Source organism: Eptesicus fuscus, chromosome 2 (assembly GCF_027574615.1).
Source record: "Eptesicus fuscus isolate TK198812 chromosome 2, DD_ASM_mEF_20220401, whole genome shotgun sequence".
Classification (NCBI taxonomy): Eukaryota; Metazoa; Chordata; class Mammalia; order Chiroptera; family Vespertilionidae; genus Eptesicus; species Eptesicus fuscus.
This window is the reverse complement of record NC_072474.1, coordinates 28737694-28878280: the sequence shown is the minus strand read 5'-3', so window position 1 is coordinate 28878280 and position 140587 is coordinate 28737694. Positions and strand designations below refer to the sequence as shown.

General features: G+C 41.0%; 2 protein-coding genes, 1 non-coding gene and 1 pseudogene across 6 annotated transcripts; 2 read left to right on the top strand and 2 right to left on the bottom strand.

Annotated features, from left to right (window-relative positions):
* Positions 1-18957: 18957 nt before the first annotated feature.
* Positions 18958-56674, bottom strand: RBM17 (RNA binding motif protein 17). The gene is made up of 12 exons (XM_008155362.3): positions 56528-56674; positions 47011-47148; positions 44074-44190; positions 37331-37497; positions 35146-35243; positions 28578-28634; positions 26776-26917; positions 23324-23475; positions 22200-22273; positions 21619-21717; positions 20424-20496; positions 18958-20297 (listed from the first exon to the last, which is right to left on the bottom strand). Exons 2-12 carry the CDS (start codon positions 47131-47133, stop codon positions 20194-20196), a joined length of 1206 nt encoding a protein of 401 aa, XP_008153584.1. The 5' UTR covers positions 47134-47148; positions 56528-56674; the 3' UTR covers positions 18958-20193.
* Positions 56675-61444: 4770 nt separating this feature from the next.
* LOC103298585 (pre-mRNA-splicing factor 18) lies at positions 61445-98822 on the top strand. 4 transcript variants are annotated; one of them, XM_008155361.3, is made up of 10 exons: positions 61445-61633; positions 74154-74231; positions 76909-77013; positions 79523-79636; positions 84564-84710; positions 86069-86137; positions 87531-87671; positions 87799-87870; positions 90940-91095; positions 98241-98822. In XM_008155361.3, exons 1-10 carry the CDS (start codon positions 61568-61570, stop codon positions 98319-98321), a joined length of 1029 nt encoding a protein of 342 aa, XP_008153583.1. In that variant the 5' UTR covers positions 61445-61567; the 3' UTR covers positions 98322-98822. The 4 variants fall into 4 exon arrangements, with proteins under 4 accessions (XP_008153583.1, XP_027986722.1, XP_054582244.1 ...); XM_054726269.1 differs by lacking the exon at positions 61445-61633 and adding an exon at positions 70409-70468; XM_054726264.1 differs by lacking the exon at positions 61445-61633 and adding an exon at positions 76123-76301 and having other exon boundaries at positions 74171-74231.
* LOC114227730 (small Cajal body-specific RNA 18) lies at positions 89928-90003 on the top strand. The gene has a single exon (XR_003613800.1). It is a non-coding gene; the product is annotated as a small Cajal body-specific RNA 18 (non-coding RNA).
* A 35291-nt stretch (positions 98823-134113) lies between the features above and the next one.
* On the bottom strand, positions 134114-135927 carry LOC129150675 (zinc finger BED domain-containing protein 5-like; annotated as a pseudogene).
* Positions 135928-140587: the final 4660 nt, after the last annotated feature.

Below are 140587 nucleotides of genomic sequence, written 5' to 3'. Positions count from 1 at the left end.
TAGAAACAGACTCATGGATACAGCGAACAGACTGACAGCTGATAGATGGGAAGGGTTTGAGGGACTTGGTAAAAAAGGTGAAGGGACTAAGCAAAAATAGCAACAACAACACACCTCATAGACACAAACAACAAACAGTATGGTGATTATCAGAGGGAAAGAGGAGTGGGGGGAGGTAGAAGAGGGTAAAGGGGGGATAAATGGTGACAGGAGACTTGACTCGGAGTGGTGGACACACAATACAGTGTGCAGATGAAGAATTGTAGAATTGTACACCTGAAACAATTTTATTAATCAGTGTCACCCCAATAAATTCAATAAATTTAAAAAAATACAAAAGAATAGGCAGACAGAGAAATAAACACTGTGAGTCAGAGACCTGAGTAAAAGTGAAAATGATACAAAGTGAGGTGACTGGGAATTGAGAAAAATTCTCTGTCTCCATCCTTGTCCCAGTCTCCCTAGGACTTTTTACAGAGCTAGAGGTTTTACTTTTAGTAAATATAATGTCTTCATCAAAAACAGTCTTCCCTTTTGTTTACTCTGATAATGTCAACTTATTGGATTGTTGCAGAAACCCTACCTCTTTTCCTACTTTGGAGTGCTTAATAAATACCTCCTAGGAAGGGCATGAGAGAATGCATTTGGAAGAGTAGCACAGAGAAGACTGTGACACCCAGATGCAGGGAGCTGAGGGGCACTGATCCTATGAACTAGAGGAATTTTAGAGCAGGATAGGGAACGTTGGAACTTAGACATACAGTTATGCTTGCAAAATTGTAGACATTAAGCATCATACCTTCCCTCGAGCTTCTAAAGTCATGCAGCAGCTATTAATTTCACTTAAAAAAAAAAAGTCAGTTCAGGAGTTCTTCAGCCATCTCTCTTTAAAAAAACAGGAATTATACTTTTTAATTAACAGACTATTTTTGGAGCAGTTTTAGGTTTACAAAAATGTTAACCAGACTGTACAGAGTTCCCATATACCCCTTCTCCCTCTCTTGCACATTTCCTTATTATTAACATCTTGCATTGTTTTGGCATGTTTACTACAATTGATGGACAATACTGATGATATTAACTAAAGTCCATAGTTTACATTAGGGCTCACTTTGTGTTTTACATTCTAAGGTTTGAACAAATGCATGACATGTATCCATCATTATAATATCATATAGTATATTTCACTGCCCTAATGTTCCACCTATTCATTCTTCCCTTCCTTCTCTTCCCAACTCCTTCAGCCATCTCTAATTCCTACAAACATGGATCACTTTTTAAGAGAAAATATTATCAACACATTCAGAAAGTCATTTAACAAGCACAGTAACTTTTGGTGATTCATTTAAGGAACTACTTTCGTTATATGCTGTGGGGAAAAACAAGACAAGCCATTCTATGGAAAATTTTCTGGTTGCCTACCTAACATCCATTCACCCTCTTTTTCACAGGAAAAGAACTTCCAAGTTTTAGCAGGACACAGGCTGCCTGAAAAAAAAAAAAAAGTCTACATCCCCAGCCTCATTTGTAGCTAACCACTCATTTGACAAAGTTCTATCCAACGCGAAGTAGCAGAAATACTGTACTGCAGTATTAAAGAACAACTAGAATATGCCCCATAAACTTTTCTTCCACCCCTTTCTCCTTCTTGAAGGGGGAAGGCATATATGATGGATGAAACTTACACAGCCTCCACAGACCAGGAAGTAGAAGGCACATGCTAAGGATGGCAGAGCAATTAGACAGCATGTGTTCCTGATACCTTCACCTGGCCACTTCTGGGCTGCTTATCTTAGAACTTTTATGTGAGGGTCAAAAACACTCTTTTATTTAAGCTACTATACCGGGTTCAATATTGTACCCCCCAAATTTTTTAGCTCTTCAGAACCTCAGAATGTGAGAAACAGTGTGTCTGCAGATGTTGTTAGTCAGGATGAGATCATACTTGGTTTAGGGTGGGTCCTAAATCCAATATGACTGGTGGCCTTATAAAAAAAAAAGAGACATGAAGACAGAACACCAAGTGATATATCTCTAAGCCAGAAAATGCCAGCAATGGCCAGCAACCACTGGAAGCTTAGGAAGAGGCAAGGAAGTATCATCACCTAGGGCAGTGGTTCTCAACCTTTCTAATGCCGCGACCCTTTAATACAGTTCCTCATGTTGTGGTGACCCCCAACCATAAAATTATTTTCGTTGCTACTTCATAACTGTAATTTTGCTACTGTTAAGAATCGTAATGTAAATATCTGTGTTTTCCGATGGTCTTAGGCTCTACAGCAGCGGTTCTCAACCTGTGGGTCGCGTGGAATAGAATAAATGCCCATCAGCAGATGAGTGGATTAGAAAACTAGGGTACATCTACGCAATGGAATACTATGCTGCCATAAAAAAGAAGGAATTCTTAGCATTTGCAGCAACCTGGATGGAACTGGAGAGCATTATGCTAAGTGAAATAAGCCAGGCAATGAAAGAAAAGTACATGATCTCACTCACTTATGCGAAATAAAGAACATTATAACCTGATGAACAAAAAGATAGATACAGAGGCAGTAAAGCACCTAACAGACTGTCAAATTACAGCAGGAAGGCTGGGGAGTATTGGGGAGGGGGAGAAAGAGATCAACTGAACAACTTGTATGCATGCATATAAGCACAACCAATGGACACAAGACAATGGGATGAGGGCATGTGACAGGGGGTAGGGGAGACTGGGGGAAGGTCAATGGGGGGAAAAAAGGAGATATATTTACTACTATATGTAATACTTTAAACAATAAAATAAAATTTTAAAAAAGAATAATTTTTTTACCCAAAAGCTACACCAAAAATGTTCAGAGCTCAAAGAAGTTATTATTCATTAAATAGATATTTCAGAGCCTACTATGTGCCAGCGGGTATTGGACATATTGGCAGGATAGACACTTTTTGCACTTGTTAATTTTATGGTCTAATAATGGTATAGATTTGCAGCCATGCAAGCTCCACAGTGTGACAAGTGCTATGATATAGGCTGACAAAACGGTGTAATGGGAACAGAGCTCACACCTAGAGTGGAGTGTATTCACATGTATACGTGTATACATATGACATATATACAGGCTGACATAGGTATTAATAGGCATTAATAAACTAAGCATTAAAGCCTGAAGAATAAGCAGAAATTACCCAGGGTTGAAGTGGAACAAATGCTTTAAAGCGACATGAGCAGAACTTCGAGAAGTTCAGTGTGACTGTCCCGGACCTGAAATGGGGGGGATGGTGAGAGGTGAGGACAGAAAAGTATACAGGACCTGAGATCAGGGGTTTTGCCAGACATATGAAAGATAATCCGGGAAGCTTTGAGTTTGAGGGCACCAACTCAGCTACGGGGTAAATTGGAGTTTTAAAAGTTTGCTGAATTAAATGGAGGCGGGGGCAGGGATTCACCACCCAAATACCAGTTGATGAATGTAACCTTTTTTGAACAGCTTGTATCCAGCTAAAACTTGGGGCTCTCTCCAAGGAAAGGGTATATAAGTGGATATTAGGGTAAGCAACCAGAAATATTCCATAAGTAAGGGTGGCTTATTATTTTGTTATTGCTGCTTATTTTGGCTACATATGTATTTCAAGTGCTTAGACAACTGCCTGTACATAGTAGCTATTTAATAAATATTAAAGAAATAATAAAAAAAAAAACCTCATTAATATCCTCAAAGAGATAAAGTATAGGGACAAAAAGGAAAGACCAGGATGTCATGTTAAAAAAAGACAAATAAATGAAGGAAGGAAGGAAAGAAAAGAGACAGTATATCAAAATAACATTTCAAAAAGAGTTTAAGATCAAATATTTGACGTTTAAGAAAAAGAAAACTAAATGAAGCAATAATAATACTCAATAATACTTAATACACAATATAAGATTAAGTTCTCAGACCTTAAAAACAAAAGTTCCTAGATTGAAAGGACCAGCCACATCATGACATTTCTGAATATTGAGAATAAAGATCCCAAACATTTCCAGAGAGAAAAGGGCATGTCACATTTATTTATTTATTTATTCAATATATTTTTATTGATTTCAAAGAGGAAGGGAAAGGGGGAGAGAGAGAAATAGAAACATCAACGATGAGAAAGAATCAATGATTGGCTGCCTCCTGCACGCCCCACACTAGGGATCGAGCCTGCAACCTGGGCATGTGCCCTGACCAGGAATCGAACCCAGTGATCTTCTGGTCACAGAAAACACCCAAATAAGCCATACCAACCAGGGCAGACATGTCACATTTAAAGAAAAACCAGAGTAGCATCAGACTTCTCAATACTAACCATAAGAACTAAAATAAAATGGAGTAATATCTCAGAAGTCGGATGGAACACTGTTTAGAAACCAGCCACATCCTATATAATAAACGCCTAATATGCTAAGTGTCCAGTCGTCTGTTCAACCAATCAAAGCATAATATACTAACGATATGCTAAGGCCGCTCAACCACTTGCTATGACATGTACTGACCACCAGGGGGCAGATGCTTCAACTGGTAGGTTAGCTTGCTGCTGGAGACCGGCCAATCAGGACTGAGCAAGACAGGCCGGACACGCCCTGGAGCCCTTCTGCAGTCCCTCCCCAGCTGGCCAACCTCCCACGTCCCTCCCTGGCCCCAATCATGCACTGGTGGGGTCCGTTGGCCTGGCCTGTGCCCTCTCACAATCTGGGACCCCTCAGGGGATGTCAGAGAACCGGTTTTGGCCCGATCCTGCAGGCCAGGCTGAGGGACCCCAATGGTGCACGAATTCATGCACTGGGCCTCTAGTATAAGTATAAAAATTGAAGATGTGGATAGAATAAAAACATTTTCAGCCACACTAAAAATAACAGCATTCTCATAAAGTTCCTAGGGAAATATATTTTGTTAAAACAAGAATGTAGCAGGCCTGGGCCAGGTGTTTCTAGTGAGAGGTGCGGAAAGAAAAGTATACAAGACCTGAGATACCAAAAGATTGCAAGTTCAATCCCCAGTCAGAGCACGATGTTTCTCACATCGATGTTTCTCACATCGATGTTTCTCTCTCTCTAAAGCCAATAAACACATCCTTGGGTGAGAGTAAAAAAAAAAAAAAAAAAAAGAAAAAGAACACAGGAGAGAGGAGACTAAAAATAAGGGACCAACACCAAAACAATCCAGAAAGTCTCAAGATGGCAATGTGACAACCTAGAAAGTGATCTGTTGAATTGGGGCAGAAGGCCAGAGCACTGATGGGGGCATCTGCAGGAAAAATACAAAGCTGATAAGACTAATTGATATAGCTGACCTGGAGAGAAAAGAGTGAATGACAGATAAAAACCAATGGGAGAATGACAAAAAAAAAAAAACACCTTAAAATTTTAAGTACATATACTAAACAATTTTTAAAAACTGGGCAATTATTATTAATTCTAGGAAAACCCAAAATTATATAAGAAAATAATCATAATATATTCCCTGGATCATAAGTGAATTATACTTATGTACTAGTAAGTTAGCAGTGACTATTGCTTTACCAAAAAACAACAACATTCTCATGAAGTTCCTAGGGAAATATATTTTGTTAAAGTAAAATTTGATGTAAATATATTAGAAGAATTGAGGAAGAGAAATGGGACATGAAGAGTTCGGTTTAGAGAGCTGAATAAATCCTCCTTTCTCTGATAACAAAAAAAATCATTAGAAATAAGTTTAAAAACAATAAATCAAGAAATAGTACTATAAGCAATGGAGTTAGAAATAGGGAAATCCTATATAATAATAGACAAATATGCAAATTGACCATACCTCCGACACACCCACAAGCCACGCCCACCATCCAATCAGAGCGAGCATGCAAATTAACCGAAACCAAGATGGCTACAGCCACAGAGAGCAAGGTTTCCTAGGTAACAGAGGAAGCCAAGCTTTCTGCCAGCCATTGCAGGCCTAAGCCTCCACTCAAGCTACAAAGTTTCAATTATACAAGGTAAATAAATTCAAATGGCGACAGAATGGAACTTGAGAGAGCAGGCCAGGGTTGCTGCCGGCAACAGGGGAAGCAAAGCTTTCCACACACCCTAGCCAGGCCCACCCGCTTAAGGCAACAAAGTTTCAATTATAACCCCAACACAAATGGCTGCCGGCCTCGGAGGGAGCCCCAGGCTTGGCTCTGCTCCAGGCTACAAAGTTTCAATTGTAGAAGGAAAATAAATTCCAGATACCAGGGCCTCTGCTTGGGTCACCAGAGGGCGTGGCCAGCCTGCAAACCACCACAGGCCCCTTGCTCAGGCCGCCCCACACCCCAAGGGTACCCCATCCTGATCCGGGACACCCTTCAGGGCAAACCAGCTGGCCCCCACCCCTGTACCAGGCCTCTATCCTATCTAATAAAAGAGTACTATGCAGATTGATCATCACTGCAACACACAATATAGCTGCCCCCATGTGGTCAGAGATCCTGCCCCCATGTGGACACAAGATGGCCACCACAAGATGGCCAGCAGGAGAGGGCAGTTGGGAGGAACCTGGCCTGCAAGGGAGGGCAGTTGAGAGGGACCAAGCATGCAAGGGAGGGCAGTTGGAGGTGATCAACCCTGCAGGAGAGGGCAGTTAGGGGTAACCAGGCCGGCAGAGGAGGGAAGTTGGGGGCAAACAGGCTGGCAGCAGAGTGGTTAGGGAGTGATCAGGCTGGCAGGCAGAAGCGGTTAGGGGCAATCAGGAAGGCAGGCAGGCAAGCAGTTGGGAGCCAGCAGTCCTGGATTGTGAGAGGCAGGCAGAAACAGTTAGGGGCAATCAGGAAGGCAGGCAGGCAAGCAGTTGGGAGCCAGCAGTCCTGGATTTTGAGAGGGATGTCCGACTGCCCGTTTAGGCCCGATCCCAAGGAAGGATCGGGCCTAAACGGGCAGTCGGACATACCTTGAGGGGTCCCAGATTGGAGAGGGTACAGGCTGGGCTGAGGGACAACCCCCCTCCGTGCACGAATTTCGTGCACCGGGCCTCTAGTAAATACCATAAAAAGACAGTTACAAGAGTGCAATGTTTTTCTATGGGAAACAGGATTGGTAGGGAAGAGGGTCGTTATAATTTGCTATCAGTCTTTGAGCACTCAGTGACTTTATTATTATTATGACTAAAATTAAAACTGAAAATAGTTTTTATAGCCTTAAAGTTACGTTTCAACCCAAATTTCAGTAAAAATTATGATTCAATACAGTTGGCTCCTCATAAAATACCTATATCCATACTCATCTAGGATGGTTTACTGACTTGACATTAGTTTATTTCCGAAGTGATACAGCATCAGTATGGTTTTGGTTTTTTTTTCGTTCTTAATAATGACCCTAAAAACAGTACTGTAAATAACTGCCAAGTGAGTCTTTGCTAGCTTAAGACTTTTTTTCAAATTATCTTATTTTGTTTCTATTTGTTCCTTCTGTTTTTCCAAGATAAATCGGTAATAATATTCCCTTAGCAGCTCCATTACTGTGCACCTACTTCCTCCCTTCATGTAACTTCTAGTTTCAAAAGCCACACACCTGTCCCATAGGCTGTTATAAACCCTTCCATGGGGGACAGTGCCTTAGCTTATCAGAAACTTTGAAAAGTTTCTGCTTGGACAGGACACTTAAGCAATGGGAGAAAAGTGCAACAGGCAGAGGATAATGGTAGAGAGAAAGAGGTATTTTTAATATTGTGTGAGAGTGCAGAGGAGAGGAAAAGTGGTTGCTAAAGGAAAAAAAACACCAGCTGTTACCAAATCTGGAAGTAGCTGGTGTCCTGAAACATATTTAAAAATATCTGCAGACCTTATAACTTTTAAAGGGACAATAATGTAACAACACTGTTTTCCTCTGTTATCATAGTTGTCTGAACCCAAGGTGTTCTACTTATAAAATATTTCCCTAATCTTTCCCGTTCTCACACTTTTAAAATAAAGTTTTAGGTTACTTTTAAAACATTAAATCTATTTTGTAACTGTCTAGCTGATAACAGAAACAAAGGAAGCTTACTAAACAGTATTTCACAGAATAGGGTCTATGTGTTGTTCTTCACTTAGCAATTATCTTAATAACAGAAGTGGGTAAGAATACATTTCTAAAAGGAAATTGCTATTTTTTTCTATATTTTCAATATATGTGCATTTATATAAAATGTCATTATTAAAATCACTGGTCTTCAAAAGATCTAAAAATCCTTAGAATATCATGCTTTAAAAAATAAAATAGCCCAGCCCGTGTGGCCCAGTGGTTGGGCATCAACCGATGTACCAGGAGGTCACGGTTCGATTCCCAGTCAAGGAACGTGCTTGGGTTGTGAGCTCAATCCCATGCGGGGTGTATAGGAGGCAGCCAATCAATAATTCTCTCTCATCATTGATGTTTCTCTCTCTCTTGCTCTCTGAAATCAATAAAAATACTTTAAAAAACACACACACACACACACATGCAGCCCTAGCTGGTTTGGCTTAGTGGATAGAGCATTGGCCTGTGGACTGAAGGGTCCCAGGTTCGATTTCGGTCAAGGGCACATGCTCGGGTTGCGTGCTTGATCCCCAGTGGGGGGCACGCAGGAGGCATCCAATCAATGATTCTCTCTCATCATTGATGTTTCTATCTCTCTCTCCCTCTCCCTTCCTCTCTGAAATCAATAAAAATATATTTTTTAAAAAACAAAACATACATGCAGACCTATAATTTAGATACATCTAGACTCTTAAGGTTCTGGTCCAGGACTCAGCACTTCTATATCTTATTGATCAGAGGTCAGCAAATAAAAAAGATAGAAAGGCCAATCTAGAAACAAACTGACTAATAAAAGTTCCAGGTAGAGATACAATGAAGATATTATGAAGGAGAGGAAATTATTAAATAAATATTATGAAAAATTTACAGCATATGAATTCAAAGAACATGAATTTCCAGATGGAAAGAGTTCATCCCTAATGCCCAGCAATATAAACAGATGCTCATCAAGACACATAATCACAAAACTTGAGGCTCCAAAACCTCCCAGAGATTAGAAAAATAGAAAGGATGGCATTGATTTTCTTCCCAGCAATATAGGAAGAGGACAATGTAGCAATGCCTTCAAAATTTTGAGGGAAAATGTTTTTTAACCACGAATTACATATTTAGTCAAATTATCAACTAAGTATGATAACAGAATTAAGATATTTTCAGATGCACGGTCTCAAAAAAAATTTCTCTCTCATGTCTCTTTTTCCAGGAAACTTCCAGAGGATAAGTTTTACCAAAAGGAGCAAGGAAATAAAAATTTAAAAAAATGAAGAGGTAGGATCCAGCACAGAGAATCCAACATGGGAGAGACAAAGAGAATTTTAATAATCCCCTAACTCCCTAGAAAATGGAAAGTTTATAGCCTTAGAACACCGTTTCCTCTATTCATCCTTTCAAATTAGTCACAAAGCAGCATTAGAAAACAAATTAGCATTTATATTATTACATTTTGTATGTTATTCTCAGCTGCGCCAGTTGTATATCATGGTTTCTTTTCCTGGAATTAAGTCAGAGTATGTAACATCAATTCTGACTTTCCTTGCTCCCTTCCTTTCAATAACTAGCTAAGGACGGTAACAAGTGCAGTTTGGGATGTATTAGTATTTGAGGTGGGTGGGGAACATCTAACAGGCATACAGATCTGAAGCTTTGTAATGAGACTGAGATAAAGATTCATGTTAGTCACAGTAGAAACTAAAGGCCAAGAGGGTAGGTAAACTCATCTAGGAAGAGGGTGAAGGGTGAGAGATAAAGGGAAACTGACAGGAAGAGTGGTCACAGGCTTCAGGAAAGGAGTGGTTATGCGATGTCAAATGCCTTAAAAGGTGAAGAAAGAGAACTAAACAGATCCCATTAGATGATCTTTAACAGCAATTGAGGAGGCCTGATGGAAGCAAAGGTCTAACTCATAGTCCCCATTCCTTAAGTGTGGGATGAATTGAAGGGGTGACAGTAAGTGTAGGTGAAAAGGAGTAGGAGTCCTGGGAAGTAGACCAAGCTAAAAATTCAAGGGTTTGATTTTTTTCCCTAAAGAAGGAAGAAATTTAAGAATGTTTATATGCTTCAAAAAAGTAGCCAGTACAGGAAGAGTTTGAAAATATGGGAGAAGCAAAGACCTGGTATGCATCTAGGCATAACCCATGGACACAGACAATAGGGTGGTAAAGGCCTGGGGTGGGGGTGGTGGCAGGCTGAAGGGGGTCAATGAGGAAAAAAGGGGACATATGTAATACTTCCAACAATAAAGAATTATTAAAAAAAGAAAATATGGGAGAGGCAAAACTGAACAGTCTAACCATACAATCCAGCAATCAAACTCCTAGATATGTACCCAACTAATGTACAAACTGATGTCCACAAAAAAACAGCATACAAATGTTTACAGCAGCTTTACTCATAATTACCCCAAATGGGAAGTGACCAAGATGTCCTTTAATAGGGGAATAAATGGGAAGTGACCAAGATGTCCTTAAATAGGGCAATAAAAAACAAGCTATTAAGACAAAGCAAAAAAAAACAAGTTATTAAGCCACAAAAAGACATGGATAACTCTACAAAGCACAATGCTAAGTGAAGAAAGCCAGTCTGAAAAGGCTGTATATTATATGATTCCAATAATATGACATTCTTGAAAAGGCAAAACTATAAAGATAGCAAACAGAGAAGTCGTTGCCAGGCATGAGGAGGGGGGAAATATTTGGATACAGCACAGGGAATGTTTTCAGGGCAGTGAAACCATTCTGTATGATACAGTAATGGGGAATACAAGACATTAAAGCATTAGTCAAACCTCTAAAACTTTACAGCTCAAAGAGAAAATCTTAATGTATATATACATTTTAAAAAACTCATTTAGTTGTTTGGGAATCCCAAGTTGAAATGCAGAATGTGACAAATAATTCTGAATGTATTATAAACATATACCTTACTGAAGGGTGAGGTCGGGGAATAAAGGGTTGACTAAGTAGTTGTGGAAGCAAGTGAAGTCTGTTAGACTATAAAGGCATGATAAACTGTGCATTAGGCACTGTACTCAGGCTGATAAAGTCATTTCCCACAAGGATATGGATCAACGATTCTCAAAGTGCTATGCATGTATGTATTGGAACTGAACAAGTAAATGGATGGCAGAAGGTGGGAGTTAGGCTTCTCGCTGTTGGAATGGGAGGTTACAGATAAGCAAGGGGGAGGAGGCAAGATGATACATGTAGCAAGGAATCAGAGTTGGAAACATCAGTGTTAACTCATGTTTACCTTAATATACAGATGGTCACATATGCATGGATTATTCTACACATATCTATTTCCTTGCTCTATTAGCTGAGAGGGTCTAGAAGCAAGAACACCCCAATAGCGATGAGCACACCTAATGCTCAGATCTTGGTTCCTAATACCATTCTCCAGCCTTGAAGAAAGGCTGATTCTAGGACTGGGGCAGGAAATAGACAAGATGAGCCTGAGGCATCTTGTAGTACCAGAGAGTAAGGAAGTGCTAAGAACAAACAACTATCAAACACTACACCATAAGGGGGATGTCAAAGGCCAAAGGGATCCAGTTGTCAACTGAAAAAGCTTCCAATAGCCAAAGCTGAAACAACTGGAGCCACAAAATAAAGTAATATTGGAGTAAAAGATAAATATCCGAAAGTTCATACTGATATAAATAATTGAATGAATAAAACGGGGGGGGGGGGGGGGGAGAGGGAGAGAATAGACAAATCTTTCATCAAAATTCCAAACAATATATATAGCTACTCCACCTTAAGGAGGTGGAACATAAAACCCATTTCTCAAGTGTAAGCATAGTACATGTACATAATGATTTTCTTCCAGAGTAGCGCATGTAAAGGAAGAAAGAGTAACTTACAGTAGAGAACCCGACAAATACTTCAGTCAGTTGATCAACATAAATATCCGTAGTGATGTTTAGTGTTACCCTTGATATTGTGTGATGAGAATGGCATTTCTCCTCTGTAGTCTCCTCTCCAAAAAAAAAAAAAAACATTACCCCAGTATGACCATGAGAAAAACATCAGGAAAATCCCAATTGAGGGACATTTTACAAAATACTTGACTAGTACCAAACCTCTCAAAGTTATCAAAAACAGAGGAAGTCTAAGAAACTGTGATAGCCAAGAGGAGCCTAACAAAATAAGTCTAAATAAATGGAATGTACTAGCCTAAATGGGATCCTAAAACAGAAAAAGAACTATAGGTAGACACTAAGGAAATCTGAATAGTGTCTAATCCTATATAATGAAGAGGCAATATGCAAATTGACTGCCATGCCCTCGCACAAGATGGCCGCCCCCATGTGGTCACAAGATGGCTGGCAGGAGAGGACAGTTGTGGGCAATCAGGCCAGCGGGGGAGGGCAGTTAGGGGGGACCAGGCTGGCAGGGGAGGGCAGTTAGAGGCAACCAGGCCGGCAGAGGAGGGCAGTTGGGGGCAACCAGGCCAGCAGGGGGGGCAGTTGGGGGCGACTGGACCAGCAGGGGAGGGCGGTTGGGGGTGATTGGGCCGGCAGAGGAGCAGTTAGGTGTCTATCAGGCTGGCAGGGGAGTGGTTAGGGGGTGATCAGGCTAGCAGGCAGAAGCGGTTAAAGGCAATCAGGCAGGCAGGCAGGTGAGTGGTTGGGAGCCAGCAGTCCCAGATTGTGGGAGGGATGTCCGACTGCCGGTTTAGGTCTGATTCCACAGGGATTGGGCCTAAACCGGCAGTCGGACATTTCCTGAGGAGGCCCAGATTGGAGAGGGTGCAAGCTGGGCTGAGGGAACCCCCCCTGCCAGTGCATGAATTTCATGCACTGGGCCTCTAGTATCTAGTAATATACATATTCTATAAAATATATAATGTGCCAATATTGGTTCATTATGACAGATGTATCATACTGATGTAAGATATTAGTAATACAGGAAGCTCAGTGTAAGAGAATTGTACTATTGTTACAATAATCCTTTGTATCTAAAATAAAAAGTTTATTTTTTAAAAATATGGTAGAAGAGTAATAGAGGAGATCAAATCAGAACTAGCCCAGTGCTCAAAGACCACAAGGCAGCAATGACAGATAAGGATGGTACCATTAATCCTGTTTTTCCCCTGCACTTCCATCTGAAAAGCCCTCCTCTTGCCTTCCAGCTGGCAATCCCTACTCTTCCTTCAAGACCTAGCAAAATCACCTCTTCTTAATTGCCACCTTAGACTTTACCACTAACAAATCTGCTCAGTCATCTCTGAGCTCTCAGTACTATATACATGCTAGAGGCCCAGTGCACGAATTTGTGCACCAGAAGGGTCCCTCAGCTTGGCCTGCAGGATCGAGCCAAAACCAGCTCTCCGACATCCCCCGAGGGGTCCCAGATTGTGAGAGGGCGCAGGCCAGACCAAGGGACCCCACCAGTGCACAATCGGGGCCAGGGAGGGACACATAAGGTTGACCAGCCGGGGAGGGACTGCGGGAGGGCTCCAGGGTGTGGCTGGCTCATCTCGCTCAGTCCTGATTGGCCGGAACCCAGCAGCAAGCTAACCTACCAATTGCAGCGTCTGCCCCCTGGTGGTCAGTGCAGGTCATAGCGAGTGGTTGAGCAGCCTTAGCGTTATCATTAGCATATTACACTTTGATTGGCTGAATAGATGACCGGATGGTTGGACACAGCATATTAGTCTTTTATTATATAGGATCAGCAGATTTACTGCCAACTTATTGTGTTCCAGATGCTGGGACTAGAGATAAAAACTGTCATTAATCCTAAAAAGCTCAGTCAAGCCACATCTTGTTTTGGCATGTTTTACTGTGTACTGTGTTGCCTTTGTGTGTCTGTCTCTCTAAAATAAACTATAATCTCTGAAAGCAAGGATTACTACCTTATTCACTTTTTTATTCCTAAAAGCAATACCTATACATATAGCAATTGACAAAAAATGCTTGTTGAATTCAAATGAAACAAGAAACTGAATACTCTTTTAGCTTAGGTAGGGACTACTTATAGGGAAAGCAAACTATGAGAAAATATAGACTGTAAAGTTTTATACTAATAGGTGATTTTTAATTATCTGCAAACCCCCCAACCCCTGCTTCTGATTGCACACATTTTGGGAAGCAGATAGACTATATCAGCAAGAGGTAAATTTGCCTTCAAGCCTAAGAAACCACCAGACAGTGGCTCAGTTTCTCCACCCAGAAGTTATACCTAGGGCTTTGCAGCACATCACTAATGTGACCAGGCCTTTCCTCCCACCATCCTTGGCACGTTGGTTAATCACCTGAAGTTTGCTAAATGGCTGCCATCGCTTAACCAGGAAAGTAAAAAGTATTTGTAAAACTACCTAAATGTAACCTACATTACCACTTACACTTCATTGGCTAGAAATGGCACATGGCCACCCCTAGCTCCACATAAGAACTTTTCCAGCCTTTAAAAGAGAGGCGTAAGATGAGGAGGAGGAGTTTGGGGATATGTGCTGTCTACCACAATTGACCTCTCTGGTTCCCCCCAAAATATTCATTGTTCTCCCCATACATAAACTTTAAGGGCACTCACCCCCAACCTATGGAAGATGACTTCAAGTCTCTTCCAGTCCCAAGTATCTGTGTGAAATGCAGTTTTCTTGATAGGTACATGTGGCCCTACATGGTGCTGACCTACAGCTAAAAAGCCAGGTTATCTACCCTTAACCAATGACCTAGCATACAAAGGCAGAAAAGAATTAGGATACCTACACATTCCATGCTCAAGTCAACACAAAGATCTTACTCCTGGTCGTTAAGCTGAGCATTTTGTCTTGAAGCACGTGGTATCTGGGGCTGTCCAGTCCCTTCTCCCTACCTTACTGGCTATTGTCAATTCAAAGCCATCATTTGAAGTGGGGAAGTAACATCTTCAATCCCATGTTTACAAGACCACAATCTCTAATCTCAACTCCTGCTACAGCTGCTGCTGGGCCCCTTGGTTGTTTCAATTATGGTAGGTTTTCTCAAGTCAGCAGACTCTAAGCCAGGGGTCCTCAAACTTTTTAAACAGGAGGCCAGTTCACTGTCCCTCAGACCGTTGGAGGGCCGGACTATAGTTTAAAAAAAAACTATGAACAAATTCCTATGCACACTGGACATATCTTATTTTGAAGTAAAAAAAAAAAAAAAAAAAAGGCAAAAACACCCGCATGTGGCCCATGGGCCGTAGTCTGAGGACGCCTGCTCTATGCCTTGCAATTCTCAGTCCACTCAGACCATACAGGTTGCAAATAGTTTCTCTTAGCAAGGCTCTTGTTTTCTTCCCACTGCTTTCAAACCACCTTCCTTTAGTCTGATTTAATTGGTCTCCTGCAGGACTTTGCAGCTTGCAATGGCTCAGTTTCAACACTTTTGTGATACTGTTTTCCATGTATGAGTTGTTTAATCCTCCTAATAATCCTAAAAAGTAGGAATGATTAGCATTTCTATTTTCAGGTGAGGTACCTGGTCACACAGCAAAATAAGCCGAACCAGGATTTGAACTTATGCAATCTGGCATCAACACAGCTGCATGGCCAGACACATGCCAACATTCTGCAGCACCCCAATTATTTCCCTTAACAGCAGTCTGGTCTGAACCCTGAAGTATAGTTAAGTTTGGCAAGATGTTTTGCTAACTAATAACTAGTTTCACCAACTAACTTAGGATAATGGGTTCTCCTGTCCTACATCTCCATTTTTTAGGATTTGTCATTTGCAATTCCAGTATCAACTTGTTTATCAGTCAGTTGTTCTTAGTTGCAAATAAAGAGAACTCACTCTGCTTGTTTAAATTGAAAAGAAATCTACCCTCCCTCCCCCCAAAAAACAAATAAACAAACCAAATAGCAAACAGAATCTCTAGACCAGTGGTTCTCAACCTTTCTAATGCCACGACCCTTTAACAGTTCCTCATGTTGTGGTGACCCCAACCATAAAATTATTTTCGTTGCTACTTCATAACTGTAATTTTGCTACTATTATGAATCATAATGTAAATATCTGTGTTTTCCGATGGTCTTAGGCAACCCTACTAGCGGTTTTCAACCTGTGGGTTGTGACCCAGAGGTTGAGAACCACTGCTGTAGAACCTAAGACCATCGGAAAACACAGATATTTACATTACGATTCATTAACAGTAGCAAAATTACAGTTATGAAGTAGCAACGAAAATAATTTTATGGTTGGGGTCACCACAACATGAGGAACTGTGTTAAAGGGTCGTGGCATTAGAAAGGTTGAGAACCACTGCTCTAGACAGACCCCAGTCACATTTGGAGGTTTTACATAAAGCAAGAAAACTAATAAATCACATCTAGAAACTGCTCCAAAGACTTCCCTGCAACACATGTGGCCCTACTACAATACATGCCACTATGAGATGACAAGGTCTCTGCTACCAATGTACAAAAACTAAACTACACTGTGCCAACCCTGGCTAGTAAGAGAACGGCTCCTGTACAAGCTCTGCTCCAAGCTGAAGCCTTGGGGTGGCACATCCTATATAATAAAAGGCTAATATGGAAATTGACTGAACAGTGGAATGACTGGTCACTATGACATGCACTGACCACCAGGGGGCAGATGCTCAATGCAGGAGCTGCCCCCTGGTGGTCAGTGCGCTCCCACAAGGGGAGCCCGCTCAGCCAGAAGCCGGGCTCACGGCTGGTGAGCACAGTGGTGGTGGCGGGAGCCTCTCTTACCTCCACGACAGCGCTAAGGATGTCCGACTGCCAGCTTACGCCTGCTCCCCACCATTACTTGGACATCCCCTGAGGGCTCCCGGACTGTGAGAGGGCAGAGGCTGGGCTGAGGGACACCCCCCCACCGAGTGCACAAATTTCGTGCACCGCACCTCTCATCTGATATAAAGAGCCCAGGACACAGTGCCTGCCTTAGTTTTGAGACAGACTGGCAAAGCAAGTTTCTAGTCTCTATCTTAAGGAAGGGAGTGAATACAGTAAACTCCCCAAACACAAGAAAGGTTTCCAGAAGATCACAGGTGGGCCAAGAGGGACAAATGTCTATTACACTGAACCTTTAATTTTTAATTTATATTGGAATTTTTATATTCAAGTTAAATTTGAATTTTAGTTAGCTAATATTGAAAATCTATACTAATAAAAGGGTAATATGCTAATAAGACCGGGAGACCTTCCAGACAAAGCCATGGTGGCGGGGCTGAAGCAGAGGCGGTTAGGGGCAATCAAGCCATGAGGGGAGGGTAGTTGGGGTGATCAGGTAACGGGGGGGGGGGGGGGGAGGGAGAGGGGGCAGGTGGGGGCATGCAGGCTGGCCGGGGGGGCAGTTGGGGAGCGAGGGGGGGCAGTTGGGGGGGCGAGCAGGCTGGCAGGGGGGAAAGTTGGGGGCATGCAGGCTGGCGGGGGGGCAGTTGGGGGCAAGCAGGCCGGCAGGGGGGGCAGTTGGGGGCAAGCAGGCCGGCGGGTGGGGGGTCAGTTGGGGGCGATCAGGCTGGCAGGCAGATTAGGGGTAATCAGGCCAGCAGGGGTGGGGATAGCTGGGGGCAAGCAGGCTGGCAGAGGGGGGCAGTTGGGGGCATGCAGGCTGGCAGGGGGGCAGTTGGGGGCATGCAGGCTGGCAGGGGGGCAGTTGGGGGCATGCAGGCTGGCGGGGGGGCAGTTGGGGGCAAGCAGGCTGGCAGGAGGGGCAGTTGGGGGCAAGCAGACTGGCAGGGGGGGAAGTTGGGAGTGAGCAGGCCGGCAGAGGGGGCGGGGCAGTTGGGGGCGATCAGATCAGGCCGGCAGGGGGGATAGTTGGAGGTGATCAGGCTAGCAGGCAGAGTGGTTAGAGTGATCAGGCCAGCCGGGGGGGGGGGGGCAGTTAGGGGCAAGCAGGCTGGCGGGGGGGGGGCAGTTGGGGTGAGCAGGCTGGCGTGGGGGAAGTTGGGGGCATGCAGGCTGGTGGGGGGGGCAGTTGGGGTGAGCAGGCTGGCGTGGGGGAAGTTGGGGGCATGCAGGCTGGTGGGGGGGGTAGTTGGGGGCAAGCAGGCCAGCAGGGGCGGGCAAGCAGGCTGGCAGGGGGGGGCAAGCAGGCCGGCGGGGGGGGCAAGCAGGCCGGCAGGGGGGGAAGTTGGGAGTGAGCAGGCCAGCAGGGGGGGCAGTTGGGGGCAAGCAGGCCGGCAGGAGGGGCAGTTGGGGGCGATCAGGCTGGCAGGCAGAGTGGTTAGGGGCGATCAGGCAGGCAGGCAGGCAGGCAGGCAAGTGGTTAGGAGCCAGCGGTCCCAGATTGCGAGAGGGATGTCCGACTGCCCCAAGGAGTCCCAGACTGGAGAGGGTGCAGGCCAGGCTGAAGGACACCGCCCCCCCCCCCCCCCCCGCCCCCGTGCACGAATTTGGTGCAACGGGCCACTAGTTAATTTAAAATCTCTCAAGCACTATTTTGCAGATTTAGAAATTATTCCAATATCAGAAACTGATTGCAAATAATGTGCTAAATAATTAATGCAGTCATGGATAAATTAAAAATAATTAAAGATTGGGGAGAAAGATATTCACTAAGTTGTGTCCATGCTACTAAAACTTAGTTACTTGCATTTTACTTCTCTGGTTGTTGTTCATGAAAATGTTGGGGAAAGCCACCTAAATGCAAATGAACAATGATGTTATTATGCAACAAAATAATAATAATGCAGATATAAAAGGTAGTTTGAAACTTATACTTTAAGAACATTAGAGTTTATACAAATTAAACTAAGCCATCATATTAATCACGCAGCATAAGCACAGTTAAGTACTTGTAAGCCAAAAAAGGCACTATTCAGTAGCTAAGTCCATAGGTAGACCCATTCAAGTTTCAGGGCTGCTGTTGATTCTTCAGTATTCAATTATGTAATCCTTTTATATTTTAATCTTTAACCCAACTTATCTTATGAAATATGTGCATTTTTATCACAAAAACCAAGTGTCAATTAAATTTTACTCAGTAAAATAATACCACAAAAGAGAAAACATTATTCTTTTATTTCTGTTAAAGTAAAAACATGAGAAAATCCTTTTTTAAAAAGGGTTAGAATATTCCTTAGGTCTTCAAATCAAGTCCATGGAATGTAAAGAAATGGTGAGTGCTTTCTTTCCCCAAAGGGTCACAACACGCTTTCATGTCACAATAACCTAGAGAGACAACATAGGTGCAGGTCCTTCAGCAATATTCGGGCAAGCAAGGACCAGAATACAGGCACAAGAATATTCTGGAAACACTTCCTGCTCTAGCAATGAACCCCAGCACCAAATATTTTTGTCTCTTTTCATGGTCCTGTTAATTTTTAAGCCACACATACCACTGTACTTCAGTGGTACAATTTTCATAACTCTGGGATTATATTAATTGGCCGTACAGTTTAAGTAGCTGATGTGGCTGAACTTTATAAATTTTAAAATATATATGAGAACTAACACTACTGCAAATGTGACTCCAAGGAACCACCATTTCCAAAACATTATGGGCACACATTTACAATGTACCCGTGAGGTTTTGAATTAACTTGCCATTTCTGATCTACCCTGAAGACTACGCTAGAATTGCTAGGTTCATGATTTCTGTATCCTAAGTCCATCACAAACCCTACAGTCTGACTTAGTTTAATCGAAATGATTCATCCAAACAGGTCATGGTAGGTTCACAATTCTTTAACCGTAGTTCGGGTCTTAAAGACTTTTTTTCTACGACCGGAATCAATAAGAATTTCTCTGTTAGAGAAAGCAAACATTTTCACCTTTGGCAGACTGCCAAGATGATAGTTTATTATAGAATTTATGAAACTACAGTAACTTGCAAGTTTTATTAAAAAGAATCAAAAAGAGAAAAAAAAAATGAAAGAAATGCAAAGGATAACTTAATACAACCCCATATCCCAGAACTTTCTAGATATTTTTAGTGCAAGAAATGCTGTATCACTGGAGCACTTGAGAATTATCATGAAATCCTAGGCAAAAAAAAGTTAGTTACCCAGAAGTGGTAATAAGAAAGAGAAACAACCAGAGAGGCACACAGATTGTTTTTGTGTTTTTTTAAGGATTTTTATACTATATTTAAAAAACCACAAAATAAAAAAGGGATTAATCAACATTTATCTTAGCAGTCCTTCCAAGAGTCTCTGTACCCAGCCATGCAGACTGGCTGTCGCCTTTTTCTTCTCTGCTCAGCTTGCAGCTTGTAGCCCGTGCTCTAGTTCTTAAAATCAAACTTGTTCTGCCAAATCCAACACCCTGAATTTATCCAAATTGTAGAAACATGCTTTTACCACCCGTCCACCAAAATACCTCCCATTCAGATCAACGACAGCTAAAAAGCAAACAAAAAGACAGTCAGTTAATACAGATTCTTTTAAGACATTACAAGAACATGTTTTAATTCTAACAAGATCACAATTTCAACTTTTTTATCTTTATATTTAGTTGTACAACTTACCTTTAATTGCTGATTCAACCCTCTCAAATTCTAAAAATATTCGTACTGCTTCATCATCAGGGGCACCAGGAATCTGGAAAAAAATGAAAGTATAATAGATAAATAGATATTTGAGATATCACTAAATATGAGTTTTCTTCCGTTAATGATTTCTGTCAGAATAAGTGTGTCAATTATCATCACATATGAATAAGAAGTAGTCAAATACCAAGGAAATAACTACAAATTGACATCAAAAATTTGTTGAAGGTCTGTTTATGACAGGCACAGTGTTAGGTGCTGGGAATACACAGCTAAGTAGAGCAGTCTGATCTTGTAAAGGTCCTATGTCAGCTGACATGTAAACAAATAATTATATGGTCAACAAATGGCAATATGATATAGAAAGGAAGCAAAAGTGAGAGCAGAAATTTAAGAAAAAAAAGATTTGTATTCTAACTGCCTCTCATTATAGGTTAAATCCCTTTGTCATACTCTCTACGCCTTGCATACGGTCCCATTCCACCTATGTAAACATGTCTCCTGCTAATCCCTAACATGCCCAACCATTCCATTTTGTAGCCCTCGTCAGTTTCCCAGAAGCTGTGACCCTAATCTGAATATCTTTTCCACCTATCCAAATCCTATCCATTCATTTCAAAGCTCAGCTGGCATCTGATATTGCCACAAAACCTTCTGTTGTTGTTGTTGTTTTTAATCTAAATCCTTTTCTCAACTCCAGTACTTATAGTCAATAACTACTGAATCTAGCAACAAAATATTGTCTATTTTTATATGTGTTTGTTTGTTGTTTCAACTGAACATATCACTGAGAGCACAGAACATCCCCAATGCTCTCAATACAGTATTGGATATATGAGAGGCACTAAATATATACTTGTCAAATGAATGAAACCAAAGGCATGTCCAAGTAACTAAACTATTAAGCATACTATAATCAAAGTCTTTAATCACCAAACTAAACCTGAATCATAAAATGAAATGTTTATTTCTTCTCCAAGTAAAATTTGAAGTCCTTCTTATCTTTATGTTTAAAATTTTTATAATTTTAGTAAGAGAAGTATAACCAACACCTGTCACCTCCTGTAGTAAGACAATATGTTATTTAAGCACAGCACACATCTCTATTTGTAGAAAATGTTTTGTAACCTGTCAATCACAACAGTTTATAAACATCTAAAGAAAACTCTCTTACTTCAAATATCACACATTTTCCAACTTTGCCATATTTTTCACACTCTTCCTTGGTTTCAACTTCCAAGTCTTCATCTACCTCTCCTGCACCAACCATGTTCTATAAACAAAAATAAAAAAATTCAAGTATCAAGTATAATTTATTAATATATAAATAAGATGTATAAATAACTTTATGGTAGTAAATTCTCTCCATCTCAAATAACACAATGAAAATTTTCATCCCGATAGTCCCCCAAAATTATTTCTTAAAAAAACAAAAATATACACTAACCTCCAAAGACTTACAAGAGCAATTATGCAACCATCAAAATACATAAACTAAGATAAACATCTAATAATTTCAAATATTTTAAAGTAATCACTATTGTCTTAAATATTATCTTTAGCAAAGAATCATTAGTAAAAATTTCTACTAGTCTTATGTGGAGTCTATCCAAAAATATCATTTGCAAAAGTATTCTTTTCAGTTTTCTTTATCTATTACGGTATCAGTGGTGCTGAAAGCATACAGGGATAGGTTAGGGTGGAGTGACACATATATCAACGTGGGCAAACAGGTTGCTTCCTTCTGCTTCTTACCCTCAGTAGGACCACTTTAGTAGGACATTTAAGTATTTCAGTTAATGGATTTGAATCTGACTTCTTGGCTGCATCTGTAGGAAAACAAACAATGAGATATAGATATGTTATAGCATTGAGTTCAAGTTACAATGAATAATTTATTTTTAATAGCAACCCTCTTATGTCCTGGAGTCATCTATAATCATCTATGGCTGAGAAAAAATATAGCCCTATCTGTAATGGAAGCATATGCTTTGCTTTGGTATAGGTTTTTACTATAATTTCTGGAAATTTTTAGCTTCCCTGGTTACCTACAATTTTTGCTTAGTTCACTTCCTAAGGGGTTGACAGAGCACATCAATCCCAACCCTTATAGGTGAGAGTCTTGGCTTGGGAAGTGGTCAAAGATCACTAGTCCAATGTAATAAGCAGTTAATTAGCCAGCCACTGGCTAATTGCAAATATTCCCACAAATCAGGGTGGCTCTAGGCTGACTGGCTACTTACTAAAGCTGTGTACTGAGAAAACAAAAATAAAACACCAACTAGGCATAATCTACCAATAAGAACCCTTACAAATTAGAATATAGCAGATATAATCACTAATGTACTGTATATGGCTCTGTCTTTCATGCTATAAACATATAACCATGGCCCTAGGCGGTTTGGCTCAGTAGATGGAGCATCGGCCTGAGGACTGAAGGATCCTGCGTTCGTTTCCAGTCAAGGGTACATACCCGGGTTGTGGGCTCGATCACCATAGGGGGGCATTCAGGAGGCAGCCAATCAATGATTCCCTCTCATCAATGATGTTTCTATCTCTTTCCCTCTCCCTTCCTCTCTGAAAGCAATACAAATATATTTAAAAACAAAAAAACATAACTATGATCTTATCAATTTAACAAGATTCTTTGCCTAGTAGAAGTAGCCATGAACTTATTTTCTTGAGTACTGTTCATTTTCTGCCAAAGTCATTATTTTTTCTCCTATGGGCCTTCCTATCTCTACATCTATTCTGAACAAATAAAGATGATGAACCACAACACAGAATTGGAATGCATCATAACCAGGAATTCTCTTATTCAAGAGGACCAGTCCTCTGCCTCTAGACTGCATCTCTCACTGCTTCTGGGGAGGACCCACCTTTCTCTGTGACTTCGCCCACAATGATCTTGCCTCCTCGCTTGCTCGTCTTCTCCACTGACAACGCCGTGCTCAGCCCTTGCTCGTGCTTACCAAGACCTTGGCCTTCCCGAAAGCCATACTTCTGCATGATTTTATGTGCTACAGTGCCACTGGGAAGAAGAAAAGAGGAAGGTCCTTTACACTTAAGGTCATCAGCTATAGCATAAATACCTCTGTTACAAAACATTAGCGTTCCTATGTGTTCTAGTACCTGCACTGCTATAGAAATATTTTTTTCAATCACAGTTTGCATTTAATATTATTTTGTATCAGTTTCAGGCATACAGCACATTGGTTAGACCAGGCATCCTCAAACTACGGCCCAAGGGCCACATGCGGGTATTTTTGCCGTTTTGTTTTTTCACTTCAAAATAAGATATGTGCAGTGTACATAGGAATTTGTTCATAGTTTTTTTTAAACTATAGTCTGGCCCTCCAACGGTCTGAGGGACAGTGAACTGGCCCCCTGTTTAAAAAGTTTGAGGACCCCTGGGTTAGACAATCATGTAATTTACAAAATGGTTCCCCAGAAATTTTCAGTACCCACCTGGCACCACACATAATTATTACAATATTATTGACTATATTTCCCATGCTGTATTTTATATATATAAAATAGTTATATCCCCATAACTATTTTGAAACTACCAATCTATACTTCTCAATCCCTTTACCTTTCCCACACGGTCCCTTCACTACCTTCTCTCTGGCAACCATCAGTCTGTTCTCCATATCTATGAGTTTGTTTTGCTTGTTTATATTTATATTGTTCTTCAGATTTCATTCATTGATGTATGTCTTATGACCACAGTTTACTTTTAAAATGTGCCTGTCAAGGAAGCACAGAGAATCCCAAACAAGGTGAACCCAAAAAGGCCCACACCAAGAAACATCATAATTAAAATGCCGAAGATTAAAGACAAAGAGAGAACCTCTAAAAGCAGCAAGAGAAAAGCATTTATCTACAAAGGAGCTCCTACAAGACTGTCAGCTGATTTCTTAACAGAAACTTTGCAGGTCAGAAAGGATTGGTAAGAACTATTCAAAGTGATGAAAAGCAAGGATCTACAACCAAGATTACTCTACCCAGCAAAGCTATCACTTAGAATCGAAGAACAGATAAAGAGCTGCCCAGACAAGAAAAAGCTAAATGAGTTCATCACCACCAAACCAGTATTATAAGAAATGTTAAAGGGTCTTCTTTCAGAAGAGGAAGAAAAAAAAATAAAAAATATCAATAATAAAATGGCAGTAAGTAAATATCTATCAATGATTAGTTTAAATGATAAAATCTTGCAACCTACAATAACATGGATGGACATACAGGGCATTGTGCTGAGTGAAATAAATCAGACAGAGGAAGACAAATACCATATGATGATTTCACTTACCGGTATATGTGGAATCTAAAGAACAAAATAAATAAGCAGAACAGACATACATATATACGGAGAGAGAACTTTTTGCCAGATGGGAAGAGATTTGGGGGGATGGGTGAAAAAGGTAAAGAGATTAAGAAGCACAAATTGGTAGTTACAGAACAGTCATGGAGATGTAGAGTACAGCATAATAAATAGTAATATTGCAATAACTATGTATGGTGTCAGATGGGTACTAGATTTTTTTGGGTTATCACTTAGTAATACATAATGTCTAATCACTGGGGTGTACACCTGAAACTAATATAATATTGTATGTCAACTGCAATAGAAAAATAAAAATTATTTAAAGCCATAAAAATAAAAATTTTTAAATGTGCCTGTCAGAAAAGTATAGTTTCATGATGAAAATTACTGCATTTTTCTAAATAGAGTTTTCAATAACAGATTTTATAAAGAGACCCTAGAGATCATCTACTTAATCGATGGGAAAATAAACTGAAGCCCAGATTAGTCAACTAGGCTAGCTTAAAGCCGATTAGAAACAAAAACAAGACATAATATTAGAAATTATTTCTATAGGTATTAAGGGTAAAATTGAAATTGGGACCCATAACTCGTAGTTCTAAGTCCACTGCTCTTTCTCTAATACCGTAACTTTCAAACTGCACTTGGAGAAGCCTCACAGGTCTCAAAAGTGTCCCAGTGACCATTGCTACTCAAGGCTTAAACTGCAAAACCCTGCTTCAACAGAATTACACCTACATTACTTCATGTTTATGTGATTTCCTTTTAAAATTTCATTTGAAACTGTTCTAGGGCTAAAAAGAAAAGACTGAAGCTGCTGAATTGCACTACACTGCATCTTTCTTAGGCATAAGTTAAAAATTGAATTCCTTTTTAAAAGGGGATTCAGTAAGATATTTACTTACTATAATTTTTATCATCAGCAGAAAAAAACACAACAGTTTCATGTCTATCCACCTTCCAGCATACATTCTAGGGCAGCCCAATGGACCTATTTTACAATGATGGGGACTGACCAATAGGGTAGCTGTTAGCCTTGTGTGGTTATTGAGCACTTGAGATGAGACCACTGATTGAGAAACTACATTTTAAATTGTATTCATTTTAAATTAATAGCCAACCGTGGCTAGTAGTTACCATAGAGAACACAAGTCTGGGAAATGGATACCAAGGTCAGAAACTCAAAATCCTCTCATAATGCGGGAACCCCAGCCATCTGCTCCAACTCTTGACTAGTCACCTCCCAAGGGCTCTAAGAATCAAAGTATATGCACATAGGCGAGGGCAGATCAGTGTGATTACTATGGTCACAGCATTTCTATCATAGGCAGTGTCCTTCTGAAGAACATAGAACAAAGGCCTTAGTGTAACGCAGTTTCATTTGATAGTCTCTCATTGCGTGAAAGAAACAAAGTAAACATAAAACATTGATCTAGCCAAAATGCACAGCAAATCCAGTGGGGATTTTAAATTCCACAAGCCACACCTGAAAGTCAACCTTAAAATTGATTTTTACATGCAGGCAAACACTCTAATTATAGTTTGAATGACTTAAGTTTTTAGAGCAAAGGTACAGAATCATGACCTTAAAGCAAATGGCCCATTTTATAAAAAAATAAAGATGTCATTCACCCTTTGGAAATAGTCTAAGTCAGGTGTAATTCATAAGCCACATTTTACTTGCAAATGTTTTGAAAATAAATGTAAATAATTATGAGAAACTGTTCCTACCTAGAGAATATAATGTTCAGCAATGAAATCATCTGAAACTTACATCAGAAGGCTGTTTTGTAGAGAATATGACAGCATTGTGCTGCAATACCCTCCATGTGACTCATATTCTCAAGAATGACACTGTGTGATTGAAAACACCAAGCATCTTCCTACAACTAGAGAACGCCCTCACTTTCAAACAAACTGCATCTATCAAAAGGGCTGCCCACCCTTCACAATGAGTCTCATCCTTCTTACACCTGCCAAGACGACAGCACTTGGAACCATTACCCCATGTTGGCGAGGAAGGAGTTGCCAGGGCCCGTTGGAGATCTGGGTCTGTCCTGTTCCTCATACACAGGGGGAGGAATGGCAGCTTTAGAAGACTGTGAGCGAGGTCTTGAATCCTCTTCATAAGGAAATTCTCGGGGTACTATTGGATAAAAATAAAATAGGTTTACCAAAATACTACAAAAAAATTCCAAACTGCACTTATATAAATCAGTTATTTTGAACTAATTTAACTGACATTTTTAGTTTACTATAAGGAGAAAAAACAAAATCCATTTTACAGCCTCTACATGACTTTTTAAAATTATAGAGGTACAGTACTATTTTTTTAATTTTAGCTTTGTTCCAGCTGTTATCTTAAATGTCCTTTTTATACCTTACTGAAATGTTATCCTTTAACAGTGCTCTAAATGACCATTTTTATCTGAGTGCTTAAGAGTTTTGTATGTTCCAGATAGATCCAAATGAAATCTCTTTTGATTCCCATAGCATCTTGTATACCTGTCTTTGGACTCTAATCTATTTCACTAGCCTAGCATAAAATAAAGGTCACTGAGGTTATGGACCATGTACCAGAGCAGTGATTTTGAAACCTAGCTACAGCAATGATTTTCAACAAGGAAGCTAAAAAAAAAAAACAAGGACTGGTTTCAATTGGGTTTATGGTTTGCTAGGTGTTTTTACAAAAAAAGATACTTAGCAAAACTTTTTAAATTATCTTCTTTAAAAAGATAACATAAATAGTGCAACAGGTATTAAAAAGCATTAGGGATGTTTATATTTTCTTGGGATAGTTTAGGTATGGTCCAACCCAGAGGATAGGAAAATGACCTAGATGATATATCAAAGTTCAATTCCTAGAACAGATCACTGGGAGAAGAAACAGTGGTTGGGGTGTTCTGGCAATGTAAGTGAAAGCACACAACCTGTGAGATGAAATCAAAACTAATGGCAGGGGATAAAAAATCTAATCAGGAAGGTACTGCCACCTTGTGGAAGGTCATGAACTTAACAGCCTCTAAAACACTGAGGACACAAATTGTAAACTGAGGGAGGAGCTATTATTGTTTTAGCCTAACTCCAAATATGAAATGTTGGAGAAGACAAAATGAATTTAAAAACAACAACAGTAGCCCTAACCGGTTTGGCTCAGTGGATAGAGCGTCGGCCTGCTGACTCAAGGGTCCCAGGTTCAATTCCGGTCAAGGGCATGTACCTTGGTTGCGGGCACATCCCCGGTGGGGGGTGTTCAGGAGGCAGCTGATTGATGTTTCTCTCTCATCAATGTTTCTAACTCTTTCTCCCTCTCCCTTCCTCTCCCTTCCTCTCTGTAAAAAATCAAAATATATTTAAACAACAACAATAGTAGGACGAAAAGAGATAAACCAAAGAACTTATATACTTATATGCATAGCTCATGGACACAGGCAATAGGGTAGTAAAAACCTGGGGTGGGAGTAGAGGGGGTAGGGGCTAGGAGGAGGGGATAAGGGGAGGGGGGATGGGAGATATCTGTAATACTATCAACAAGTAAAAAATATATTAAAACAACAAAAAAAAAGCACACCACTGTATAAAAATCCAAGTCTCAGAGCCTGGCATTAAAACTTCTAAAGTACGAGGAATGAAAGGCAACAGCAGTCTCAAAGACCCACACTGGGCCTCAGGGTTCAGGCCAGAGGACAGGCTTTGGGGCAATTTCCCTTTATATTCAGGAAACCTGGCTGATAGAAGCTAAGACTGGCCATGGCTGGGTTAAAGATTTGTATAAAAATAAAAGAAGGGGAGACATAGATACATACACTCTTTGTCTTTCTCTACAAGAGAAGTGGGTGGTGCGATGGCAGCTCCGCCCATACCTGCAAAAATATAAAATTCCACCGATTAAAGGAATGTTTCAGATGCCAGACTCTCAAGGACTATGATATATACCATTTGTTACCGGGGCTGACTGGCAGACCCTGAGCAACGGATAAATGATTACTCTGACACACGTTTCTGTGAAAGAGAGGGCTAAGGGACTGCTTGGCTTGAGAAACCAAACAGTCCTGTTCACCTGCCTCCTTAGGCTTTTATTGTAGCAACAGCTTGAACTAAAATTAACTTCTAGATACTATCAGCAGGTTAAGCATCCTTGAGATATCATCAGGGTATCCTTTCTAGATACTATTAGCAGGATATCCCTGAGATATCAGTAGAGTATCCTTTCTCAGTATCCTTGAGAAAACGCATTTGTAGTGTCCTTTAACCCTTTGCACTCGCTTGCTTTTTTCTCGACTCCTTTATTCTACTTGGGATTTAATTTTTTAAATACCCCCGATTTTACAAAGCGCGGCAGTAGAATAAAAAACTGGAGTTTCTTTTCATACAAACTTACTTATTTGGATTTTTTAATATTTCAAATTATTGATACATTCAAAGAGTATAAAAAGAGCTGCTACTGATGCTAACCGTGTCGAGTCACACTCGACATCTGAGTGCAAAAGGTTAAGCAAGGATGTCTAAAGACTAAACATAAAGATTCCAGTAAAACACCTGGGGGCTCAGACTTGTTTGGAAAAGTCAAGGCAGAGTCTGCCACCTTTGGCAAGGTCCCCCTAGAGGCCCCTGACCTTTCAGAGATTCTTCCTTATAGACTTTCCAACCAAGTCCCATACTTCCCCATAATTTGTCGTATCCCACAAGGAAGGAAGGAAGGAAGGAAGGAAAGAAGGAAGGAAGGAAGGAAGGAAGGAAGGAAGGAAGGAAGGAAGGAAGGGAGGGAGGGAGGGAGGGAGGGAGGGAGGGAGGGAAGGAAAGGGGGAGTAGAGAGAAGGAAAGGGGGGGGAGGAGAGGGGAGAACAGAGGGAGGAAAGGAGGAAGGGAAGAAGATAGAACTGCTACTTCATCCCTCCAGCTAATATCTAAAGAACTTAATATCTGAATCTAGGATTAAAAATGTAGAAAATGAAAAAGCCAGACAAACACAATTATTTTTTTCATAGTAGGCATTTAAGAGCCCTAGAATCTGTACTAATAAAAGGGTAATATACTAATTAGACCGGGAGACCTTCCAGACAAAGCCATGGTGGCGGGCCTGAGGCAGAGGTGGTTAGGGGCGATCAGGCCAAGAGGGGAGGGCAGTTGGGGGTGAGCAGGCTGGCGGAGGGTGGGGGGAGTTGGGGGCGAACAGGCAGGTGGCGGGGGGGGCAGTTGGGGGTGAGCAGGCCAGCAGTGGGGGACAGGTGGGGGCAATCAGGCCGGCAGGGGGGGCAATTGGGGGCAAGCAGGCTGGCGGGGGGGGGGCTGGCGGGCAGGGGCGGGGGGCAGTTGGGGGCGATCAGGCCGGCAGGGGGTGGCAGTTGGGGGTGATCAGGCCAGCAAGGGAGTACAGTTGGGGGCAAAAAGGCCAGCGGGGGGGCAGTTGGGGGCAAGCAGGCTGGCAGGCAGAGTGGTTAGGGGCGATCAAGCAGGCAGGCAGGTGAGCAGTTAGGAGCCAGCGGTCCCGGATTGGAGAGGGATGTCCGAAATTGGAGAGGGTGCAGGCCGGGCTGAGGGACGCCTCCTGCCCCCATGCACGAATTTCGTGCACCGGGACACTAGCGTAGTTAATGAATGAATTTTAAGATAAAAGAACATAACCCAGAGAATTAGAGGTTACTTAAAAAATAGTAACATAGCCTGGCCAGTGTGGCTCAGTTATTGAGCTTCAACCTATGAACCAGGGGACAGGGTTTGATTCCTGGTCAATGAACATGCCCAAGCTGCAGGCTCGATCCCCAGTGGGGGGTGTGCAGGGTGCAGCCCATCAATGATTCTCTTTCATCATTTGATGTTTCTATCTCTCTCTCCCTCTCCGTTCCTCTATGAAATAAATAAAAATGTATTTTAAAAAAAACAACAGTAAGTCCTAGCTGGTTTGGCTCAGTGGACATAGCATTGGCCTATGGACCAAAGTGTCCCAAGTTTGATTCCAGTCAAGGGCCCGCAGGCTTGGTTGCAGGCTCCTCCTCAGCCCGGGCCCTGGTTGGGGCACATGCAGGAGGCAACCAATTGATGTGTTTCTCTCACATCGATATTTCTCTCTGCCTTTCCTTCTCTCTTCCACTCTGTCTAAAAATCAATGGAAGAATATCCTTGGGTGAGGATTAAAAAAAACAACCACAAAACATAAAACCAATAGTCACCAGATTCTCTGTTAATCCTCATCTGAGGATATTTTTCCCATTGATTTTTTTAGAGAAAGTGGAAGGAGACAAGGGGGAGAGGGAGAGACACACACACATACACATCAGCTGGTTACTTCCTGTACACGCTCCAACTGGAGCCAGGGACATGTGCCCTTGACCAGGAATTGAACCTGCGACCCTTTGGTTCTCAGGCTGACACTACTGAGCCATGCTGCCCACGGCTAGTCACCAAATTTTTTCATATATATTATCTCATTATACTTAATAATCTTTGAATTAGGTATAACTGTGTCCATTTTTCTTTCATAGGAGAAAATGATCAGAGGAGAACTAGTGGGCAGCAATAGCTCCCAGTGATTCCAAGCTTTCTCCCACAATACAACACACTCCTGGAACTAAACACCTATTTGGAAATATAGGTACTTCTGGTTTCTATAGAATCTGTTTTGTGTTGTCACCATTCCTGCTCATGTTTCCTGGACAGAGAATGGTGGACACAAACAAACCAAAATAACTCCATTTGCTAGCTGACAAGAATGGAGAATATAAGGAATTTTTCATTAGGTATAAGCCTTAACATATCTTACCTAATAATAGACAAACATGTAAATTGACCGTACCTCCACTACGCCCAAAGCCAATCACGAGTATGCAAATTAACCCAACAAAGATGGTGGGTTAATTTGCATATGCAGGTGCAGAGTGGCCTGGTGGGGTGGGACACCTGCTATGGGGGGCGGGGAGGATGGAGGGAGCTACAGGAGCAGTGCTCCGGCCGGGAGCGGGGACTTGGCGGCTCCTGGGTGGCTGGGAGCGAAGCCAGGGGAAGGAAGGCCTATTCTTGCACGAATATCGTGCAACGGCCTCTAGTATATTATAACTTAATCACCAATGAAATAGTCCAAAAAATAAGGTGTAAACAAACAAACAAAAAAATTGGTTACAAAACCAGTGCTGCAACAGCATGAAATGTTTCACAGAAGAAATTCCTCCAAAGCCAGCATACATGCATCATGATTAACCAGCCTGGACTAGAAAAAATACTTAAGGAGAAATAGGAATAAAATCTTGTATTTCTTTTAAAATATTTTTTTTTAAATCTTGCCAAGTGATTACTGATTGATTCTGAGATTAGCTCTAATGAGTTCAGTATGAAAAATTCAGGATGATTACTCAACATATGCTACTAATCAGGTTAAAATATAAACATCACCTTTTACCAGTAGTACACATAACGGACATAATTCCATCACTTCCCTACTACTCAATATCGCTAATGTTCAAGAAATTAAACGACCTTCACAGAAAAGGCATACCTCCTTACAAAAAGGGCAGCCGATCTATAAGCTGAAAAGATGAGACCAATAAGTATTCAACCTATATGCTGGATTCTAAAAACGTTAATAAAAACCAACATTTCTTAACTGAGATAGCAAATATGAAATGCTTAACATAATACCCGACACAGAGCACACTCAAATGTTAACTTTACTCCCATTATAAAAACAATGTAATGTCTGATAATATTCAGCATGTACTAAGTATTATTTTTCTTTGTTGAGGCATAATTGACAAATAATAATAGTTTCAAGTATACAAGATAATGATTCAATGTTTATATATATTGCAGAATGATTACCACAATAAGTCTAATTAACATCTGTCATCATACATAATTACAATTTTTTCTTGTGATGAGGACTTTTAAGGTCCACTCTCTTACAACTTTCAAATATGCAATACAATATAGTTAACTATAGTCACCATGCTATGCATTACACCCCCATGACTTATTTATAACTGGAAGCTTGTACTTTTTGAACCCTTTACCCATTTCTCTCACCCGCCACCAATCTGTTGTCTATATCCATGACCTTTATTTTCTTTTGTGTTGTGTAGTAGGTATTCTATAAATACATTTAATTTATATCTGCATTGGAAGATTAAGAATTCTAAATTATTATAGGTTTACTAGAGGCCCGGTGCACGAAACTGGTGCACGAAGGGGGGGCGTGTCCCTCAGCCCAGCCTGCACCCTCTCCAATTTGGGACCCCTCGAGGGATGTCCGACTGCCCGTTTAGGCCTGATCCTGGATCGGGCCTAAACGGGCAGTTGGACATCCCTCTCACAATCCAGGACTGCTGGCTCCCAACTGATCACCTGCCTGTCTTCCTGATTGCCCCTAACCGCTTCTGCCTGCCAGCCTGGTTGATGCCTAACTGCTCCCCAGCCAGCCTGTTTGCCCCCAACTTCCCTCCTCTGCCGGCCTAGTCACCCCTAACTGCCCTCCCCTGCAGGGTTGATCGCCTCCAACTGCCCTCCCTTGCAGGCCTGGTGCCTCCCAACTGCCCTCCCCTGCTGGCCATCTTGTGGTGGCCATCCTGTGTCCACATGGGGGCAGGATCTTTGACCATATGGGGACAGCTATATTGTGTGTTGCAGTGATGGTCAATCTGACATTACTCTTTTATTAGATAGGATAGAGGCCTGGTGCATGGGTGGGGGCTGACTGGTTTGCCCTGAAGGGTGGGGGTTCCCTTGGGGCGTGGGGCGGCCTGAGCAAGGGGCCTGTGGTGGTTTGCAGGCCGGCCACGGCCCCTGGCGACCCAAGAGGAGGCCCTGGTATCTGGAATTTATTTACCTTCTACAATTGAAACTTTGTAGCCTGGAGCAAAGCCAAGCCTGCTGCTCGCTCCGAGGCCAGCAGCGATTTCTGTTGGATTTAATTCATCTTCTATAATTGAAACTTTGTAGCCTGGAGTGGAGGCTTAGGCCGGCAACAGGATGGCTTCTTTTGTTACCGCGGAAACCAAAGCCTCCCTCCCGCTCTCAGTGGCTGTAGCCATCTTGGTTGGGTTTATTTGCATATTTGCTCCTGATTGGCTGGTGGGCGTGGCTTGGCTGGTGGGCATGGCTTAGGTGTAGCGAAGGTGCGGTCAATTTGCATACTACTCTATTATTAGGTAGGATTCCTTTCCAACCCAATTAGTATTTTAAAATTTAAACCCTAAAACTTGGCTATACACTTGGGCAGACCAGGCTTGCCAAACTGCTGATCCTAAAATAGAGATCATGTATGTGGAAATATACTCCAGCTTCATGACAACAGAATTCTTAGGTCTTATGTTAAAGATGACTACATTATAATGAGGTTTTCAGGTAGATGAAGATTTTGAACAAAATGAACAGTGGACCCATTCTATATAATTCTATATAATAAAAGCCTAATATGCAAATTGTCCCCTCTACAGGGAGTTCGACCAGGGGGCGGGGCCAGCCAGCCAACCACCTGCGGCCCCTCCTCCCAGCCAGCCCGATAGGCCCTGGCAGCCAGACCCCACCCATGCACACATTCGTGCACTGGGCCTCTAGTATTATATAAAGTGCTTCTTCCCTATGTGCCTCACATTTCCCACCCTTAAAATAGGGATAAATCACAGAGCCCACTCCAAGTTGTCATGTAGCATCAAGGAGATAATCTATGAGAGGGTTTAGAACAGAGACTGGGATCTAGTAGACAAGTAGAAGATTTAAATTTCTCACTTAACCCTCAATCTATCAACCAAACTGGTCAATTAAATCAAGGAAATCCCAGCAATCAAAACATGATGAAGCTAAAATAAGAAGCATTCCATTCTCCCAAGAACAAATACTGCTTAACTGTCTAGTAATCACTAAGGATTTAGTCTTAACTCAATTACAATTCAGCTTGTAAAATTTTAGAACTACAAGGAGTCTTATTAACTAGTTCAAATCCTCTATCTTCCTGCTCTTCAGATGACGTTGAAAGAAACCTACATCCAGGGAAGTTAAGTGATATCCTCAGATTCATGCTTGTTAGTGACAAACGTTCTGGAAACGAATGCTTTGACCCTCCATTCAATGCTTAACAGCAATGAAGCTGGACACAGAGAATAGGTCAGTGTGACACTGCTACAGGTAAAGAAAAGTATGTGTATATATTACAAGGTATGCTCAAAGTATCTACTTAATAACTATTAGAAAGTGGGTGGGAAGCTCAAAAGAGAATATACATAAAAACGCAATATAAATTAAGACTGTATGCAAATGTGGATTGCTGGAATTCCAGAGAGAAAATGACCTAAATCAATGTCAACTGAACTATATCAAATTGAATATGAAAAGCAAATAGTGGAATTGCACCATGTTGGAAATATAATATTTATGTTCATGCCTTACTTCTTTTTCTCCTTTCTCGCTCATAATCTTCATCTTCATCAGAATCTGGGTCTGGTCGCCTTGAAAACCCACTGGCTTCATGTCTGTCTTTACGCCTCCTGTGATAATAAAAGAACCCATATTCATTACAGATGAGCCAATTTAGAGATGTGAACTCAAGGACATCACCTTGACTTTATCTTGGCTAGAAAATACCCAAATCCTCTCTTTCACACTAAACTATTAATGGAAGTAGGGGTGTGTGCAAAAACAATTGATTGAAGACTAAAGTAGCTCAAATATGACAAGTGAGAAAAACCAGAAGATGAACTGAACACATTTAATGGGTATATAAATAGCAAGACAAAAGTTTACTTGGTATTTGCCTCTTTCAATTTTAAAGCATATCAACATAGGTAATAGTTTAACAATTCTAATTTTCTAGAACAATTTTCAACCAGTGTGTGAAGAGAACACTGGATACCACAAGAATTTTTAAAACATGCAATACCTGACTATTTAGTCAAGGGCACTAACCTTTTTTCCCTTAAACTGTCAAAAAAAAAAAAAAAAAAAAGACAACACAATAGTCTGGTGTGAGTGAATTAAAATTATACCTATTGTTTTTTGCCAGATCATATTCTGTCAGATTATATTTTTTTTGGTGTGCCACAAAATTTTGTAATTTGTTTATGTGTGCCATGAGATGAAAAGGGTTGAAAATCGCTGCTCGAGAACATGCCTTCATTACATGAAATGATTCAATAAATAAGAAATACTGTATTACTATTTTATAAACTTTTTTTTTCCTCACACAATGACATGTTCATTGATATTTAGAGGGAGGACAGGATGGATGGAGGGAGGGAGGGAGAATGACAGAAAGAGAAAAAGAGAGCAAAACATCCATCTGTTGCCTCCTGTACAAGCCTCAACCAGGAATCGAATCCACAACCTTTCAGTGTACAGGATGATGCTCCAACCGAGTCACACCAGCCAGGGCATATTTTATAAACTACTTAACAATTAATATGCAATGTTTTACAAAGAAGAAATGCAAACACATTCTTATTGCCCATATTTTTATTTATTTATTTTTAAACTTTATTGATTTCGGAGAGGAAGAAAGAGGGAGAAAACAATGGAAACATCAATGATGAGAGAGAATCATTGATTGGCTGACTCCCGCACGCCCCACACTGGGGATTGAGCCTCCAACCCAGGCATGTGCTCTGACTGAGAATCAAACCATGACCTCCTGGTTCATAGGTCAATGCTCAACCACTGAGCCACACCAGCCGGGCCTTATTGCCCATACTATAAAAAAAACATAAATAAAAGATGCATGTGTTGCCCTAGCTGGTTTGGCTCAGTCGATAAGAGTGTTGGCCTGCGAACTGAAAGGTCCCAGGTTCGATTCTGGTCAAGGGGACATGCTGGGGTTGTGGCCTGATCCCCAGTAGGGGGCATGCAGGAGGCAACCAATCAATGATTCTCTATCACTGATGTTTCTATCTCTCCCTTCCTCTCTGAAATCATTAAAAATATACATATATTTTTTTAAAAAGATGCATGTTTTAAAAAAATTCCATCTGGCACAAAAATAGTTAAAAAGATAACAATTTAAGTATTTTATTTTTAGTTTGTGATTTTTTTTCATATTGGTATATCAGCTTATTTTTTAATGTTTTTATTGATTTTTTTTTTTTTTTTAAGAGAGAAAGGAAGGGAGAGGGAAACATCAGTGTGAGAGAGAAATATCAACCAGTTGCCTCCCATACACACCTGGCCTAGGAACCAAACCCGAAACCGGCGCATATGCCCTGACTGGGAATTGAACCAGTGACCTTTTGGTACATAGGAAGATGCTCAACCAAGTTAGCCACACTCGCCAGGGCCAATTTAAGTATTTTGAATAGTTGACTATTGAAGAGTCATAGCAAAGGAAAGAAACTATTGTTCAACATCAGGTTAAAGTTGTTCTAAGGTACTTTTCTAAAAACTCACCCAAAATATATACTTTAAGTTTTCTGCATCTATACATGAAATTTGCTCTAGACTATGTTTTTTGTTTTAATGCTGGGATGTTAAAAAACTAACTTCATAAAAACTAACTTCAGCCTTACAGACAGCAATGAAGTTCATTCATTAACATTCTAATAAATATTTCAAATGCAAAATAGCCCCGAATCCAAACAAGCCTTACTTTTCTCTCTCTTCTATTTCTTTTTGTCTTTCCAGCTCCCGCTGTCTCTGTCGTTCTTCTCTTTGGCGCTTCACTACTTTCTCATAATCATTAGGAAACATAGGATCATATTCATCAGCTAAGGGAATCAAAACTTCTCCTGCAGAAAATCCACTGGGTACAGGATCCTGAGGAAGATAAAAATGTCAAGGTATCATTCTCATGTCTTAAAATTTTAGAATTCAAGTAAAAGAATATGAGGGTTGGAAGGAGACTTGATGACATCTACATGCCTCCTTTGTTTCATAGATGAGGGAACAAATGTCTAAGGAGGTTTAGTGACTTGACGTGGTCATACAACTGACCAGGTAGCAGCAAAACCATGATAATGAATTTAGTTCAGTATTAATTCCATAAATATCCTATGGTACTTTTCTGAAATTTCCAAACTGCCACTACTTTTAAGTAATAATTTTGGTTATTTATATAGTAAACAATGAATACTTCTGTTTTTATGTATCTCCGTGAAAACTTAAAAACCAAACAACCCATAAATAACAATCATTCTTTTGGTCATTAATAACCTGCGGATATTTTTCCCATTAATTTTTTTAGAGAGTAGAAGGGAGGGGGAGAGAGTGGGAGGAAGGAGGGAAGTGGGGGAGAGAGAAACATTGATGTGAGAGAGACACATTAACTGGTTGCCTTCTGCACGCACCTCAACCAAACTTGCAGCCCCTTGACTGGGAATCTAACCTGAAACCCGTAGGTGCTTGGGCCGATGCTCTCTAACAGGGTCCAGGGCCTCTTGGGCTTTTTTAATGCTCTGGAATACATCCCTTCCGTGGCAGACAGCACTTCTTGTGCCAATTCTGACACAGATGGATGTCTTCATTAATTTTTTTTTACATATGTTTTTATTGATTTTTTAGCAAGGGAGGAAGGGAGAGGGACAGGAAGATAGAAACATTAATCGGTTGCCTCCTGCACACCCCCTACTGGGGATCCAGCCTGCAACCCGGGCATGTGCCCTGACTGGGAATAAAACAGGCGACGACCTCTTGGTTCCTAGGTTGACAACCACTGAGGTCACTGGCCAGGCTCATTAATTTTTTTAAGGTCCACTAAGATCAGGTTCAGATGATAACATTATGCATTTCTCTTCTAAATATTTAGAAACTGGAGCTACTTACTCTTTGAAAGAAAAGAGGTAGTCTCAACAAAGAAATCAGAAAGACAAAAGGCAGACAGTACAGCTAACTAGAAGATACATGATTAGAAAAGGGGCTTTACCCTAGGTTGGTGTTCTTGAACCCTATCTGGTTCTGAGAAGCTCCAATCTAATGTACAGCCTAAATTTCCTAAACCTCCATACTTTCTTCTTCCATGTTTTCTTAGCATAACTCTTTCTTATTATCTCTAAAAATAAGAGGCCTTAACTGGTCTCCACAGGCACCTAAAACAAACATAGCTTAGGACTAGTATTTTTGAGTGCCCATTCTGCATCTCTTTCAGGAGGCACACTACCCAATACTATCAAAGACAGAAAGGTTGTAAAATGTATTTCATTTTGAACACAAAACTAATATAAGAAGAGCTTTTGCCCTAGCCCCGTGGTCGGCAAACTGCGGCTCGGAGCCACATGTGGCTCTTTGGCCCCTTGAGTGTGGCTCTTCCACAAAATACCACGGCCTGGGCGAGTCTATTTTGAAGAAGTGGCGTTAGAAGAAGTTTAAGTTTAAAAAATTTGGCTCTCAAAAGAAATTTCAATCGTTGTACTGTTGATATTTGGCTCTGTTGACTAATGAGTTTGCCAACCACTACCCTAGCCAGTTTGGCTCATATGCCTGGGTTGTGGGCTCAATCCCCAGTAGGAGGTGTGCAGGAGGCAGCCAATAAATGATTCTCTCTCATCATTGATGTTTCTATCTCTCTCTCTCCCTTTTCCTTCCTCTCTAAAATCAATAAAAATATTAAAAACAAACAAAACAAAAAAACCCTGCTAAGTTTAACAATGAGCCATCCTTCTTTAAATGCTACAGAGAATAAAGCAGCCTTAGCCGGTTTGGCTCAGTGGATAGAGCAGTGATGGGCAACCTTTTGAGCTTGGTGTGTCAAACTTCGCCAAAAAACTGAGCATAACTCAGGTAGTGTGTCACTTTGAGGAAAAAACATTATTTCGCAAATGTTTCATCCTCAGGAGCAGCAAATGTTTCATCCTCAGCATGCGGCCGCCTTAGCGGCCACGTGTCATCAGAAATGGCTACGTGTGTCAGTGCTGACACGCGTGTCATAGGTTCGCCATCACTGGGATAGAGAGTCGGCCTGAAGACTGAAGGGCCCCAGGTTCGATTCCAGTCAAGGGCACATGCCCGGGGTTGTGGGCTCAATCCCCAATAGGGGGCATGCAGGAGGTAGCTGATCAGTGATTCTCTCTCATCATTGATGTTTCCATCTCTCTACCTTCTCCCTTCCTCTCTGAAATCAATGAAAATATAATTTTTAAAACACACACACACACAAATTGGCAATGAAAATGACTAATTTTACATGCATAGAGCACTCTCTATGGAGCTGTGCATTACAGTGTTATTTATGATGACAACATAAAAGCAGGTCTAGTTGGTTCTAGAGTTAGGAAACACTTGTATAAGTTACAATACATTCACTTGATGGAAATACTTTACAATTAAAAATTGGTTATGGGAGGAACCAAGATGGCGGCAAAGTTAAACAACTAAACTGCCGCCGCGCACAACAATTTCAAAAATACAACTAAAAGACAAAACATCTACCACCCAGAACCACGGGAAAGCTGGCTGAATGGTAGATTTACAACTAAGAAGGAAAAAGAAAGGAGAACAAATGCGGAAAAGCTGAGGTACGGAGGCGCGAGTAGCGGGCTGGTGGCGGGCAACGGGGCGTGCGCTTTTTTTCAACCCGAAGGGAGACAAGCTCCCAATCACTCTGAAACCCAGTTTCTGGGGACAGACGGGGGACCCAGACACCTATGGGGAGAAGCTGGACTCTCGGCCATCAGGTCGGAAAGTGAGAGTGACTTTCTTACAGAGGTGCGCCCAGCAATCATTGTTTACTGCACTGGAGCTTGGGACGCGGGGACTGGGAAATGTGGAAAGGCAGAGACAGCTGACGGCAGCCATCGCCAGTTTGCCATGCCCCAGCCTATTGACGCCTTGAGACCCCGCCCCGCACATTCTGCAAACCCGCCCAGGCTCCACACAGCGGCTTTTGCATATAAATGGCCTGCTTTGTGGCAGCTTAACCAAATCAACTGAAGCTCCAGTCAGACTGCTCCAAAACCACTCAAGCAAAGAGGAGAAAACTAGTTATTGCTGTAGCTCCTGCTGGGGGGGCCTCAGACAGTAGCTGACCTGCACCCCATTGGAGATCCAGAAACTAGGACATCTAGTGGTCGGTGTGAAACGACACCAGATTTCAACCACTCTCATAAGGGACACATTCAAGAGGCAGACTTAGTGAGAGCCAAAGCCCTACTGGAACAAGTCCCGCCCCATAAACGTGTCTCCAGCATAGCAATTCCTCCTTTATAGACACAACGGGTCCTCACAGCCAATTGGCCTGGAGGTCAATTCCTCCCAGTGACACCAACAACAATCAAGAGTTAACTACAACAAGGCTGTACACACAGTCCACCAAGGGCATCCACCTCAGGTAACTGGGAGGCCAAGCCACTGGGCCATATAGGACACCTAGCACACAAAGCTACCCTAACCAACTCAGGGAAGCAGCGAAAATGAGGAGGCAAGGAAATAGATCCCAAACGAAAGAAATGGAGGAGAACAAACGAATGGACATAGAGTTTAAACCATGGTTATAAGGTTTTTCAAGAATTTCATGGAAAAGGCCAATACATTTAATGAGACCCTTGAGGATATGAAAAAGGACCAACTAGAAATTAAACATACACTGACTGAAATAAAAAATATTATACAGAGACCCAACAGCAAACTAGAGGAACGCAACAATCAAGTCAAAGATTTGGAATACAAAGAGGAAAAGGACACGCCTCCAGAAAAACAAGAAGAGAAGAGAATTCAGAAAGTAGAAGATAGTGTAAGAAGCCTCTGGGACAACTTCAAGCGTACCAACATCAGAATTATGGGGGTGCCAGAAGAAGAGAGAGAGCAAGACACTGAAAACCTATTTGAAGAAATAATGACCGAAAACTTCCCCTACCTGGTGAAAGAAATAGACTTACAAGTCCAGGAAGCGCACAGAACCCCAAATAAAAGGAATCCAAAGAGGACCACACCAAGACACATCATAATTAAAATGCCAAGGGCAAAAGACAAAGAGAGAATTTTACAAGCAGCAAGAGAAAAACAGTTAGTTACTTACAAGGGAGCACCCATATGATTATCAGCTGATTTCTCAACAGAAACTATGCAGGCCAGACGTGAGTGGCAAGAAATATTCAAAGTGATGAATAGCAAGAACCTACAACCAGGACTACTCTACCCAGCAAAGTTATCATTCAGAATTGAAGGGCAGATAAAGAGCTTCACAGATAAGAAAAAGCTAAAGGAGTTCATCACCACCAAACCAGTATTATATGAAAAGCTGAAAGGTATTCTTTAAGAAGAGGAAAAAGAAGAAAAAAGTAAAGATAAAAATTATGAACAACAAATACATACCTATCAACAAGTGAATCTAAAAGTCAAGTGAATTAAAAATCTGAAGAACAGAATAAACTGGTGAACATAATAGAATCAGGGGCATAGAATCGGAGTGGATTGATAATTCTCAGGGGGAAAGGGATGTCTGTGTGGGGGGTACGGGAAGAGACTGGACAAAATCATACACCTATGGATGAGGACGGGGGGGAGGTAAGGGGAGAGGGGGGAGGTAAGGGGAGAGGGGAGGTGGGAACCGGGTGGTGGGGAGATATGGGGGGAAAAAGGAGAAACAATTGTAATAATCTGAACAATAAAGATTTATTAAATTAAAAAAAAAAATTGGTTATGCCCTGGCTGGTGTGGCTCAATTGGTTGAAAGTTGTCCCCATGCACCAAAAGGTGGTGGGTTCAATTTTCGATCAGGGCGCGTGCCCAGGGGTTTGATCCCTGGTTGGGGTGCGTGTACTAGTAAGAGGCAGCCAATCGATGTTTCTCTCTCACATCACTGTTTCTCTCCCTCTCCCTTCCTCTCTCTCTAACATCAATAAAAAAGTATATATTCTTTAAACAATTGGTTATGAACCCTGCCAGGTAGCACAGTTGGTTAGAGCAGCCCAATATACCAAGGCTCCTGGTCAGGGCACATACTAGTAACAAGAATAAACCACTGAATGCATAAATAAGTGGAACAACAAATCAGTGTTTCTTTCTCTCCTTCCCTCTCTCTAAAATAAATTTAAAAACTACTAAAACTAAAAAAATTAAAACTGGTTATGAAAACTACATAACATGAAAAAATGCTTATTGATTAGATTTTTGGGGGTGGAAACAATATTATAGGTTCTAGAATCAATATACAATAACAGAAGATGATGAATCAGCTTCTGAGTAGATATAGCTAGAAATACTTAGAGGTGTTCCGTTTGTGGGAAAAAATGTTAAGTGACTAAGAATCCCCCACAAAGCATCTCCACTGTGGGGTGCCTATCTCTCTATACAGACTATTAGCCTGTAGTAGTATCAGTTCTTCCAGCCAAGAAATCCTACCAAGAGCTTCAGCTATGCTGTGCCTGAGAATAAAAGCAAGGTGGTGGCGGGGGAGTGGGGGCAAAAGAATTCCAAACCAGAACAGTCAAAACTGAGGAGGATGAGAAACTAAATAAAGAAGGGAAGGGGCATGCGGCTGGAACTGTGTCCTTTTTTTGGGGGGGTAAGGGGTGGTAGGAAGAGTACCTTGCTAAGAAATAGTAATAATAGCGTATTCTATCATTAACCTTTGGTCATTTCTCATCAAGCAACCTGTGCGCCTGGTATGTTTAAACTACCGCAGTCATATTACTTGATTGCCATCTATAGAAGAATAAATGTGTATATATCTAAAGAGAGGGTGTAATTTTAACTATATATTATGTTTAACTCATTTGCCCCCCCCCATTTTGTGTAGCTTTAACTATGATTTGGAATTATCCTTTCCCAGATCTTCCTCATCCTCACTTAACCCATTTACAGAACTGTCCATGTCTATTTCTTAGTTTTTAAGCTTATGCAAAATTATTGGGATAATAAAGGGTAGGACAGTAGAATTGTCCTTATTTTAATCCACAACAAAACAATGAATACTAATATTCTTTATGATAGCAAAAATTGGGGGGGGGGGGGACTATATATCTAGCATTAAGAAAATTAATTACAGTATACCCTCACAAGGGAATATAGTAAAGCCATTAATATGAACATACAGTCCTATACTTTTTTATAGAGATGGACAGTCCCAATTATTAAGCAAAATAAGTAAATTAGAAAACAGTAGGTAGAGGAGGCATAGAATGGGAAGATATTCCAAAATCTAAAGTTTTTAACTTCAGGGTAGGATTGAAGTCATTTGTTTTTCTTCTCGAATATCTCTAGTTTCTGATTATTCTATAATAAACTATTTTAAATAGCTAAATGTTTCAAACTTGATAAAACAGAGGTAAAAACTAAGTTGAAAATGATATTGACTAGGCTGCAAACATCTACTGAAGAGACCGTGTCCAGAGTGACATATGCATGAAATAAGACATACAGTTAGCAGGAAAGACTGTCAAGGTCAGAGGACGGGCTTACCTTTAGGCCAGCTGCTACGTGAGGCGGGGTGTCCACAATCTGCCGGTCATCTGAAGAGCCGCCTCGCTTTAGGTCGATTACTGGGGCAAGAACTGTACTTTGTTTTGTTCTCTGGCTCTAAAATCATTGAAAAACAGGATTTACTGAAGCTTCAAATTAAAATTCATACTATTTATAACAAAGCTTTTGGGGGTGGGGGCTGGGAGCTGGGGGAGTCTTTGTAATGAACCTTTCGGATACAAGAAAATCATAATCTTAAAATAGCCTTTTAATTCAATTATTACTATAACCACAAACTAATTTCACTGGCTTTTTTTTTTTTTTTAACAAAACAAATTTTCTCCACTGTAAAAGACTTATAATAAACTTGGCCAGTTTTATTTAAGTTTGCATGTGAAATCATCTCTACAATGGATTCTCCTTTGACCTGGAGGGCAAATCTATAACAGCATATTATGCTTTGCCTAGTGTGGATCTTTCACAAGGAATGGGTATTTTTTTATATCCTGGGCAAAACATGAGAGTTTTTTCCCCTCCCAGTAGAATATAAAATCCTGCCCTACCTATTTTATTATGAACCTACAGAAAAAATTTTTTTCTAAAGAAAACATGATTATTCATATACCATCAACCATTGTTAATATTTGATCGTATTTGTTTTATCTTACACATATATTTTATGTTGAACCATTTGAAGAAAATTTGAAGACACAGGACACTATCCTTAATCAGCTAAAATTATGAACATCCTTTTACATAACCACTACACTATTACCTAATAAAATCAATAATACCCTGTATCAGTTCCTATCCAATTCATATTCAGGTTTTCCAAGCTGTCCCTCAAATGTCTTCTAAATAGTTGATTTTATTTTGAACCAGGATCCTACCAAAAGTCCACAATGCATTTGGTTTTTAAGTCTTCTGATTTAGGAAAAATCTCCCTTCTTGCTGTCATCATTGTAATCATCATTTTTGTCTCCTCTTTTTCCTCTGATACTGTCTTGTAAAATGCTGCACATTCTAAGATCTGTTTGATAAATTCCTGGTGGTCTAGTTTCACTTATTCATCTATGCCCTACAATTCTTGAAAACTAAGTTAAATCTTGATTAGGTTAGAGCAGTGCTCTTTGGCAAGAATATGTCATAGGTGAGGTGGTGTGCTTCATGCTGCTTCACTCCAGCGGGCACACAACTCAGGTTGCCTGTTAATGATGCTAATCATGACCATGTGGGTACAGAGGTGTCTACCTGATCTTTTGGTTTTAAAGATTTAATTTCCCTCTCCCTTTGCAGTTTTAAAGTGTTATACATTTTCATTGTTATCAATCACTACAAAAGGCTCAAAATAAGCCACCATCTCTCTTGAATTTAACATCACTTATCATTTCAAGCAAATAAATGTAATCCAATCAGTAAGTTACAATTCACAAGGTAAAAACCAAAGTTTAAAGGACAATGGAGGGGAGTGGTATCAGAATCATACATTTTTCTATTTGATATATGTTTTTAAAATGGAGACACAGATGAAACCACAATTTCAGTCTGTAGGTAACATTTTCTCTACCAAATACCTTTCCAGATTTGGTTATGCCAACCTGGTACTGAGTAATTAATTAGTAAATTAAATAGTCTAAGAGAATCAATGAAATGTATCTTCACTTCCCTTAATGAGAAACACAATATTAATTTCACATAGCAATCGCAAAAGAGATTAGAAAGTTAGCAGAAATGATTTCATAAGCAACTTTTTATTTTGACGGATTATAAAATCTATTTGAAATCTTAGAGATTTCCTGAAGTTAATGTATTTGGGGAAGTGAAAAGATGATAAGCATAAATTAAACAGTCTGAAACAGATACTACAGAGGATGTCTAAGAGTCTAGATTTCATATAAAAACATAATTCCTAGCTTATTAGCACCCAATTCTTTACTTTTCATGTGAGTAAAATAATGGTACAGAAAAATCAGTGTATTATCCATAAATTTTATGGCTTTTTAATATATTTCTTTTTGGAAGAATCTATTTTTCTCAGTTTTATTTTATTCAAGCTGATTTTTAACCTATTTATAATTATGCACTGGCTGGATAGAGAAAGTGATCCTAAAGTACTAGGCAGGAAGAAACAAATTATCTAGGATTTTAAAAGATTGGCTACAAGTAATTCACAAAGCTGACAATTTTTAAACTGGTAATAAAGAATTATCCCAAGTAGTTTTTAATTTGTATATCTCTAGAATATTTTTATTCTGCTCTTCTATTTTCTGTTCCTAAAAGTATTTGACAGTAACATTTTAGTATCAAATATCCAGTGGGCACCTATGTTTTTAATGTTTTACATGTTGAATAATTTCAAGGATGCAGCCAATGCCCAACATGTATACAACTAGAACAAAAACAATGACTCCCGCACTACATATACCTGACGCATTCACAACCAATCTGAGCCCTCAATAACACAAACTCATTACTACAGCTTACTAATGACTGCAGAGCTTCCTTTCTCAAAGTGCTGATTCCAAACCACCTGCAACTAACAGCAGGAATATTACCAAAAATGCAAACGCCCATGAGCCCCAACCTAGAACCAGAATTTACCAGAATATCAGGAATATGACCACCGAAGCAATATTTTTAAAAAATTCTCAGTAATCTTAGACATACTGAAGTCTGAAAACCTGCACCACTGTTGGAAACCAAGAGTATTACCTTTCTCCATTGGAATCCCTGAAATAGTTCTATTCCCAGGAATTGGGAAGAGCAAAAGGACCCTAAGCTCCTTATTCTTCTCTACATAGAGCCTCTCTCCCCATTAATGTTTAAGCCTACATAATCAATAAAAAGGCAGCAGAGCAAGCTAAAATCATATTACTCTTAATCTAAGGAGGAACCTGCTCTGTAGACTTCTCCTTTCACACTGTGGGCTTATCTTACCTTTGCTTGAGTGAGAGCTGCCTTCTTCACCTGAAGCTGAGACTGTAGAAGTTTGAAGTTTTTGGACCAGCCTTCTGTTTTCGAGTCACTGGTCTCCACTCCCAGGTCATCATACAGTGACATCTTTTCAGTTTAATGCTGAAAGGCAAGGGGAGGGTTTAAAAAATGCCAAGGAGTTCGTGAGTGAAACCAGTCTGTTCTACAGCATATAATGAGCTAAAGATGAAAGGTTCTAGATTCAGGACACTATTAATTACATATATCCAATTTTTAAAATTCTATTTGGTCTCAATAGCAAAAAGGAGAAGCCTCCCAAATACACTAGGTTCACTCAGCACAATTAGCTACCCTTTTATAGAGAAAAAAATTTAAACATATGCTTAGAAATTTAAAAAAACACACAAAGATATGATCTCACAGAAGTAGGTTAACCAAAGGATATATTTTATTATTGCTTGTTAAGAGAAGTGTAGAGGGTTAGATCTTAAATATCCTGACTTCCTCATGACATTGGTTACAAAGAGATAATCAATCTACATGTGAATGATCAATACACAATATCCCTGCAGAATAGAGGAATACAAGATTACAACAAAAATGAAGACAACAGTGGTTGCCCTAGCTGGTGTGGCTCGTGGATAGAGCATCAGCCTGCAGAGTAGATTTCGGTCAAGGGCACATGCCTGGGTTGCCAGCTCAATCTCCAGTGGGGGGGCATGCAGGAGGCAGCTGATCAATGATTCTCTCATCATTGATGTTTCTCTCTCTCTCTCTTTCCCTTCCTCTCTGAAATCAATAAAAATATATTTTTAAAAAAGAAGACAACAATGGTTAACATTTATTAAACCTTATCTGGGCAGGTGGTTGTAAATGCAGTATTTGCTGAGGAAGCCTAGAACTAGGTTATAGATGGGGAACTGGGTGAGACTTCAGGAGATAAACCTGCCCCAAGTCATTTCAAACCCAGTCAGGTGAACACCACAGCCCTTGCAAGTGAATCCCTACTGCCAACTTTAAAAAACAACCCTTAACATTCTGAAACCCACAACATGACCCACTTCTCAAAATAAGATATAATCTTTCTCAGACGGAAAACAACTTTGTTAAATCCCTAAATTGCAAATAGGTAACTTCCTATTTATGAACACATCCAAAAGTCTGACAGTTTCCAGGCCCAGACAGCATTTTGCTGTAAAAACTGTGTTATACAAAACCTGTTCTGCCTGTGTCTATGTCTCAGGAAGAGAAAGAGACATAGACAAGAAGGAAATTCCCCCCAGGGTTACGTCTGACACAGGGCAAAAATTTCTCTCAGGCATATGCTTACTTATCTATCCTTCTATGACAGGTATTCTAAGACCCTGCTGCCCCAACACTTTAGCTCAGTGGTCAGTAAACTGCGGCTCGCAAGCCACATGCGGCTCTTTGGCCCCTTGAGTGTAGCTCTTCCACAAAATACCACGTATCCTAATTAAGTTAGTAACAATGTACCTACCTATATAGTTTAAGTTTAAAAAATTTGGCTCTCAAAATAAATTTCAATCGTTGTACTGTTAATATTTGGCTCTGTTGACTAATGAGTTTGCCGATCACTGCTTTAGCTGACCTTGGTTTCACTTTGTGTGGAGTGGGAGGTGACAGGGGTAGATACCAACTTTATTCCCTCAGAATAGCTGTTCTGGTTTTGAGCATTGTAGCTCTCTCTGCCTGGAAATCAGTGCCCCACTACATTGTTGCTTCTTAATATTCAAACCCTCAGATTACCTAAAAGCTCTGTTTTTATTTCTTAATAAGGCTTCTGTGACAACTCATCAGCTTAGCTGATAGAAGAAGCATGTACAATTTCCTAGAGAGCACATCCAACAGGGAAATGCCCACTGCCTTCAGTGCCAGACACAGTGAACATTTTATTCAGGAACTTGGCAATGCCTTGTCACGTTACACTTGAGTCACTAAAACTAAATGAAGAAAAAGTAATGAACTCCATTTCTTAATTTAGTATGGCTGAAATACAAACTTGCCTTCAAAGCTTTAGAGGGAATCCCTCTGGAGTCTACTTTCCCCTAGCCTACCTGGTATTCAGCACTAATCATTCTTATCTAAATTAAAATTTAGACACAATATCCTTAAGCTTTAAATTTAATCTGAAAAACTCAGAGCAACAGCAAGAAAAAAAAAAGCTGAGTGTTGAGTGTCTGGCTTAATATTGTGGTTCTCAAAAAAATGTACTTCAGCCCTAACCAGTTTGGCTCAGTGGATAGAGTGTAGGCCTGCGGACTCAAGGGTCCCAGGTTCGATTCCGGTCAAGGGCATGTACCTTGGGTGCGGGCACATCCCCAGTAGGAGGCATGCAGGAGGCAACCAATCAATGATTCTCTCTCATCATTGATGTTTCTATCTCTCTCTCCCCCTTCCTCTGATAAAACAAACACACACACAAAAAAATGTACTTCAGAAATGTCCATCTATCTTTCATCTATCCTACTTTAATTTTTTTGAGCCCTCTTCGTCCAATTGATCACCAAACCAAAGACTAGTAAAAACTATGGGTTCATTTGTTCTGTCTGTCTTTATTCTTATAAAGATAAGGGAAGACTATCACATTCTGGGACACAAATTTAAAAGAAGCTTTCTGGGAGATTACAAACATAAAGACAAATTTTTATGATCAATATTGGTTTGCAACCCAAACTCTATTTTTTCTAATATCTCTTCACCAAAATCTTGAGAACTTCATGAGATAAGGTATTTACAAATGGAAACAGGTTAACCAAATGCCCACTAAACGATGAAGGGGAAAAATTAGCTTATTCATTTTTGCATCTTCAATTTCTGGCACAGAGCAGGCAATTAATAAACATTTGTTGAAATATTAATATTCAAATAAAGTCTATTTAGCCACATGAATCAGCAGTGAAACCACACAATGCCCACAAATTCCACTAGAAAGAGTAGGTAGGCAAAAGGTTCTGGAGATGGATGGTGGTAATGATCTCATGACGTGAATGTACTTAATGCCACAGTACTGTGCTTTAATTTAAACATGGTGAAAGTGGCAAATTTTATGTTATATATATTTTACTACAATTAAAAAAAAAAAAAAGACTAGGTAAAAGGGAGGAAGAAGCCACACTGAGGAGGGGGTGGAAAATAACAGGCTGTTGCTTAATTAACTCTCATACATCTCCCAACCTGGAAGAAGAATCTCTCATAGAAATATTTCCCCAAATTTTGGAGTTAAAAAAAGAAAATCAAGCAGTGTAGAGCAGTGGTCGCCAACCACTGGTGGTCCGAGAGGTCCGAAAGGTTGATGACTGCTGGTGTAGAGCATCTCTGCCACCAACCGAGTTCTTTCATCTAAAAATCCAATATTTAACAAGGATTTCAGGGCTGAATTAATAAAGTTCCATGAGACCACACTTCCTGTCTCTATTTCTAAATTGAAGATGGTTTATTGACAATTCCATTTGATTCACCTTTATGTGCAAACTTCAGAAATCATTATACAGCAAAATCTTATGTTAAAGTTCCTTGCTTCTATTCTCAAAACCTTCAAAAACACACTTTAAATATTAAAACTGATGTCATCTTAGCATCATCTCCTAGTTTCTGCCACAAAGTGCTCATAAATCAGATCTCAGCATCACAGTAAATGCAGAAGAGCTTTCTTGTTTATACTAGACTTCAAATATACAGGACTGCCCTAGCTGGTATGGCTCAGTGGATAGAGCGTCGGCCTGCGGACTGAAGGGTCCCGGGTTTGATTCCAGTCAAGGGCACATGCCCAGGTTGTGGGCTTGATCCACAGTAGGGGGCGTAAAGGAGGCAGCTGATAAATGATTCTCTCTCATCATTTATGTTTCTATCTCTCTCTCTCCCTCTCCCTTCCTCTCTGAAATCAATAAAAATGTATTAAAAAAACAAAAACAACAAATCTACTGGACTGCATTATTTACAGCTACAACACATTCATCATCCATCCATGCATGTATGGCCTGCTTTTAATTAATTACTATATTGTTACAAGCATCAGTGACTTTACCACCTAAAACAAGACATAGGATTTGAACAAGGACCTATACTCAACTCATATGAAACTCCCCCCCCCCCACACACGCCATCCCAGTCCAGTGATTTCCCTGGCCCTGGGGTGAGCAGCAACCTGAATCCCATTCTCATTAATTCCTTGCTTTCCTCCCTTTATGTAATTTTTTTTACATCGCTTTATTGCATCTATTCATTAAGAGGTGTGCATAGTTTTTTTAATTTTAGGTGTTTTAAGCATTTATACAAAACTAGAGGCCCGGTGCACGAAATTCATGCACTCGAGGGAGTGGGGGGGACAGTCCCTAAGCCCGGCCTGCACCCTCTCGCAGTCCATGAGCCCACGGGGGATGTCCAACTGACGGCTTAAGCTGTGAGCCCAGCTTCTGGTTGAGCGGCGCTCCCCCTGTGAGAGCGCACTGACTACCAGGGGGCAGCTCCTACATTAAGCGCCTGCCCCCTAGTGGTCAGTGTGCATCATAGTGACTGGTCGTTCTGCTGTCAGGCCGAAACCAGCTCTCCAATATCCCCCGAGGGGTCCCAGATTGCAAGAGGGCGCAGGCCAGGCCAAGGGACCCCACCGGTGTACGATCAGGGCTGGGGAGGGATATGGGAGGTTGGCCAGCCAGGGAGGGCCACAGGAGGGCTCCAGGGTGTGTCTGGCCCATCTCACCCAGTCCCAATCAGCCAGACCCCAGCAGCTAGCTAACCTACTGGTCAGAGTATCTGCCCCTGGTGGTCAGTGCACATCATAGCGACTGGTCGATGGTCGACTGTCTGCCCCCTGGTGATCAGTGCACATCATAGCAAGTGGTTGAGCAGCCTTAGCATATCATTAGCATATCATGCTTTGATTGGTTGAACCGGATGACCGGACACTTAGCATATTGGGCTTTCATTATATAGAATATCATAGTTGATTTGTTCATTCTCCCCATTGCTACCACTGAATGTAACAAATGCACTGACAAACAGCCAGGACCTGAACTTAATTCAAGCTGAGATGTTAACTCAGATGATATAACACATTTACTTCATGAAGTCTTGTGCCAGGAAATAAAACAGCAGCACTTTCTAACATTTGGATATACCTTAAGAAGCCAGGATCATGCCCAAACCGATTTGGCTCAGTGGATAGAGCGTCAGCCTGCGGACTGAAAGGTCCCAGGTTCGATTCCAGTCAAGGGCACGTACCTTGGTTGCGGGCACATCCCCAGTAGGGGGCGTGCAGGAGGCAGCTGATCGATGTTTCTCTCTCATCGATGTTTCTAACTCTCCCTTCCTCTCTGTAAAAAAATCAATAAAATAAAAAAATAAAAAGAAGCCAGGATCAAATGCAAATACAAAGAGCTGATTTTAACATACCTGTTATTTACTTCTTTTTTTTATTGTAACTCCGCCTTTTGGTCAACATATCTTTCATATATGCTCCATTTAAGAACAAACACAGTAAACATGGTTCTGCTAGAACAATGACTTTTCAAGAGTCTACCTAAGCTGGCAAACTATGCTTTTTAAAAACGCCCCACTGGCAGAAAAAGATCATGGAAGAAGTTTTCTCAGAAATATCCCACCTATTTATCTTTTAAGAGCATCTTGGAAGCCTTTGGTGACTATTACTCATACATAAAACTATCTCCAATTTTTTTATTTAAAAAAAAAAGATGTTTTATTGATTTTTAGAGAGAGAGAGGAAGGAAGAAGGAGAGACAGAAACATCAATGATGAGAATCATTGATCGGCTGCCTCCTGCTTGCCGTGTCCTGGGGATCAAGCCCACAACCTGGGCATGTGTCCTGACCAGGAATCAAACCAGTAACCTCCTGGTTCATGGGTTGATGCTCAACCATTGAGTCACACTGGCCGGGCACTATCTCCAATTTGTTTCCCCTGAACATAGTTGGATCAGGGCAACTTTTACATGTTATGCCTCAAATAAGGGCTGTTTTTTACTACATCCTTGTATCTCTATCTTAGAACCATGTTTGGAAAATTGTAAGTGCTTTATAAATATTTTCTAATTATATCCGTGAATGGATGGAAAATGTTAATGTACCTACTTAAATCACATTATTATGAAACAACTAAAGGCCCAATGCAGGAAATTCGTGCACTGCGGGGGGGGGGGGGGGGGGGGGGCAACTCTCAGCCTGGCCCGCACCCTCTCGCAGTCCGGAATCCCTCGGGGGATGTCCGCCTGTAGGCTTAGGCCCGCTCCCCGAAGTCCGGGACCCCTTGCTCCTCACTACCTGCCTGCTCACTGCTCCTTAGTGCTGATGCAAAGGCAGGAGAGGCTCCCGCTCCTGCCACCGCCACTACGCTCGCCAGCCGTGAGCCTGGTTTCTGGCTGAGAGGCACTCCCCCTGTGGGAGAGCACTGACCACCAGGGGGCAGCTCCAGCATTGAGCATCTGCCCCCTGGTGGTCAGCGCACATCATAGCGACTGGTCATTCTGCCATTCAGTCGACTTTTATTATATAGGATAAGATCTGCAGATCTGCCTTTTCAGGATATTAACTTATGGTAAGTGGTATTTGATAAAAGTATGGTAAATTTTAAATAGTATACTATAATTAATGGGACAAAAAAATACTACAACCATACAACTAATAATAAATCAAGGCCTGAGTTCTGAGCACCTCAAGAAGCAAGCTTGGTAAGAGGCCTTCTTATCACTAAATAGATATTCAGGTACCATGAAGGGAAAATGAAGCCTAAAGAATATGGGAAGTATATACCGACAGAAAGAGAGAGGAGGTGCAATGCACGTTGATGTCCACAAAAAAATATAAGTAACAAAGCATCTGCCTTGTAGAAAGAGTTACAATGACTTTTTAAAGAATTTTAAAATTTCACTATACCTCCACCTCTCATACCCTTGTTACAGTTTAATATTCCCACTAATTTTCATAGACTCAATTATTACCAAAATAACATAGGCTGGAGTATATTCCAAACAAAGTCCACGAGAGTCACCTGTAAGTTAGGTGTATAATAGAACATCCTTCACAATTTACTATTATGAAAGACTAGAGGGATTACTAGTGCTGGATCATGAAGGTAATTTAAAACAAACCAGGTAAGTCCTGTCCGGTGTGGCTCAGTTGGTAGAGCATCAAACTGCACCGATTCCCAGGCAGGGCACATGCCCAGGTTGCCAGTTCAATCTCCAGTTGGGTGGGTATAGGAGGCAACCAATTGATGTTTCGCTCTCTCTAATATAAAAAACACATTTAAAAACAACAACAAACCAGGTAAAAAGAAATCCACTTGCCCTGGCCAGGTAGCTCAGTTGGTTAAAGCATCGTTCTGATATGCCAAAACAGTAATGCTAATACTGGGCATATCAGAATGATGCTTTAACCAACTGAGCTACCTGGCCAGGGCAAGTGAATTTCATCATTCCCAAGATACATACAACCAATGAATGCATAAATAAGTGGAACAACAAATCGATGTTTCTCCCTCTCCCCTTCCTTTCTAAAAATTAAAAAAACGAAATCCACTTTATAAAGTTAATTTGGGAATGCACAAAAATCCCCCCCCCAATTCTTATCTATAATAATAAAAGCATAATATGCTAATTAGATCGGATGTCCTTCCAGACGAAGCTGGAGCTACGAGGGAAGCTCAGGTTCCGGTGCCAGAGGGAAGCCAGTGCAGGCAGCCAGGGAAAGGAAGGCCTACTCTTGCATGAATTTCATGCATTGGGCCTCTAGTTTTCCATAAAAGCTATCCTTAGTCATCAGAGAGCTCCACAATCAGAATAGCTCTTCACTGTTAACACTTTTATTACACCAGGTTATATTTCTGTCTATCTCACAATCTATTGTAAACTGTACAGCTTGCAGCACATTTCTTTTTTTAAAAAAATCTATTTTTATTGATTTTAGAGAGGGAGAGAGAAACATCAATGATGAGAGAGAATCATCCACTGGCTGCCTCGTGCACATCCCTATTGGGATCAAGCCCTGATCAGGAAACTGTGACCTCCTGGTTCACCAGCCCAGGCTCAGCGACACCAGACGGGCTGCAACACATTTCTTTTTTAAATTTTTTTCTTTAAATATACATTTGTTCTATTGATTCCAGAGAGGAAGGGAGAGGGAGAGATAGAAATATCAATGATGAGAGAGAATCGTTGATTGGTTGCCTCCTGCAGGCCCCCCACTGGGGATCGAGCCCACAACACGGGCATGTGCCCTTGACCAGAATCGAACCTGGGACCCTTCATTCCGCAGGTCGACGCTCTCTCCACTGAGCCAAACCGGCTAGGGCTGCAACACATTTGATAAAATTCTAAAAATAAAACACACTCCATTTTAAGTTACTAATTTTATTACCCCATATTCCCTGAATATCCTTATAGGCAAAATGTCTGCAACCTTTATCCCATAAAAATGTGGAAACTGAGTTGCATCCTTTAAAAACTCCACCTGCTGCTGGGAGATACAGTCTTCATCTACCTGCATATATGTACATTTTGCCCTTATCCAGAATACGTTTTCCATCCATTCCCCTGGTTCTAGCAATTAGTACCCTCAAAGGCTGGCTCTCCTTTACTGACTTCTCAAAGAACCTTTTTAAATCTGACCTGACTACCGCTCCTCAAACCTCTCTCTGCCTTGCTGGCGGTTCCCAGAATGCTCCTTTCCACTTCTTTCCTCTGCAGGAAACCTTTCCCCATCTTGCTCATCCAGCAAAACACCTCCAAGACTCAGTTATAAGCATCACTCCCTCTTTGGAAGCCTTTCCAGACCCCCCTCTAGTCCACGCATGGGTTCAGATGACTGTTTCCGTAGAGACCAAACTCTGAGAGCAGGGACAGAATCTTGCTCATCTTGCAACTGCTGTTCAGAACATATGGTCTGGGCAGGAGGGGAGGCTTAGGAGATGCTTGCTTGAACACCGAGGCTAACACACCGCTTTAAAAGCTCACAGACGGAGGTGACACCGGAGCCCCGTCTTCCTGCCAGGAAACCCCTCGTCTCTGAGGGTCGGACTGGGGGAGCTCCGCGGCCCAGGAAGGAAAAGCTTCCCTCCGCTCCACCCCCGGCCCAGAGGGAGCGAGTGCGCCGGGCCACAGGTGACACGGGCCTGGCCACCGGGGACCCGGCAACTTTGCCCAAACATGGCCCACGGAGGGGAGAGAGAAACGTCCTCGGGCCCAAAGCAGGCGGACAGACAGACAGACGGTAAAGAATGGGGAGAAGAGAGGAAGAGTCCGAGGCCCGGTGACCTGAGGCAAATAAAGGAAAGCGGCGGCGGGCGCGAAGGAAACAGAGGGGCTGGGGGGGGGGGCGGGGGGGGGGGTCCGCCTGGAGTCCGAGGGCGCCGGCGGCCGGGGGACCGGCCAGGGACCTCCCGCCCCACTGCGACGTGGCCTAAAGCCGCGGCCTCACGTCCAAATGCCCCCGGGGAGGCGCTCCCGCCCCGCCTCCCGTCCCGGCGCCCCCGGGGAGGCGCCACTTACCCGGCCGGCCAGGCCGACCCTCCCCATGGGCCGCAGCGGCGCACCAAGGCCCAGGCGCCGCGGTGAGGGAAGGCTGGGCGCACTCAGCGTAAGCCCGTGACGGCCCGGACCGCAGCCGGCGCCAACCCCTACGCCGAGTCCGCAGGGCGCGTGCGGGCGCGAGGTCAGGGAAGCGAGCGGCACGGAGAGAGGCACTCACTTTCGCCGCACTCGCCTGGCCATGGCGCCCCCTCCCGGCGGGAGGGCCGCACTGCATCTCCCTTCTGCAGGCGTCCTCTTCTGCCCAGAGGTCACAGTGATGCAAGTTTGTGAAACTTCAGACTCCCAGGAGAGCTTTGCTGAGAAGTGGTCCTGGGCTGCAAAGATCGTCGTTGGGAGCCAATTGTGTTGTAATAGAAGGGAAAGGGAGAATCCCTCCCAGCCCTTAGTTCTCATTCATTCAAAACCATTCCTCTATAGGCACAATGCTGAACATTAATCACCACAGGCGGGATAAGTGGGAAAACTGCTAGAAAAGAAATGGTAACAAGCACTGAATTAACTGTACGACTAAGGGAACACTAGACATGGAGTTTAAGGTTACATAAATATTATAAATCTCACAATTGAAAAACGATATAACAAATTTGAGAGGTAAAGAGAAAATGGGATTTTGTGTAATTACGATTTTCATATAAAAATTCTAAATAACATATTTGTACTGCATTTGGACAGAAATCCTCAGTCCTATAATAATGTTATTCCCAGTGCTTCAGGAATGGCACCTCCACCACCACCACGTGAAGGGGAACATTCCGGCAGTAAGACAGCATGCTTGGGACTGGAGTGTTCAGGCCAAGCTTTCAAGAACTCTTAAAATGTTAGCAATAAAAAAGGATAGGGAAAGTCGTTCTTGAAATATGATATGTTCATTGAACATTTAAGAAATAAAATGAATGTACCGAGTGTCTCTGATAGCTTCTGGCTATGGGCCTAGAGAGCAGAGACAGAAAATGTCTGGACTGGGTCTCCTACCCGCTGATCAAAGCACAGGTGCGTGGGCAAGAGCCCTGAGACTGAGGAGGCAGGAAGCCTTGGGGACGCTCCAAGTGGAATCTGCTGTCTACCAAGCCTCTCTTATTTGCTGGACATCTCCAGTTTGCAGACTTGACTACCACTGCCCTCCTCCTGCTTGTCTTGTGCATTTCCAAATCATTAAGTCACACATTGACAGGCAACTTTTTGATTTACAGGCCATAGATGCAGTCACCTTCATTTTGGGGGAGTTTTCTAGTTCAATTTTCAGGAGGAAATCTTTTTCCTTCTTATCTCTGAATATATTTTAATTTCAGAAAGAGGAAGTGACAGGAAGAGGGAGATAGAAACATTGATGGGCTGCCTCCTGCAGGTCCACTACTTCAGATCAAGCCTGAAACCCCAGCATGTGTCCTAAGCCACACTGGCCAGGGCTGATATGTTATATTTCAACAGATTGAATCTATAAATAAATATGAGGATCCTGCTATATACTAATAATCTAGACATTAAAAGGGATTTAAAACAAAGTAATTCTTCTTACTCATGTTTTGTTTTGTCAAATAGTTATTTTCTTATCAAAAGTATTTATATTAACAAGCATTGGGTATATTATTGTTATTTTTAAATGAGTCAATATATCTTAAATTTCTCAGTCTTAAATTCTAACAAGAAAAACATTGATCATTATTTGCTTATGACTCACATTAGGGAAAGCTCTTGGGATGCTCAAAAATTTTTAAGAGTGTAAAGGGCATGAGACCAACAAATTTGAGAATTATTGGATTATAGCATTCAAAGGAAAAGGATGGAGTGGGAGTGAGCAGCCCACATGGGTAGAAATGGTACTGTAGAGCAGGGGTCCTCAAACTTTCTAAACAGGGGGCCAGTTCACTGTCCCTCAGACCGTTGGAGGGCCGGACTATAGTTTAAAAAAACTATGAACAAATTCCTATGCACACTGCACATATCTTATTTTGAAGTAAAAAAAGCAAAACGGCAAAAACACCCACATGTGGCCCACGGGCCGTAGTTTGAGGACGCTTGCTGTAGAGGCTTGCAAATTTTTCCCTCCTTTTCTTCTGAAATGTAAGCAGCACTAAATGGTTTTTTAGTTCAAAAAATACATGTTAGAAATATTTTAACAGTTTAATTTCTAAAATCAGTTACCACCACCTAGTGCAGTGGTCGGCAAACTGTGGCTCACGAGCCACATGCGTCTCTTTGGCCCCTTGAGTGTGGCTCTTCCACAAAATACCATGGCCTGGGCGAGTCTATTTTGAAGAAGTGGCATTAGAAGAAGTTTAAGTTTAAAAAATTTGGCTCTCAAAAGAAATTTCAATCTTTGTACTCTTGATATTTGGCTCTGTTAACTAATGAGTTTGCCGACCAGGTCCTAGTGTTATGATACTACATCATCTTTTTTTTTAGAATTTTAAACAAATATCTAAAACAGTATATTAATAATAATATCATGTTACTCAATACAACAAAGTCACTGTTCATAATTCTTGAGTAATACATTATTCATATTAGGTCATCAATCACAAGTTTAGGCATGTAGTTTAGGTGATATTATTTAAAAATATATTAATCCTGTTTCCTTAAAATACATACATATACATATTTACAATTTTTATGTGCTTTTGATAGCTAAAGTGCATCATTAAGATTATTGAGTGTTGACCCATGAACCAGGAGGTCACGGTTTGATTCCTGGTTAGGGCACATTCCCGAGTTGTGGGCTTGATCTCCAGTAGGGGCCGTGCCAAGAGGCAGCCAATCAATGATTCCCTCTCATCATTGATATTTATATCTCTTTCTCACTCTCCCTTCTTCTCTCTGAAATGAATAAAAACATATTTTTAAAAAAGTATAGAGGTTAATTATTAAAAAAGAATATTTATTATTATACAAAGTTGTAATTAGAGTGAGGATATAATATTCTCACATATTCTAACTTAATAGAATTTACTTATGAGACGTTTCTCAGTAAGTCTAAAAGAAGTTTATTTACATTTGCAGAAAATTCTAGTAATTATGTTATTTTAAGATTTTCAGTCTAATTTTTTTTCTTAGCCTAGCATTTAAGATTAATCATTATCAGCCTATCAACCCTTATTTGCTTCAGTCAGTGAGACTGGAGATATATATATATATATATATACACAGATATACACACATACACACACACACACACACATATATATGTTAGTATATGTAGTGTCCCCCCAAAATGTATACATACACTTTGAATAATTATAAAGGCATTGTGTATTAAAATATATTTCACTTTCAAAATTGAGCTATCAGCTGTTAAAGTGTGTATACATTTTTTGGGACACCCTTTATATGCAGAATTTTATGTTCCTGAATTTTTTTTTTTTTTTTAGTCTTCTCCTCCATTCTCAATTATCATAGGGTGTCTACAGAAATTCCTCTAGGGCAGTGGTTCTCAACCTTCCTAATGCCGCAACCCTTTAATACAGTTCCTCATGTTGTGGTGACCCCCAACCATAAAATTATTTTCGTTGCTACTTCATAACTGTAATTTTGCTACTGTTATGAATCGTAATGTAAATATCTGTGTTTTCCGATGGTCTTAGGCGACCCTGCTAGCGGTTTTCAACCTGTGGGTCGCAAGAACCACTGCTGTAGAGCCTAAGACCATTGGAAAACACAGATATTTACATTACGATTCATAACAGTAGCAAAATTACAGTTATGAAGTAGCAACGAAAATAATTTTATGGTTGGGGGTCACCACAACATGAGGAACCGTATTAAAGGGTCGCGGCATTAGGAAGGTTGAGAACCACTGCTCTAGGGCCTTCCAAATTTTATGCTTGGAAACCAGATAAGAACAATGACAAGCATAGTGTAGGAATATGGAGCAGTGATTTTCAACCAAGGTGCCACAAGAATTTTTAGAACATGCAGTATCTGACTATTTAGTCAGGGGCACTGATATCTTTTCCCTTGGATTGTCAAATTTTAAAAAATGACAACAGCCAACATAACAATAGCCATCTGGTGTGAATGAATCAAAATTATACCTTTTTCTTTGTCAGATTAGAAAAACATATTTTTGGTGTGCTGCAGAATTTTAGTAATTAGTTTATGTGTGCCAGGAGATGAAAATCGCTGGTATGGAGACAAAGAGGACATGGGCAACAGGCAAAAGCGGCGTTGGAAGGGAAGGATCCAGTTCAGGGTCTGGTGGAGAGCTCCTTGAACTAGGGAAAGATTTGGGTGGGGGTGTGGGGAGGGGGTTGGAGAAGACTGCAGGTGGGAGGGGTGATGTGAGCCACAAAAGAGGATAAGGGTCATTATGATCAGACTTTACATGAGGGCTACACTTCCTAGTTCAGAACTTGCTCTAACATCTGTCATCCTATGATTTTTCACAGTATTCCTGTGAGGCAGGGTGGGAAAGACAACTTTACTTCTGAAAAAGATTTCAATGGATGTAACTGGTTAACTTTAGATGGAATTTAACAGGCTAGCAATGAACACTGCCCTTTTGCTTTATATTAATGAGCTGGAAACTGTTCAGATTTTTCCTCACTCACTAGTACATTAATTTTGGCAAGCAGGTAACTTCAGAAACTCTGATGTGAATCTCTGATATAATAAGTAAGGATATGGTCTTATTTAACATAATTGGGGTCTTCTGCTAGGAGGTTTCTGGGCCTAAACTAGCAGGTATAATATCATCATTAAAATGAAGCTGGTAGACCTCCCCACAATGCAGAAGACTCGTGTTCATTTGTACTGTGACCACTGCAGGCGCGCTGCCCAATGGCGCCGCTAGGGGCCGCTCCTCCACAGCGCTCTGTCAACAACGGGCGCCCTGGGTGCTCTCTCTCCTCCCGTCGCTCACCTCAGCTTCCGCCGGAAGCGGTTGCTGTCAGTGTAGGGCTCCAGTGTTTGGGCTGCGGTTTCCGTGTACCCGCTGCGCCCGGCCGGGTGAGGCTTGGCCGGAGGAGCCGGAGAGAGGACCTCGAGCTTAAACCGGGCAACGACATGGACATTCTGAAGTCGGAGATCCTCCGGAAGCGGCAGCTGGTGGAGGACAGGAACCTGTTGGTGGTGAGGAGCCTGGGGTCGTGGCGCGGGGTGGGTAGGGGGCGGCAAGAGGGGAGCCCGGGAGTCAGGACTGAGAGGGTTGCGGGAGGCCGGGGTTAGCGAGATCCTCCCCCCCCCCCCCGCAACTCTCTTCCTGCCCTGGTTCTCCCCTCCACTCCTCACCTCACTCGGCAGCTCCGGAGAAAGTGGGGGAGTTGCAGGAAAACCCAAGAGTTTGGCAAAAATCCCCCCACAGTTGCCCCTTATTCCCGCGCAGGTTCTCGGTGCCTTATACGCACGCCCACCTGTCGGTGTTCTTCGGGATTCTGCCCCGGTTCTTCTGGTCCTTCACCTGTATGGTCTTACCAAGGGTTTGTGCCCAACTGAAACCTAGAGAAAGGGCAGACTCAGAATTAGCTTTTTAAAGTATTTGATTCCTTCCGACTCGTAAAACCGGTTATTTGTTACATTTTCCATCACCCCCACCCGCAATACACATAGAAAAGTCTGTCGGTCAGCTCTTCACTGAAAGGGAGGATGAAACAGTGGAGAAAGAGGAGGGAGAATTGGGAACTTCCTTAAGTTGAGCTCCATGACTTTATCGCATAACAATAACTTAGATCATCGGTTCTCAAAGCTTTTGGTTTGAGGACCCCTTTACACTCTTCCAAATTAGTGAGGATCCCAAAGGGCTTTTGTTTAAGTGTTTATCGATATTTACTGTATTAGAAATTAAAGCTGAGAAGCTTTAAAGACATTTATATATTAATTCATTGATGATTTGAAAAGTATTGGTTCAGAGTCATGCAGATCTTCCAGATGTTGATATATTTCATTACACCATATTTTTTAAATTACATATTTAATATCAACAGGGACATCACGAGAAATTTCTTTATGTATTGGAACACCGTCAAGCTCATGACGGCAGGTCTAAGACCTCCACAATTTTAGTTTTCACTTGCAAGTTGGAATTTTATCATAGGCAGCAAATACTGTCAGTTGTTTCCCAGAAGTGGCAGGTTCACTTTGTTCACTTTTTGGAAGTTAAGTCTGAATTACTATAGTTTGTAGATATTCTTTCCTGTGAAAATGATATTCCATGATAAAAGCAGCTGGTTTAGCTTGCAGTTTAATCACGCAAGTGCTTTCTCATCAGACAACCATCATACTTCCTTATAAATGAGAAGTCCTTTAGGAATACTTGCCAAGGCACCAGGAGACTTACCATTGCCTTTCACCCTCAGTACAAATGACCACGGAGGGTACAGGGAAACAGTACCTTAGTATTGAAAAGAGTTGACTTCACAGACTCTCTCAAAGGATCTTCAGGATCCCCGGGTCTGAGGACCACACTTTGAGAATATCTGCTTAGGTCCTCGGATGTAATGTAATATTAACATATATGATGTAGTGTAAGTTGGAATTGTTTGGAGGATGGCTGATTTCATAATCAATGAAACTTTAATTAAAAATACTTAGCAATACAGAGCTCATTAAATAGACTATTATTTAGTAGATAGAGGGGGAAAGCTTGTTCATATTTGTAACTTAATATCTTCAGGGACCTTTTTCTTCAGATAAGTGATTTGAGAGTATTTGAAAAAAGTAATTTAGATGTTGGAATAAATAGTTGATGTTAGGAAAGTCAGGATGTTGAAATTTAAGTACTTTAGAGGGAAAATTGAATCACAGAAAGCTGAACTCTCCCCCCAGGTTTATAATGTGTGTATATGCAGGATCAGGTAAGTGAGTGCTCTTGAATAATACAAGCATACCTCATTTTATTGTGCTTCACATTGCGCCCCACAGATGTTGCATTTTTTACAATGTAAGGCGAAGACCCTCCAGCAAAAAAGTTACAACTCGCTTTATTGCAGGACTCATTTTATTGCAGTGTTCTGGAACCTAACCAGCAGTATCTTCGAGGCGTGCCTGTATAAGAGAATATGTGTAACTAGACATCTTTTCTTGTATGCATGGGAATAGTCTTTTGCTTTATAGCTGTATAATTTATAACTATAGAAACTGTTACTCTATAGCCTTTATCTTTCTGCATCATAGTGTCAGTAACTTTCATACGTTTTCACTGCTCCAGCCACAGTAAGAAATATGTTTTTATATTTTGTTCTGATATATATGAAAAAAGTTTCATGAGATAATTCTTACCTTAACTACATGTGATTCTATAATTTGTTTTATTATTTTAATCCATTCTGTTTCATTTAAAAATGCTGATTGGAGATCACTGAATTGTTTTCATTGCTCTATCTTTAGCTGGAAAACACCTGTATTCTTGGTCATTTCAAGTGATGTCCTAGCTTTTATTGTTAGTCTGACAGTTGAAATAGTAAACACCTTGTGACTGCCCCTTTGTTAAACTGCAGAAGCTCCTAAGATAAGCCTCCTAAGCCGCCTATCACCTGTCCTAAAACATTCTGTCTGGTGTAACTACTATGAGGTAATTGCTCGAATACCAATGCTTAGGAGCCCCGGGTTTGGTGAATCTTCACTTAATACAACATCTCATTTATGTGGAAAACTAGGCTGTTGGGACATAATTAGAAGTTTCATTAGTTATTAGTATTTGTGTAGAATTATATTTATCGGATGTTTCTCGTATGCATGATACTATACTCTGCCTCAGAGGATTAAAAAGACAGTAATGCTTGATTCTTTAAGGACCATGCATGCATTCAATTTTATAGAAAAAAAAAGAAGAAGAAGAAGAAGCCAAAAGGCCAGAAATCTCTCCTCTTTTTCTCTGTTGAATAGAATGAGATATCAGCTACAGCTTGGGGTCAAACCTTTTACCTGCACATTGGATCCAAGCTCATCTTTTTTTGCATCATCAGGAGCCTTAGTATTACTTATCCCCTTTCTTCCTGTATCTTTAGTTTCTCTACTGGCTTATCTCCATCAGCACTGAAACATAAAAATGTCTCTCCCATTTTTAAAAAGGTTTGTTGTTGTGTGTGTTTTTTTAAGCAACATCCTTTTTCTTGATTGCTAATCTTTTAAAAAATATATATATTTTACATGATTTCAGAGAGGGAGAGAGAAAAACATCAATGATGACAGAGAATCATTGGTTAGATGCCTCCTGTCCGCCCCCCACTGGGAATCGAGCCCACAACCCAGGCGTGCGCCCTTGGCCGGAATCAAAGCTGGGACCTTTCAGTCCGCCGGCTGATGCTCTATCCACTGAGCCAAACCTGCTAGGGCTATTTATTTTAATAAACTTTAATTCTCACTCATTCCTTCACCAGATACAAACTGGTTTCTGCCCCCACAGTGTTACTGTGACAATAGTGACCTCCCTTTTGCTGACTAACAACAGCATTTGGCTGGTCCTCCTCCTTCATTCTTCCCTTGGCATTTCTTCTACCATAGCTTCCTATTTTTCCTTTGACCTATCAGGCTGCTTATTCTTGATCTTCTTGAAAGACTTTTTCTTCTTTTTTTTTTTAAATTGTGATTTTTTTTTTTGTCCCGTAAATGTTGGTTTTCTTTAAAGTTCAGGCCTAGGCCACTTTCTCTCCACACTGAATGTTCTCTTATATTAATCTTATATCCACCTCTAGATTTCAGTTATCATCTATTTCAGGGTTTCTTAAATGCAGCCTTTGGATGGACTTCATAATATCCATCAGCTTCTTGAAATTTGAAATTTTATAAAAAAATTTAACATGTAGGTATATAATATAAATGCGCCCTCTTCCCTTTCTCCTATGTATGATATTACTAAAGGAATCTTTGACTCAAAAAAGGTCAAGAACTAGTAATTCTTAAAAGCAAAAAATAGAAGAAGAAAAAAAGAACTAGTAATTTCTATGATGGTGAAAATCTCCACGCTGTTACCTCCTAGCTCTACTGAACTTTTGAACTTTTTCAGTTCCTTGAACTTGCCTTTCCTCACACTTGTTTACCACTTTACTTGCAACAGTCTTCTATGAGACATCCTGAGAAAGGCAGGAGGAATTGATAGGATACATTTGCAAGGGATTGGCCTTAGTTAGGAGGATGGTTTCCCCTTCCATTCTGAAATGTTGAAGGGATTGGTATAGATCCAGGTAAGGTTTGGTGCTGGGAGGAATTTGGAGAAATTCTTGTTTCATGGCTTTTCATTTCTTTTTAGATTGGCTTAGTCATTTGCTGAAAATGAGGGGAGAAATGAGGGGATAAGAGGTTTGAGAGAATAGAGAATGGGTAATGATCAGTGTAGACAATAGGACAGAAAACTGAACAGTGAATTACACCAGGATTAGTGAACCCCATTGAGGCCCAAGCGGGCTCCCTGCATTTATAAAGGCACACTAGGTGCAGGTGGGGAGAATGCCAACAAGAAGAGTCTTCAAGGACAGTGTTATCACTTACTGGTCTCAGGACCCCTTCACAGACTTTTTATTGATAGTTCTGGAGAACTTTTGTTTATGTAAGGTGTATTTATTAATAATGACTCTATTAGAAATTAAAACTGGGAAAATTAAAAATGTTTAGATATAGTCCATGTAGAAATACAATAGAAATTCATCCTAAGTTAACATAAATATTACATTTTTATGAAAATTGACTATATTTTCCAAAACAAATTTAGAGAGAAGAGTGGTATATTTGACAGTTTTGCAGATCTCTTTATCTCTGGCATATTAGAAGATAGTTGGATTCTCCTTTGTGTTTCTCCATTCAACCTGCTGCAATATGCTGTTTTTGTTCAATTATGTGATAAAATTTCATCCTCATACAGATAAGTAATTGGGAAAGGGAGTATTTTAATATCCTTTTCAAATAATTGTGGTTCTCCTTTAATATTTCACCAAAAATAGACAAATGGTAAGTTTCTTAAAGATTAGTTAAGACTGGATTCTGACACATATTAATGACTTTTTATATGTAAAATCCATTGATATATTCTGTTCTATATCTGTTCTGATCTATTCTGCTCATAGATATTCTGCCTGTGCATGATTTTGTAACATCTTGCCTTTGTGACATTATGGTTTGCTGAGTTCAGCAGATCTTCTAAATGTTGATGTATTTCATTAGATGATATAAAATAAATCACATTCGCTAATACTATTTTTAGTTCATCAGAAAAACCGTTAAGTATTGGGAAACCATCAAGTTCACAGTGATGGATACATGTTTTCTACCATTCTAATTTTCGCTTGAAAGATGGAATTTTATCATAGCTGATAAGTACTGTCATTGTTTTCCTTAAAGTGACTGACAGGCTTGCTTTGTTCAGTTTTGAGAAAATGTCCAGTATGCAAGTCTGAATAATCAATTGCACAAGTGCTTTTCTTTGAGACAATAATCCCACTTCATTATGTAGCAGAAGTGTTTTGTATGTTTTATATCTTATTTCATCATATCAAATATTTAAAGGCTATGTACTCCTCAAGGGTTGAGATTTAGCAAAATCGTACTTTATCAAGACAAAAGAGAAACTGGCCTCTCTATTTTCCTGGCAGTGTATGGTGGTGAGGAATACAGTGACGACTGCTACATAAATAAGGTACTTAGCCTTTATGTATGCTCAGATTCCAGTAGTTTTCCTCACCATTGCTTTAGTACCATTAGTACAAGTGTGTGCACAGTGAAAAAGTGGCACATATAGTATATATTACAAAAATAAATTTGACCTCACAGAATCTCTGAAAAGATCTAGGGGACCCAGAAGCCTGTGAACCACATTTTGAGAATTGATATTCTAGGCTTAAGCTTTTGTTAAGTGTGTCAATGAAATTGAGACATGGAAGTAAAGGTTATCATCGATAAGGGTTTCATCTCCAACATTTACAGGGAACTCATACAACTTAACAAAAGGAAGATAAACAATCCAATCAAAAAATGGGCAACGGACCTAAATAGATACTTTTCGAAAGAAGACAGAAGGAAGGCCAAGAGACATATGAAAACATGCTCAAAGTCACTATCCAAGAGATGTAAATCAAAATGACACTGCAGTATCATTTCACACCTGTCAGAATGGCTATTGTCAACAAATAAACAAACGACAAGTGTTGGAGAGGATGCGGACACAAAGGAACCCTTCTGCGCTGCTGGTGGGAATGCAGACTGGTGCAGCCACTGTGGAGAACAATATAGAGTTTCCTCAAAAAACTAAAAATGGAACTCCCATTTGACCCTGTGATCCCACTTCTAGGAATATATCCCAAGAAACTAGAAACACCAATCAGAAAGGATATATGCACCCCTATGTTCATAGCAGCACAATTCACCATAGCTAAGATTTGGAAACATCGTAAGTGCCCATTAGCAGATGAGTGGATTAAAAAACAGTGGTACATCTACACAATGGAATACTACGCTGCTATAAAAAAGTAGGAATTCTTAACCATTTGCAACAGCATGGATGGAACTGGAGAGCATTATGCTAAGTGAAATAAGCCAGTCAGAGAAAGATAAATATCACATGATCTCACTCATTTGTGGAATATAATGAACAACATAAACTGATGAACAAAAACAGATCCAGAGACAGAGAAGCAGCGATCAGACTGTCAAACCTCAGAGGGAAGGTAGGGGAGGATGGGGGTAAAGGAGAGAGATCAACCAAAGGACTTGTATGCATGCATATAAGCCTAACCAATGGACACAGACAACAGTGGGATGAGGGCATGAGTGGGAAGGGTTGGGAGTAATGGGGGGATGAGGACACATATGTAATATCTTAATAATTAAAGAAATTAAAATAAAATAAAGATATCCTATATAATAAAGAGCTAATATGAAAATGGTTGTCACACCATCACACTGTAACAGCTCAGACACTCAACACTAGGGAGAGAAGAATGGGGACCAGCCAGGCACAAATGAGCTCACAGGAGAGGAATGGGGACCAGCCAGGCACAAATGAGCTCACAAGACAGGAATGGGGACTAGCCAGGCACAAATGAGCTCAGGAAAAGGAATGGGGACTAGCCAGGCTGCAGCCCGGGAGAGGAACAAGCCACCTGCCCCATGGTCCCAGGTGCCAGGGGCTGGGGCTGTGGCCTGGGAGAGGGACAAGCCATCCACCCTGTGGTCCCGGGCTCCAGCATCTGGGGCTGTGGCCCAGGAGAGGGACAAGCTGCCCGCTCCGCCGTCCTGGGCACCTGTGGCTGCGCCTGTGCCTACGGCCTGACCCAGGAGAGGGACAAGCCGCCCACCCTGCAGTCTCAGGTGCCAGTGGCTGTGCCTGCACCTGTGACCTGGGAGAGGGATAATCTGCCCACCCCGCAGTCCCGGGCGCCTGCGGCTGCAGCCTGGGCAAGGCCACCTGCCCACGGTCCCCTGCGGCTGCGGCTGGTCCTGGGAGCCTGCGGCCGGCCAGAGGGAGGGAAGCCTACGTCCCAGGTGCCTGTGACCAGCTGGAGGAGGGAATCCTGGGTCCCAGGTGTGGGGTGAGGCCGAGGCGGTTAGGGGTGATCAGGCCAGCAGGGGAGCAGTTAGGGGCAATTCGGCAAGCAGGCAGAGGTTAGGGGCGATCAGGCAGGCATGCGAGCGGTTAGGAGCCAGCAGTTCTGGATTGCGAGAGGCAGTCGGACATCCCCTGAGGGGTCCCGGATTGGAGAGGGTGCAGGTTGGGCTGAGGCCCCCCCCCCCCCCCGTGCAAGAATTTCATGCACTGGGCCTCTAGTCTCTCTCTATAAAACCCTAATATGCAAATAGACCGAATGGCAGAACAACCGAACAACCAGTCGCTATGATGTGTGCTGACCACCAGGGGAAACACGCAGAACATGGCAGGCGTTGGCAGCATGTGGCAGAGTGCAGAATATGGCGGGCGTTGGCTGTGGCAGGATGGTGGAGCAGGTGAGCAGGGCTGCCAGACCAAGGTGGGGCACTCGTTGCTGTCATTGGGGCAAGCCTCTGGTGGTCACTGAAAATTCTTTGCTCCTGCATGCCGCAGTCCTGCCTGGTGCTCGCACCTGCTGCTGGCACTGGCCCCGCTCGCACCCACTGCCTGCGACGGCCCTGCCCACACCCACTGCCAGCGCCAGCCCTGCTCACACCCACTGACAGCACCGAGCGATTGGGACCGGCAACAGGCACTGGCAGCAGGTGCAAGTGGTGGCTACTGGCCCCGATCATTCCTGGGGGCTTCTCCATCTCCCCCTGCTCCTGAGGGGCGATCAGGACAGCAGTCGCCGCTCGTACCTGCTGACTGTGCCGGCCCTGTTCACACCTGCTGCTGGCGCCAGCCCCAATCACTCTGTGCCATCAGTGTGTGGGAGTGGCAGCAGCGGGACCAGGGGCCGCAGCAGGAGGGGCTGGGTGGGGGCCGGGCAGGGGCATGGAGGATGGGCTGAGACTCGCCCCTGTACCCACCACAGCCTTGCGGCCCACAGTTCCTTTCAAGGTCCACGAATTTGTGCACTGGACCCCTAGTAGTTATAGATTAAACCATGGACTCTGGCCTGGAGGGTCCTTTTACTTTCTTCCTTTATATCTGCTCTTTCTGAGAGGATACCATATGTGTTTGTCAACTTATTTATTTGAAATATGTAAATTACCTGCTACATACTCAAAAGGAGCAGTTTATGATGCTGAAATATCATTTGGGGAGTGAAGAACTGTAGCATGGAATCCTGTACAGTACAAAGGATTTAAGGACCAGAGTTCTAGTCCTGCCTCTGTTACTCATGAGGCTTACAAATTCTGGGAATGTCACCTGATCTTTCTTTTTTTTAATTCTCACCCGAGAATATTTTTCCATTGACTTTTTTTAGAGAGAGTGGAAGAGAGAGGGAAAGACAAAGAGAAATATCGATGTGAGCGAAACACATCGATTGGTTACCTCCTGCACAAGCCTCGACCACGGCCTGGGCCCGGGAGGAGCCTGCAACTGAGGTATGTGCCCTTGACTGGAATCGAACTCTGGACCCTTCGGTCTGTAGGCCAACAGTCTATCCACTGAGCCAAACAGTATAGGGCATCTAATCTTTCTAATTAATGCTCGGGTTTCTTACCTCTACTGTGGGATTAATATTTGCTCTACCTTTCTCAGGGTAGTTTTGAAATTCAGATGATACCATCAGTTCCTTACCCTAGGTAATATCTTCTTCATCGTTAAATCTATAAAGCTGTGCTTGGTATGTGTAGATGTTTATTGAGTTTATGGACTTAAGAAACTTTATTACAAAAGTTTTAAACATACACAAAAACATAATCATAATGAGCCCCTGTCTACCCCTTCACCTAAAGATTGGTAACTCTAGAAAATAAGAATATGTTTTTATATAGCCCTGGCTGGTGTGGCTCGTTTGGATCGTTGTCCCATGCACCAAAGGTTGGTGGATTTGATTCTCAGTCAGGGCACGTGCCAGGTTGCGGGTTCAATCCCTGGTCGGGGCACATGCAGAAGGCAACCGATTGATGATCCTCAGTGCTTCTCTCCCTCTCTCTCCCTTCCTCTCTCTAAAGTCACTTAAAAAAATGTTTTTACATAAACAAAGTGACACCTAAACAAAATTGAAATTAGGTCCGTAATATCATCAGATACTCTTTTCATGTTCAAATATCTCCTATTGAATTAAAATATATGCATATATATCTTTTTATAGTTGGTTTGTTTGAATCTGATCCACACTCTGCAGTCATTGTATTTGTTTATTATGACTCTTGGTTTCTTTTCATTGAGAACATTTTTATTCCCCCCAGCTCCACCCCTTGATGCCATTAACTTGTTGGAGAAAGTGGGGCTAGTTTGTAAAACTTTTCAGTGTTTCATTGTTTCCTTTGGTGTTATTTAGTTTTGTCCTTTATTCCCTACATTTCTGGTAAACTGGAAGTTAGACCTAAATATTTTATTAGATTCATATTTACCTTTTTGGCAAGAATGCTGTATCTTAACAGATATCATGCTATATTACAAAGCCACTGTTCTTAAAACTGCATGGTACTGGCATAAGAACAGACATATAGACCAATGGAACCGAGAACCCAGAAATTGACCCAAGCCATTATGCTCAATTAATATTTGAGAAAGGAGGCAAGAGCATACAATAGAGTCAAGACAGTCTCTTCAGTAAATGATGTTGGGAAAATTGGACAGATATGTGCAAAAAAATGAAACTAGGCCACCAACTTACACCACACACAAAAATAAACTCAAAATGGATAAAAGACTTAAATATAAGATGGGAAACCATAAAAGTCTTAGAAGAATCCATAGACAGCAAAATATCAGACATATCTCATAGCAATATGTTTAACAATATATCTTCAAGGACAATGGAGAAAATAAACAAATGGGACTACATCAAAATACAAAGCTTCTGCACAGCAAAAGAAACCATCAAGAAAATGAAACGGGAGCCCAATGTATGGGAGAACATATTTGCCAATGTTACATCCGATAAGGGGTTAATCTCCAAAATTTATAGGGAACTCATACAACTTAACAAAAGGAAGATAAACCAATAAAAAAATGGGCAAAGGAACGAAATAGACACTTTTCAAAAGTGGACATACAGAAAGCCAAGAGACATGAAAACATGCTCAAAGTCACTGATCCAAGAGATACAAATCAAAATGACCATGAGATACCATCTCATACCTGTCAGAATGGGTATCCTCAACAAATCAACAAACAAGGGGAGGATGTGGAGAAAAAGGAACCCTCGTACACTCTTGAGGGAATGCAGACTCGTGCAGCAACTGGAAAACAGTATGGAGTTTCCGCAAAAAATTAAAAATGGAACTCCTATTTGACTCAGTAATCCCACTTCTAGGAATATATCCCAAGAAATCAGAAACACCAATCAGCAAGGATATATGCACTCCTCTCCTATGTTCATAGCAGCACAATTTACAATAGCTAAGATTTGGAAACAGCCTAAGTGCCCATGAGCAGATAAGTGGATTAAAAACCTGTGGTACATCTACACAATGAATACTATGCTGCTGTAAGAAGGAATTCTTACCATTTGCAACAGCATGGATGGGCCTGGAGAGCATTATGCTAAATGAAATAAGCCAGTCAGAGAAAGATAAGTATCACATGATCTCACTCATTTGTGGAATATAATGAACAACATAAACTGATGAATAAAAAGAGATCCAGAGACATAGAAGCATCGAACAGACCATTAAACCTTAAAGGGAGGGCAGAAGAGGGCGGGAGAGGGGGTAAGAGATCAACCAAAGATCTTGTATGCATGCATATAAGCATAACCAATGGACACAAACAGTAGGGGGATGAGGGCCTGTGCTGAGGGGTGGGAGTGGGCGGGGAGAGGTCAATGGGGGAAAAGGGAGACATGTAATACTTTAAACAATAAAGAATTTTTTAAAAATGCTGTGTCAGTGGTGCTGTATACTTCCTATGTGTATCACATAGGGCGGTGCATAATGTTTTCTTGATGTCAAACTTGATCAGTGGGTTCAAGTATTGGCAGCCTGGTCTTTCCATTGTTCACCATCAGCCTTTCTTGTAATGGTCTTAGCATCCATTATGGTCATTGCCTGAGTGAATGAGCTGTGGATTATGAGGAGCTAAATACCTGAGGTAGTATTGAGGTACTATTATAATTACTACTAATAAAGTAGGACAGTAGCTTTTAAAAAAAGTTTTTATTTATTTTAGAGAGGGAGGAAGAGAGAGAGAAACATCAATGTGAGAGAGAAACATCAATTGGCTGCCTCCTAACCGGAGTTCAAACCTGCAACCTGGGGATGTGCTCTGACCGGGAATCGAACCGCCATCCTGTGGTGCATGGGACAGCACTCAACCAACTGAGCCACACTGACCAAGGCAAGGCAACATCTTTGAGCCAAGTCATCAGTGGAATAAGAGCTGTAGATAGTAACAAGCCTCCAAATTAGTGACTAGATTTAACAGCAAGGATAGTTTTATATATTGTACTAATATAGAAAGAACTAATGTTTTTTTTCACCATTATAATAGATTTAGAGCTTGTCTCTTTTGACATCAAATCATATTAAAACAAATGCCTTTAAACTGTCTTTAAATAAAAAGACTCTAAAACCATTCTATGCCTAGATTATTTTAAGAGTTGGTTAATTCAATTTTAAGACTTAATAAAATACAGTTAATTTATACAGTAGGATTTTTAGATGATGAAAAGAATTTGGACACACTCTTGGAGTTCTCTTGGTAATGAGATGTAAGATGTTAGCTATAGATACCATAATTTCTGTTTGATTACTTCTGATAGAAAAAAATTAAAGCATTCTATTTTATGTGGTTCATAATAAATACATTTGTAGAGATTATCACTGAACTCAAATATTGGGAAGTTAAATCAAAAGTGTGAACATTTGGGAAAGATTATTGTTTTCTTCTCTTTGCTATTGGATATGCCTGTTAAAATGATACTGCAAGAAAAATATGTACTTCAAATTTAGACTAGAGGTTGAGGACAGGTGGTGTGTTCAGAAAATCAATGTAATTTCTATGCAACCAAAAACCTTTACCATTTCTTGAAAAACTGAAGAGTGTTTTCAGGTTGTTGATTAGGGAACATTAAATTTTATGCAAGGGTATATTATTAACTCACTTCTTCTTCGATAGGAAAATAAAAAATATTTCAAGCGTAGTGAACTTGCAAAAAAAGAAGAGGAAGCATATTACGAAAGATGTGGCTACAAGGTATGAATCCCTGCTTTTATGTTACATTGTCTTATTTCTGAATTTAAATTTATACAGCTGTTGTTAAAGTGACAAAATTATTGATCTCTGTTCAATTTATCAATGTTATACATTAGCCTATAAATGAGAAGCCATCTGGAGAGGTATGAATTTTTGTTTTTGTTTTTCTTTATTTTTTTATCTTGAATTCAGAAAAATACATGCATGACTTTTGGCTTGGAATGGTTTGGCCTTCTGTGGACAGCATGAAGTGGCTTGAGATCAAAGCTTGATTTTCTTTCCTTTTTTTTTTTTTTAATTAAGTCCTGGATCTGATACTGCCTCATTTTCATCTCCCCACCACTCCCTCACTCCACCTCTCCCAATAAAAGTCCATTTTTAAAGGGCTAAAAACATTTTATTCATTCAATAACAATGGTATTAGCAGTGGTATTTTCCCTGCTTTCTCCTGAATATTTTAAACCAGTTTTTACGTTTACATTGTTAATAATTCCTTTTGTCCTAAGCACCTCTGCCTAAAGTATATTGCCATATAACGTTTATATGCTTTTGTGTAATAAGGAAATACATTTCAAACACTGCTCAGTCTATTAGATAGAAAATGTAATATTGAAATATTTGTTCAAAACAAATGAGTTGTCTGGAAGACTGTACATTTTAGAAGCATGACTAAAATTATCTTTGAGATTACCTAGTTGAATAACATTGGGGTTTTTTATTGGGAGGGGTTAAAAGTTATGAGTGAAGTTATGTTTAAATTATTTTAAAAAGACTATATCTAGTTTAATAATTTTTAAACCAAATTTCAGAAGGCTCTCTTTTGCTAAATCATAAGTTTGAAATCAACTTTTTGCTTGTGAAACATCAATATAAAAGAATACTCTTGTGCATGTCATGTTAAAAGTTCTGGAAATTAATTTATCTGGCATAGCATTTCTAGAGGGACGCATGAATAATGCAAATGGTATGTATGTGCATTTGGTTTTATTTTGTAGTGTTGGGAGAGGGCAAGTTTTAAAAATGTAGTTATATTTCTGATAGGTTTCTAAAATATGAAAATTTATATTGGTATTTTGATATTTTCCATGAATATATTGATTTCATTTGCTTCTAATTTAGGAAATTAAAATAATGTTTTGTGTTAGTAACCATTGGATACATATTCAGAAAGAATTCTCATCTTTTGCTTGCCCTAACTATGTCTAACTCCAACTTGATTTGGAATAAGAATTACTTACCCTGGGTATAGTCTGCTGACTTGTTTTCCAAGATCCATAAATTTCAACCTTTCAACTTTTTGATAAGGTAGGAAAAGAATTTAAAACAGTGGTGGCAGTTTTGCTTTGCTTAGGTTGCTTCAGTGATGGTGCAGTACTTCCTTGCATACATAGAGGAAAGCACTGAAGTAAAATAATTACTGTAAAGGTACTGCTTGAGTCCAGCTGCCATTCTTTAATTAAAACTACTTTTCATCCTAAGATTTTTTGAGAAATGACCCATTTTTATGCTTAAAAAGAAAGCACAGAATCTTTCTTAAACATTTTTAGTATTTCCTTCTTGGTAATAATGAAAATATTGCATGTATTACTTTCATTCCTTTATAGAAACCAGTTCCCATTTTTTTAAGGCTTGATGCTGATTTGGTTTTTGAAAATATGAAAGTTTAGTTTTTATCTCAATTTTCTGTTACAATCTTAATACTGATAAACTTAACTGTTAATCATAAACTATAGAATCATAAGTTATATAATTTTAACCATTTAGGCTTTCTTAGTTGAATGAATTTTTCCGTAAAGTTGACCTTCTTTTGTGTGTGTTTTTTATCTTCTTTTGGCATTTTAGATTTGTCTTATGGTCAGTTGGGAAACCATGTTTCAATATCTTTTTACAGACCACACAATGGGGCTTATAAATTGCTGAACTCAGTTTTCCCAAACTGTGACTTGTGCGGCAGACTCAAGAAAATATATGAAGAGATTTTTTTCCCTGCAGGTTCATATCAACAAGAATGTTCACTCTTTTCTTTGTGTGGTATGAGTAGAGAGGTGCTGTTTTTCATTTTCTCACAAGGTTTGTAGCTCAGTTTTGTGGAAAAGTTCTGTGTAGCATTGGAAATTTTTCTACATGTCCAACAGTGATTTCTGTGCACTTGGAATAATACCTTTCAGAAAGTAGGGTAGGAAAAAGCTGGCTCTTGAGGCTTCACGGGTTTGTTAGAAAGCAGTTCCTGCCTTTTGACTTTCATTTTAAACCCAGGGCAAGAATCAGGCAGCCCTGTAGGATGATTTTCTCAAAGAGGTGAAGCAGGTTGATTGTTTTTCGGGGGGAAAAAAAAAAAGTAAATTCTTTAGAGTCGAAGGAGAAAGTGAGTCTAAGTTTCAGCTGTTTTACGGCTTTTACACTTAATGTCACTTTTCTGTAGCAAGAATGCTGTCTCCGATGTGCATGCTTTCTATGTGTGCTGTCCCTGAAATTGACAAGTTTGATACTAGTAAACTCTTAAAAGCTGGATATTTACTATGAGCTCTTTCCTTGGAGGGACATTTAGAAGACCTTCAATATTTAAAACATGTTTAACTGTTTTGAACCGCTAATCTAAAAGAATGATAAATATTAACTATATTGTAAAAGCTGAATTTCTTTTTCTTTTCTTTTTTTTTTTTTGCTGTTAATATAGATACAGCCAAAAGAGGATGACCAGACACCATTAACTTCATCGAATCCAGTATTGGAACTTGAACTGGCAGAGGAAAAATTACCAATGACCCTTTCTAGGCAAGAGGTAAGTTTCTATATAGAGTTTCATAAAAAAAAAAACAAAAACAAAAAAACACACACACGCACACACAACAAAAAACTCTGTACAACATTTACATTTATCTTTAGTTCTACCAATAGTTTTTTGTCATTATTTCCCATATAAAATGACTTACTGAACTCAGTTACTGTGCAGCTAGCCAGTTTTCTTCATGGAGTTCTACTAGTAAATTACCTCTGCTTTTCTTGATACTATTATGTTAAACTTTTTAAAGTATCTATCATTCTAAACTTTAAAAACTAAACATTGTTTTTTAAAAAATATATTTTAATTGATTTCAGAGAGGAAGGGAGAGGGAGAGACAGAAACATCAATGATGAGAGAGAATCATTGATTAGCTGTCTTCTGCACACCCCCGCTGTGGACTGGGGGGGATCGAGTATACCACCCGGGCATGTGCCCTTGGCCGGAATCGAACCTGGAACCCTTCAATCCACAGGCTGGTGCTCTACCCACTGAGCCAAACTGGTTAGGGCTAAACACTGTTTTAAATGTATATATTCTAAATATTTATACTTAAATTATTTTAACTAATGTACTATTTTATAACTTACTTTCTTTTAATATATCTTTCTAGGCCAATATATATATATATATGTATAATTTTTTATGACCATATACTTTCCCATATTTTTAAAGCCAGTTCTTTATTAATGGTCATTTAGATTACTTCAGCATTTCCCTCTTATGAAACATACTAACCCAGAAACAAGGAGGCATGGATCAGACTGTCGGGCCTCGGGGGGAGGGTAGGGAAGGGTGGGGATAAAGGGAGAGATCAACCAAAGGACTTGTGTGCAGACATATGAGCCCATCCAGTGGTTAAGGACAACAGGGGGGTGGGGGCATGGGTGGGGTGGGGGGTGGGATGGAAATGGGGGGACGAGGACAAATATGTGATACCTTAATCAATAAAGAAATTAAAAAAAAAAAAAAGAAACATACTAAGAGGGATATCCTTCTATAAACATGATTGCATGCATAATAATGTATGATTATTTCCTTTGGAAAATCTTCTGGAAGTGTGATATCTGAAGTGTATGTACATTTCTAAGACTTTTGATACATATTACCAGAGTACTCTGTCCCAGTTACACCAGTTTATACTCCCACCTGTAGTGTTTGCCCATGCCCTAGTCAAGGTTAATTATCATTTTCTTTAAAAATATTTTTTAAGGATATTTATGTGATATAAAGAATTCAGACTATTCAGAAGGTACAAAACAAAAGTGAACTTTGAACAAAAGGAAACTTTCAGAGAAAAGGATGGCTAACTCTGGAAGCTGTCATGTGAAAATTAGAGGAAGGTATTTTGAATAATTAGCCTAAATACTTTTAAAAGAGTTTATTGACCACAGCTCTAATTTTGAAAAGGAATTGAGTATTCTCTGTGGTTCCATAAAGTAGAACTAAGATAAATGGGTAGAAGTTTAAGGGAGGTAGATTTTAGTTTATTTTGAGAAGCAAAACATATCCAGAAATGGGGTGGGCTGTTTCATGAGGAGATGTGATTCCTGTCATTTGTCAGACAGTGACCTGACAGTTGTTTTGGGGGGTTAATTCTGCATTGAGTAGAGAAAGCAATAGATGACCTCTTAAGTTTCTTTTTAATATCAAGCTTCAGTTAATCCATTGGGAGCCCTACCAGTGGTTTCTAAGTGTGTTCCCAGGTAAAGTTCTTGGTATTTATTTTTTATTTGGATAAACTTATTAATTATAATTTTTGTTTCTTCTTTTTATTAACTATAGCATGTATATAGTGTATAAAACACATATGTTTACTATAACGGATAATTATTAAACACTTGTATAACTATCATCTAAGTCAAGAAATAGAGTAGTATTATCAGCCCCTCAATAGCCCCGCATGTGCCCCATCCTGATCATACCCACTTTCTCTCCTAAGGGACAGTGTTTGGTTTAAAAGTAGTATTGCAATGCTGACATTGGCTGTGGTCGTCAGCTGAGTTATCAACTGACTCCAAACTTTATTTTCCTTCTCTATATGAATATTATCACTTGCTACCATCTTAATATTTTTTTTATGTATTCGATTATACAAATTGTTACTTTACTGAACCAACCAAAAAAACCTAACCCATTAGGACTGTTTAAGGCAGTGATGGCGAACCTATGACACGCGGCCACTGAGGCGGCCGCATGCTGAGGATGAAACATTTGCTGCTCCTGAGGATGAAACATTTGTGAAATAATGTTTTTTTCTCAAAGTGACACACTACCCGAGTTATGCTCAGTTTTTTGGCGAAGTTTGACACACCAAGCTCAAAAGGTTGCCCATCACTGGTTTAAGGTGTGACAATGACTCAGTATATTTTTTCATGGAAAATTAAAGAAAAAATAAACATAACTTTTCCAACTGGCATTTCAAAATAAGTGTTTGGTCACCTAAAATAGGAATTGCTATTACTAATAACATAAGGAATTACTACTATCTTTTGATTTTAAAAAATAGGTTATCAGAAGATTAAGAGAAAGAGGAGAACCAATCAGACTATTTGGAGAAACTGATTATGATGCTTTTCAGCGTTTAAGAAAAATAGAGATCCTGACACCAGAAGTTAACAAGGTAAGAAGTCAGACCAAAGCTAGAAGAATATCACTGTACCACATAAACTAGAATAGTGTGGAGTCGATGTCTGACCAATTCAGAAGGTACAAAACAAAAGTTATTAGAGGAAAAAATGAAAAAGTTGCCAGGTGACTGCTGGTGAATATAAGTTAAAAAAATTTTTTTTAAAGTACCTATTTTATGTATGTTCAGTGCATTTTGACAAATACATCCAAGTTTGTAACCACCAACCTTGTGAAGATACAGAACATTTTCATCACCCAAGGAAGTTCTCCAGCACCCCTTCTTGGCCAATCCCCTATTCCGTCTTTTCTACTCATGGGCAACCACTTTTTAAAATTCTATCACCATGGATTAATTTTGCTTGTTCTACTATTTCTTATAGATGAAGTCATAGTGTCTGACTTCTTTTGATCGGCATAACATTTTTTAGATTCATCCGTGTTATTGCGGTTATCAGTAGTTTGTTCCTTTTCATTGCTGATGGTATTCAGTCTTATGAATATACCCTAATATGTTTTCACCATTGGACTGTAATGAATGAAACTGCTCTGAACATTCTTCTACAAACCTTTTTTGAACCTATGTTATTTCTCTTGGATTAATATGGAGAAGTGGAATTGCTGAATAGTAAGAGTAAATGTATGCTTAACTTTTTAAGAAATGCCAAATATTTCCAAATGCCATCAGCATTTTTATTATTAGTCTTTAGAATTTTAACAATTTTCTTGTATGTGTAATAGTATCTCATTGTGGTTGTTTTCACATTTCCCTAGTAACTAAAGATTATGAGCATCTTCTCATGGACTTCTATAGGCTATATTTTTCTCTGTGCAGTGTGTATTAAAAGTTTTTGTTCATGTTTTATTTAGGTTGTTTGTCTTTTTATTTTTGAATTGTAGAAGTTCTTCATTTATTCTGGATATAAGTCCTTTGTGAGATACAGATATGTATTTTGTGACTATTTTGTCCTAGTCTACGGTTTACCTGTTCTCTTATTCGTTTCTTTTGTGGGGGAGTTTTAAATTTTGGTGAAGTCTACTTTATCAGCTTTTGGTTTTATGGTTATTGCTTTTGGTATTTTACTTAAGAAACCTTTGCCTGTCCCAAGGTCTTGAAGAAATAGTCTTCTGGGTTTTTTTTTGTGTGTGTTTTTTTTAAAGCTTACCAGTTTTAGCTTTTACATTTAGAGTTCTGATATTGTTTTATGGCTCAGCATATGGTCTCCTTTGGTTAATATTCCATGGGCTTTTGAAAAGAGTCTGTTTTATTTTATTTTTTATGCTTTGGGATAAATGTCATTTACAATAGTGTTGTTCAGAGATTCTGAAGCTTTATTAACTTATCTACTTGCTCTATCAATTACTTAAGAACAAGTGTAGTTATTTATGGCTATGTAACAAACCACCAAAAACTTAGTAGCTTAAAACAATTAATTATTATAAAATCTTTTTCAGTCATCTATGACTCTCACAAATCCTCCTGAAGCTTAGTAACTTAAGATAATTTATTATTATCTCCCACAGTTCTGTGGTTTGATTGGGCTAAGCTGGGCAGTGTTTGGCTCAGGATCTTGCATGAGATTGCAGTTAGGTGAGTGGTTAAGGTCATCTGAAGGCTCCACTGGGCCAGTCTTCTAACTTAACATAAAACCTTTAAGGTTCATCCATGTTGTAGCATGTGTCAGAATTTCCTTTTTAAAAAATCCTCACCCAAGGATTTTTTTTTTTTTCCATTGAAAGCGAGTAGAAGGGAGGAAGGTGGAGACAGAGAGAGAAAAAAAACACATTGATTTTTGAGAGAGACACATTCATTGCCTCCTGCACACGCCCTGACTGGGGCTGGGGAGCAAACCCACAATCCAGGTACATGCCCTTGACCAGGAATCAAACCCACAACCCTTCAATCTGTGGGCCAGTATTCTAACCACTAAGCAATTGACCAGGGCAGAATTTCCCTTTTTAAAAAAAGGCTAAAACATATTCCATTGTATGGAGGGAGAGAGACAGAAGGAAAGAAACATCGATATGAGAAAGACAAATTGATTGGTTGCCTCCCACACATGCCCAACCAGGGCCAGAGATCAAGCCTGCAACCAAGTTATGTGCCCTTGACAGGAAAGGAACCCAGGACTCTTCAGTCCACGTTCTGACACTCTATCCACTGAGCCAAACCGGCTAGGGCTGGAACAGTCTGTTTTAAGTTGGTAAGAACAAGTTTGAACAAGTTCTAAAGTTCTACATTTTTACTTCTCCCAGCCCATGTTTTATGTTTTTGATGTCACATTTTACATCTTTTTATCTTGTGTATCCCTAAACTAATTACTGTAATTATAATTATTTTTATTGCTTTTGTCTTAACCTTCATACTAGCTTTGTACATGATTAATTCACTACCTACTCTGTATGTACCTTTACCAATGAGATTTATACTTTCATTTTGTTATTAATTAGCTCCCTTTCTTTTCAGTTTAAAAAATCCCTTTAACAATTTCTTTTAAGGCCAGTTCAGTGGCGATGAACTCCTTTAATTTTTGCTTGTTTGGAAAACTCTTTATCTTTCTTTCAATTCTGAAGTATAATTTTGCCAGGCAGACTATTCTTGGTTGGAAATTTTTTCTTTCAGTACTTTGAACATATTGTGCCACTGCCTTCTGGCCTGCAAAGTTCCTGCTGAAAAATCTGCTGATTGTCTTATGCATGTTTCATTGTATATAACGAGTTTTTTTTCCTTCTTGCTCCTTTTAAGATCTCTCCTTGTGTTTATTTTTTGACATTTTAATTATAATGTGTCTTGGTGTGGGTATGTTTAACTTTCTGAGGTATTGCCAACAGTTTCCCACAGCAGCTCCACCATTTTACATTTCCAGCAGTGCAAAGTGTCCCATTTATTTATATGCTAGTGTCAGAGCAGTGCCAGAGCTGGCATGAGCTCTGGTGCTCTGAGTGGCTTTGAGTCCATATAGTCTTCTAAATTCTCCCATTCGACTATGCCAGGGCTGGTTCCTACTTGAACCCTTACCACTGTACTAACTGTTGGGAACTTAGTCCAAATTCCTCCTTTATCCTCTGCTCACTAGATACAGGTGTTGGGTCTGAGCCCCCCCTGCCTAGGGCTGAACCTCCTTGAATGCCAGGTCTTAGACGGAGAAGCCATGAGAGGTTGTGGGTTTGTAAGAATGAGTCTTGATTGCAGAAGCCAGTAGCCATCAGACAAGAACAGTCCTCACAGGAAAGTCCATTTAGGCAGGCAGCCGAACACCAGCTGGTAGATCTCCCATAAAGTAGCATCAGTTTCTGTAACCACAGCTATTATCTGAGCAGCCGCACGCTGCCTCCTAGACTTACCACCTCACATCATAGTGGTACCTGAGCTCTCCGGCTCAGCAGCTTCTCCTGTCTCTCCTGCCCAGCTGCTTTCTCTAGCAGACTTCTTCACACACTCCATCCTAGCTGGTCTCTCTCCATACTCCAGCCTACTAGCTGGTCAGTAACCTACTTTTATACTATTTAGACAAAGAAGGCTTTGTGCCAATAGTTACATCAATCACATTGGCTACTGAAGGGCACAGTGTATCATCGGAGTGCTATGGCCTTGCAGCCGCTCATGGTATCTTGGTCTGAATAGGATTCCCAGGCTCAGAGTCCTTGAACATCCCGTTTAGGATTATGCTCAGAGTGGCCTTTGGCTATTCTGGCGTATTAATAACAAGGCCTCTGTGCTCCCACCGGCCTTGACTATCTGGGGACCTGGCATGGTTCCCACACCTAGCCACCGCTTGTTATTTTCTGTGTTTTTTGTTTGTTTTTATAATAGCCATCTTAATGGGTGTGAAGTGATATTTCATTGTGGTCTCTACTTACTGGTGATGTTGAGCATCTTTTCATTTGCTTATGGGCCATTTGCACGTCTTGTTCTATTCAAGTCCTTTGCCCATTTTTAATCCTGTTGGTTGTTTTCTGTTTTTAAATTGTAGGAGTTTCTGTGTGTTCTGGATATCAATCCTTATCAGATATATGATTTGCAAATATTTTCTCCCTTTCCTTGGGTTATCATTTCATTCTATTGATAGTGTCTTTGATGCATAAAACTTTTTAACTTTTCTATTTTTTGTTGTAGTTGTTGCTTGCGCTTTTGCTGTTGTATATAAGCAATCATTTCCAAATCCAATGTCATGAAGCTTTCCCCCTATGTTTTCTAAGCATTTTATAGTTTTAGCTCTTGGATTTAGGTTTTTGATCCCTTTTGAGTTAATTTTTGTATATGGTGTAAGTTAAGGGTCCAGATTAAAGCGTTTTTTCTTTCTTTTTTGTTTGTTTTTGTTTTGTTAATCCTCACCCCTGGATATTTTTTCCATTGATTTTTAGAGAGTGAAAGGGAAGGAGGGAGAGGGAGAGAAAGAGAGAGAAACATCGATGTGAGAGAGACATCAATTGGTTGTCTCCTGCACATACCCTGACTGGGGCTGGGAATTGAGCCTGCAACCCAGATATGTGCCCTTGACCGGGAATTGCACCCACGACCCTTCGGTGCTCGGGCCAACGCTCTAACCACTGAGTGACAACAGCCAGGGTTTAAGGCTTTCATTTTTATTAAATAGTCACAAACTGGGTGTTAATAGAATGTGGAATTTGCTGGTGTTAGAAATGTAGTTGCTAGCCTATGATATAGAGGAGACACTAGTTTTTTACTGTTGACATTTCGAAGGTTTTTGGAGTTAATATTAGCCTTCAGGTGGTTCTCAATAATGGTTGTACCATTTAAATTGTAATTTTGATATGGTCACGGGAGGAGGCAAGTACAGTGTTTACCTACCCTACCCTCTTGACTGGTAGTCTGAGATAAATTATACTTAGTATTAGTGAAAAATCAAGCGAAAGGTCGGTGAAATTTCAAACTAGGTATAATGTTTCACCTTTCTCAGGGATTGAGGAATGATCTGAAAGCAGCTTTGGATAAGATTGATCAGCAATACCTCAATGAACTTGTGGGTGGTCAAGAACCTGGAGAGGAAGACACACAGAATGACTTGAAAGTTCATGAAGAAAACACCACAATTGAAGAGTTAGAGGTAATTTCTACATCCACCTTACCTCATCTCCCATTATACCTTTCATTCCCTGCAACAAAAGGTTGAGTTCATCAGATTACTCTGTTCAGAGCATACTATCATGCTTTCATTCACTCAGTCTCTTTTTTCTTATTCTCTACTCACATTCCCCTACTTTCTGCCATTAAAAGAAGTAATTCGAATATGTTTGATGTGCATTATTTTATTTGTTGTTGGTCTTTTATAATTAGTAGTGTTTTGTGAGCATGTGTTTTTTATTTCCATAAATGGTATTGTACTGTAAAATTCTTCTTTCTGCTTTTTCCTTTTCATACTTTGAACTGTTTTTAAAATCCATCCTTAATGCCTTATGTATGTCTAAACCTTTGCTGTTAACTGCTAATACTTTATATCTTGTGGTATTCACTGCCTTTTACTTGTGTTCCCTCATAATATGGACAACTAGATTGCTCCCAGATCCCTGTTACCACAAACAGCTTTGTGAAGAATAATCTTGTACATCACCCCTATGGACTCAGAAGTGGGATTGCTGGGTTTATGTACAATTAACTTGTCTAAGTAATGCTAAGTTGCTCTCTAGATGGCTGTATTAGTCTGTACCCTACCAGTAGGGTGTGTCATACATTCCTAATCCCTGTCAACACTGGGCAATCTTGTTTTCTGATTTTGTCAGTGTGTTGAATGTGGAGTGATATATGTAATCTCAATTAAAGAGCAGTGTTATATTATTTAAATATATACCTCAACAAACAATATGGCTTAGTTTAAAGCTCTTAATACTTAATAAAGTGTGAAGTGTTTTTTTTTCCCTTTCATTCCTTGCTCTTGCACATGCTGATGTCATAGTTGAGGAGGATGTCCTTTTAATTGTACTCTCCCAACCACCACCACAGCACCTATCTATGAACTCTAAATTTTATTGGAATAACTGATGTGAGCAACCAGTTCTGAGTGTGTTGTTTTTTCTTCCTTTTAACAGTTTTATTGAGAAATTTGCATCTCACACAATTTACCATTTTAAAGTGTACAGTTCAGTGGTTTTTAATATATTCATGGAATGGTACAATTATCACAATCTAATTTTAGAACAATTTTGTTGCCCTGAAAAGAAATCTCATATGCATTAGCAATCACTCCCCTTACCCCTTCTTCAGTCTTTTGATTCATAAAAGAGAACATGCTTTCAAAATTTAAGTGGCAAATTAGTGTTTTTTAAAATTTTTATTTAGAAATTCCATTAGATTTTTAAGTAGAAATTGGACAGTCTGTGTAATAAAAAGCCATATTTAGACTGGTGTTGATAACATATATTCATTTGTTGCTCTCTACTAATGAGCAGGAGCATTATTTTTCTTCAGGCATTGGGAGAATCTTTAGGAAAAGGTGATGATCATAAAGACATGGACATCATAACCAAATTCCTTAAGGTATGTACTTTTAAGCTAAGAGAGGAGGACATTTTGGTTAGTTAAATATTTTTGTTTTTGGATTGTTAAGAGTTAAAGTCTGGGAAAGGAAATCTCAAACATTTCTGGCATGTACATTGTTTATGATATTGCTATGTACTTGGATATAGAGGTTAATCAAAGACAGTATATTTCTTTCCTCTTGGCAGTTTAAAAAAAACTGACTTATTAATGTAAACACAAAGAAAAGAATTACAGCTGTGGGATGAACAAGATGTTTGGGGAGTTCTACATTTTTTAAAGCACTCTAGGAAGGAGTGTAGTGAGGGTAGAGTTCTAGAACCTTTCATGAGAGGGGATGACAGTAACAAAAGGAAGGAGTTAAGAAGACATTGGTAGTGATAAAAGCAAACACATCAGTAACCTTTTAGGGATTTCATTTCTCATTTCTACAGATAGCTGTTTATTCTTCCTATGATATGCTCATTCCATCTTCTCAGCATTTCTGTCTTTAGTATTTTAGGTAGAGTGTGTGCAAATCCCAGGTTCATTTCAGCATTTAGTCATAAATTATTTGTGTTCAGGCCATGAGATTTAAATGCAAGATATGCTTTTACTTGCATTCACAATTTAAATACAACATATTAGTCATCAAGATTCTGCATCGATTGAGGAAATGATAGGGAACCAGATAGGGCATGGGGACAGGGTAATATGAACTAAATTTTCTCTGAGAGTGACAGCCTGTCCTTATATAGGATTACACAGGGATTGCCACTAGGGGAGTATGTTCTCCTCAGCCTTCACTGTTTAACTGCCTCTAGAAGGGTGCTCTGTATATAGGTAAACGCAAGGGGCATTGCTTGCGGTAGTTTTCCGGGGTGGGACAGGGGAGGGTATGGGTCATAGTTTCTTTTATTTCTGTTCCTTTTATTTCTTTCCTGCTCTTTTAGTTAGGCACTTTAGTGGGAATTTTTAATTGAATTATTGCCTCTACTGTAAAAGGAGAAAGTCCAAATACTACAACAACATACTTGGGGGATTCATTAAATATCACAGCACATATGGTAATATGGCTGATGATCTAGGTAAACTTTATGTAATAAAAATGCAAATAAAAGTTTATTTCCATCAGATAGTTACTAAGGTAATATTTTTAGGGGAAAATGGATTATCTTTGAGCTAGGAATATATAGAGAATAGGAAAGTTTATGAATTGCCAAAAGCGCTTCTTCAAAACATATGACAGAATAAGCAGGTATAGTTCATTCATTAAATATTAGTGGATGGTATTATAATCAGTTGAGAAATTTATTCTAAGGATGACAGTTAACTGTTTTTTGTGTTAGGGAACTGTAAACTTGTTCAACAACTGGATGGCATTGTTGTCTAATTTTACCCATTCTTTCATTAGTTTCTTCTTGGTGTTTGGGCTAAAGAATTGAATGCCAGAGAAGATTATGTGAAGCGAAGTGTGCAGGGTAAACTGAACAGTGCTACTCAGAAACAGACTGAGTCCTATCTCAGACCCCTTTTCAGAAAGTTACGGAAAAGGGTAAGCTTTCTCAAAAAATGCTTTTATTAACTGATTTTTAAAAATAGAAAATATAAAATTAGAATAAATGCAGTCTGTAATTACAGAGTAGCTTCCAAATTTAATTATGGTTTTTTTTCTTTTCCAGAATCTTCCTGCTGATATTAAAGAATCCATAACAGATATTATTAAATTCATGTTACAGAGAGAATATGTGAAGGTACATTATCATGCTGTGCATTGGAAGTATGGTTATTTGTCTATCTACGTTGTGTACATTATATTTCATTTAGTGTGGGAGAGTTTTACATAGGAAACTGAAGAAGAAATGTAAAATGAATTAGTAGTTAAAAAACAGAAATCTTTTGCCCTGGTCAGTGTGGCTCAGTGGTAGAGTATTGGCCCGCACAACGAAGGGTCTCGGGTTCGATTCCCAGTCAAGGGTACATATCTCCACTGTAGGTTTGTTCCCCAGCCCTGGTCCTGGCACATGCAGGAGATAATTAATCGATGTGTCTCTCTCACATCAATGTCTCTCTCTCTCTCTCTCTCTCTCTCTCTCTCTCTCTCTCTCTCTCTCTCTCTCCCCCCTCTCCCTCTCTCCCCCCCCTCTCTCCCTCCCCCTCTCTCCCTCCCTCTCTCCTTCCCTCCCTCCCTCCCCCTACCCCTCCCTTTGAGTCTCTCTAAAAAATCAATGGAAAAATAGCCTCGGGTGAGGATTAACAACAAAACCTACCAAAAACAAAAACCTTTTATTTTCTTATGTATTGTGACCTTTATTGTGGGGCATTCAATGTTAAACTTTCAGACCACACTGTATTTTTTTGTCATTTTTAAAATAGGTGTAAAAATTCTTAAGATCATGTACTGGATGTGGGCAAGGTACATTTCATGAGTGGGACAGAATTTAGAAACTTGTAGATTGTTGGTTATAGCTTGGAACAAATTTTCCCATAGAAACAATGCTATGTAGCTATAAATATCGACTTAATTCGTAATATAGCTGAAGTGTTGATGATACAGTGGAATTTGACCACCCTTTATATGTGTTTCTATGAGAAATGTTCCAAGTCAGGCTCCTAGCGCTCATCTCCCCCGTTTCAGGACTGCAGCAGTAGTAGACCCCTGGAGGGGAAAACTTTTCCCTGAGGGTCTTTCCTCCTGGATGGGCTCTGGGAGGAGGTGGCCTGGGGAAGAGCTCTGGTGTCCAGGTGCTGCTGGGGCAGAGTTTAGAAAGGAGAGAGTGGAAGGCTGTCAGCTGGTGGAGGGGACCAAGAAGAGAAGGGCCTAGTGCACCAGTAAAGGACACTGCTTGGTGGGCCATACCTGAGGGTGAGGAGGGAGCTTCGGGTGGCTGTGCCTCCCAAGCGAGTAGCAGGTAAGAGTTTCAGGGCAGTTAGAGTGACAGTTCCAGAACAGGAGACAGGCCCTGACAGAAATGTGGGAACGACATTGCTTATTTCTGTGCTCCGAGTATCTGTATTCACGAGAAGGGACCGCTGGCCTTCCTGGGTGATTGGGTGGTCTCCTTGATCAGAGCCTCATGCTAATAAACCTAAGGTATTGTTTTTATTCCCTCTATAGGAAAGCCAGTTAGTTTCATCAAAGAAAATGTTTTTGTTTTATGGCTATAAACTTTATTCTTGGGTAGTTTCTGTTAATTGCATGCTGCTTACTAAGGACTGCATTGGAATGGATGGTTAGGTCACATCACTGCAGAAAGAATTTAGATCACTTGCCTTTCCTCTTGTTACATTTCTCATTCTCATATATGAGAATGAAGTGCAAGTTTATTTTGTGTAAACTACAGAAAGAACCAAGAAATAACCTATTTGGGCAGTTTTCTTTGGAAATTTAGGGAAACTAAATATTGGAAATTTTCAATTAATATCAAGTATTAAAATTAACATACATGGGAATCAGTGATAAAAATGTGTATACACCTTTTTAAAATTAAGCTTTAAAAAAATTGAGAAGTTAGGCCAGTAGTGGGTGGCAGGGGTCACAAAGTGGGAGCAGGAGGTTGGTATGGGGGTGCTGCAGCGAGGGTCATAGGGCAGGGGTGTCCCCAGGTCCCCAATGCAGCCCCCAGATGAACCCACAGTATTTTCCTTATATGACTGGGCCCCTTATATAATTGGCAGCGACGCTTGCCCAGAGCCTAAGAGGATTATAACAGGTCAGGCGAACCGGGGAGCGGGATGGAGAAATGAGCAACCCGTTAGGCTAGAGATGAGGGAGACTTAGGGAGACCTCTTCTGCTGTAACTGTTAGCCCTGGTCAATGATGACAAGACCACTGCGCAATCTGAGTTCTGGAAACCAGATGATGGAGTGTGTTCGGACTGAGACTGGGCAAAAAAAGTAAAAAAATTTGAAAAGAGCAAATTCTAATTTATCTTTAGGGTACAAATGATCTTTCAGTTAATCTATTTGTAGTACCTGATTTAAAAAATATCAACACCGCATATCAAACACATAGGTGTTTGATGTTTTTAAATTAAAATCTCTTTGAGGCCTGGCTATGTAGGCTTCTCTGAGACCCTCAGAGTCTTTTAGAATCTAACTACTTTCTATTTTGTTTTACTACTTCTTTTCCCTCTTCACAAATTGCCAGGCTTGGTTTAGAAAAGGAGCCATTTGTCTTCATTGGTTTCTGTCTTTATATTTTGTAGCTTTTATTTTAAGGTTCTTGCCAGGTGGGAGGTTTGGAGGGCCAATCTCATCCTTTAGCTGTTTGACTCATGGGCCAGTATTTAATCTCTGTTTATACATCTGCCATGGGCCTTATACCCCATATAACAGTCCCAGCAGAGCTCCCACTGCTCTCAGAGGTCTGACTGCTGTTCAGGGAGTGGACATGGTTTCAGGTTGGATTATGGAAAACTAGTCAGCCTCTGTCTTCTGTGTGACCACCTGTTGAGAAGACTAGGTTGAAAGGATATCCACACTAGAGTTTCTGTCAGTACATCAAATTACCGACCTGATAATTCCAGATCTGAAATGCATCAACTGTCAGTGCACAGAGGCTGCAGAGGAATGTTTGTCTTTTTACTCGCAAGGTTAGCTTTGGTTTCTGTTTTTCCATGGACATTTGTGGCCTGGGCAGGACAGTCAGTCATTCCATATTTTAATTTCTTTTGTTTGAATAAGGAGGCTGGTAATATTTTCAACATGCTTAAGAGATGGATGAAAATTACAGCATCAAGAGTTGTGAAATACTTGAAATAAAAATTTGGACCAATGCATTATTTCTGCTTTTCTGACCTCTTCTTAATCTTTTTTTCTAGGCTAATGATGCTTATCTTCAGATGGCCATTGGAAATGCCCCTTGGCCCATTGGTGTCACTATGGTTGGTATCCATGCCAGAACGGGTAGAGAAAAGATTTTCTCCAAGCATGTTGCACATGTTTTAAATGATGAAACACAGCGGAAATATATTCAGGTAAGCAGTTTGGATGGAAAGGACATTTCTCTGGAGGTTAACATTCTCTAATTCCAAAACTGTATATTTTGAGAGCAGAGAAATTATAGCAAATAGGATATAGCATGATAGGATTTAAGTTTATTTCTTTTTAAAAAATATTTTTATTGATTTTAGAGAGGAAATGAGAGGAAGAGAGATAGAAACATCAATGATAAGAGAGAATCATTGATCCGCTGCCTCTTGCACGCCCTGGACTGGTGATTGAACCCGAAACCCGGGCATGTGTCCTTGACCGGAATTGAACCCGGGACCCTTCAGTCCGCAGGCCGATGCTCCATCCACTGAGCCAAACCAGCCAGGGCTTAAGTTCATGTCTTATAAATACTTGTTATTAAAACATCTTCACTGAATAAAATAAAAACTTTCAAAGTTTCATATATGATGCAAGACAGGGTACAGGGTTATGCTTTTAGTTACCTTAGCATTGAAATAAGACTATTGCAGTTTGCTTTAGAAGTTTAGTGATGAGCAGTAAATTTAGAGTATTTTGCAATCTTGTTATTTTTAAGGTAGATTTAACATCTAGGATAAAGGGTCTGAATAGTATAAATTTGGCTTTAATGAACATAATTTTTAAGTAACATATAACAACAATACTTCTCTACACAAATAACTTTAAAGTGTTTATAGTTTATTTTCTTAGTTGTATATACCTCACATGAACTCATGTGCACTGTTACTGGTTCAGTTTTTCTTTGTAGTGGGAAAAATCAACTCTATTCTTAGCATTTGCCAAGTTGTCAAGAATCCCAGGTTGTATCTGTGTAATGGCTTTTGCTGGATGTTAATTCTAAAACTTGAAGATGATATTCTGAAAGTTAACTTAAAATTTAAAATTCACTTAAAATGCATAAAGTGCTTTCAAATTGGTGCCAGAGAACAATTATTACCATATTCATGGATTATCTTTTTTGTTTATATTTTAATTCCAAGTGATAAATGTTCATTTGTGTTAGGTTTTATACTATCTAATAAAAGAGTAATATGCAAATTGACCATACCTCTGCTACACCCACAAGCCACGCCCATCAGCCAATCAGGAGCGAGCATGCAAATTAACCCAACCAAGATGGCTGCGGCCACAGAGAGAGCAGAAGGCTTGGGTTTCTCCAGCAATGGAGGAAGCCAAGCTTTCCGCCTGCCCTGGCCGGCCCTGAACTTCACCTAAGGCTACAAAGTTTCAATTATAGAAGATAAATAAATCCCAACAAAAATGGCTGCGGCCACGAGCGAGCAGGAGGCTTGGCTCCTCTGAAGGCTACAAAGTTTTAATTAAAGAAGATAAATAAAGAAGATAAATAAAGAAGATACCAGGGCCTCTGCTTGGGTGGCCAGGGGGTGTGGCCAGCCTGCAAACCACCACAGGCCCCTCACCCAGGCCGCCCCATGCCCCAAGGGAACTCCAACCCTGATCTGGGACACCCTTCAGGGCAAACCAGCCAGCCCCCATCCATGCACCAGGCCTCTATCCTATCTGAGAAAAGAATAATATGCAAATTGACCGTCACTCCAACACACAAGATGGCTGCCCCCATGTGGTCAAAGATGACTGCCCCCATGTGGACACAAGATGGCTGCCACAAGATGGCCAGCAAGGGAGGGCAGTTGGGAGGAACCACGTCTGCAAGGGAGGGCAGTTGTGGGCAATCAGGCCAGCAGGGGAGGGCAGTTGGGAGGGACCAGGCCTGCAAGGGAGGCAGTTGGGGATGGTCAAGCCTGCAGGGGAGGGCAGTTAGGGGTGACCAGGCCTGCAGGGGAGGGCAGTTAGGGGCAGACAGGCTGGCAGGGAAGCAGTTAGGCATCAATCAGGCTGGCAGGGGAGTGGTTAGGGGGTGATCAGGCTGGCAGGCAGAAGCATTTAGGGGCAATCAGGAAGGCAGGCAGGTGAGCAGTTGGGAGCCAGCAGTCCTGGATTGTGAGAGGGATATCCCAGATTGGAGAGGGTGCATGCAGGCTGGGCTGAGGGACACACACACCCGTGCACAAATTTCATGCACCGGGCCTCTAGTTCACATATATTAGCATTTTAAAAGCTTGTTTGGCTCGGCTCAGTGAGTAGAGTGTAGGCCTGCTGACTAAAGGGTCCTGGGTTTGATTCCAGTCAATGGCACATGCCTGGGTTGCAGGCTTGATCCCCAGTAGTGGGTGTGCAGGAGACAGCTGATCAATCATTCTCTTTCATCATTGATGTTTCTATCTCTCTCAACCTCTTCCTTCCTCTCTGAAATCTATAAAAATATATTTTTTTAAAAATGATTTCAATCTCATTCCCTGATGTAAACTGTAGAATTTGTAGGGTTCAAATATACTTATGAAAATTTTAGGACATTTTCATTTATTCAAATAACCACCAGTGACTGAATTAAAGGCAAAAAGCTTTTAGTTAGGAAAAAAAGGTTTTGGGCTTTACCAATAGAAAACAATTCCAATTATTAAATTTGCTTAGTTTGTTCAGCTATACACTGGTCAGAGCAATAGTGTAAGAGTTCATATAATGAGATAAATTGTCTTAATTAAAGAGCATTTCTTTTTTAAATAATGGTACATCCCCAGAAACTGTTTTTTAAAAAGTATACCTAGTATTTACTTACTTATTTGTTTGAGCCAAATTGATGACATATGATGGAGAGCAAGATCTCAAATGTTAAGTGACCATTACCCACTTGTTCATCCATTTTAACTACTACCTTCTCATTAAAAAAAATTCTTTTTGTCCCCAACATGGTTAGGGAAAATGGCAAACATACTATATCTGAACTTTGGGAAGGTGTTTGACCTAAACCCAATAATATTTTTGTAGACAGATACAGACATGACAGACATTAGTCAGATGACTCATAGCTTGTTAAGTGAGGGAAGCCATGTCTACTTTGGTGCAAGCTAGTTACATACACCATTAGTTCTTAGTGACCTCGGTACTGTCCCAGTCAACATTTAATGACTGATTCAGATAATTATACAGAGAGGTATATTTATCAGATTTGTAGACAGCAAGAAGCTAAAAGGGATAAGGTGTGTGCTAAGGTAGAAAAGAAATTGTCATCCTAAAAATTCTTGACAGACTGAAGAAAAGGACAGATTGCATAAATAAATTTGGATCCAATAACCTCGTTTCTCAAGCATACATATGATAGGAGCATTGTATAAGAGGAAAAATTGGGGAATTTAGGGGCTATAAATATGAAATTAGTAATATGATATGGCCACTGTGAAGCCTAATGATAGCTTATGTTACATTATTATACATAATAATTTAGTGTTGGTTCCACAAGTTAAGAATATAGTTCACTATTACACCCCCAGAGTCTTATGGTGGGTGCTCACTGAATATTTGCAGTTGAATGAATACAGAACAATGCATAGAAATAATTTATATTTGTGTTATCTCCTTACTATGGGACCAAAGAGATTTTTCAGGAATTTTTGTTATGATTTGTTTTATTATTTTGAGCTTAAGAGTTGTTTGAATACTTAGGTAATTACAGAGTAATTAAGAGTTCTAAATGTTGGATAATGTTTCAGGTACCTGTTATTCACATATATTAGCATTTTAAAAAATGATTTCAAGGTGTTTCTTTTACCTTTCCTCCTTAGATTCCAGATATGCTCTTCTGGTCCTAGGTTGTGAAGTTATAGCCACACTAGAGGCCCGGTGCATGGATTTGTGCACCGGTGGGGTCCCTCAGCCTGGCCTGCGGGGATCGGGCCAAAACCAGCTCTCCAACATTCCCCGAGGGGCCCCGGATTACGAAAACTCAGTTCTCGGGTGATGCACCCTGGAATTGGGCTCCCTCCTCTCTGGTTACGGGTGCATCACCTGAGAACCACAGCTGCCAAGTCACCGCAGCTGGGCAGCTCCTGCATTGAGCATCTGCCCCCTGGTGGTCATTGCACATCATAGCTACCGGTTGGACGGTCGCTTAGGCTTTTATATATATAGACTAGAGGCCTGGTGTATGAATTTGTGCACATGTGGGATCCCTCAGTCTGGCCATTGGAGCGAGCCTATTGGGGCCGTCTCGCCCAGACCAGGGGGAGGGACCATGGGAGGTTGGTCGGCAGTGGGGAGGGACTGCGGGAGGTTGACTGGCCACCCTGATCAGGGACAACTGGGGCTGGTCGGCTGGGGGGTAGGGACCACGGGAGGTTGGATGGCCATGGGAGGTTGGCTGTGGAAGCACACTGACCACCAGGGGCGGCTCCTGCATTGAGCGTGTGCCCTCTGGTGGTCAGTGTGCATCATAGCAACCAGTCAACCGATCTTAACAGTCGCTTAGGCTTTTATATATATAGATAGATACTCTGCTTTTCTACTAGGTCATGAAGCTCTTTCTTCTTTTAAGAACAGAAAATTAATTTTGGGGTAATACTAATTAAGTATCAGGCTACTCAATATCTAATATAGGCCTGAACATAGTCAACCTATGGATTTCATTAGTCTTGTTATTGTGATAGAAATTGGGTGATTTTAATTTTTGTGAACCAAACTGAGAAACCTTAAAATAATTTGTGCCAAAAATGGCATTGGAGGTAATTAAAATTAAGTGCTGCTGTCCTTGGTAGATGTTATTTTTAATGACTAATCAATTTTGCTGTAGATACATAGATTTCAGTAAGACATTTGACAGTGGTTCTCCTTGCAAATAAGAACATTTGGAGGCTGGTAGATAAAATAGTTAATAGGATTCATTGCTGGTTGCAGAAGTCTTCCCAGAACTATTCTAATTTGCATGACTTAGAACTGGTGGATGAGAAAGTTAAGAGGAATAACTGAAAACGGAATGCCAACTAAGGGTTTTAAAAGATCACAGACTGAAGGATGAGTTGCAAGAGATTGAATGAATTTTAAGAATGACAGTTCTTGTCATCAAGTATAATTATCACTATAAAGTTATAGACTAGAGAATAACTGGCCTAATTGCAGAAGAAATAGAAAGCACTTGAAATTTGTGAGGTCATGGGAATTTGTGGTGTGTATTGTAGTTGTCTAAAAAGAACTGAAGGCCATGGTAACACAGATGCCAAAGGTATAGAACAAAGGCCGTGCAGTAGTATAGTACTGAATTCTGCAAAATTGGCCAGATCACATTTGGAATGTTGTACTCAGTTTTTACACTAATAAAATGTTTTTATTGTGTAGTATCTCGTGCATACAAACGAACACATGTATTATGTAAGTTAAAAGTAAACAAAACTTATCTAAAGACCTTGCCCTGCTGGAGTGGCTCAGCTCAGTTGGTTGAGCATAGTCCTGTGCACCGAAAGGTCGAATCCCGTTCAGGGAACATACCTAGGTTGTGGGTTTGATCCCTGGTCAGGGTGTGTACAGAAGGCAACCAACTGATGTATCTCTTTCTCTGTTTCCCTCCCTTTCCCTTTCCTCTCTCTAAGCATGTCCTTGCGTGGGGATTTTAAAAATAAAGAAATAAGTAAATAAAGGCCTAGTTTAAGAAATAGAGCATTTTGATGTTCATGGATCTGTATTTTCCTTCTGTACTCCAGAAGTAACCATTATCTTGAATTTATGTTTGCTTTTTCTTTTTTTATATATTTTTATTGATTATGGAGAGGAAGGGAGAAGGAGAGAGAGAGAGAGAGAAACATCAATGATGAGAATCATTGATTGGCTGCCTCCTGCACATTCCTACTGGGAATTGAGCCTGCAACCCAGGTATGTGTCCTGACCAGGAATGGAACCATGGCCTCCTGGTTCATAGATCTACACTTAACCACTGAGCCACACCAGCCTGGCTTGTCTTGCTTTTTCAAAAATAATCCTGCCATGTTATAAAGCAATATATTATTTTTTCTTGTTTTTGAGTTTTATTAAAATGTTATTATATTTTATGCAGCCTTTGCCACTTGCTGTTGTATGTTTTTCTAAAAGTATTTTTTTAATTGATTTCAGAGAGGAAGGGAGAGGGAGAGAGAGATAGAAACATCAATGATGAGAGTCATTGATCAGCTGCCTCTGGCATGCCCCACACTGGGGATCGAATCTGCAACCCAGGCATGTGCCTTTGACCGGAATCGAACCCGGGACCCTTTAATCCGCAGGCTGATGCTCTATCAATTGAGCCAAACTGGCTAGGGTGCCACTTGCTGTTTACATTCAGTATTATTTCTAAGACTTACGTCCATCAGTTGTTTTCAACCAGAATTCCCCATCTGGACCACAAACACAGATGATGATTTGACTGCCTATTTTCTTTTAAAATGTTTTTATTGACCTTAGAGAGAGAGGAAGGGAGAAGCATAGAGTGATAGAAACATAATTGATTGGCTACCTCCTGCATGTCTCCTACTGGCGATTGAGCCTGAAACTGGGCATGTGTCCTGACTGGAAATCAAACCAGCAATCTCTTGGTTCATGGGTTGATGCTCAACCACTAAGCCCCACCAGCTGGGCATGCCTATTATGTTTTTTAAAGATGGTACATATGTAGCACCCTTTGGATAACACAGGAAAGGAGCTGTCTTATTACGTACAATGGATGCTTTATGCTAGGCAGTGGGGCTTAATTCTCTATTGGCACCTGGTGGAGAAAAGCTGAGCTGTTTCATGTATGTCTAGTTAATTCATTTTAACTGCTGAAAAATGTTCCATTTTTGAGCATACTTTTTCATCTATTCTCCTATGATGGACATTTGGGTTATTTCCGGTTCTTTTGCTATTATTGTTGTTATTGTGAACAATCCTGCTATGACCATCTTGTACATATCTCTGGGTATACATACATGAATAAACATTTCTCTAATTATACATCTGAGTGGTATTGCTGGGGACTGCCATATTTTATTTTATTTATTAAAAATTATTTTGATTAATTCTGTTTTTAAATATTATTTTTTAAAATTGTTTTTAAAGAGAGGAGTATGGGAAGAGAGAGAGAGAGGCAGACAACGATGTTTAAGAGAAACATCAATTGGTTGCCTCCCATGCCCTGACTCGGGATCGAACCAGCAACCATTCAGTGCTTGGAGAGATGCTCAACCAACCGAGCCACACTGCCACATTTTAATGGGGATATTGGTAAACAGGAGTGAGTAAAGGACAATTAAGAAAAGTTTAACTGTATCATAACCAACCTTTATTTTCTTAGGGATTGAAGAGGTTAATGACGATTTGCCAGAAGCACTTTCCTACAGATCCATCAAAATGTGTGGAGTATAATGCACTGTGAGATCTGTGTATAATGTGAAGATAACAATAAGAAACTTAAGGGAGCATGATATGGACTTCTGGAATTACCAATAGGAATGAAGGAAGAAGAAAACTGGAGTTTCTAGACTCTGGTTTCTACCTAATGCAACTCGTGGTTTTAAGAACTGTCTTGGCTCTCATATCACATCTGACTGCATACTGATTTGTGTCTTGCTTTTATTTTAAATAGTTGAAAAGCTAAGTTCTAATAGACTCTTCCCCATAGTTTAAATGTGTAAACAGTCGTCACAGAAGGAGGTTTAAAATGACTCTTTCCCTCTAGACCTGAAAGTTGCAGTTAGATTATTAATAAGGAACATTTGAGGATGAACTTAAATGTTTCTGTATAATATGAATTTACATTGTCTTTTATGTCATATTTTTAGAAAATATTTTTATATATTTCAACAAAAATATGGAACCATTTAATGAAACTTAGTCCTTAAATGTTTCTTGCAATAGAACTTGAATGTAAATGTTATGACTGTTTGCTCAAATGTTATTTTTCTTGCATTTCAAAGCTTGCTTTTATCTTCTAATGAATGTAAATTTCATACTTGTCATCTCTTGGAACAGATAGAATTAACAGGAAATAGAAATTTGAAAATCAAAGATATACCCACAGAAGTTCAAACTAAACCACAGTGCATAGAGGTCAAGGTGGGAAAATGGATTGTCAAGCCAGCCAAGAATGGGGACATTTTGATGCTTCTGGTTCTTCCTAGAATAGAGGACTACCTGTAAGTTTCATCCTCATGAGACCTGGGGTGGACGCTATTCCTAGCTCTGTCCCTCTGAGCAGCAGAGAAGGGTGCCATCATTCTCACTCCCTGAGACAGTAGGTCCTGGGTCTGATTTCAACAAATGAGAACTTCTGAATCTTGTAGTGTCATACCCAGAGAATTGTGATGAATCACTGTGCCTGGGGAGTTGAGAGGGCTCAGTTAATAGAGGAAAGCTGGTAATAAAATGTTAGCAGGCCAGGTGGAGAGGTGGTACCAGATAGTGCTAAGAGTGGGGCTCTGTCTGAACTCAGAACTTCTAGCTTCAAATTTTAGCTCTCCACCTGACTGAATGACTGTGAGTGAGTAACAGTCTGAGTCTCAGTTTCCTTATCGGTAAGTAGTAGTTAGTAATAGTAGTCCATGCCTCTTGGCATCGTTGTGTTGTAAGTTAAAAAAAAAAAAATGCTTGGTACACTGCCTGGCAAATAAGAGCTCTGTCAACATTAGTCCTTATCATTAGAGTGAAGCCAAAGTAGCTGTCATGAACCCTGTGGTTCAGGGCAGCGTGTGTTCACATAATGTAACAGTGGTGGTGTTAGCAGCAGCTATGGTAGAAGAAACTTGGCACATTTACTATATGCAGGCTCATTGGAGCTCCCACTGTCAGCCAGCTCTGTGCTTACAAGAATAGAAGATGTGGGAGCTAGAGTCAGCTGAGTAGGTAAGTGGATGTAGCTTCACAGCCACTTACTCTGGCCCCTCTGGGGAAGGCTTGAAAGCTGGTTTTGGCTACTTGTGGTCCGTGCCTGGGCTTGATTGTTTCTGCTGGTTACTTGCATGGATGGTGGCTGAGGCCTACTGTGCTAGATTGAATCAGGTTCCTCATCCCCCAACCCACCCCACTTCCCATTCTGGAAACTGTTTCTTAGACTTTCCTAAAATAAGACAATCTAGACCAGGGATTTTTCAACAATCTAGCCTCAGCACACTGGTGTACTGCAAGAACTTTTAAAACATGCAATACCTGACTAGTTAGAGCACTGATCTCTTTTCTTAGATTGTCAAGTAAAAAAAGACAACAGTCAACACAACAATAGCTGTTCAGTGTGAATGAATCAAATTAATACTGATTTTTTGGTCAGATCGACAAAATATATTTTTGTGTGTGCTGTAGAATTTTAGTAGTTTGTGTGCCATAAGATGAAAAAGGTTAAAAATCGCTGATCTAGACTTTTGCTATGTAGTCATATTGTATAGGACTTGTTTATAAATATTGTTGACTGAATACTCCCACATTACCTTTTTAAAAAAATATATATTATTGATTTTTTTTACAGAGAGGAAGGGAGAGGGATAGAGAGTTAGAAACATCGATGAGAGAGAAACATAGATCAGCTGCCTCCTGCACACCATCTACTGGGGATGTGCCCGCAACCAAGGTACATGCCCTTGACTGGAATCGAACCTGGGACCCCCCCAGTCTGCAGGCTGACACTCTATCCACTGAACCAAACCAGTTAGGGCTCCCACATTACTTTTTGTTTATTCACCAGGCCACACACAGCATGGCAGTCAGTTAATTTCGCGTTCCTTCCCTTTTGTTAGTTAATATGCCACATAAAGAAGAATCCACATCACATGACAGCAGCACCTTCTAAAATTGATCAGTATGGATAGATAGTTGTAACATATTCTACTGGGCTTGGTTAGAGGGGGGGCAGGTTCGAACTTGTAGATCCCTCAAAGAAAAGTTTTCCATTTCCCTGAAACTAAAGATTTCAGATGACTACAAATATCATACGGTTATATTAAAAGAAAGACCTCTTGCATTCTCTGAATCATGAAAATTGTAGTTTAGCAGTTACTACATATTGTTCTTGGCTCTTTCTAAAATAATGAAGACATATCTTAAAATCAGTCACAACCCTGAAATAACTATATTCTTCCCTTTCTTCTTCCCCACTTCCTCAGACTCATATCCAAAGAAGTTGTTTCTTCTTAATTCAAATTTAAACACTGATTTCCCCTCAAAAGCCAATATACTACATTTCCTAGGAAAGAGTATTCTTGTCAACTGTAAAGACTGAGCAATATTTTTCAGCATTGCAGGACAGAGCCTGCAGCAATCTAGAAGTCATGGCTGTGACTTCAATTTTTGGGGAAAATAAAGCTGAGGTCAAAGATAGTTGACACATACATATATAGAGAACCATCCACTTCTTGTAGGAAGGAGGGGGAGTCCTGAGAGTCCAGAGCTAGGAAGGAAGCTGTCACTAATAAGAGACGTAAGGGATTTGCCTTGGGCTCTGAACCCTCAGAATTGGAGGAATGGGAAATAGGATTGATAGCAGTACATTTTTAAAGATATGTTTTATTGATTTCAAATGAGGAGGCCTGTCCATAGAGGGAAAGAGGAAGAACCAAGACAGGCAGCATAGAAGCCATCTATAAGAAAACTGCCAGTCAGGATAGGCTGGCTGTAAATTGTGTAAAGCAAGATTAAGCAAGGTATTCTAAAATAAATGGGAGGTCATGTAAAATTAAGAGACTACTACATCATGATAAATTTTTCAAAGTGAACATCTCCCAAGTAACTAGCACCCAAGTAAGGCAAGATAATGTTATTAGCACCCCAGAAATCTCTCATACCTCTTTCTAGTCATAGCCATGTTTGTTGTTAATCCTTACCTGAGGATATTCTTTCATTGATTTTTAGAGTGTGTGTGGCAGGGAGGGGGAGAGATGAGAGAGAAACATTGATGCGAGAGAGACACATTGACTGGCTGCCTCCCAACTGGGGCCAGGGATTGAACCTGCAACCTGAGATATGTGCCCTTGACCAGAAGGGAAGCTGAAACCCTTCAGTCTGAAGACTGATGCTCTATCCACTGAGCCAAACTGGCTAGGGCGTCATAGCCATGGTTTTGATTAAGCTCACAGGTTAATACACAGCACTTTAAAAAGGAACCATAAGTGTATACGTTATAGGGTAGTAAGTAGAGATACATACAAAGGGCTACTCTAAATCGACAAATAGAACCTGGTACCCCTGTCCTATCAGTTTCCAACTATCCTCCCTGCCACCTCTAAAAACCCTAAGGAAACAACATAGGCTATTGACTCAGTGTCTCAGAGAATATGTCTGAGTATCTCCGATTACTCTGCTAGATGATACACGGCTGTTGTCATTTTTTTAATCTGACAGTCTAAGGAAAAGAGGTCAGTGCCCCTGACTCAATGGTCAGGTATTGCATATCTTAAAAATTCTTGTGGCACATCAGTTGAAAATCACTGACCTAGAGGGGTGAGAGAAGAAAAAGTTCAGGGAAGCACTTTGGTGGAGGTGGCATTTGAGCCTTGCAGGCAGATCTGTATGGATCTGATAAGGGGAAGAAGGACTTGCAGTCCTGATGGAGCAGCATGTCTGGGAAACAGCAAGCATTCTGTTTAGCTGGCACAGTCAGTGCATGGAGAAATCTAGTGATACAGCTAGAAATACAGGTGAAATCCAAATTCAGGTTTAATAACATTGTTTCAAAAAGCTATCTCATAGTATGGAACGATGGAATACAGAGTTAAATGACCAACTATCTCTTTAAGAATATTTCCAAACTTCTCACATGGTATAGAAGTCTCTTCACATTCCCTCCACTATTTATTTTGCTTGGAATGCTTATACATACTCTCTCTTTCCCACTAGCTAGCTAGCTTTTATGCATCCTTTGATACTTGGTTCAAATGAAAGCATCTGTCACTTCACCAAAGAGTTGAATTTCTTCACTTCCCTAATTACCAGACCAAGGCCAGTTCCCTGTGGGGTTCTTCCCATAACATCTTGTCTACACCAACACCTATCACACTATATTAATTACTAACTTCTGTTTTTTACCACTTATATATGAGCTCCTTGAGATTCATCTCTGTACCTTTGCATCTAAGATGGGATAAATGTTCAGTGCAAGTTTATCAAATACAATAAAGGAGGAGACTCTTTCAATAATCTAAAGGAAAGGTTCTAAAGGATGAAAGTGGGAAATGAAAAGTTTAGGGCAGATGCCAAAGCTCATGTGTTTTACTCATAGGAGAAACCTTCAGGACTCCACCCTAAATCTATTCTTATTTTAAGAATCCTATCTAATAAAAGATAAACATGCAAATTGACCGTACCTCCACAAGCCATGCCCACCAGCCAATCAGGAGCGAGTGTGCAAATTAACCCAACCAAGATGGCGGCAGCCACGGAGCTGGAGTGAGCAGGCGGCTTGGGTTGCCCCCGGCAATGGAGGAAGCCAAGCTTCCCGCCTATTCTGGCCAGCCCTGGCCTCCGCTCAAGGCTACAAAGTTTCAATTATAGAAGATAAGTAAGTCCCAGATACCTGCTTCCAGCCAGCTGTGGCCTCCGCTCAAGGAGGTGCTGAAAAAAAAAAAAAAAAAAGCAAAAAAGGAGGGGCTGGGAGCTTGGGTTGCCGGGGGCTATGGCCAGCCTGCAAACAGCCATCAGCCCCTCACCCAGGCTGGCCAGGCACCCCGGTAGAGGCTGTGGTCAGCCTGCAAACAGCCATCAGCCCCATATCCAAGCTGGCCAAGCACCCCAGCAGGACCCCCACCCTGATTCGGGACCCCCACCCTTCAGGGCAAACCAGCCGGCCCCCACCTGTGCACGAGGCCTCTATCTATACTAATAAAAGGGTAATATGCTAATTAGACTGGGAGACCTTCCGGACATTCTTCTGGACAAAGCCATGGTGGCGGGGCCGAGGTAGAGGCAGTTAGAGGCCAAGAGGGGAGGGCAGTTGTGGGTGATCAGGCCAGGATGGGACGGCAGTTGTGGGTGATTAGGCTGGTGGGGGGTGGGGCAGTTGGGGGCGAGCAGGCCAGTGGGGAGGGAAGGTGGGGGTGAGCAGGCCAGCAGGGGAGGCAGTTGGGGGCGAGCACACTGGCACGGGGGGCAGTTGGGGGTGATCAGGCTGGCAGGGGGGGCATTTGGGGGCGATCAGGCCGGCAGCAGGGGGCAGTTGGGGGCTGGCAGGCAGAGTGGTTAGGGGCAATCAGGCAGGCAGGTGAGCAGTTAGGAGCCAGCAGTCCCGAATTGCGAGAGGGATGTCTGACAGCCAGTTTAGGCCTGATCCCTATAAACCGGCAGTAGGACATCCTTCGAGGGGTCCCAGATTGGAGAGGGTGCAGGCGGGGCTGAGTAACACCCCCCACCCCCTGTGCACGAATTTCGTGCACCAGGCCACTAGTAATTTTAATAAACACAATCATCAGATTTTATAACCTACAAAAATATAGTTTCTAATAAAGAATCTGAATCATTAAGAAAAGGTTAAATTACAGTTGAGCATACTTCAGCTTAACAAGATAGAGACATGTACTACTTCCAAAATGTTTTCACCCAAATAAACATGAGGCGCTTTTTTTTTTGCACACATCAGTTTACTGACATTCTGTGATAGACTGTAGCAAAACAGAACCTCATACACGTTGTGAGGGTGTAAATTGACACAATTTTTATGGATATTAATGATCAATAGCTCTAGAAATTTAAAAGGGGGATATTCTTTGGCCCAATAAATCTACTTATATAAAGTTACCTTGCAGATACACAGGGTGTCCCAAAAAATGTATATATACTTTGAATAATTATAAAGGCAGTGTTTATTAAAATACATTTCATTTTCCAACCCTTTATTGAAGAGACTGTCTTTATTGTATGCTCTTGCCTCCTTTTTCAAATATTAATTGAGCATAATGGCTTGGGTCAATTTCTGGGGTCTCTGTTATGTTCTGATCTATATTCCTGTTCTTGTGCTAGTACCAAGCTGTTTTGATTACAATGGCTTTGTAGTATAATTTGATATCATCCCTCCTACTTTGTACTTCTTTCTCAAGATTGCTGAGACTATTTGGGGTCTTTCTTGGTTCCATATATATTTGGAGTATTTGTTCTCTAAAAATGCTGTTGAAATATGCCATTGGTATTTTAACCCTTTGCACTCGCTTTTTTCTCGAGCTGCTACTGATGCTAAGCGTGTCAAGTCACACTTGACATCCGAGTGCAAAAATACTATCCTTGAAGAAGCAAGATTTGTCATCCAAGCAGCAGTTCACATATACTCAAAACTGTCACACCTTCCAACACCCTGTGTCTCACAGGCATCTCACACTCACACTTACCACCCTCATTCACAGAAAGGACACAGTTCTTTTTTTTTTTTTTTATAACATATTTTATTGATTTTTTACAGAGGAAGGGAGAGAGATAGAAACATCGATGTGAGAGAAACATCGATCAGCTGCCTCCTGCACAGATGTGCCCGCAACCAAGGTACATGCCCTTGACCGGAATCGAACCTGGAACCCTTCAGTCTGCAGGCCGACGCTCTATCCACTGAGCCAAACCGGTTTCGGCAAAGGACACAGTTCTTTAGGGTGCTTATGGAAGAGGTGACTGAGACACTTAGGCCCTGCACTTCAGTGATTTTGTAAAAAAGATGTCAGTACCAGTGATACCATTATAATGAACTTAGTTATTAATAACAGGAAAGGAGCAAAGGGAAGGCCAAATATAGGCATGTAACTTGTGCAGCTTTGCTAGGAAGCTGCAGTTTACTAGTAACACTCCCCAGTGAGCCACCAGTCTATTCCCTGCAGATCATGGGGGAAGGGATTGAATGAGGGGGGAAGGGACTGAAAGGGGGAGAGGGAGGGGAGATAGACACATGCCCAGTAAAGTTTGGGTGAAATAGGGAAGGTACTTTTGGCTGTCAGTCACACCTGGGAACAGATCATTGACCAGAGTAGGCATGGCCACTGTAAGCATCGGAAGATTTGGGATATTTAATCCCTTGAACAAAGGAGTTCACTCTCTTGGCTCCTGGCCCTCTTGATTCTTTTGGGACTCTTGTTGCAGGGGGTGTGCTCTTTGCTCCCCTGCATTTGTCCACATGGCTCACAGCTATGTGAACCACACAATGTACTAATTGGCTGCAATTAGCCTAATGCTAAACCGGACCCAATTCCAACATGGAACAGAAGCTCTGGATGCTGGCTTTGCTTTTAGCTCTACTACTAGTAAATCCCCAGCTGCACTTATTCCAGGTCTGGATTAAGGGAAATGGGACTTTGGAAAACTAGGTATTTAATTCCACGCAAATAAAAATCACTCATCCTCAAAAATAAAAAGAAAAGAAAAAGAGCCTCAATCCCTCTGGAGGTGGAGCCTGAACCCAAAGCAAAGCAAGAACTACAGTCTGTGACAGAGTTGCGAAGACCAGCAGGGCCTGGGTTAAACTCAAATGTGGGGGCATTAGAACTGTTCCTGCACTTAAAACAGAAGTCGGAGCTGCTCTTGGTATCAAGTCAGGAACAGGAGGTGAGGTGGGCTTCAGGGCAGCGCACAGAGCCACTAGGAGCCACTGAGCAGGAGTCACATTCTCACCTGGTGTTGGTGAGGTGGGTGTCATCAATGCCAGAGTCACAGTCAGTAGTTAACCGAAGTGTCTCACAGATGCTGCGGCCACATCAACTGCCTAGAGCAGTGGTCAGCAAACTGCGGCTCGCGAGTCACATGCGACTCTTTGGCCCCTTGAGTGTGGCTCGGTGTTAGAACCACCTCTTCAAAATAGACTCGTCCAGGCTGAAAACCGAGTTCTGTGCATGGGCCATGAAGTTTCAATCGCACTGTACGTGCGCGCCTGCACGTGCTATTTTGTGGAACACTCAAGGGGCCAAAGAGACACATGTGGCTCGCGAGAGCCGTGGTTTGCCGGCTACTGGCATAGAGGCTCCACTCTCCTGGGCCTTCCAATGGCTGGGATGGGAGGTGGGCTGGCACCCCTGGGTCCTCCTGCTGGCACCCATACTGCTGACGGCCACTCTGGGCAGCGGCTTGATTTACCAGCCCAAGGATGAAGAAGAGGACCTTGAGGAGCAGTACACCCCAATCAGGAGCCCAGCCGAAGCTAAACGAGGCTTTGTGCAGGGCCATTTCACACCACTGACCACTCTTATCCCTTCTCCATCTCCTTATTTGCATTCACTACAATTGTTGTTACCTTAAAGTGAACACCTATTGTTGTTGCAAGTTCTGGACGTCTGTGAACCTCAAGAGCAGGCTAGCCTTGCCCACACTATTCTCCCCAATGATGATCTTCAGGGTGGCTGGCACATCCTTGTTCATCCTGACCCTTGTCAACTTTGAACCTAGCTGCCCCATCTGGCTCTCAACCCTTCACCAGGGAGAGCTGCTTGTGCATGAGGTAGGGGTCCTGCAGATACACTGGGGACCCATGTGCCGGAGCCAAAAGCAAGGAGGGCTGGCCAGGGAGTGCAGAGTAGATGGGGGAAACGCTGGTGCCCTCCATCCGGCACCCAGTGCCAACGGGGAATAGGGGCGGTGCACGCCAGTGGCAGTGGTGGGTGGTGGTGGTGCATGAACAAGCTCCTGCCAAGGTGCCAGCACCAACCAGAGGGGCATGGGATGGGCGTGAAAGGGGTGCATGGATGCACTGGGGTCCCAGGTATCAAAGCAACAGGCAGGGCAACTGGAGCGGAAAGAGGCAGAGGGGCACTGTGGCAGCAGCAGCAAGGCTGAGAGGTACAGGAGGGACTGGCCCAAGCATCCAGCTTTGATTTGTCTGTGGGATGGGCCTTGTGGTGGAACTCGCGGCCAGAGGAAGGGTCTGACCAGCACACCCAGCCGTGAATCTGAGGGGCCCTTTATTTTCTGGTAGAACTTTTGGCAGAGAGCAAGATGGAGGGTGGACAATCCCAAAAAAGAGGATCGGTCCTGCCCACCTCGAGTGCAGGGTTTTGCTCCACCCTTAGGTGCCTGGAGGCAAGGGGGAACGACTGGGCTGGAAATCTGCACACTTGCAGCTTGGTCTGGCAGTATGGGGGACTCAAACATAAGGATTAGCACGAGCCTGGGTGAAGGCCCCACCCAGCTGGAGCCAGCCATGCTGAAAGATCAGAGTGCCAAGTAGGGCCGATTTTTTAATTTACTGTTTAATCCCCTCCTACATAATGGGGAGGCGAGGGGGTGCCAGCACCTAGGCACAGTTGAGGCATTGGAAGGCAAGGAAGTGCCTGCCTCACCCTCCTATAAGCTACAGGCACCTCACACCTGTGGGAATGGCTACCATCAATAAACCAACAAACAAGTGCTGGTGAGGATGTGGAGGAAAACGGAACCCTAGGGACACTGTTGGTGGGAATGCAGATTGGTGCAGCCACTATGGAAAACAGTATGAAACTTCCTTTAAAAATTAACAACAGAACTGCCATTTGACCCAGTGATCCCACTTCTAGGAATATATCCTAAGAATCCTGATTTACCAATCAGAAAGAATGTATGCACCTCTATGTTCATAGCAGTGCAATATACAAGAGCTAAGAACTGGAAACAGCCCAAGTGCCCATCAGTAGATGGGAAAAAAAGCTGTGGTACATTTACTAGTATACCGTGGAATACTATGCAGCAGTAAAATAAAAGGATCTCTTACCCTTTGAGACAGCATGGAGGGACCTGCAGAGTATTATGCTAGGTCAGTGGTCGGCAAACCGCGGCTCGTGAGCCACATGTGGCTCTTTGGCCCCTTGAGTGTGGCTCGGCGTTAGAACCACTTCTTCAAAATAGACTCGCCCAGGCCGAAAACCGACTTCTGCGCATGGACAACGAAGTTTCAATCGCACTGTACGTGCGCGCCTGCACATGGTATTTTGTGGAAGAGCCACACTCAAGGGGCCAAAGAGCTGCATGAGGCTCGCAAGCCACGGTTTGCCGACCACTTTGCTAGGTGAAATAAGCCAGAGAAAGACAAGTATTATATGATTCACTCATATGTGAAATCTAATGAACAAAATAACTGATGAACAAAATAGATCCAGAGACACAGAAGCATGGAACAGACTGTGGAATCTCAGAGGGAAGGTGGGGGTGGGTGGGTGTGAAGAGATCTTATTAATCAATGTCAACCCAATAAATTTAATTAAAAAATGTATTTTAGCATATCCCAAAATGAGACAGGCTGTAAATATAGGAGTTATTTATTTATTTACTTATTTAAAATATTAGAGGCCTGATGCATGAAATTCATGCAAGGGGCTTGACCCTCACAGCCCCGGCCAACCCTCACAGCCCCAGCTTCATCTGAATATCCGGACGGTCGTTCTGCTGTTCGGTCTAATTAGCATATTAGCTCTTTATTATATAGGATACTAGAGGCCCAGTACATGAAATTCGTGCATGGGGGGGGGGGCAGGGGGGCCCCCCTCAGCCCAGCCTGCACCCTCTTGCAATCCGGGACTGCTGGCTCATAACCACTCACCTGCCTGCCTGCTGGCCGGATTGCCCCAACTGCTCTCCCCTGCCGACCTGATTGCCCATAACTGCTCTCCTGACAGCCTGTTCGCCCCCTAACTGCTCCCCTGCCAGCCTGGTTGCCCCCTAACTGCTCCCCTGTCAGCCTGATCGCCCCTAACTGCCTCTGCCTCGGCCCCCGCCACCGTGGCTTTGTCTGGAAGATGTCCGGTCTATCCGGTCTAATTAGTATAGATTTGTATTGATTTCAGAGAGGAAGGGAGAGTGGGAGAGAAATATGAATGATGAGAGAGAATCATTGATTGGTTGCCTCCTGCACACTCCCCACTGAGGATCAAGGCCACAACCCGGGCATGTGCCCTGACCAAGAATCAAACTGTAATCTCCTGGTTCTTAGGTTGACACTCAACCACTGAGCCATGCCAGTCAGGCATAGGAGTATTTTAAATATAAACAGATTGGGTAGTGAAGACCTGGGGGAGTGGGGAGGGAAGGGCTGGGAGAAGGCAGTAAAGGAGAGAAAATGGGAGATATCTGTAATACTATCAACAATAAAAATAAATTTAAAAAGAAAAAATATATAAACAGCATTGATTAAGCATATAAGCATAAACAGAACTAATTATTCACTGAAAAAATGCAATAAATTCTACCATTGTCTAATTCATACTTATAACTACTATTTTATCACCTTTTCACAGTAAGAACCATCTAGTTTATTTGCCCTGCTATAGCAAAATACTATTTTGTTTTGTTTTTTTTGGTTAATCCTCACCCAAGGATATTTTTTCATTGATTTCTAGGAAGAAAGGGAAAGACAGAAACATCGATGTGAGAGAAATACATTGATTGGTTGCCTCCTGCATGAGCCATCACTGTGGGCCCTGGCCAGGGAGAAGCCTGCAACCCAAGTATGTGCCCTTGAATGGAATCGAACCCAGGACCCTTTGGTCTGCAGGCCGATGCTCTATCCACTGAGCCAAACCGGGTAGAGCGGAAAATACTATCTTGTTCTCTTCTGATTTCTACCATGAACATTTATACTTTAAAATTTACAAAAAGGATTATATAAATTATTCTTCCCCTTCCAAAATACATAATGCAAAAGCACCACAGGATGTCCTTCACAATTTACTATTATGAAAGACTAGAGGCCCAGTGCACAAGATTTGTGCACTCGGGGGGATGGGAGGCCCTCAGCCCGGCCTGCGCCCTCTCGCAGTCTGGGAGCCCTTGGGGGGTGTCCTATTGACGGCTTAGGAGCGGGACTAAGCCGTCAGTAGGACATCCTTAGCACTGCTTCAGAGGCAGGAGAGGTTCCTGCCACTGCCACTGCACTCGCCACGGCTTCTGGCTAAAAGACGCTCCCCCTGTGGGAGCCCAAAGACCACCAGGGGGCAGCTCCTGTGTTGAGCGTCTGCCTCCTGGTGGTCAGTGCACGCCATAGCGACCGGTCGTTCCACTGTTCGGTCAATTTGCATATTAGCCTTTTATTAAATAGGATTGGAGGGATTACTAGCCCTGGATCATCTGTTCCATGAAGATAATTTAAAATAAACCAGGCTAAAAGAAATCCACTTTATAAAGTTATATTTGCAAACAAACAATAATTCTCCCCAATTCTTATTTTCCATAAAGGCTATCCTTAGTCACAATCAGAATAGCTCTTCACTGTTAACACTTCTATTATGCCAGATTATATTTTTCTCTATCTCACTATCTATTGTAAACTACAGCATACAGTACATTTCTCAGTAAAATTCTAAAAATAAAACACCCTCCATTTAAATTACTAATTTATTTCCCCATACTCCCTGAATATCCTCTTATAGTCAAAATGTCTGCAGCCTTTTCCCCATAAAAATGTGGAAACTGAGTTGCATCTTTTAAAAACTCCACCTGCTGCTGGGAGATAGTCCTCATCTACCCGAGACTGTATAAATTTGCCCTTATCCAGAATTCATTTTTCATCCATTCGCCTGGTTCTAGCAATTAGTACCCTCAAAGGCTGGCTCTCCATTACTGACTTCTCAAAGAATCTCTTAATCTGACCTGATTAACACTCCTCAAACCTCTCTGTTTTACTGGCAGTTCCCAGAATGCACTATGGGAATGCAGGCTAAGGCAGGGAACCTTTTCCCCATCAGACTCAGTTATAAGCATCACTCCCTCTTGAAAGCATTTCTAGACCCCACTCTAAGGCCTTCGGATCAACCCAGGCATGCTTTTATTATTATTCCTGGAGGCCCAGTGCACAAAATTCATGCACAGTAGGGTCCCTAGCAGCTGCTGGCTGCCAGCTGGAGCCTCCCTTCGCACCCACCTTGGCCTAGCACCGTCCACTCACCTGCTCTACCATCCTGCCGTGGTCCCGCTCTCATCGGGGGCCCATAGGGACGGGCAGCACCTCTACCGCTGCCCGCTGCCTGTGCTACATTGCCAACACCCTCCATGTTTGAGCTGCCCCCTGGTGGTCAATGCATGTCTACCTCCATATTGGTTGAACTCCCGCCGTAGGGACAATTTGCATTTTATTATATAGGATATATAGGACTAGAGGCCCAATGCACAAAATTCGTGCATGGGTAGGGTCCCTAGGCCTGGCCCGGTGATCAGGGCCGATCTGTGGGGTGATGGGTGAGACAATTGGGGGGTGGGCACTTTGGCTGGCCTGGGGTCTGTGGGCAGCTCCTGCATTGAGCATCTCCCCCCTGGTGATCAGTGTGCGTCATAGCGACCAGTCGTTCCACCACTGGTTCCACTAGTTGTTCTGCCTTTTGGTCGATTTGCATTTTAGGCTTTTATTATATAGGACTGTTTCCGTAGAGACCAAACTCTGAGAGCAGGGACAGAATCTTGCTCATCTTGCAACTGCTGTTCAGAACATATGGTCTGGGCAGGAGGGGAGGCTTAGGAGATGCTTGCTTGAACACCGAGGCTAACACACCGCTTTAAAAGCTCACAGACGGAGGTGACACCGGAGCCCCGTCTTCCTGCCAGGAAACCCCTCGTCTCTGAGGGTCGGACTGGGGGAGCTCCGCGGCCCAGGAAGGAAAAGCTCCTCCCCCCACCCCCCCACCCCCTCGCTCAGAGGGAGCGAGTGCGCCGGGCCACAGGTGACACGGGCCTGGCCACGGGGACCCGGCAACTTTGCCCAAACATGGCCCACGGAGGGGAGAGAAACGTCCTCGGGCCCAAAGCAGGCGGACAGACAGACAGACGGTAAAGAATGGGGAGAAGAGAGGAAGAGCCCGAGGCCCGGTGACCTGAGGCAAATAAAGGAAAGCGGCGGCGGGAGCGAAGGAAACAGAGGGGCCGGGGGGGGGGGGTCCGCCTGGAGTCCGAGGGCGCCGGCGGCCGGGGGACCGGCCCGGGACCTCCCGCCCCACTGCGACGTGGCCTAAAGCCGCGGCCTCCCGTCCCGGCGCCCCCGGGGAGGCGCCACTTACCCGGCCGGCCAGGCCGACCCTCCCCATGGGCCGCAGCGGCGCACCAAGGCCCAGGCGCCGCGGTGAGGGAAGGCTGGGCGCACTCAGCGTAAGCCCGTGACGGCCCGGACCGCAGCCGGCGCCAACCCCTACGCCGAGTCCGCAGGGCGCGTGCGGGCGCGAGGTCAGGGAAGCGAGCGGCACGGAGAGAGGCACTCACTGACCCCTGCCGGCGGGAGGCCCGCACTGCACCTCCCTTCCGTCGGCGTCCTTCTCTTCTGCCAAAAGGTGTCGCAGTGGTTCAAGTCTGTGAAATTTCAGACTCCCAGGAGAGCTTTGCAGTGACCTCAGATAGTGAGGAAGAGAAATGGTCCAAGGCTGTCAAGATCGTCTTTGGGAGCCAACTGTGTTCTAATCGGAGAGAAGGGGAGAATCCCTCCCAACCCTTCGTTCTCATTTGTTCAAAACCATTCCATTCATCTGTAGGCACAATGCTGAACGTTAATCACCATAGGCGAGATGAATGGAAAAGCTGATGCAAAAGAAATGGCAACAAGCATTGAATTAACTGTACAACTAAGGAAACAATAGATATACTAGAGACATGGTTCACGGTAGGGGGCTGTGGGAGGTTGGCCAGGGGGAGGGGCCGCAGGAGGTTGGCTGTGGGAGTGCACTGACCACCATGGGGCAGCTTCTGCATTGAGCGTCTGCTCCATGATGGTCAGTGCGCAACATAGCGCCCAGTTGTTCGGTCGCTTAGGCTTTTATATATATAGACATGGAGTTTAACGTTATATAAATGTATAAAGCCTCTCAATTAAAAAATGATAAAACAAAAGTTGAGAGGAAAAAAGGAAATGGGATTTGTGTAAATATGACTTTTATATCTATAATTGGGGGTTAAATATTTCAAGCTGATAAATCAAAGAGTAGAGATATAAGTATATATCTTAGGACAAAGGAACATACTGAGAAAGAATATAATAAACTAAAATCTGGCAATTAAGAAAAAGGAGAAAATGAAATATAGTAAGGAGTCAATAGACAACCTAAACAAATAGATAATTAAGGACATCAGATAACATTATAATTATTATGGTAACCCAGAACAAAAATACAAACCTTTCAAGTTATCAAAACACATACACACAACGACAACAAATCAAACAAAATCACATAGTGAAATCTTTGAAAAAATTACAAAACAGAAAGCATAACAAAACAATATGACAGAACTAAGATCAAACATCTTACATGAATAAACATAAATGAGCAAAATTGGCTTATTTAAAATATACAGCTTTAGATCGGAACACAAACCATAACACAACTTTATGTTGTATACAATTTAGAGTGATTTTAAAAGTTGGAAAATAAAGAATAGAAAAACTATACCAGGAATATGCAAACATAAAGAAACCAGGGATCATAAACTTCCTATTACACAGGGTTGATTTCATGACAGAAAGCATTGGATGAGATTAAGAAGGGCATTTTATAATCATAAGAGTTATAATTTACAATTTAGAAGATATAGGAATATTTGTGCACCAAATAACATAATTTCATTATTCATAACAAAAATGATAGGAGATATAAAGAAAATAAAACGACAGATATAATTGGTATAGTTCTTGCCAGCTTAAGAGCACGAGAGATAAATGAGGATAGAGAAGAGCTAAATATATAATTAATATGGAAGCTCTAACATATCAAACTCATTACATCTTTTTAAGTGTTCTTGGAACACTCAGAACAATTGGCCATATTTTAGGTCACAGAGAAAATCTTAATATATTCCAATAAGTTCTACTTATTATATGGATAATATCTGATCACAATTGAAAAAACAACAACTAGGAATTAATGACAACTGTGGTTCAGTTGGTTGGCCATTGTTCTGTGTACCGAGGGGTTGCTGGTGTGACTTGGGGCACATGCCTGGGTTTTGGGCTCCAACCCAATGCAGGGCATGCAAGGGGAGGCCAAATTGATGTTCCGATCTTGCATTGATGTTTCTCTCTCTCCCTTCCTCTTTCGGAAAAAAATCAATAAACATATTTTTAAAATAAAAATGAAATAAAATAAAACATAAAAATATAGACTTAAAACAATAAATCCAAGAACTGATTCTTTGACAACAAATAGGTGAGCTGTTAACTAAACAAGAAAAAGGGGGGAAATGCACAAATATACAAAATATGGAATAAGGAGAATTAACTCCAGATGCAGAGAAAAGTACCATTTTCTTAAGAGATGACTCTGTTTAGTTTTAGCAAATAAATTAGAAAATTTGGATGAAATAAATAATTTTAGGACAATATAATTTCTCAAAATGGACTCTAAATGAGTTATAAAATTTAAACAGACCAACAATGACAGGAGAAATGGAGAAGAAGAGGAAAGAGCTACTCTCCAAAATAGCACCAGGTCCAGATGTTTCCACAGGGGAATTTTACCAGGCCTTTAGGGCCAATGAATTCTGATGTACTGTTTCAGAGCCTAGAAAAAGAAGGAAAGCTTCAAATTTCTTGTGTGGAGCAGAGTAGTGATTCCCAACAAATATAGCCCAAAGAAAACTGTAGGCCATTTTCACTTGTGAATCTCAATCCAAAAATCCTAAATAAAATATTAGTACAGCATTTGCACAGAGACCCTCAGTCCTAGAATAATGTTATTCCCAGAGCTTCAAGTATCAGCATCCCCTACCAACCACCATCACCATGGGAAGGGGAACATTCTGGAAATAAGACAACATGCTTAGGACTGGAGAGCTCAGGCTAAGTTTCAGGAAGACTTAAAATGTGATTACTAACCCTGGCCAGAGCGGCTCAAGTTGGTAGGAGCATTGTCCCATGCACTGGAAGATCTCGGGTTCAATTCTGGATCAGGGCACATACCTAGGTCACGGGGACTATTCCCCATCAGGTACAAGAGGCAACCGATCCATGTTTGTTTCACATCAATCATTTCCCTCTCTCTCTCTGTCCCTCTCTCTCTAAATCAATAAAAAAATAAAGTAAATTTTAAAAAAATCTGAGAGGGGAAAGTCAATCATTTAAGAAGTAAAATGAATTTACCAGGTGTCTTTGATAGTTTCGGTGGGTGGGCAACAAAGCCCTGATGCTGAGGCCAAGAGCCTTGGGGACGCTCAAGTGGAATCTGCTGTCTAGCAAGCCTCCCTCATTGGCTGGACATCTCCAGTTTGCAGGCTCTTGTCTACCACTGCCCTCCTTCTGCTTGGAGTTTTGTGCATTTCCAAATCATTAAGTCACACATTGACAGACAACCTTTTGATTACAGACCATAGATGCAATCACTTTCATTGTTTGGGAATTTTCTACTTTAATTCTCAGGAGGAAATCTTTTTGCTTCTCATCTCTGAGTATATTAGAAACATCATTCTTACTTCCACTTCCTGTCCAAGGTAACTAATATTACTTGTAGTTTACAAACTGAGAATCCAAGGCTTAATGAGATATAGGACTATAACCTAGGACATGCAATTAGAAGGAAGGGTAAACAAATTGTGGATCTTGGACAGAAATAAGTGAAAAGATAGTATTAAAAGAAGGGAAATTATTTAAAAGATTTTCCAGATGCTTTAAAACCATGGAGAGCATTTAATTCTGGTTCGATCTGGGGTATAAATTAGTCCACTTACTTTTTTTCTGAACCATACAACTGGTTCCTGAATTGAATGTTCATCTGCGCCCTTGTGAACAGTTCCACCACGGTTAGAGATGAAATTATTGGAGAGGTTTCCACATATCTGAGTCACTCAAGGGTAATTGTGTTACTTTTGTCCTTTTCTACTCTTCATGATTAAAAAAGAAAATGTAATAAAAGCATTGTTTTTGCCATAATTTCAAAGATGGTCAGAACATTTATAGATCTTGGCAAAGGTGGATCGTTTAGGTAACTACTTATTCCAACTTTGAGATAGATGTATAGTAACATGCTGTAGGTGTTGTCTGTACTTTAGAGCCTCATGAAATATAAAACCCATTCATTGTTTAAAAAAAAAAAATAGGCACAGGGCCCAGTCCAGGCTGGAGAGCAAACGTGCCTAGTGACACCTAGTGCAGTGATGGCGAACCTATGACACGTGTGTCAGCACTGACACGCGTAGCCATTTCTGATGACACGCGGCCGCTGAGGTGGCCGCATGCCGAGGATGAAACATTAGCTGCTCCTGAGGATGAAACATTTGTGAAATAATGTTTTTTCCTCAAAGTGACACACTACCCGAGTTATGCTCAGTTTTTTGGTGAAGTTTGACACACCAAGCTCAAAAGGTTGCCCATCACTGACCTAGTGAAACAAGTGGTATGACTTTTCTCCAGCAGTGCTCAGCATCCTGGAAGGAGGAGGCAGAAAGTAGATGGTAGAATCAGTCAAAAACTAGAAATTAGCAAGGCAGATGTTCTAGAAAGAAGGGAGATGCTTAGATTAGGCTGGCAGGAAGTAGCTAGAATGAAAAGACTTAGCATACAGGGCAGAGACTGGAGGAGGACCAGGAAGAGTGAAAAACAAGTGGGTGCACTAGAAGAAAAACATATTAGTTAAGATGACAGTTTGATCAAAATTATAATTTGATTAAAAAATGATTATTTCCAGGGACTCTATATATAGTGACACTTTTTATATATCTTGAAGGATGATTTTTGTTCACTTTTATATAACTCTAAGCAGTTTTGTCCATTTTTCAGATTTTTTTGCCCCCCCCCCCCCCACATTTTCTTTCCTTCTAAGTCATCCTTTACAGTTATTCCTACTCTGGAAATTTGTAAAAGCAAAAATTTAGAAACAAACTAGGTAGTCAATAATAAAGACAGTGAAATTAAATGATTTTGGGTGACAATTTATATGGAAGAATCCCATTTTTGTTTTTAAATTATGTAAATATATGCAGAGAAAGTATGTAAGGGATATTTACCTATATGGTTTTCTCTGGGTTGGTGGGATTATAGCAGTTCTGCATTTATATATTTTGCTTATTTGTATTTTATATGTAGAATTTTCTGAAATTTTAAACAAAGTTTTAACTCCCTTTCTATCAATTGATGTCTTTTCTTGTTGACAAGATTTTTCCATAAACTGAATAGTTTTGATTTGTTGAAAACTAATCCTTTCAATTAAATTTACATTAAAAAACTATAATTTTCCTGCATTTTAAAAACTTTAATGAGGATATACTTTAGATGCTGAGTTTACATATGCACACACCTAAAATGGTCAGTAAAATTAGGAAATGTTTTTATCACCTTCCAGCTGTGACGTTCCCACTTTTCAAGCAGGGAAACTAAGACCTTGATCTGAGAGAGAGACTCCGTGGGGGTCTGTTATCTTTTCCATCCTGTAGTTTGGTGCCATCCCCAGAGTGTGTGGGCAGAAGCAAGCCTCACTTCAGAACTTTGATCGTGAGTACAGCTTTGAGTGACAACCTTAATGTGGTCCTCAACGTGTAATCGGGTCATCAAAGCCAAATCAGTGATTTACGTGGCAGGATCGGGAAATGAGTTTGTCATCAGAGGGTTTCGAGGGACTAGTAACCCTTTCAAGTTACACTCTCTCCCTCTGTGGAGCAGAGAGAAGTGATGACAGCTAAGCTAAGAGATAAAACTTTCATAGAATGGGAGAGAGAACTAGTGCCAGCCGAGTGCTGGGAATTTTAATATAAATCATCCCGTTTATCCCTAAATACCCAACGAGACAGGTGTTATTATGAACAGAAAACTGACTCTCAGAGAGGTCAAGTAATTTGCTGAAATTACACAATTAGTAAATGGCTGAACTGTGATGAGAACCCAGGTCTCTCTGACTATCTGAAGCTAGCATGTTTTTTAATATATTAAGCTGCCTCCCAATGAGAACGCAATTTAACTAATGAGTAGGACAGTGATGCTGCCCCAGATGTATCTCTAGCACTCTATGGTTTATGATATTCTACAGTGTAGTCTCCTCACTCCCATTGGAACTGCCCTCTCCTTCCCACTCTGACAAACAATGCCATTTATCAATCACTTTCTATGTATCAGGCTCTGGGCTGAGTAATTTACATATGCTATCTAATTAACTTCTCCTAAGAGACCTATAAGGTAGTCATCATCATGCCCATTTACAGGTGAAGAAATGGCACTTTGGAGAAATTACTTACCTAAGGTCCTAACTACCTGAACCCAGAGCTTCCTAATTCCAAAGCCTGTTCTCTTAAACTAGTTAAGCATGAGCAGAGAGCAAGTTCATGGTGAAATGCCAGCTCTACGAAATGAAAAATATTTGTAAGTTTGAGATAACATTTTATTCCTAACAACATTGCAGTAGGACTTAATTAACAACATTGCAGAAGCATCCTTGGGTGCTTCCTTAGATTTTATTGAGTTCCACCTTGGAATTTCTGAGCCCGGTTTTGTAGGAACTTGTCCAAGATCAGTATTGTAGTTTAGAAAGTTTGTATATCTGAGCCAAGGCTAAACAAACCCTCCAGTTTCTTTTTTTTTTTTTAAGTTTTTAAAATATATTTTATCGATTTTTTTACAGAGAGGAAGGGAGAGGGATAGAGAGTTAGAAACATCGATGAGAGAGAAACATCGATCAGCTGCCTCCTGCACACCCCCTACTGGGGATGTGCCGGCAACCAATGTACATGTCCTTGACCGGAATCGAACCTGGGACCCTTCAGTCCGCAGGCCGACGCTCTATCCACTGAGCCAAACCAGTTAGGGCAACCCTCCAGTTTTAAAAGGGAATGGGAGAGTTGGCACTGCTTTTCATCTTCTAGGTGCCACCGAAAACCACAGATAGAATCAGAAACAGAAGTGCAAACTCCATCTTTACCCAGAATGCATCCCTGACTCTGGACTGTGGGGAAGGGCTGCCATATGCAGGGAAAGAAAAACAGCACAGGATAAAACTCTGCAGCCAACCATCTCAGACACGGAAGAACTCAGCTCTTCAGAGTACAAGGCTTATACTGATGAGCAACACCACATTTCCTTGTTTGGACCCGTAGAAATGAAATGTAGGAGAAGCAGAGAAGGTGGGGTGGAAGGCACTTTTGTAGGAAGCTGTAACTGAAGCAGGGTAGAGGAGAGAAATTGCATGTGAGTATCCTTGTACCTGAGTATGAAGAGAAATAAAGGCTAAAATTAAAAAACAAAACAAAAAAACAGATTCTAACACAAACTCTCTGTGCCTGAGAATTTCTGCTACTCTGGACTACGACCCCAGAATAGTTCTTATCCAAGCCCCTGTAAATGGATTGTTTAAGAAGGACTTAATGAAATTTCCACCAAAAAAAAGGAAAATATACCCCAAACAGATCAATGCAAAGTTATACTTTAAAAATGAAAGGAAGAAAGTAAGTTACCCAACGAAAATATTGTGATGCAATAGGTGAGTCCTGGGACCAATTACATTGCCATGAATTTTAAAAATGTAATGGAGCAATAGCCTCTACAAATAAGAGCTCACAGCAGAGATTTAAGAAAATATAATGTATATTTTTAAAAAGAGGTAAAGCACAGGGTGTTTGTGCTCAGGAAATTAGTGTGAAGGTCACAGTGGAAGCGGCACATCTGATAATAGCCCCAGCTGCAAACACAGTTTGAGGCCTGGATAGCAAGACTTTGAGAAAATGAGAAGAAACCTGAATGGGCATGAACAGAGTTATAATTTTGGAGAACTTTCTGGGTAAATTGGAATAGTACACCAGTGAAAAGAAATTAACTATCTGGTGTGAGATGTTAGGTATTTGGGAAAGTCAAGGTAACAGAATTATAAGGACAGTAGGATTGGATGGTGTCTTAGTTCATTCAAGCTACTATAACAAAATACCATAGATTGGGTGGTTTATAAACAGAAATTTATTTCTCATAGTTCTGGAGGCTGGTAAATCCAAGGTCAAGGTGCCAGCATATTCGTTGTCTGGTGAGGGCCTACTTACTGCTTCACAGATGGAGTCTTCTAGTTGTGTTCTCACATGAAGGGGCTAGGGAGCCCCAGGGATTCTAATCCCATTATATAAGGGCACTAATCCATTCATGGGGGCTCCACCCTCATGACCTAATCACCTCCCAGAGGCTCTGCCTCCTAACCCCATAACAAAGGTTAGGATTCCAGCATATATGTTTGGGAGACACAAACATTAAGACCGTAGCAGAAGGCTATTTCTAGGTTACATTGGCATTATACAAAAAAAAAAAAAACACACCAACAAAACTGTGGGATTTAACAAGCAACTGAAAGCCAAGTTTAAAATCCAGAGGATAGCTCAAAATATTTTAAATTTCTCTTGAGATTTCTTCTTTGACCCATATGCTAACCTCCACACATTTGGAGGGATTTCCAGTTATCTTTCTGTTATTGATTTCTAGTTTAATTCCACTGTAGTCTGAGAGCAGGCATTGTATGATTTCTATTCTTTTAAATTTGTTAAGGTGTGTTTTATGGCAAAGAATGTGGTCTATTCTGTTGAATGTTTCATGTGAGCTTGAGAAAAATGTGTATTTTGTTGTTGTTGAATGAAGTAGTCTACAAAGCCATTATACCTAGTTGATTGAAGGTGTCAAGTTCAGCTACTTCCTTACTGATTTTCTGCCTGCTGAATCTTTCCATTTTTTAAATGTGTGTGTGTGTTTTTTATCTCTTTTTGAAAGAGAGGAAGGGAGAGGAGAGAGAGAAACATCTATCAGCTGCCTCCTATACACCCCCTACTGAGGATTGAGACCACAACCCAGGCATGTGCCCTGACCAGAATGGAACCAGCAACCTCTTGGTGCATAGGATGATGCTCAACTAACTGAGAGAGGGCTGTTGTCTCCAATTATGATAGTATATTCATCTACTTCTCTTTGCAGTTCTATCAGTTTTTGCCTCACATAGTTTGATGCTATTGTTAGGTAAGTACATATAAAGAACTGTTATGTCTTCTTGGAGAATTGACCTCTATCATTATGTGATGTCCTGCTTCATCCTGGATAATTTTCCCTGCTTTGAAGCCTGCTCTGTTTGAAATTCGTATAGTTACTCCTGCTTACTTTTGACTAGTGTTAGAATGGTGTATTTTTCTTCATCCATTTACTTTGAATCTGTATATGTTTTTATATTTAAAGTGGGTGTCTTATAGACAACATAGAGTTGGAAGACTTTTGACCTAACGTTAAAAACTTCAAAGGTGAAGGTGTTGTAAATATTTACTTGGTTCTAGAAGAGAGGTGAGGACTCTCACCTTTGAGTTCTGCTGGTGGGCAGACAGGAGGCCCTTAAATCATTCCTGATGCTATTGCCATTTTAAGACAGTGTGCCCACATTCCAACTTTTCAGGATTTCATCATCACCAATTGTAAATTATGTGCACTGTGTATGTTATATGACTTATCTCTGGGCTGATATAGAGAGGAAACTTGCAAATGGGTATGAGGTACACAAAGGGGACAATGGGTTGAGGAACCCCAAGTGCATTAGATGGGTCACTGAAGTGGATATGTCATAACACTCATGAAGCACACCAAAATATACTCCAAGCAGATTTCTAGGAATGGGTACCAGCTGTAATTTCACTCACATTTTCTCTTAAAAGAAGAGCCATACACAGGCTAGTGGGAATGAAGTTCTAAGGATAACTATAGTCTAATTTATGAAACTGGTGAATGCCAGTATTTTTGTAACTGATTACTTGCCACATTTCTCACCACAGGTAAAGACCCACCAATGTGTAAAGACAGTACCATTTCAAGTCATGGACTTGATGGCCCCTTTTACTTAAGGTCCTACTTCTGATGTTTTTTAAGGGACTGGTAATGAGAGGAGAGTCTAGAAGAGGAACCTTGGAACCTAGGAGGATAAGGTAAGGCCAAGCAGTAGACAAATTATCTAGAGCTGACTCTTACAATATTGCCTGTGTCCATCTCCCTCCACAAAAGAAGCACTCTCATTGGATGAGTAGAGCACTTTCTCCTTGGAAAACAAAGTCTTGCTCTTTGGGCTTCCTTTCAAAAACTTTCTGGAGTCAATCTTCCGTTTGTTAGAACATTCTTTCAACAGGCAACCAAAAAATGACTAGTTTTTAAGTTTTTAAAAATTACATTCATATTTCAGCTCTCCCTACCTCTTACATACACATCATCATTGACATTGGACATGTATTCCCGGACATTCACGGCAATAATTTCTGATTTGACTTCTATAGGGGCTTACAGTCCCCTGTTAATTTTTGTTTTAGAGGTAATCTATTTCTAAGCTCTAGGGTTTTGTGTACTGGCCACATGCATACTACTTAGTATCTTATATAAAAATGTCTTTTGCAGTAAAAATTTCAAGAAATTATCTCCTACTAGAGGCACGGTGCATGAAAATTCATGCACTGGAGGGGGGGGGTCCCTCAGCCTGGCCTGCCCCCTCTCACAGTCCGGGAGCCCTCAGGGGCAGGAGGCGACCCAGCAATCAGGAGAAGGCAACGCCCCATCACACCTCTGCTGCTGCCACTGCTGGCAGCGCAAGCCTCGGCCGGCCCTGGTTACCTGATCCTCAGGTGGCCTTGGGCAGCTGGGCAGCTGCCATCTGAGGCTTGCCTGCGCCTCAGGCTGGCCCTGGGCGGCTGGGAAGCTGCCATCTGAGGCTTGCCTGTGCCTTGGGCCAGCCCTGGGCAGCTGGGCAGCCGCCATCCAAGGCTTGCCTGTACCTTGGGCCAGCCCTGGGTGGCGTGGGGGTAGAGAGGACTGGGGGACTCCGAAGGCAAGCGCGCGGAGCGACCAGGCCCGCCTGGGGGCGGACCCGGCCTTGCTGCATGCCTGCTGCCCCAGCGGGGCTGAGGGGACTGGGTACTGCCATCTTGTGGCTGTGGATGCTGCCATCTTTGAGGGTGTGGCAGTCAATTAGCATATTCCCTCCTTATTGGCTGTGGGTGCTGCCATCTTTGAAGGCAGGACAGTCAATTAGCATATTCCCTTCTTATTGGCTGGGGGCACCACCATCTTTGCGATGGCGTGAGGGTCGATTAGCATATCCCCCTCTTTATTAGATAGGATTGTTATTGGTGGGGTGCCCTCTGTGTCTCCACCACCTGATATATACACACACACTTTTTTTTTTTTTATTTACAGAGAGGAAGGGAGAGGGATAGAGAGATAGAAACATCAATGATGAGAGAGAATCATCGATCAGCTGCCTCTTGCACACCCCCTACTGGGGATGTGCCTGCAACCAAGGTACATGCCCTTGACCGGAATCGAACCCGGGACCCTTGAGTCCGCAGGCCGACGCTCTACCCCCTGAGCCAAACTGGCTTCGGCTACACACACACTTTTTTTTTTCTATTTCAGAGAGGAAGGGAGAGGGAGAGAGAGATAGAAACATCAATGATGAGAGAGAATCATTGATTGGATGCCTCCTGTACGCCCCCTACTGGGGATTGAGCCCACAACCTGGGCATGTGCCCTGACAGGGAATCCAACAGTGACCTCCTGGTTCATAGATCAATGCTCAACCACTGAGCTACACCACTCGGGCATCCTATTATTAATATTAGCTAGCTAATTATAATGGTAACACTATAATTTCTTATATATTTCATTATAAACTCAGTGATAGATTATTTATTTATTCAATGATTTGTTTATGATCCTACCTAAAGTTCTCTTTCTACTCTAATAATTCCAAATAATGATTGCCCACAGTCCACTCTCATATTCCAAAACACATTCTTAAATGAGGATTGTTTTCTAACAGGGAACATGAGAATCAAGATGAAAAGTGCGGAGTACACATATATGTGTGGTTACGAAAATGATAAAGATGACCTCGAGGAAAATAAAAATCTTTTCTTCTGTTTTCCTCACCTGTTACCATTCACTACATCTCAAGGTAAGGTGGAAACTCTGTGGACTAAACAGTACCAACTGTATCTCCCTTATCATGTGAAAAGACCATACTCAAAATATCTGTAATTGTGATTTTCAAAGAAACAGAACAAGAAGTGCTGGTGAATTTTTTCTTTTCCAACAGGTATTCCCTCCTTCCTTCCTTGCCTTCATTTCCTTTAGGTAAGACTTCTTCCTTAAGCAAAAACATACTTTCTCTCTATTATAAAACAGTTGAAAAATAGAATTTAATTTGTTTCCATCTTCTATGATGGCTGGTTTTCCCTGCTCTAAGAAGAGACATTTTGTTTGAACATCATCCCAATAAAGAAAAGAAAATCTGAAACATCTTCTTCAAGCCTGATTTGGAGAAGGCCGTAAGTAACTCTCCTGCATGCCTCTATGCTTTCTTGAGTGAGAGAAGAGGATGGAATTGAACAGTCAATTTTGAGTCATATAATCGTAGGATTGAAAGAAACTATAGGTCCTAGCATTTTATTCAATACTTAAATCTTTTCTGTTACACCCACAATATTGGGATTGTAAGGTGTTAATTAATTTGATCTCTCTCCCCTCTGAGTTTTGAACTTGTTGTGACATAAAAAGAGTATGTTGCTATAATTTAGAATAAATATATATTTGATCTTCAACGTTGGTTCTGGCACAGATCTCCTAAACCCCTTGGAATTTCCTCAGAGATGAGAGCGATATAGGTGTCTTCTGTTATGTTAATGAGTAACTTTTGGAAAGCCCCTAAGGATAGAGACTGGTAACCAGGGGAAACAACCATGTGATTTGAGGATTGAAACTTTCAATCCAACCCCCTAACTTTGGGGCAGGGGCTGGAGATTGAGTTCAATCAGCAATGGCCAATGATTCAATCAATGATGCCTATGTAATAAAGCCTCTATAAAACTCCAAAAGGACAAGGTTCAGAGAGCTTCTGGGCTGATGAACTCAAGGAAATTCAGGGACAGTGGCATGCTCAGAAAGCACCAACCCTACTTCAACTAAAGTAGCTCAGCTTTTGTTGATTTAAACCCTGGTTTCCAAATTTAATTTTTTTTTTTTAAAGAAGAAGAAAGTTTTTATGCTTTAAAAATTTTTGAAATGAAAGCTGACATCTGAGAATGAAGAAGACCAAGACTGAGCTGAGTTTTACTCTACCCTGATGGCAGAGTTGTAGATCACCTTCAGCTGACATGCAACATGGTGAAACTTTTTGTTGTAAGCCATAAAACTTTGGAGTCATTCATTACTGAAGCAAAATAACCTAAGAGTCACTCTCATCTCTCATACCTTCTCCAATCTACTAGAATGTAAATTCCATGAAAGTAGGGACATGATTTTGTTCACTGCTATTTCTCTAGATCCCAAAATGGTGACTGGTACACAATAGTGACTTAATAGGACTTGTTGAATGAACCCTCTCATCTAATATGCTCTGTCCTTCTGTCTCTCAGGTGATGTCCTTGCTTCTCATTTCACTGAGAAAATTAAGCAATGAGAAGAGAGTAATTTCACCACCACATTTACCAGCAAACCTACCTCTGACTTTTTCATTATTCACTATTTTCTACCAATTGCAGTAAAAGCTGCCTATGCTGGTATCTCTGGCTGGTTCTTTCATCTATGCACCAAATCCTATGGTTTTTCTCATATTCAAAAGCTTTGTGCCTACAATAATAATTCCCCCCCTTCTCTCTCTCATTTTCATCAGCATACCATTATACCATAACTCCCTTCTTAAAAAAAAAAGTAATTTTTTTTAAAAAACCTCACTAATTGCCAGGTGTTAGAGGGATGGAGGGGATGAAAAGGTGGAGCACAGAGGACTTTTAGGGCAGTGACACTACTCTGTATGATACTCTAACCCATAGAATGTGCACCACCAAGAGTAAACCCAAATGTCCATTATGGACTCTGGGTGATGATGATGGTGTCAATGTAGGTTTATAAATTGTCACAAATGTACCACTCTGGCTTGTTCCCTTACTTCACTGAGATCTCTGGCCAAGTATCACCTTTTCAAAGGGGTTTTTCTTGACATCTTCACCTATAAAAGCATCATTTTCTCCCCCGTCTCAAGCATGCTTTACTTATCTACATTATTTTTATTTGTAACATTTATCACCACAGAACATTACACTATATATTCATTTATTTATTTGTTTATTGTCTGTCTGCTGCATCAGAACTTAAGCACCATAATAATGACAAGGACTTTGTCTATTTTATTCTCACTTAATGCCTGGCACATAGCAGGTATTCGATAAATAGTAGCAGTAACAGAGCACCAGAAAATGAATAATTCTCTTCGTTGTATAAAGCATAAACAAGTCACCAACATGGGGGAAATATGGATAATAATAAGAGAGGTATGGGTTTTTCAAAAAAAGATAAACAGGTGAGAAAATTAAGAATTAGTTTTGTCTTTACCATGGATAAAATTAACCTAATCTCAACAGATCTGAATCTCTTCATTTATCAAACAAGAAGTAGAAAATTTCACAGTAGTTTGGGGGCAGGGGAAGGAGGTAATTCAAACAAAAAGTTCTGAACTTCTCAGAAAAAATGAATTTCATCAATTCGAGGTATTGTTAATACCCCATCTGGCCACGACTGATGAAACAGATACGTGGATTCCATGAATTTAACCACTTGTTAATGTCACGTCTAGATTCTTTAGACAGGTTCTTTTGTTCTATTTTAATCCTCCAGGTGTCACATAAAAAAAAAGTTGACCTATTATGAAATTACCCCCAAGTTCTCCATTTTGTTTCTGTTTTTATTTTATTATCTCAAGTACTGAAAGTAGAAGTTGCTGGAAAAATTGTGGGGAAAGCTGTCAGTTTTTATGGAAGGGCAAAGTTGCTCAAAACCTAAATAAGCAAAATGTTATCCTCCTCTCTCTTTACCCTCCCTAGGCCCACACATTCAGAAGACAAGGCTACCCAGCTCAGTCTATGGAGGCCCACCTGCTCTGAAGAAGAGGCTAGTCCAGAGCCAAGGAGAACACACTTTGCTCCTAAAAGAAAGGAACTTATATCAGCTAGCTAACTGCATCCAATTCTCTGGATTCATGGTTGAGAATACTGACCATCTTGACTCCTGAAACTGAAGATACAAGTACATCAAACCTGTGTAAACATGTTGCCTAATTGTGGACTCGGATATACCACAATTGAATATTTTCCCTCAAACCCAACTCCATAAAGTAAAAGCCTGATGAAAAACCAGTTGAGGCTGATACCATATTAATCTTGTCTTCCCAAAGGGGTTCTCCATGCAAACATTCATTCAACAGACACTTACTGAGCATCTGTTATGTGCATGGTTCTGAATTAGGCACTGGGAATAAAAAGGTGACTTATAGGCATTTCCTGCCTTTAAATACATGTTGGAATAATTAACCATGTCTCCAGAAACCAATAACACAGTTATAAATTTGAAAATACAGAATGATGGAACAGCAGCATTGTTTAAGAGGTAGATCTAGACATGCTACCTGGGGATCTAGACATGATACTAAGTAATTGTGTGAGTGTGGGCGTTTCACAACCACAATGAGATTCAATGTCTTCATTTATAAAATGGAAATTGTGATAGTACACTGATCTCATCTAATTCCTGTGAGAAGTCAATGAGATAGATAATAAATATGATATGCTTAACACAGTGCCTGCCATATAGTATGTGTTTAATCAATGCTCAGCTTAGTGCCTGCTATGTAGTATGTGTTTAATTAATGCTAGTGACTAGAGGCCTGGTGCACAAAATTCGTGCACGAGTAGGGTCCCTAGGCCTGGCCAGTGATCAGGGCCCATCAGGGTCTTCCTTCCTCTGGCTGCCTTCATTCTGCACCATCCCCTGGTGGTCAGCACACGTCATAGCGAGTGGTCAAACTCCTGGTCAGTTGAACTCCCTAGGAGACAATTTGCATCTTAGCCTTTTATTATATAGGATATTACTGAGACAGAGGAGAAAGGATACTTCCCAATGTAGGGATAAAGTGAGATTTCTTTTAGGAGGTGGCATTTAAGCTGGATCTTAAAGAGTAAGTTAGATTTGGACTTAGAGATTTGCAGAGACAACCAAAAAAAGAGGAGGTCATGCTGGGGTATTATTGAGCAGTTGATTTTTGTTGTTGTTTTGCTGTTTGTTTTTCTGAAGCAAAGACAGCATGAAGGAGAATAGTGGAGAATGCATGTTGAAGAGATAGGTTAGGGCAGATTATATAGGATCTTGAATGCCAGGCTAAGGAATCTGGGCTTAATTTCACAGACATGATGGACATTCCTAAGACTCCAAGTTTTGGATATGGAAAGGGAAAAAATAGTGTTCTTCAGGAAGATTAAACTGGAAGCAATGGGCAACAATGATGGAGATGTGAAGAGATACATTGGAAAGTTAGGTAGAAGTCTGGACAAAAAATGACACAGGCATGCCTACAAGCCTTATCCTAATACCTACAGCCCACTGAGCTCAGCCTGAGCCCCCAGATCTGCTCCAGGCAGCCAGTGGTAATTGATCAGTGCTGGCTTGAAGGACAAAATATGTATTATTATCCATACCTAAACTACAGTCATGACGGAAGAGGTGAGGGAGCTTTTTCTGATATTCATCCTGTAAACATATCCTACCCTCAAATGGAAAGGGAGGAAAGGAATCTGACTTTTATACAGTCTCTGTGAGATCTAACAAGAATGGTCATCATAAGTTGCAAACTGATACCAAAGTCAATTTTCAACTACCACAGATGGAGGCTTCTGTTTTTTATTCATATAATCAACTGTTCTCTTCCAGTGTTTTATAGGCAGGGCAATTCACAACAGTCAAGTAGCTCATTGGGAACTTGACAAGTGAGTAGGGGAGAGTTATTTGATTCATAGTGGATTTTGGTTTTCCACAGTAACATCTGTGCCCCATCTAGTAAAATCTGGTGGAAATTACAAACTGTAGAAATTCAACTCAGTGTAACAATAACAGGATGCACCTGTAGATTTCGTAGAATTAGCAGCAGCATTCTCTCAACACCAGTTTGAGATAAGTAAAACTGTTTGTATAGCACTAATTGGGCCAAAATTTGAAGTAGTATTACACATCTCTCAATGATGGGAGGTATCAATCATGGCAGATACTGTTCATTCCTCCACCATCCATTCAACAAACATGTACTGGAAACGTCCATGCTCCAGCTTCTTTTCATTGGTTGATTTGCTAGTAGGGAGTTTATCAAGTTGACAGCTGGTCTGCAGTTAGTTGGGGGCTTTTCTGCCCCCCAACTCTCATAATTAGATTGTGAACTCTTTGAGAGCAGGAACCCTATTTTTATTTGTCTTTGCATCTCCCACTTAGGTGGAGTGTCTTGTACCTGGATCCTTAATCTGTACTCATTAAATTGAATTATACTAAAAGATGCACCCAAGAGTACATGAACAATTAAAAAAAAAGTAAATTGTGTGACCTTAAATGGAAGTTTCAGCCTTGGCTGGTGTCGTTTAGTGGTTACAGTGTCAGCCTGTACACAGAAGGGCTGAGGGTTCAATTCATGGTCAAGGGCACATATCTGGGTTTCAAATTTGATCCCCACCCCCAGTTGGGGTGTGTGCAGGAGGCAACCAATTGATTTGTCTTTCTCACATCAATGCTTCTCTCTCTCTCTCTCTCTCTCTCTCTCTCTCTCTCTCCCCTCCCTCCCTCCCTCCTTCCCTCCCCCCTCCCTCTCCCTCTGCCTCTCCCTCTCTCCTGCACTCCCTTCCACTCTTTCTAAAAATCAATGGAAAAATATCCTGGAATGAGATTAACAACAACAAATGGAGATTTCAGGTTCATATCTAAAAGATAAAGGTCAGAAAGGCCTGTGGTGCCCTCTTACTGAACTGAACAAGAACATCAGCTATGATAACAGTAGGCTCTTTGCACCACCTCTGGTCATTGTGCTGCCACTATCCAAGAAAGCAAAGAGTTCTCTTCTTTTTGGATCGTGACTCTGAAACCACAGCTCAGCCCATCACTGTGCTAGAGAAAGGAGAATGTGAGATGAGAGAGCAAGGCTGCTTTTATGTGGTGCAGCTGGGTAAGGCAGGGCAGGGCTGAGTGTTTAAAGAATCCCTCAGAACACATCAGTCATTTCTTTTGTCAAGGGCCCATCTCTTCTCTTTGAGTAGGTTGTGAGTATCCCTAGAGTTTAATTTCTTAGATCTCCCCTATATCCTGGTATAATGCTTTAACTGTAGGTGTTCAGTCAACATCTGTTGATGGATTACTTGATGGCAGTGAAATTTTTTTATCGAAGTTTCACCTTTCCCCTCCTTAGACTTCCCCAGTAAAAATGCGAGCAAACAATGAAATGGTAAAGAGGACAGCAACAGGAAAAAAAAAAAAAAAAAAAGAAATCACGTGATTCCTGAGCTAAATAGATTTCCCTCTTGACCCTATCTCACAGAGAAAGCTGTGCTCAGCATTTTAACTCATCTTCAAAGCTAATTCAATTTCAGAAGCCATGAACAAAAAATGGGAATTTTATTCAAGATTTTTGTGAAATGTTAGGGGGAAAGTTTAACGTTGCAAAGCAAATTGTAACTATTATCTTCCAATGATTTTTTATAATCTCTTTTAAGCTCTCTATTATTTCCCCAAGGTTCCCCTTAAGTTTTCACTGTATCTTAATCTCTTCTCTGGCACTCTCTTTCAACTCTACTTCTCCATCATCTGTCCACCATTTCTTTTTTTCCTATAGAGCAATTTTTCTTGCTCCTGGTATCTCTAATGTGCAAACTCATGCCCACCCTATCAACCAAGCCTTGGAGAACTAGTGTTTTAATAAGTAATAAGTGGATTAATTAGAGATCTCATCATAGCAACCTTTAGTCTCCAGTATGACTCCATCCTCAATGATCAGGAGTTAACAAGCTATGGCTGCCCATTATCAAGTGGGACTCACCATCTCTCATTGTGTTCAATTTTTCTTACCTCTTTTTTCCTTATCCCATCCTTTCTCCTTACTTTTTCTTTCTGTACTCAATCATCATGACCCATTGCTTTTATGTTCCTTTCGTAAGAGAATCTGTGCCACTGTTCATTAGTGAAGTGTGGGGAGAGACTGGGGATCCAAAGTTTAGAATAGTCTGGATGATAAATGCCAAAAACAAAGTTTCTGTCTTCAAGGACTTTCCAAAATAGTGGGAATGAGAGGACAACCAAAAGTAAACGACTAATTCCTACCCCTTAAAGGTACCACCTTTCTGCCACTCACCCAACCTCAGCCTCATGCACGTGGATTTAATCATCTGTTGTCTTCTTCCACCTTCCCCTCCTGGTCTCTTCGTTTTGTGTTTACTTGCATCTTCACCAGGGAGTGTTCAAGGAAAGGAAAAGATGAAACTCTAATCAGTTAATTCCACCTCTGCCAAAGCTCACAAATTCCATTCTTCATATACCAGGTATTAAAAACTGAATTTTTCCTTTGCAAGATATTCTGACATCATTCCTCCTTGTCATCCTAATTGGCATCACCTCATTCAGATCCTTACTATTTCATGCCTGGAGAGCATCTTAGCATTTGTATGTATCCAATCTCCTCTTTACCTTTACTCTCTCCTGCACACTGCACCAGCTCAGGCTAATTATGATGTCACTTGGATCATGTCCTGCCCTTATTTAGACATCTTCAGTGGCTAAAGTCCAAATACCTTATTCCATCCTTCAAGGTCCACCCTGCTCTTAATCCAACTAACGTTTGTTTCTCCACCTGTGTACACAACTCCACTTCTGGTGAACCACAGACCATGCCTTGCTACCTCAGTAGCCACCTATCAGGGCTACCCCCATCCTTCAAGGATAATTTTTAGGCCTGTCCCAATCATATCAACCTCGTAAAGTTTTCCTTTCTGAATTTCTATTGCTCTCCTTATAATGAACGTAAGTGTTCATCAATTTTTACTGTTAGAAAACTGTCTCAAGCCAAAGATAAGGCAGCCTGGGTCAGAAATTTATTGTCTGATGTAGGGAGCGGTTATAGGGTTAAGCCTTGGACTGACCGGCTGGCAAAGCCGCAAACAAGTCCCACCTTAGAGGGCATAGCCCTCTTAGCATAATTAAGCTTGACCTTAAGACACTTCCTAGAGTAGCTAATGGGTAGCTAATGGGCTGTGAGAGGTGCAGCAAGTGCTGCCAAAACAAGTGAAACTCACAAGAACATTATAACTATGGTGACCACTACCTTGTTTACCTCTGACTATAAAATAAAGCATCAGCTTGCTGTCTGGATCTTTTCTGTGGTCTCAGCCAGGCACAGAAGATCCACCTAGACCCAGCTTATTCTCTGTCTGTCTTTTCTTCATCTTTCGCCGGCCCCCCTCAGGCTTGCCGAACCCTTGGCTGTGCTGGCGCGGCACAGTCTGATGTAAAGAACAGTTTATTCTGAGAATTACCAAGCATTTCTGATAATAGAATTGAGCAATTTCCTGATAAACTTAGATTCAACTTGCACATTTCACCATCTGTCCTGTGAGGAAGTTAGTTACCTTTAACTAAATGTTCCCCTCTTGAATCTAATCTATCAATGTTATCTAACTACCCTTTTTTCTTAAGGGGAAAAAAAAATCTATCAGGAAAGAAATCTTTGAACTGGACTTATTGGAAAGTACCTTGAAGAAGGTTTGAAATAAAACTTTGACATGTACTCACAAATAATTTGTCTGAGTCCGGCCAGCATGACTCAGTGGTTGAGCATTGATCTATGGAACCAGAAGGTCACAGTTTGATTCCCTGTCAGGGCACATGCCCAGGTTGCAGGCTTGTTCCCCAGTAGGGGGCGTGCAGGAGGCAGCCAACCAATGATTCTCTCTTGTCATTGATATTTCTATCTCTCTCTCCCTCTCCCTTCCTCTCTTAAATAAATAAATATTTTTGAAAAATTGTCTGAAATTGCTTTAATATATGTTAGTGACATTTTTTAATCCAGATATGCCTTAACAAATAACAGCTGGACACCCATATGTGTTACCCACTGTCTTAGGTGACATGAGTTCAAAGATAAATTGGGTGTAGGACTATCCTCTAGAGCAGTGGTTCTCAACCTTTCTAATGCCGTGACCCTTTGAATACAGTTCCTCATGTTGTGGTGACCCCCAACCATAAAATTATTTTCGTTGCTACTTCATAACTGTAATTTTGCTACTGTTATGAATCGTAATGTAAATATCTGATATGCAGGATGTATTTTCATTGTTACAAATTGAACATAATTAAAGCCTAGTGATTAATCACAAAAACAATATGTAATTATATATTGTGAAATATTTATTTCTAATTACAAATAAATGAAATTTTGTCCTGAAGCGTGGTGTAGCATGGGTAACAGTCTTAATATAACAACAGTAAACTACATTGCTACATTTTGCGACAGTATGCGTAAAAAGCCAACGTCAGTGCGAAGGTTGAGATTGCTTCTTTCTCACCAGATCAGAAATTCTCAGGCAGTCTTTGCAAGAGCACAACGAAGATCATCTTCCACAACAAGTCTACTTCTGTATTTAGACTTGATAACCAACAAGCTGAAAAACCCTGTTTCACAAAGATATGTTGTTGGAAATGGAAGAAGAAGTAGGATATGACTGCAAACACTTGATCCAGAATTTTGGATATGACTGCAAACACTTGATCCAGAATTTTGTAACTGGCATTGTAGAGAAATCAGTTCTCGCTGCATCGCTGTTAATAAGTTCGAGGAACTTCTCTTGTGCTGTCTCAGGAATATCTTCATCTTTGACTGTGAATGGGCTTCTGGCAAGTGCAAATGGGGTGTCAGGTAGATTTGGAAAGTATGATGAAATTTCGTCTGCAAGCATGTGCAAGTGTTCTTTCACAGAAAATCATCATCGTAATTCTTTTGTCTGGTTCAATGTCATGTTCCTCAAAGAAAGCAGATAAGGTAGGCAACATGTAAATTTTATTTTCATCCAATTTTTTTTGCCAAAGCTGAAGTTTCATTTGCAATGATTGGATCTTTTCAGACAAATCGAGGCATGTTGCATTTGGTCCTTGCAGTGATAAATTTAACTCATTCAAGATGGCAAAGATGGCAACCAAGTAAGCTATTTTCTGCAGTTCATTTTTATTGCTGAAAAGTGCTTCGAACTATGGTCTTGCTTTCTGATTAAAAAAAAGTTTTGAGTCCATCACGAAGCTCAAAAACACGTTTTAAAACTTTTCCTCTTGACAACCATCTCACTTCAGTGTGAAATAGCAGAGCATTGTTCGGCGCATCCAACTCGTTGCACAGTTGCGAAAACAGTCGACTGTTTAAAGTGCTTGCCTTTACAAAATTGACAGAACTTATAACGCTTTTCATAACTTCTTGTAACTCTTGTGGCAGCGTCTTTGTTGCTAATATTTGCCAATGAATTATACAGTGAGTTCTGATGACTTTTGGTGACTCATTCAGCACCAAACGTTGAAATCCAGATCGACATCCTAGCATAGCTGGAGTACCATCTGTGCAAACACCACAAACCTTTTCCCAAGAGATCTTATGCTCTTTCAAAAATGAACCAACTGTGTCAAATACATCACGTGCAGTAGTTGTCGTTTCAAGAGATTTGCAAAAAAGAAACTCATCTTTAAAGTCGCCATCATTAATATACCTCACGTAAACCAGTAACTGTGAACAGTTTGCAACGTCTGTAGATTCATCAAGCTGGATACTAAATATTGGAAGTGGAGCAGATTTAATTTCCTGGATTACCTGATCAAGAATATCAGCAGACATGTCATCTATTCTTCTGTGGACAGTGTCGTTAGATAAGAAAATTGCACTCAATTTCGTAACAAATTCGTCTCCAATCATAACTCGAACAATGTCTTTGGCCGCTGGCAACAGTAAATCCTCAGCAATGGTGTGAGGTTTCAGAGCTCTGGCGATTCTGAGTGCCACCAAATATGAAGCCTCAACGGCTGCTACGTTTTGTTTGTGGTACTTGCCACCAGTGTCAAGTCTGGCTTCCTTGAGTCCATCAGCTTTGCTTCTAAAATAGTTGGTATCCTTGCCGGCAAAGCTCGGATGCTTGCTATCAAAATGGCATTTTAGTTTGTTTGGCTTCATAGATTCAGCTGATAGAACTTCACAACAATTAACACATTGCGGTTTCTCAATTCCTGCTGTAATTATTGAGGTAAAACCATACTGTAAAAAATCCTCACTATATTTTCTTTTCTTAACATTCTTCTCTACAGGATCCATTGTCATGGAATGGTTTGCTAATGAAAATAATATATAACAATAGCTTTAATAATACAAAAGATGATACATGGCATAGTTCAGTCAACACAGTTCATTAAAGTTTCCTATGATTTACCATTCTCTGTGTTGTTTTTTTACATACCTGTTGCTATTTATGAAGAGTTAGATGGAAGCTATTATATTATGACGGTTGTTCTTATGTGATTTGAGAATTGCTGCCCCATGGGAAATCACTGATACAGGAACATGTGGTGTTTGATCTGTCCAACGAGGCCAATTATACTGTTAGGGTAAGCTAAGCTGTTGTAACAAAAGAGCCAACAATAATGTGGCTTAATGTACAAGAAAGCTTACTGCTTTCTTACATAGCAATTTGAGGTACATGTTTTGGGTTATAGGTCGCTGTGCTCCAGGCATTCAGGAACCCAGGTGGAGCACAGTGCTGCCATTGTCAACACCCAGCTTCCAAGGTTACTCTGGTCACAGCATTCCAGCCAGCAGAAAAGAAGAAAAACCAGGGTTCCCAGTTAAACAAACAAGGCAGAGGTGCTAAACATCACTTCTAGGAAAGAACTTCATTACATAACCAGACTTGGCTACAGGAGGCTGAGGAATGTATTCTGTTCAGTTGCCCAAGAAGAAGGAAAGAAGGATTTTGGTGAATTGCTGGCAGTCTCTACCATACCAACTGTCAGATGGTTGGTTTATTGGTATCTGGTCCCTGTCACATAATGAGTTTTAATTTCATCATATGTTTATGATATTATTCAGCTTAATGAATACCCAACATTTATAGCATGCAATCAAGTTGACTTGGCTCTATGACTAAAAGACTTTTACATGGCTCCCCAGCTGGGACTGACATATGGTCTGTGGTTAGTTGGGAGCTTTTCTTCCCCCCCAACCCTCATAATTACACTGAGTGGCCAGATTATTATGATCTCTGAATATATTAGAGGTCCGGTGCATGAATTCGTGCATGGGTGGGGTCTGGCCAGCCTGGCCAGGGGGAGGGGACATGGGCGGTTGGCCAGCCTGCCTGCTGGTTGAACTCCTGGTCGAGGGGACAATTTGCATATTAGCCTTTTATTATATTGGATATACACGAGTGACCAGATTATTATGCTTTCAAAGATCATAATAATCTGGCCACTCAGTGTAGATTGTGAACTCTTTGAGAGCAGGAACTCTATTTTTTTTTGTCTTTACATCTCCCAGGCCCTGGGTGGAGTATATTGTACCTGGACCCTGAAGGAGAGAGCCCGCATAAATTGATGCCTGCAGATTGAATTTCCAGAGTCTTAGGAGGAGGAAGTTCTCCAATGTCATGTGTCCAGGCCTTGCTCAGAAAGCCCTGTATTCAGGAAGCCATCATTTAAGGTTTTCAGATCAGCTTCTCAGGAAGCAATCTTAGAGTCCAAATCAGATACATCTGAGCCAAGTTTCATGCCAAAGTCACTGGTTAAGAACCATAGTGCCAACATATTTTTAAACTTTTATTTTTAACCCAGAAGACAAAAAATATCCCAAGGGCAAAAAGTATTGGGAATTTAAAAAGTTTTAAGTGAAATTTAAAGGCAAGAGGGACATGGTAACAAAAAGCAACTGGTATCACTTTACCAATTCAATAGATGCATCATGGGTGATCAGATCCTTCCCTAAATTTTTACAATCAGACCACATTTAGAAAAGCCACCCACCCAATCAGTTTACTCTCCAAACTGATTTTGGCTGATAGTTTCCCCTCTAGTACGGGATCACTTAAAAAAACACAAACTTTCACCCGGCTGATGTGGTTCAGTGGTTGAGTGTCAACCTATGATCCAGGAGGTCACGGCTCGATTCCCAGTCAGGGCACATATCCTGAATGTGAGCTGAATGCCCAGTATGGGGCATGCAGGAGGCAGCTGATCAGCGATTCTCTCTCATCATTGATATCTCTATCTCTCCCTCTCCCTTCAAACTAAAGATATGATGGCTTATAAGCTAATCCTTGGTACATGGGTTGTTTGCTAATTTTACAGTGATCACAACAAGTTATTTGGTTGTCTTTGTTAAAATGGCTATTAAAAGATAATAGTAAACAAAAATTTTGTTGTTAATTACACTGACCACAAAGAAAAGACAAGTGGTGTGTTTATAAGGCATGATGTAACATACAAAATTCCTTTAGAAATCATTGTTTTTCACTTTGCTCAGAATTTTCAATCACAAACTCAAAGTGAATAAAAATGAGTTACAAACCACGAAGAGTAACCCAAAAGAGTACATCTAATCTCAAGTGTACACCCAAATCTCAAATGTAAATACTTTAAAAGCCCACAATTTGAGCATTTAAATTCTCTTCTAAGACTCACTTTCACAGCTTTAGATAAAACCACTTAAGAAGCTTGCAAAGCAGTGAAGGATGTTAATACTCTGCTGAGGCAAGTTTTTGACACCCATCTTTCAATTGCTTTTTCCTCTGCACAGAGAGTTTTAAGTGCTTAAGAAAGTTTCCAAGAAACTTTTGTGCTTCCAAGCAACAATTCAACTAACATTAATAATTTATAAATATTAACTAGTATTTTCTTTGCCCAGGAGGTTGATTAAATTCTCATGAGCTCTGCCCACTGATGTCTCCAGAGAATTCCCTTCAACCCACAATCTGCAATATACCTAATCTTTCCTCTCCTTTCTTCACCCCCACCCCTCCCAGTACCAGGGTCAATCTGTGCACTCCCATTCCTATAACCCTCACCCCAAGGTCCTCCTATTTGAATGCCAAGATTACTTTGAAATCTAATCAAGTAAAATTCAAGTTAAAAAAAACAGCAAAATGAATCAAAGATCACTATCAGTACTGGGACCATTCTCCTGCCTTAGTTCTCTGCAATGCAACTGGAATGCCCAACGGAGACCTGCCATTTCTAACAGAATTTGGGCATGACCAACTTGTACCTTCCCAGACTGCAGCACAATACAACCCCCGCCTCCCCTTGCCAATTGCTTCATCCAAGCATTTGCCTAAGGCATTTCAAACTTGAACATTTCCCCACAGTTATATCATCACACTAAGAATTTCTTTGACCAATGCACAGGCAAGTAGGTCGGAGGGTAGGTGAGAGGGACACTGGGGTCCATCTGCAAGCCCCATCTACAAGGCATCACTCTGCATTGTGGCATCAACATAAAATGTTCTACAGCTTAAGAACCTCTTGGAACAAGGATTGTAACAGAGAACTAGCAATACAGGAGACTCAATATAGAAAACGCAGCATCTGAAAACCACCCCCAAAAGGAGGGATGCCTGCTGGCATTCATGTGCCTGGAGGTAGGTGTTCCAGGTCAAAATTCAAATAAACACATCTGTTGGTGGCTCAGATACTAGTACATCTGATTTGGACTCTAAGATTGCTCCCTGAGAAGCTCATCTAAAAACCTTAAATGATGGACTCCTGAATACAGGGCTTCCTGAGCAAGGCCTGGACACATGACATTGGAGAACTTCCTCCTCCTAAGACTCTGGAAATTCAATCTGCAGGCATCATTTAGGCAGGCCCTTCTGCAGGGTCTCCCCTCCTGCACAGCTATAACTCACACTGACCCAGGGCTCCATTTCTCCTGGTGCCATCTGATTGTATGATGAACACTATAGTAACAACCCACAGCCCATAAGGCACTTTTGTAACTTTCATCTGGTACCATTGCTGCGGGCCCACCCAAGGGTGCACATTTACTCCCCACCCCCTCTCCACCGGCAAGAAACACCAATCCACCCCACCCAGAGTCTCAGCAGGGAGAGCCTTTCCTCCTTCAAGATTACCAACACTGACTCCATCAGGGACTTCACCAACTTTCTCAGGCTTGCCAGATTACCAAAAGCAATGTTTTAAGTGAATGTGATACCTCAAGAGAGTTAAAGGGAGGAGTAGGGGCAGAGTGAGCTCACAGGAGAGTTTAGCACCAAACCTAGAGGAAAAGTCCAAAAGGAAGCACTGCCACCTGGAACATAAAGCGTGGGTCAATTTTGTCCACAGACATAAAAATATGCTCAGCGGCCCTGCCTGTCAGACACATTGGGCGCCGTACCAGTAACTGCTTAAGATAGCAGCTTCTCTCCTAAATCACTCCTTAGACCACCCTCATCGCCGACCAGGGGTCTGGCCTTACCCCCAGACCTGCCTTCCACCAGACTGGGCCTGGCCTCGACCCTCTCCCAGGCCAAGCCAAAATTACATTACCACCCTGGCCAGAGCCTTCAGCCCTGTGAAGCTAAGTTCAATTTCCATAAGACCTGGCCTCATCCCCAGGCCAGTTCACAACCCTTTGCCTAGAAAATAAGGGGCTACTGGTATTGATAAGTTCAAGGTCTGCCCTCCCAGGCCACCTGTGGCCTTGCACCCCACGGCCTTCCTTCCAAATCATTTTTAGGCATCAACTGCCCAATGCCACCTGGTCTCCAGCAGGGGTGGTGAGACCCTCAGTCTCCTCCTCTCTCTGCCTTCCTCATTCCAGACAAACCAGGGCACTGGAGGATTTCTGAGCCCACGTAGGAGTGGCTCCCTCCCAGAGGTCAAATGGCCCTTCTCCAACAGGCAGCAGGGATAGCCTGGCCTGGAGTGTTGCCATCCACCCCCTCAGTTACTATGGGTCCTTTCAGTGCAGCTTTCCCCAGGAT

What these genes read in the sequence shown, in the direction of transcription:
- LOC103298585 (XM_008155361.3), top strand. Translation starts at nt 61,568, where the DNA reads ATGGACATTCTGAAGTCGGAGATCCTCCGGAAGCGGCAGCTGGTGGAG. An exon ending in CCACAATTGAAGAGTTAGAG is followed by an intron (nt 84,711 to 86,068) that starts GTAATTTCTACA and finishes ATTTTTCTTCAG; the next exon opens with GCATTGGGAGAATCTTTAGG. An exon ending in TACAGAGAGAATATGTGAAG is followed by an intron (nt 87,871 to 90,939) that starts GTACATTATCAT and finishes CTTTTTTTCTAG; the next exon opens with GCTAATGATGCTTATCTTCA.
- RBM17 (XM_008155362.3), bottom strand. Translation starts at nt 47,133, where the DNA reads ATGTCACTGTATGATGACCTGGGAGTGGAGACCAGTGACTCGAAAACA. An exon ending in TGTAGAGAAAGACAAAGAGT is followed by an intron (nt 26,918 to 28,577) that starts GTATGTATCTAT and finishes TTTATCCAATAG; the next exon opens with TACCCCGAGAATTTCCTTAT. An exon ending in GGTTGAATCAGCAATTAAAG is followed by an intron (nt 20,298 to 20,423) that starts GTAAGTTGTACA and finishes TTTGCTTTTTAG; the next exon opens with CTGTCGTTGATCTGAATGGG.